Source organism: Caloenas nicobarica, chromosome 1, assembly GCF_036013445.1.
Source record: "Caloenas nicobarica isolate bCalNic1 chromosome 1, bCalNic1.hap1, whole genome shotgun sequence".
Lineage (NCBI taxonomy): Eukaryota > Metazoa > Chordata > Aves > Columbiformes > Columbidae > Caloenas > Caloenas nicobarica.
The window spans coordinates 148348473-148492651 of record NC_088245.1 but is presented as its reverse complement, the minus strand read 5'-3'; the positions used below and the strand labels follow the sequence as shown (position 1 = coordinate 148492651).

At 40.3% G+C, this 144179-nt stretch overlaps 3 protein-coding genes and 1 long non-coding RNA gene across 8 annotated transcripts; 2 read left to right on the top strand and 2 right to left on the bottom strand.

Moving 5' to 3' along the window:
* Positions 1-43428: 43428 nt before the first annotated feature.
* TMEM182 (transmembrane protein 182) lies at positions 43429-65464 on the bottom strand. 2 transcript variants are annotated; one of them, XM_065633211.1, is made up of 5 exons: positions 65118-65463; positions 64622-64721; positions 63059-63157; positions 54244-54381; positions 43429-44616 (listed from the first exon to the last, which is right to left on the bottom strand). In XM_065633211.1, the coding sequence occupies exons 1-5, from the start codon at positions 65256-65258 to the stop codon at positions 44393-44395; spliced, it is 702 nt and encodes a 233-aa protein (XP_065489283.1). In that variant the 5' UTR covers positions 65259-65463; the 3' UTR covers positions 43429-44392. The 2 variants fall into 2 exon arrangements, with proteins under 2 accessions (XP_065489283.1, XP_065489293.1); XM_065633221.1 differs by lacking the exon at positions 54244-54381 and having other exon boundaries at positions 65118-65464.
* Positions 65465-74403: 8939 nt separating this feature from the next.
* Positions 74404-85628, top strand: MFSD9 (major facilitator superfamily domain containing 9). 3 transcript variants are annotated; one of them, XM_065658432.1, is made up of 7 exons: positions 74421-74542; positions 75762-75821; positions 76795-76882; positions 78165-78208; positions 79450-79579; positions 80885-81094; positions 81621-85628. In XM_065658432.1, the coding sequence occupies exons 1-7, from the start codon at positions 74450-74452 to the stop codon at positions 82409-82411; spliced, it is 1416 nt and encodes a 471-aa protein (XP_065514504.1). In that variant the 5' UTR covers positions 74421-74449; the 3' UTR covers positions 82412-85628. The 3 variants fall into 3 exon arrangements, with proteins under 3 accessions (XP_065514522.1, XP_065514504.1, XP_065514513.1); XM_065658441.1 differs by having other exon boundaries at positions 74490-74542; positions 75781-75821; XM_065658450.1 differs by lacking the exon at positions 75762-75821 and having other exon boundaries at positions 74404-74542.
* A 4038-nt stretch (positions 85629-89666) lies between these two features.
* SLC9A2 (solute carrier family 9 member A2) lies at positions 89667-124063 on the bottom strand. The gene is made up of 12 exons (XM_065658421.1): positions 123712-124063; positions 117678-118141; positions 111873-112123; positions 105069-105286; positions 103554-103756; positions 100680-100769; positions 99284-99354; positions 97647-97808; positions 96962-97058; positions 95939-96070; positions 93996-94086; positions 89667-91935 (listed from the first exon to the last, which is right to left on the bottom strand). Exons 1-12 carry the CDS (start codon positions 123998-124000, stop codon positions 91565-91567), a joined length of 2439 nt encoding a protein of 812 aa, XP_065514493.1. The 5' UTR covers positions 124001-124063; the 3' UTR covers positions 89667-91564.
* A 202-nt stretch (positions 124064-124265) lies between these two features.
* LOC136003090 (uncharacterized) lies at positions 124266-136007 on the top strand. 2 transcript variants are annotated; one of them, XR_010608028.1, is made up of 3 exons: positions 124266-124438; positions 134180-134282; positions 135144-136007. It is a non-coding gene; the product is annotated as an uncharacterized LOC136003090 (long non-coding RNA). The 2 variants fall into 2 exon arrangements; XR_010608027.1 differs by lacking the exon at positions 124266-124438 and adding an exon at positions 125334-125417.
* Positions 136008-144179: the final 8172 nt, after the last annotated feature.

The following is a 144179-nucleotide window of genomic DNA, read 5'->3' as shown; positions in this document are numbered from 1 at the left end:
TTATTGGCCTTATAACTGAAGCTGGAGATCCAGTCAAGCACAGAACTTAATTGTTTGTATGCACATTGCAGACAGATAAGAAAAGATAGTCTTTCTCCTGAAGGGCTTTAATTAAAATAATATAGATCTACAGGAAAGTATAGCTTTAAAAATTGCTTTTTGCTTGTAAGTGTCTCTTCTTTAAGCTTTTCACTCAAACCCAAGAAAACCTGCAGTAGGGGTGGGCATTTAAAGGCGCAACCTCTTAAAATCTGTGGAAGTTTTGGAGTGTGCTCTTAAAAACTGAAATCCAGTTACCCAGATGTCTGGAATATCCTACTGTAAATGGAAGGAAGGCATTTTTCTTGGTTTTGGCTGGAATAGAGTTAATTTTCTTTCTAGTAGCTGGTATGGTGCTGTGTTTTGGATTTAGTATGAGAAGAATGTTGATAATACACTGATATTTTGGTTGTTTCCAGGTAGTCAAGGACTTTTCAGCTTCCCATGCTCTACCTGGTGCACAAGAAGCTGAGAGAGAGCAAAGCCAGGACAGCTAACCCAAGGCATGCTGCTTACCATATGGCATCATGCTCAGTATATAAACTGGAGTTGGCCACAGGGCAAATAGCGCTGCTTGGGAACAGACAGGCTATCAGTATCATGGGTGGTGAGTGACTGCATTGTGTATCATGTGTTCTTTTATATTCTATTATTATTATTATTATTATTATTATTACATTATCTTCCTTTGCTGTCCTATTAAACTATTCTTATCTCAACCCACAAGTTGCAAGCTTTATTCTCCTTGTCCAATTCCCTCCCCCAACCCAGTTTGGAGGTGGAGGGGCAGAGTGAGCGGTTGCTTGGTCCTAGTTGCTATCTGGGGTTAAATCACAACAGCATTCTCTGCTAATTCACTCACTCTTACAATAACGCTAACTGAAAATGAGAATAGTTCTGATCACCAGAGTCAGAAATTGGTATTCCAACAGTTTCATAACAGAAATTGGTTTGCCTCCATTTTACTAAATTATACTGTTCAGTAGTTAGAAACTCATTTTATAAGCAAATACGTACTTACCTATTTTTTAAGGCTCTGACCCGCTGCTCATCTTAATGGCTTATAACTAAAAGTGTTCCAACTGGTTGATACCATCTGTCTGAATCTGCTAGACAAAAGGGTAGTGAACTAGATCTGTGGCTCTAGCTCATTTAGTTTATATTTAAAAAACTGTGACACTGCTTTTCAGTATGGAAGACTGTTGAAATATTATGAAAGCCAAAGGACTTTCTTTAACAGGGGGAAAAAAAAAAAAGGCAGTGAGTAATTAAACAGGAATAAAAAAGAATGACATGTCAGCTGTGGACTGTTATTTAGTCCCCAGATATTGATGGCCATTAAAATAGCCTGTCTTCTGGGAATTCAAAAAGAGGCACGGAAGGGGAAAAGTAGGTTTATGAGTGCCCAAAGTTAAAACCATCTCACTAAAATAAAGGCGAGAGGGAAGAGGAGTAGACAGCTGCTCTGAGTTTTGTCTGAGGACTGGATCTGTGGCCTTGTGTATCATAACTGCGGATGGTCCTGTGTTTGGTTCCCATGTGAATTCAAGGAACACGATCACCTCCGACAAGCAGAAAAGACTGTCAGTGATAGACAGAAAAATCCTTTCTGCCGCAGGAGGTGTCAGAAGACCGTTCAGTACGCGGATGCTGACTGCCTTCAGGCATCAGCAAAGGGCAAGTACGTGTCAGTGACCAACATAGTTTCTGACGTGCAGTGCCCATGACACTGAATATTAAGGGTAAGAGAGATCAATGCCTCATTTTATAGAACTCAAGGTTTATACTCTAAAAGCCTGTTTTGAACGTGGTTTTCACCCAAAGAGTTAAACACTGACTAAAACCTTTTTAACATAAAGGGTCCAATTTGCCAATGATTTGTGGCCATGCACAAATCAACTTAATAGCACTATTTCTGGAAATATTACAAGCAGAGAGATAAGTTTCACATTCATCAAAGCTGTTTAAACCCATTTGGAGCCTTTTTTTTTGAGACGCATTAAAAAGATTTAGCAGTTTAAGGAGAGATCAAGGCTATTTTCACACAATTATTTGAAATTGTTAAAAAATGCCTCTGCTTTTTCTGAAATGCACATTGTGATGCCATTAGGGCAGCTCCGACAGGAGTGTAGACAATGGATTTTTTTTCCCTTTTTTTTTTTGGTATTGTTTTGAAGTTGCTTTAAGGATTCTACTCTGGCCATTTGCATCCACAGCTGTTTTGTTCCATTGAGAAACAGATATTATTAATACTAATTTATCAAGAATCAGAAGATTATTTGTCTTTTGGCAGTGATGACTGTATTTACACTACAAACTCTTAACCAAAAAGCTCTCTTTAAGAAGACTTGGTGTTAGCAAGATTTTTTTTTCCTCAGAAGGAAGGATGATCACAAAGCTTAGATCATGGTAAAAACTAACAACTACTTTTACTTTTATTGTTTGTTTGTTTTCAAATTAATGAAACGTACTCATTTTGCTGCATAAGATAGTTCGTCAATGTTTTATAGGGCTTGTCAGTCCCCATGGCAGTTCCGAGCACCTTCACTGAAAGAAACCTGTATAATAAAGTTTTCTGCCAAATTCTGTGTGTCCTGAATCAGGCAACATAGTTAAACATACAAAGAAGAAAGTTTCCATTGCTCCTCTATGATTCAGCCCTGTAGTGGGCATCAAAATTAAAATTTCCTTTTACCCTAATCTGATTAAAATTAATTGAAGGCATATGCTCTAAGCCATCTTGCCATACTGCCAATGTAATCAGTTTATCATATTCTGCATAAAGCCATACCTGCTTGCTAACAGTACACACATTTTGGCTTCTTCACTCACCTTTGAATATTAATAAACTACCCAGAAGGCAGGTGTGAACAGTTTTCATCATCAATATTTTGGCTTTTGGTGAAAAATGCCTTCAGCAGTTGAAACAGTAGCCAGACTGCCCAGAGATCCAAGCCAGGCCATGAAATGGAGCTGAACTGATCTTTCAAGGGACTCCTTGTTCAATGTCTTGGGAGATACCTGACCAGTGGGATTTAAGAAAGTGAGTCTGTAGGAAAACAGTTGGGAAGACAAACACAGGAATGAAGAACGCACACTGGAAATGTTTAGCTTGCACAGATAAATGATCAACATCTAATGGCATAATAGATAATGAGAAAATACTCCTTTCCTCGTCCAGCACAAGGACTGCTAGATAATATCACAGGATACTGATGTTATGTAATATATACCTGCTTGTTGAATGAAATAAGATAGTCAGAAAGAATAATCTGATAAATATTTCTGAAGTACTAAAAAAGGCAAGGAAGTTTCTTCTTTTCCTGCACCTCCAGTCCTTTCCCTGCCTGCTCATATTCTTCTTTTGGTTGACAAACACAGCTTTGTAGATGAGATACAGACACGCACAAACACACACACGTGCATCCATGCGCATACGCATGTTTTAACTTGACTTTTTTTTTAAAGGTTGCTGTGTAAAGTCTGGTGGACTCATAACATGCATCGCTAGGGTACAGACACACTTACTGTGTGTTTTGGAGGCACTACTTTCTCCCAGAAACAGTTCCACCTTTTTCAGCTTGCAATAAATATGGTAACTAGGAAAAAAAAATGCAGCTTAAAAATGAAAGGACAGATATTCTTGGCATTGCTGGATACAGAAGGTGTGATGTAGGTAAATCAGGAAAATCAGATCCTCTTATGTCTCTTTCCTTCTGTTTGCTTTTGTAAAAATGTATTCCTTTGTTAAGAATTAATAACTCTGCACATCTCGTGACCAGCGTTAAGTGATTAGAATCAAGCCACTAATGCTCTCCATTTCTACTGTGACTTTCATCAGAAGGTCTTAGAGGATGCTACTACGCTATATAATCCCCACAATGCCAGCCTAAGTATTACCAGGTCTTTTTTAAAAGTAAAATCAGAACTGGTTTTGGCAGTAGTGCCAATACAATGAACCCCCTTGCTTTCCCACATCTTCATCTTGCACTGGTCCAGTACAAATTTTGGTGAGCCATGTGGTAGACAGCATCAGAGAACTAAATATGCTGAATAAATACCTTTCTTTGGCAGCAGAGAAGCCTACATTTCAGCCAGGTCAGTCCCCAGCTGTGACTTACCAAATACATGTTGGTGCCAGTACAGCTCCAGAGTAGAAACCGGTGACCAGGAGAACAGAAGGGCAGTACCATGCCTACTGAGGCTGTCACTGCCATTGAATATCTACCTGTAATCAAAAAAAAAATTAGATCTAGGGTCCTGCCTCTTCTCGGATAAGAATGAAAAAGTCAAATCTTTAGCTACCCACTCAAGGTCACAGACAAAGTCAGCGGAGACAGGATGAAGTCCCAAAAGTCTGCATACTGGCTCTGTGTTGCACTGATAGAGAAACCCTGTTTAAAATACCTCTTAAAAAGTTTTCAGTGATTTGCTTCTCAGGATATATAATTGCACATTACTTGTGGCATTTTAATCACTTCTGAAAGTAGTGTCTGGAATTGTAAAGTTATTTGAAGACAAAGCAATCTCCAGCATGCATAGTTTAAAACGGGCTAACGGTAGAAGTCTGCATCATTCACAGGTACATTAACTAGGCCTTTCCCCCCCTCCTGCCCTAAACTGCATGCCAAAAGATGTATGATCCACTTTCTGAGCTGGGTCACCTTTAAGAGCACAGTGACATGCCACAGAATTATTCGCCAGTCCTCACCAGAGATGTCTGCAAGTGCAAAGCCTGTGACAAAGGACTGAAATGACAGCACTTTGACTCACTTCTACATTGTGTTTGTTTAGGAAGGTCCTAGAAATTGTATTTCACCAACCACATTCGCTATCAACACACAATTATCTGGCTTAATCATGTGGAACAGTGGCAAATTCACCTGGGGCTTAAGAACTAATGACATTCTCGTCTGAGCTGCTTTAGTGAAATGGCCTAGCACCTGAAGCAGGAACAGCAAGATTGCTCAAGAAAATTTGGTTTTCTTTTTTCATTTCACAGCATAGGGGCTCTGCTCAAATCAACAAATGCTCCTGATTAAATAGCTGTGGTAGTTGACTTATTTGCACTTGTGCGTATGGCTCTGAATGTACATTGAGAATCCCTAACCTTTACAGGAAAAGAATTGTCTGTGACTTGTTTTTAATACGTTGTCCTTTTGACATAGAAAATAACCAAATAATTTGGTATTTGATAATTTTGGTATTATGAGATCTGTAAGTGTGAGTAACCCCAAATATTCAAAAAACAACACAGTGGGAACAGAAAACAAAACAAAACAACAGCAACAACAAACCAAAAAAAAACCCCACAGAAACACCTTTTCTTGTGCTGAATATATTTGTATCTATTTTTGTCTGCAGCCTAGGCAGGGCCATTTAAATTCTGCTTGGTCAACAGAAATTCAGACCCTCATGTTGGCTTCACCCCTAGTATACAGGAGATGAGTTGCATTGCTGCTGACTATGCCACTCAATCTCAAAAGTTTACAGGCTTGCAACAATGCAAAATTGAGTGTTTAGGCTCCTGAATGCTTCAGAAAAGGGGTAAGAAGGGCTGGGAGATCACCTACTCCTCATGTTTTGACTGCGAGAAAGAAACTAGCCCCGTTTCCATGAATAAAGTCTGAAAAAAACATTCGGAAAGATATAGTGGGTGAGAGTTTCATACTGACCTTTAACACTTCATGCTCAATGTGTCTGAGCAAAACACCCACAGATTTGCACAGACAATCACAAAACAAGGCACTCCAAAATCGGACCTGGTGTGATCACATTCGCTGCTATGAAAACTAATTAACTACAATATGGCTCAGATTGATATACAGATGAAATTTAGTTCATACTAAAGCTGCACAGACACCCACTCAAAGTTGATTCTGCATTTGACTACTAGTAATACTGTATCCTACTAAAGCAGCATCAGCACCAAGCTGTATTTGTAGCAGAAGACCCCTGCACAGCCTCTGTACCCTGATTACTCCCACATGAGCATGAAAAGCACTCACGCAAGGTTGTGCACAAAGCAGTTTTTGCTGGATCAGACTGTGTAGCCCGCATTTCAGAAGCCCAGTGCCCTGTCACTAATTGCCTGGCCCATTGTAACAAAGCTCTGGCTGCAAAATCTTTGGTAATTGCTGGAGGAGCCAATGATTCAGGATCCTCCTAGTGAGTTGCGCTATCGCAGACAGTCCTGCTAGGTTATGTTCGAACATGCAATTCCCCTTTTGAGTTAGTGCCTAGACATAGCCAGGCATAAATCTGGCCAAAAGAATTTCATTGAAAGACAACAAAAGCAAGTTGAGTTTTGTAAAAACAGGGCTAGAAAACAGCCGTAGCCTCAGAGGCCCACAAGGAAGACGTTCAATATAGTCACTAATGAAGCGAGTTTCGTTTGAGGTTGGTCTCCAGAGGAACCGGTTGCTGACATCTCATGCGTTTTAACTGGAAAGAGCTGAAAGTCTGCAGCAGATGGACTAAGTGAAAGAGTAGTGGGGCAGAGTTATTGAGATTAGCTTTAATGTAATGTTCAAGCATCTCAGGAGGAGGTTTGAGTATTCTCTTGTTTACCGTGGTATTATAGAAGCTGCCTCAACATAAAACTAGGTAAAACAAGAATAATTTTGGAGGCTATGAGGGAAGTCAGTTCTTCATAGTGAGCCCTCTGTGCTGCAGAATGCTGAGGCTTACCCGGAGAGCCCATTACAGAACAGCCATCAGAATAAGCTGTCGCCACCACTACCTTTGAAGCCCTCAGCATATTGCACTGTCCCTGGAATTTCTCAAGCATCTGAAGACTCAGTTTCTAACATATATCTCAATATTACCACTGTTGATCTCATGGGGAGCTTGGGGTTTCTAGGAGCCCGGAAGACAGTCAGCCTCCTCACGTAATGAGCACTGGGCTCGGCACTGTCTCAGCAACTGCATGACAGCCTGTTCTTCATCTCTGCACTAGGTTTTGCATGACTGTATGGATTATTTTCCCCTTGATGTCTTACTCTCTCATAATTGTAGTTTCATTAGCACTCCAGATCACCATGCTTTTTAAATCTTAACTCACCACCAGTATAAATCAGTATAGCTAGACTGAAGTCAACAGTCACAGCAAATAATATTGACAGAGTATCCAGACAGTTAATCCAACTCACTGACATGAAGAAAGTGCTTTTTCAATATATCCGTGTCACTGCTTCTATAAGACTCTTACATGTTCTAAGAAACACCGGAATATCTAACGTCTTGGAGAAAAGACCATAGTTACCAAACCAATTGTATTTCTTTGACAGATAGGAGGATAAATGCAGTTGGCATAGATTTGTGTGGCTTCTATGACACCAGTGCATTGCCATCAAGGGCAGTTTAGTCAGTGAGTTCAATGGTTTGAGGACACAATAAATTCACTGCATGCCAGCAGGAGAGTATGCCTGTGATAATGGGGAAAAGTTGCTTCCAAATGGTCTTACCCTATGGTCATTTTGGACATTTTGCTGTTAAGGCTGTAGTATTGGTTAAATAACAGAGAAGCAGAAAATGTGAGACTGGGTGCATTAGTGCAGGTATGTACATGAATACTATCATTAAAGCATTTCATACCAGTCCCTATGCAGAAGTTGCTACATGTACAGTCACTTATCACTCATACTAGGTTTCATAGGGCATATCTGAATTGGGAAATATGGTAATTTTCACAGTCACTAAGTGGAAAATATTTATGGTGCAGCAGTCTAATGTATCTGTATTTTATGTTTCTAAGATTGTACCTGATGACATAATAAGAGTTTGAGTTTAAATAACAGCTGGATGATTTCAGGGAAAAAAAAAAAAACCTGCACTGGTAGAAGGCTTACTCCTTTATAAAAAACCTTTTCCACGTTCATCAGGATTGCCAGCCTGGGGCAAGCTTAATTAAAGTCAATGGAGAAAAAAATTGAATACTTGGGGCTTACAGAGCTTGAATGACTCAAAATATGAAATATTCAATTACTAATAATTGTGAGGTTTTGTTTGGTGAGCATTTTGTCACTCACTCCACACTTCACATCCTTCCCCTTTCTTTATTTGCTAGACAGAAGGGTTAAAAGAGAAGAAAATTAGCAGCTCAACTCCAGGGGTGAAGAGGCACCCACGTTTCCCCAACCCTTTGCTCTTCATCATCCTTGTCTCTCTTTTTTATTCGGACCTTATGCTTGCTGCTTGCTTGCTTGCTCCTTCCCTTTCTTCCTGAAACAGGCTCTCTCTCCTCTCAGTCTTTCTTTTTCACTTGTTCAGAGTGTGATCATGATTCATGAGGCAATGATCCGGCTTTGAACGTGACCTTACATTTAGCAGCTCTGTTGGCTTAGGTGCCTGGGAGGGTTTGAATTTCTTACTGACTTGGGCAGACCATTTAACAAACCCAAATGCTTTGAATGGTGATTTGGAGGAAATGATGCCAGGACTTATTTTTCAACACAAGTTCCATAGGCCTTGTAAAGGGAAAATCTGTTGGGTGAGGACAACGGAACTTGAAATGGTATTATTTACTGGATTGCAGTATTAGAGGAGATGAGCTAAAATTTAAGTACATGCCCTGCCCAAAGGTGCCTCCAATTCCAAATATTGAGTTTTATATCATGGGAGGCAGAGATCATTGGGATTGATGTTTCAGTAAAAGAAAAAGTGTTCTGCAAGAGGTCAAGCAAATTCCTCAACTTTAGAATTAAAACCAAATCAAACCAATATTTAGATCAATATATTAAAATAAGACACAAAAGAACTGGTTAGCCTACCAGACCAATGTTTATTATTTCCTACTTTATTCCAAATATACTCCAAGTATTATGAATTAAGGACATATAGGACTCGGTTTGGGGTTATTAAAATTCCAGAATTACTGGAAAAAACAAGAGTAAGGTTCATTAAGTGAGTGATGAGGACAGGCTATTTGAGTGAAAATTTTTCAGCATATTTTGCTTTCTTACAATAAAAGAAAATCCCAACCTAGAGAAATGGCAAATTAATTAACATATTCTCCAGTATTTAATGACACCTCAGTAGAAGGCAGCTCTTAAAATGTGAAACCCTTGACATTGCCAGCAGAGAAAAATAAAGTACATGTCTCTCAGTGGGTACCAGGGACCTATATTATGTCCTACTGCTGGTTACAGAATTTTCAATATTTTCTTATCCTTTTTCACTCATATGAACTGCAGCTTATAGCAGTGGTAATCATTTCCTGTGTTTGAAAAAGAGATGAAAGCATTCATGGATGAAAGCAAGTTGGATTTAATCTCCTTCTCTCTCATCCAGTGCACTGTACTGATCATTTTCCAAAAAAACAAGACTTAAGCTCATTTTTGTCATGACAAAACTAGTTTCATAATAATCAGATGGCAATTCCTAGTGTACACAATTCTAATATAATTACCAGGAGGAAATGTAGAGGGAGTTGCAGGTTTGAGATAAAGAAAAGCCTGTGAATTTTGTATTAATGTCTCAGACTCTCTTATTTGTGCAAGTAATCAATCTTTCGGAGAGTAGAATAGTAATTCTTTGTGAAAAAATGACAAGAGTCTGAGGAAGAAAGAAGATAATCTGAGTTTCATTCTGTACACAGCAGGTCAGCTGTGATTGACAAAGCTCATCACAAAACTATAGCTCCCGGAATAATCCCAATAGCAGAGTTTCATTTGCAGCCGAAGCAGTGTTAATGACATGTTTAACAGCTGCTTGTTGAAGTTTGGAATCTGCATTAACCTGCAGAGCACTGAACAGAGAAATGAGGGGAAGTATTGAAATCAAGCCCTCATTATGCCAACAGCCCAGAGTAAGGGGTAGCGAGGGGTTCATGGAGCAGGGGGGTGGAGGGGCACAGGTTTGGAGGGTTCAGTTGCAGATAAGGATAGTCAAGGAGATGACAGTATCTGATCAGTGTACACAAAAGGCTGCAAAAGGGAACCAACATGCTTGACTCAAGACACTGAAGAAGGGAAAAATTAGACAACTGGAATGAATAAAAAGGGAGAGGTGGAAAACAAAGGGTTGATGGCACAGCTTGTGAAGAGGAGAACCAAGAACATCATGCCTTGCAGGTTATCACACTCTTCAGCCAACCCATTCTCCAGTCTGCAGTTGTTCTCTTTCAACCAAAGGCCTTTGCCTACCCTATAGAAGGGACCAATTTCACATCATTCAGTCTCCTGATGACATCCATTTCAAGATAAAAGGCTATTCCGTACTGAAAAAAACAATGACAGGATGCTTGATGTCTTTCCATGCCACACTGGTATCCAGCAAATAGAAGTTTAGAAACCCTGGTCCAACTCCAGTCTTCCTGCACCAATGCATGTGTTAAGAGCCAGAGTGTGTGCTTGAGTTGCCCGTATATCATACTGTTCTATGCCAACCCCTTCTCTCATACTGCTAATGCTAATGTCAGTGACACACAAGGATAAAGAGCTGGAAGTTTCTCATCTCTATCTGTGTGCTTCAAAAAGCTGGCAGTGCAAGCAGGCATCTTTTGATGGAGATGGAAATTAATAGAGACATATACATACAGTACCTTCATAGGTTAAACAAAATGCTTCATGCTGTGCTTTGTTATTCTGAGTACTGGGATCATCTATGGCTTCCATTAAAAGTCATTGGAAGGCTGTCCCTCACACCAATTATGTTGACCTTTCTTGTCTGAGGGGCAGCTTAGTCACCATTTTTCATTGGACTGAGTTGTTCTCTATTCCTTCATAATATAAATGGGACCCATTTAGTTCTTTAGAAAACCATCTAATTTAAACCAGTAATTGTAGGTGGATGGCATTTAATATCCACCTCAGTCCCAGACTGCCTTAAGCTTCCAGGCAGGTAAATCCAAGTACATTACAACTTGATCTGAAGAGCTCCCCAAGCACCTGGCAAAATGTCTTTCCAAAGACAGGCACTTGAAAACATAGACACATTTGTGGCTAAGTTAGGTCTAGCTAAACTAGACTTGGTAGACCCATCACAGTGCTTCTAATCAACTACTACACATGCCTTTACCATTAACACAAGTGATCAGTCCTGGGAAGCTGGAAAAGGTTTTTGTCTTACAAGAACATTTGGCATTCAAAGCCAAGACATCTGAAGGGTAAGCATGGGCCATGAAAAGCAAATACGAGTTTGGAGTTGTGCAAGTCTGACCCAAGTTTAGAGGTCACACTAATGGTAAGGTCCACCAGTCGAACTGCCTATGGTTTTCTTCACATGCGTACAGCTCCAGTGTTTTATTTGTTACCTCTTTTTTATTTTTAATTCATATGTCTTTGTCTCTAGTGAGGGTCAAAATCTGTGCTCTGGAACAACACTGGGAAGCAAGCCAAAACACTGTTGACGCTCTCTGAAAACAACAGGAGAAAGCAGAGCAACATTGAATTGGCATCGTCCAGAGGCTAGAGCAGGAGTCAGAGACCTGTGTTATATAAATACCTTCAGAGTGACTTAATCACAGGACCAAGGGCAATATTTCTTGACATTCTTAGTCAGAATGGGTTTTGTTTATGCAAAAATAAAATTTAGGCTAAATATCGAATGTTCCTGTGGTCATTTTCTCTCACTTGATTGCATGTAGTGAACATATTTGAAAGCATTTTGGTGGGTAGTCTTTTCACAAGCATTCTTGGAGACAACCTTCTGACATCTTAAGGCACATAGCAACCCAAACACTGCAGTAGGGCAAAAATAGAGATAGAAACATATGTAAGGCATGAGTAATATACGTCTGCATCATCTCTCCCAGTTAAAATCTTCTACTACCATAGAAAATATATGTATTTTGTTATTCTAGCCTCTTGTCCAGAAAAAAACTTCTGATCCTGTGAACAATTTCTCTTACTCTCTCAGCTGTCCTGTGGAATTAAGTGTTTAAAATCAGCCAAACTTTGTGATCATTTTCTTATGTTTAAACAGCCATTTGCTGACACTGAACAATGTCAGATACTGCTTTTAGTCTTCTTTATGCATACCTGCTAGCTATTGCATTATCAAAAGACTTAGATAGCATTGTTAATTTGTCCCCTAAACATATGCAATGGATTTACACAGATCCTGATGGTTTTGACAGTAAAATCTACTCCTGGGACAGTCTCCTTAATCCGTGTTCCCAAACAAACCTGAGGGCAAAGACTGAATGATAGTAAGCTGTTGAACATGAAAATAAATAACATACAAAAGAAAATTAGATATATCTATGGAACAATTTGGCAGTGTGTTTAAATTCCTTTGTTTTGATTTTCACAGATACTTTTTTAAATAAAATGACTATCTTAAATAGAGAATTTTCCCAGCAAGAGCTTAGAAAGCCATATTGTTTTCTGCTCAGCCTTTAATTTTGCAGTGTTCAGGAAGTTTATTGTAGAGAACATAAAGTCAGAAGGAGGGTTAGTCTTTGGATCTAAACACACAAAGATTCACAGTCACTAGATCTAACCACCAGTGCAGTCGTCACTCCATTCTGCTTCGCATATCAGAGTGTTATAACTGCTATTCAATTTTAGCATAATTTATGAATTTAAATATTTTCTATATTATAATAATAAACACTGATGTTTTGGTAGCATGATGTCCTACTCGTGTTCTCCATTATCTGACTTTGTGAAGTGGCCTTTCTCCCATTTGGCTTCTCTTCAGTGCCCTATCCCTTCAGCCACAGAGCTTCCCCAGGCACGGAATTCGACAACGTGAGACCTGAACTAGCAAGGCTTTCACCCTTGTCCAAATAAATTGTCAGCAGTATTCCAGAGAACTGGGATAAACATGTGTAGAAATTATGATCAAGCTTCTGAAATGTCCCTGAAGCCAGTAATGGGACTTAGATATACAGGATAATTGCATAATTTTTTCTTGTTTTACTGACCATTGAGCACCCTTGCTGAAAACCCCTTTGAAAATAAGGATATTAATCTGTGGATGTATTTATGCTTTGTCACAAAGAAGTCTCTCTACAGACAGTGGAATCAACTCTTTTGACAATAAGAAATTGTCAAAACAGGGATTGCCCAGTAGGAAAAGGGGAGTATGCACCAGTTAGAGAATACATTGATTTTCATTCTGTTCCAATGTAAAAATATTGCAATCCTGATCGGGCTTTTTTACAGTTGTTTAATTTCAGACCAAAGAAAATACTGAAAAAAAAGAGGCTCAACTTTTGACCAAATACACATACACTACATACACACACTATAGCCTAATTTGGCATAAGGAAGCAAGAAGATTTTGACACCTTTTAGTCGGAGCACATGCTGTATTCACTGTTAGCATTTCAGAGCCTTTTTTATCACCAGATAAGAATGAGGTGGCAGGAACATGAATGAAAATCAAACTTCATACCTGTCTGAACAAATTTCTTGCACTAATGGGTTGAATTACAGGAGATGATCTTGTTGCCATGTGTGCATTTTGCTCATCTTAACCATATGGCTTTCTTGCTAAGCAAAATATTTCTAGATTTCTATTTTTTTCATCCTCAAGCTGGGACAAATGTCAGCATTTTGAAATTTTTCCCACATTAAGAGTCAGGGTGGAAAATTGTATCAAAGCAGTTAAAATATTTCCTTCACATCTCAGACTTTTACAAAAGTTTATAGCATAATTAGTCTAGCTTAAAAAGCAATCAGTTATTTTGAGCTGGAAATAGCAATTTTTATACAGAGAAGGTCAGAACAGAATAATTTATCAGGATTTTGAAAAGTTTGAGTTTGAATGAATCAGCATGTTTAGCAAATAAATACTATTTAAGTTGAACATTTTTCCAGCCATCTCCAAATAAACATAATGCATGCTTTGTGATTTGAAGGGAAGCCAATAAGCTTTGTTCTAGTGCAGAAAGTGACTTAGGGAAATCGAAAAATGGGAGACAGAAGGCAGACAGAGGTAAGTTTTGTAGAGGATCAGAGGCTTCAAATCAGACATGGAACGAGACACAGGAAGAAGCAAAGAAAATGAGCAAATAAGTAGGGAGTGTCAAAATACAGAACACAAAAGATAAGGAGCTTTGGTAAGGACTGTGGTTTCAACTGTGGCAAAGAGAGAAAAGGTGAAGTGCTCATTTTGTCATTAACCTAGCTATGGATTAAGGAAATTACCGCCCTTATTTTGGATTTGAGTCAAGAAGGGCTGAAGACACCATATGGTCATGAGAGAACGTTAAACTGAGCCTGTGATTTCAACACCTGTTACCACAGATAGAACACTGGGTGCATTCCTGGAGTGTATCTCCGGGTTTAGTTTCAATGGTAAGAATCGGTTTTACACACCCTGAGATGACCCCATGATGTGAACCAAACTGGTAAGAAGAGCTAAGGGTAGATTTGCTTCAAGAGTACACTTCTGAGCTGGGAAAAAAAAAATGCTTATGTACCAATTCTTTGGTTAGCTTTGCATAGAAGCATAGACTCAGTGAGAGCATCCTACCTTTGAAATGGCTTCTTACCTGGAGGGAGAAACAATGGAGAGCTGTATGGATGAGTGACAGGTTTCTTTTAGTATTTTCCCACCAATGTCTAGCTCACATTACAGTAAGAAAATATAAGTGATCCTTCATGTTTCCCCTGATCATAGGCACGAAAGAAAGATCAAGACCACTGATAATCTGGAGAGTTAGAATGTAAAAAAATGGGGAAATTATCTCCACCACATTGCAAGGCAGAGGTGCTGGTTCTCTGCTACATTTTGGGGCAGAATGCAGCGAGCAGTCCTGCCCTCCAGTGCCCATGGCTAGGAAGCACATCCCCCATCTACATGACCCAACACTGTGAACGATTTTCCCAGTCATGTATAATAAAACATGATTATTCCATGTGAAGAAAGAAGTCACCTGGGATGTTCATGTTGCCATAGCTGAAAGGGCAGAGAGGCCCTGCTTATGTTTTAGCAAAAGTCTTCCCATTCCTGAAATGTCCCTAGACAACTCATAGAGAGACCTCATCCTGTTTAAACCTGCAACATTGATCTAAAAGCAGATGCATTCCCCAGGAGTATTAGTGAGAGCAAAGATGAGCACAATTATTGCATATTTTGTAATCATTTTAGGTTTTAAGAACTCAGTTAATGCAAAGTTAATGAATGTTTTCCCTGGTATTTTTAAAGGTCATCCATCCTTTCCTTTAAAAGATCAAAAGTATGAACTAATACCATAGTAAATGTTCAAGCCTGCAAAGTGTCCCTCCTCTGTAACATGATTTAGGTGTTTGTTCCTTTCCTTGCTTTGATCTTTTTCCAGTAGCATGCAGGCACTATAACCTTTAAGTCTGAAATGAACTTGCAAAACCCCTAATGACCAAGCAGGTTCAAACCTGAACAGAAGTAGTCTTTTACGTTCATTGCTAGTAGGAATAGAGGAGTCTTCCACACATTATGCTGTCAGCATGGAAGAAGATGTCCATGATTATTCACCTTTAAAATAAAGATGAGCTTTTCTGCAGCTTCTGCTAAAGCTAAATTTTAGCCAGTTCGGCCATGCAGCTGCCCTCACAGAAAGCTACCGTATTCAAGACCAACAATTCTTGTAAGTATTTGTCTGGGAAGAGAAATATTAGAAGAATCCTCCAATGGCAAACAGGAATTGACCCTAGCAGGGTAGGAAATGTGCTTGGGAAGCATCTTTAAAAAAAAAAAAAAAAGACCTTTGTCCTCCAAAACCATAAGCTAAGAATTTAGGGGAGAAATAGAAAGACACTTGTGTGAGGTAGGAGCTGATGCAATTTGTCCATTACTACCTTTGCTGGATTTTGGAGTATCATGATTTCTTGTGATGCTCTTTTGCCAGAATCAGCTGCCACTCACATTGACAGTGTTTGCTACATGGGCAGCTGGTCTTCTAGACCAGTTATTTGTCTCATATCGGCCATTTGCTCAATGGAGACCTACACGCTAGTTTATTAAAACCACAGCTCTCACAGTGCAACACTTCAGCTTCATGAGAGGTATAAAGATGATGAGGCAGGAAGAAGGGGAATCAAGCAAGGGATCTTTAGAAGATCCTGGGGCTATAAGGTAACCAGCTCCCATGGATATGGGAGTTTATGATGTCCTGCACTGACATTTCCCAGTCAAAATTTACAGTAACTGGACAAAAAAAACTTGATATTTTTGTAGACAGCCGTATTTTCTGGTGAGGGTAGACTAAAACATTTTTCATCTGTGCATGGGATGGAGAGTTATTGAATGGTGACAACCTGAATATCAAACTGGTCAAGTCATACTTTTAGTATGTGCTAAGCATATTGCAGGGTAGACATATGTACCAGCACTTTCTCCTTGAATTTAGAAGTATGACTTTACTTATGGTTCTGTGCAAAAACAGCAACTCATTACCTAAGTTTCTGTTTATTAAACAGGTAGAAGGTTAGGAACTACATATAATCCTTTTTTATAATGTGTACAGATTTAGTTATTTAAAAGCAAAATAATGAGCCATTAAAAAGCAGCTGTCTGGGTGACTAGAGTGAGCAATAACTCTCTCCGATAAATTTAGCTTTCTTTTTCACAACTCTACCCATTACTGAAATCTCTTTTAAAGTCTATGAATTTATTTGAAGCAGAGCTCTGTGGATATCTGATACATTCTCTCCAGGGGAATTTGGAGATTGCAGCATGTTCTGAAAGAGCAATGAACTTACTGCCCCTTTCCATGTTGTCAACAGGAACTGCTGTCCTGGGGAGATAGCAGCTGGATCTCAGTAAGAAAAAAAGGTTGAGTGCTGCTGGTTTTTTTCTGGGATGGTTAATTTGAGTTTCTTATTCAGTTGGCCTTTTGATAGGGATGAGTTCTGCTTCTAGCCAAGTTTTGCAGGCACTCTTGAAAACTAGTATTTTCTGCATGTATGTTTGTATATTTCAAATTCACTTCCTATTAAATTTGTACATGTAATGTCAGATAAAATGTACACCCCAGACTGCAAGATACTGATTTCTTGAAATATGATCACATCAGTATGCAGGAAGTGTCGTTGGCATGCTTCTTTTGCTTTTTGCTTTGTTTCAAACTATTATATTTTGGGATTGTACTATTCATACATCTCTGAATTTAAAGATAATATATTTTTTTAAATGTTACCTGGTAAAAGTCACTGGCATATGCAGAATTTGCCCAGAAACAATCCTACCAGAAGCGACCGATAACGACAAATCTGACTCTGCAATATCATGAAATAAATAGCCGTCATCTTCTTGCTCAGACAGCCACCGTGCTGCACTAAAGCTAGAATCTTACTTGAAGTTTGGTTATCAGAAAGAAGCAAACTTTGATGCTCTAAGTCAGGAGTAGATGAATGCATATCATAGGAATGTTATGACCATTTAATCGTTTTTCCATAAGAAAATATTAAAATGCCTTAGTTATGCTAGATTAAATGCTCATTCGATAATTGCAATGGACAGTATGCTTTCAGAGTAGGAGAATTAAATTAAAAGAAAGACAACTACAGAAAATGTACTAGTGGTAGAATTAGACAATGTTTCATCAGTCCCTGATGCCTCTACGGTAATGAACCTGTCAAAAGATAATAATATTTTAGTGAAAGGTGTGATTGGATAAGTCACGTTATTTATTAACTGTTACCCTAAAATATCACTTTTGTCTTATTATTAAAGAATGGTTAGAGGGCAGCAGGGATGCCTGACATAAAGCATTAAAATATGGATTATGGCTATAACAGGCCATACAGTGTATATGCTGTGCTGTAAACTCTGTAGCATAACTTCCTAATACCCAGTGACTAGGAGTACTCAAGAAACCATAAGCCAGCAGACTTTATGCAAGTTCTTTGGATTGATTTGGTAATTCAGTAGTGTATTTAGCTAGCTCCCTGCAGCTATGTTTGTCAAAACATCTTAACTATCTAGCGTCCATATCCTTAGCTTCTAAACTTTACTTTCAAAGAATCACAATTAAATACTTAGGGTTTTTTTTTTTTTCATGATGGTGGTAATGGTAATAGGTAAAGGTGTGCTATGGAAAAAAGAACCATACAGCAGCAAACACCAGCAAAACGTTGGTCGAAGATCACAGCAAGCTTTCTGGTATTCCCATAGCACATGCTTTTTATTGCAAGCACAGACTAGGTCATCTAGCTGTATGGTAAAAAAGGGATTTTTGTAAGTCCACTACACAAGATAATGAAGAGGGAGGAAAAAAGCAGTGGCACTACAAATGATAGCAACAGCTCTACTGTGAGAAGGGAAGGATGTGGCTACTATAGTGAGAAGACTATATCAGAACCACAGATAGTATGTACACAGAAATAGTCACTCAAAACATTACTTCCTTTGTTTTTGTAATAGCAGCAGAAGTGGAAAATCAGGAATCCAGGCTTCTTAAGCAATGCTTGACATTTTTATTAAAAAAAAAATCAAGGCACGAATCATTTTGCATTTTTTTTTTTTTTTTGATTCATATTTCCTCAGCCCAAGATCTCTGATTACAGGTAGAATTCTGCCAAATCATACAGCCCTGCAGCAGTTTCTGGTTACTCTGGGTATTCTGTCTTTCCTGTGGCTGTTAGATCACACTACCCTGATAAAAAGAAAGATGTGGAGCTGTATACAGTAGAAGCTTTTAAACAGCAAACTCTACCACCTTTAACTAACTGTATGAGATTGCCTAAAACTGTGCCTCAATTTCATTCTCAAGCAAAATGTATCTTGCATTTCTGTAACTTGTTTTGTCTAAGAGAAGATGAAAAGTTACCAATTATACCAAGAGAAAGCTAACCTTGTGGACAGGGAAAAACTATTTGAAGTGAACCCATTCATTGATAAAAACGCAATTACTCCTGTTAGATGCAACTTGATCCAAAGTGCTAATTGTGGGTTTACAATCCCTCATGTTTCTTGAAATACAAAACCTTCAATAAGTCAGGGGCACCAGCAAATTGCTGACTTTTTCCATCATTGCCAGGAGAACTTCTGTTAAATGCATTCATTCAGGGAATAACAGTGCAACACAGGACAACACCAAAGTGGCAAAGTCCCAGAAGCACACCTAAACTTCCAAGCCTTGTATGAAAGGCTACTCAAGGACAAATCAACATCTTTATAGCAGGAAACATAAAGGATGCATGACACGCTGGGACAGACACCAGGAGTGTGCACATCACCTCAGCGTCACCAGCATCATGGCATCTTTGGTCCACTCTCTCACCAGCCTGCAGATGGGGCATTCGAGGCTGTCTGAGACACACGACACATGTGCATGCACATGTGGAAAGACAAAATCCCACAGAGTGTGTATGTACGTGCATAATTCTCGTGCTTTTCTCTTAATGTCGAATAAATCCCACTGGCTTTTAAAAAAAATAATGCTATCAAAACCAAAGCAGACACTAATTACTGAGAAAACCCAAACCCTGGAGCTGAGACTACTCTCCTGTTTGGTTAAGTATACAATCTTGTTCTGGTTTCCTTTCTGTGAAAAACTGAAATCCTGAAAGGCTTCCTGACCTGGTTTGCATTTATTAAATTAGAGCTGAATCAATATTCTGGTACCAGATTTCTGCCATTCTCGGAATCATCATAAAACCTTTTTTCATGGCAAGCCAAGGCTCATCATTCCTGGAGAAATTATGTGAAGTATTTTTTACTGTTTGATTCTTTTAAGGATGATGAGTGCCAACTTAATATGCAAGCAGGAGGATCAGAAATATTCAGATTATACAAATCTAAGTCCTAACACAGGATTACGTGAGAACACCTGCTATCACAGTATTGGCCATTGATACATTATTGAGATAATGTGGTTGTAGAAACCAAGGACACCACACCTACCATGATACCCAGTTTCATGGAAAGGAAGGAGGATGGACATCGGGAAAGCAAATTTGTGATATACCGCAAAGCTGAATGAACCATGGTCCAGAGCGCACACACACACAAAATACAGACAGTCAGCACACCCTCGTAATTTGGAGACCTCCTCAAATACAGCGCAAACAACTCGGGACAGAAACTTAAGAGGTGGTTTCTGAGGTGGTTTGTGGAAGGGCTGTTAAACTGTTCATTTGCATCTTTATGACTGGCAATTAGACAGTGTAAATACCTCTCTAATACCCGCACACAAACCACTACACACTTACAGCAATATTCTTGCTACAAGGCAGTTGTGGACCCTTTGGAAACAGCTGCTTTAATGGGACAGAAGACAATCTACAGCTCAGGTTTCTAGAAAAGCATTTAGCCAAAAAAAAAAAAAAAGTCAGAGGAAATATTTGCTTTCAGCTCACAATAGATGGATACTATTTGTAAAGTGGCAAATAAAGAGTTAATCTAATTCCCTAAAGCTCTTTTTAAAATGACAGTCCTTAAAAGGGCTGTACCTACACTTGAAGCAAACCATGTAAGATGCCAGGATGTGGAGAATCAGGCTCACTTGACTCTAATCCTACTGAGTAAAATATGTATTTGTACATTAATCAGAATGTGCACAGAAATACCTATATAACAATACACAAGGAAATGAACGGATTAAAACGCAGAAAACTCCAGATGCTGGAAAAGATTTTGCATCCTTATTTTTAGCAGTCAGCATCAGCAAGATTGTCTTTCAAAGGAAGGAAAGAAACTGACTTCACAAAGACACTTGCATTTCAGGTCAGCGTTACTTAGGGAGTATTTCTGTTCCCAGATGGCTTCCTGAGTATATTTATAAGATGCGAAAAAAAAAAAAGACCTGAGAGTATTTCCGCACTCACTGCATTTTAATCTGGACAACGGATTAAAGGGAGGTTCTTCCCATTGCTTTCATAACAGTCCTAACCCATTTCACATACCAATGCCTGTCTGAACAATTTCCATGTCGAAAGGACAGAAGATACTTGGTCCCTGAAGCCCTACTAGAAGAGCCACAGAAAACTAAAGGATGTACACGTACATCAGCACCAAGGATCAGAGACAAGTTATTGCCAGTCTCTGTTATTTACTCCTGAAATTCTTTGCACAAGCAACAACAATATACAATGATCTGATAAACAGTACCACTTTTTTTTTTTCTTTCAAGGTCAGTTCCAAGAAAGCCTTTCTAGAATCAGCTAATTAATTTTTGGCCTCTTTAACTACAGGGTATTTGAAGCCAAATGTTATGAATCATTTTCAGTTGAGATATTAAAATCAGATTACAAGAGAAAAGCCTTGTAAATATTTGCCTTCAAATGAGGCTAAGAATAAATATATATTCAGTAATTCATCCATATTTAGCAGATATTAAAGAGACAAAGCATAGCTTTAAATTCACTTATCATTTTATACAAAGAGGGGAAATATGAAACTTGGCTTGATTAGCTTGTTTCTTCCTATGCTTTGTAATACCTTATTAAAATTTGAACTTTGAAATTGATATTATCAGTCAAATAATGTCAGCAGAAATATTTAATCTGTGGTTAGAGCTTTATTAATAGAACTTTTGTTTGAAGTGTTTTATGTCCAAAGAGAAAAAAAATAATAAAAAAGAAAGTCTGAAATGGACTTGGAAGGCTGATTTGACTTCACTGATTCCATTTTGAAACTCTGCATAACTTGCTGCTAAAGAAAACTCCCTGAATCCAGCTTCCCCCCCCGCCCCCCACACACACACATACACGTACACTCTTCAAACTTAGACTACTGTGCTCTCACTGGGGAAGCTGCTTCTTTTTGACTGGGAGGTATTCAGATCTTCATGTGATGCAAGGTTCAACTGGCCTACCAACCTAGACAGACAAAGACTGTTGTGTTCGCTGGGAAAGACTCATAAAAGATGTTTTCTTTTTTCCTCCCCCAGTGATAACATTTTAACCATGGAAGAATGCCCATACAGTATAGAAGTGAAACAGAAAAATCATTGCTTATCGCCTGTTTTTGACGAATGAGTAGTGTTAACTGATGAAACAAATTTGTAGACCTCTGATAGACTAAACCCCAAAATTAAATATAATTATTCTGATGAAAATGAGGATGACATCGCAGAGCATCCAAGGGTGACATAAGAAATAAAAATCACTTCAGAATTTCGCTTATAGAGGAGCCACATTTATGGAAATCTGAGTGACTGTCATTCATAGTATTCCATTTTGTTCTATAGTAATGTCATTGGAAATAGATTTCCGTTTCCCTGTAAAGTATCTTTTCATCTCCACTGACACATGCACCAGATATTGTAGAATGCACCCTATAAAGAAAGACATATGAGAGAGAATCATGAAGACTTGCTGTGCATTCTTATTTTTCCAGTAAATATTCTAGTTGTCAGCCTTGTCAGTTATGAATTTGCAAGGATAGGTTTTGTCTTGAAAATAGCTAAAGGAGAGAGAGAGGAGAGAGGGACATGGAGAGGGAGAGGAAAAAGGGAGAGATGGAGGAAAGGAAGGAAGGAAGGAAGGAAGGAAGGAAGGAGGGAAGGAAGGAAGGAAGGAAGGAAGGAAGGAAGGAAGGAAGGAAGGAAGGAAGGAAGGAAGGAGGGAAGGAAGGAAGGAAGGAAGGAAGGAAGGAAGGAAGGAAGGAAGGAAGGAAGGAAGGAAGGAAGGAAGGAAGGATAAATGGAAAGAATTATGAGAGAGAGAAAGAGAAAGGAGAAGTGTGTCCTACTGGGCAAATTCTAATGAGACCCCCTGTTTCTCGGTGTGACTGTGTGAGGAAATAAAAATACAAATATTTCTTTCATAGGGAACCTGATTTCAAAACTGTTCAATAATCTTAAACTCTTTTTAAAAATGCAGTGCCTCAATTCATTATTTTGTTACCACCAAAGTATTCTTTATGTGAGGGCAAAATAGAAGAATGCTGCCTGTATTCTAAAAAAAACCATAAGTACCAGACTTTCTTTTTCTTTCACACATACATATGTCTGAACATTTGATTAACAGAAAACCTGCAGGTCACAACTCTTAGGAACAAAGAGGGAAAAGATAATGCTTACCACTTCAGCATGGTTTTGGTCAAGCCAAAAACAGTACAGAGCCTAAAGCCTAGAGATACCTGCAAAGATCTGACCATCCATATTTAAAACTAAAAACAAAACAAAAAGCCTTTCAGGTCTTTACCTCCCTGCTGATTTGTGAATGCCTGGCTTTAATAATAGTCTCTGTTACCAGTAGAGGTTATGGTGTTAACCACAGTGAGCAGTTCATGAAGAAAGGCATTAAAAACAGGACTTTGAATTCTCTACTTGACATTTTCTTTCAGAATTAGATTTATGAAATGTGTTAGAAATCACCCTGTAGTAGCAGAGTGAAACACGTTAGCTCCTGAAAACTTGGCTAAAACCACACAGCCACAACTGAAGTTTGTGCACATAGCGAAGAATGCTAAATAAATTCCTTTCCCAGGACTATGGAAGTGAGGATGAGAAGGGGGATGAAGGGAGCTTCTTACAAGCATGAAGTATTAAAAGATATATGATAAAATCACCAAAGTTTGTAACAGGAAAGGTTTTACTCTCTTGCTGGTGCTGTTTCACAGCCAGTTTGCAGGAAAATAATACCTCTGTGTCTGATGCTCTCTCTGGCATTGCTCCTTTCACTCCCCAGACCCATCTACAGGTGCCTGCTGGGTGCAATCCAAAGCACAAGGTCCACGGGCCATCTGTGGCAGGCCTAGGGAACCCCCAGAAGATCATAATAGAAATTCACTTCAATTTTTATTTCAAGCAGCACTAGCTCACATTCCCCTTCCTAACCTCTCCACTCAGTGACAATCTTTATTCAGGTACAGACAAAAGAAATAACAACCAAAACCAAGGAGAACACAGTTCCTTGCCAACCAAACACTGATCAGAGGCAGAAGCTTTGAGTCCAGCTGTCCTTCAGTTTACAGAGACAGCTTTTCATGCCAAACAGGAAAAAACTAGAAAATTCAGAAGTGAAAGTTTCTGCTTCGTGCTCCTCCAGCCTCAATTTTTTTTTTTTTTTTTTTTTTTTTTTTTTAGCAATAGGTATTGCTTGATACATGAAGATGCTAGTGTTTGTGGCACTCAGCCTGCAGGATACCAATTGTTGTGACGGTGTTAGCACTCAGACTTTCTTAGAAGACCTCAACTAGGTCACACTACTGGTATACTAAAGCAATTTTCCAAATTTTAGTACTTTTATAAATAAAAAAAGGCTACTGGGTTTGAGATTGGTCACAACAACGAAAAAAAGAACTGGTAGGTGTGAATGCAGTCTAAATATTTAGATATTGTTTGGGTTAATTCATTTCCAAATGCCAGCTTGCCACTAAACAAAGTATTCCTGTTTACCTTCATATTCACAATTTTGTCTTTATTGTAAGAAAATTTAAAAACAACGGTGACATTAAATGGGAGATTGTCAGAAGGAACCAAGGGATTGGGATCCCAAGTGTCACTGCTCTGCAGAGGAAGTTCTTCCCCAAAAAGCAGCAGGAACTTTTCAGAGTCCTGCCCCAAATTAGCAATAATATTAAAGGTAAGTGTTGCGAGATTATATCAGCACTGTTCATATTTTCTCTCCAGCACCCCAGTATGCTGTATTAATTCAATTCTTCCCTTGGGATGGAGACATAAAATAGCATAAAAAGATGCAAAATAGCATGCTACCATTTTTAGCAGGGAAGCTTATTTATGATGTTTTCCATAGCACTGCAATCTCCTTAAGAACCAGAGGGCACAGTTAGTTTAACAGTGTTTGTCTGTGACAGTGGCTTCAGTACGCATCCTTTGGGCAAGTCCACAGGACATAGTAACCAGTTGTGATTATCAAGCTGAAGTGTGCATAGGCATCTCCCCTGAAAATTAGCTGTGGTCAGAATACCCTATTTTTGGGGGTACACAGGGTCGACTGAAATAATTTCCCACTAGCAGAGGAGCAGCAGTCCCACTCAGGGACCTGACCAGAAAGCTACCCCCCTTCCCCTTCTCTGAGCCTGCGGCAGGAGCCGGAGCAGGCACACAGAGGACATGGTGAGTGCTGGAGGTTGGAAAAGGTGTGATGACTGGCAGGGAAAACTGAACTCTGAAGGAGCGAGGAGGCTGCTCGGAAACAGAGGGAAGAAGGTGCTGGTTCACCGAGCTGAGCCTTCTATGCTGCTGAGGAGGAGCAGGGGAGGCTGCGTGTATACTCTTCCAGCAGGTATGCCAAGCGTGTGATTGCTGCTGATGAGGAAAGTGTTTCGGTGAACAAGCATGTTCTTTGTAATGCAAAGGAGGTATTTCATTACCAACTGGTTGAGGAGCGTTACTCTGGCTCCATGGATGTGTGAAACGGAGAGGTGGCATCTGCACCCATATGGCGTGACCCAGCTGTCGAGGCACCATGGCTGCATGGGTCTGAAAGCTGGTTTTCTGAAAACATCGCACAGAGTCAGCTTCTAGGCTTTTATGTTTAAACCCTTAGATTTAAGTACGTGGCAACTGCCAGAAGGAGTATATCCTACAGTTGCTCAGTGTGCAGGTACAACTACAGCCTCAGCGTTTAAAACAATATCTGAAATACATTTTAAGCAAGAAAGTAGCAAAGCCACTCACTTCAGTATACAGCTTACACAAAAATACAGACTAGCTGGCATATTTGTGGCTTACAATACTACCTACATGGCCGCAGTGTGAATCTTGCCCTGATGAAACCCTGCCATGCTTGGGCTGCAAATGTTGTTGAGAAATCTTTAACCCCCCTGAAGGGACTTTTTTTTTTTTTTGACTGGTTAAAAATATTTCTATCCAGCATCAGTTCTTCAGTTTTCCTCTTTAATGAGTGAAACCAAAGTGCAGGGTCCGACTTTTCTGCCGCCCTCCTACCATATGAAAACAATGCTGGCATGTGCTTGGCGCTGCCTTCCCTGTCACCCAGTGGGTGAATTTTGTAGCCTGCCTTGTTAGTGGCACAGCAGGCCGCCAAAAGGAAACCGAGTTGTTTGTATGAGATGAGATGTTGGGCTGCCAACTGTTATAAATCTTGTGCTACTTACAGCTTCGGCTTTTCTTCAAGCCTACTCCACCCCCTGCTGTGGTTTCGACTGTTGGAGCAACATTAGGAGGCACAACTGAAAGCAGTAATATTGGCATTCGTAGGGAAAATAAGAGAAAATGAGAGCAAGTGGCTAGACACAAAGGTTTCTTTGCAAGAATTGTATGTGTAAGGCCTGTAGACACAGAGATTTGGGCCCTGTAATGGTGGAAAGGGTATTTGCCCCTCAATATTTACCTGCAGCCGTACCTGTTGCCACCAGCTTGTTTTGTAAGTGTAACTGCTTGTAACCTCACACGTGCTTTCCCACTGTCATATCATATTAAATGAGCTATAATTGTAGTCTGTTAGAGTGCAATAACCTAAAAGTGATAGTGCATGACAGCACCTGTCAACACGTCACAGAGGATTGTATGGAATGCTGAATTATACCCATTTTATACCACATTAATGAGGCAGCTCATTCTTCTCCAGTCATAAATAAACAGGTTTCAATTTCCTTATATGCCATGAGAAGCTTTTGTTTTTTCTTTTGCGCAGAGATCCACAGAAGTCATGATAAGGTGATCTATAAGGTGAAAAGTATCAGAGTACGTTCGTTAATGACAGTGATGGTGTTATTTTTATCATTATTAATTGCTCTACAAACACATCTGGGTGCGACTGTTTCTTTCTATCTTTCTGTTTTTCTGGAGAACAAAATAGAGAAACACATAAAGACAAGCAATATTCGTTGTGCCTAATAAAGTTTTAATATAAAATAAATGAATTATCTGATTGCTTCAGCAGCACCCAAAGGATGGACTGCTAGGGCAGAAACCTGATCACCTTAAGATCAATGGCTGCACTGGGGATGCCTTCTCCTTCATAAACTCTTTAAATGGGTATAGAAAGAGAAAAAATAAAAATGACAGAAGAGAGGGGAAAGACAGAGAGCAAGAGGCTATCAACCAAATCAAAAGAAAAGCAAACATATCAAAGTGCATGTATAGTGCCCACTATTTTCTGTAATCTAACTGGATAAGGGTGTCTTCATTTTGAATAGCTGCTTAGGTTTCAGACCAACAAATAACTGCCTGTACTCTTGTGCTGAGCCCATGTGAGGAGAGGTCGATACGGTCCCCTCCAAGAGCTCTCCTGCCTGACCCAGGCCGAGGCCAAGTGCACAAAGCACACCAGGTCAGTGATGCTGAGAGATGGATGTGGGGAGGGTGGTCATGTCAGACATTTTTTTTCCTTTCCTTGCTCAAAGTTACTCGGCTAATACAAGTAGAAGTAGCCCATTCAGTAATCTTAAAGCGTGTATAAAGTATGAATTGCAAAAATAAAGCACACTTCCTGAGAGAAGGACTGATGAAGAGTGGATGGTATTTATAAGACAAAAACATTTTCAATACAAGAAAAATTAAGGAGTTGGAAGGAATGAACTTGCTACTAACAAAAAAGATGACCAAATGCTGTTCCTTCGCCAAGCACGTCCTGCAAGACCCATGTGAAGGGCATCTTTCTGATCTGGGGAAATAGCCTCTCCTTGCTGCTTCTCTGATCTTTGAACTGTTGCAGGAAGAAGAGCAACCTTGAAAGTCCAGCCCACAGGAGAAACACTAGCTTTTCCTAGTAAGTGAAAATGAGATGTCCAGACTGGGGACCTAACACACAGGCAGCCAGCATGACCAGACACTGATCTCCTCCATCTTCAGCTCCACGTGAGACCACAAAGTGTCCTGTTTCCCCTGCACCCACGGTCACCACCAGTTTCTGCAGGGATGATGACTTTGTAACTCCAGTGCAAATCTGTGACACTTACCTGAATACTCTGACACCTCACATTATTTTATTCTGATTTGATTCTCAGGACTGATAATTAGTAATTTTACCAGCAGTGGTTTGGATGGACTGTTTAAGAATAACTGCTTTCTTCATTTGTCAAGCCATATTTACTTATTTATGTATTACCTTAAAAAAAAAACCCTACAGAACCACTTTAATATTTTCTCTGTAATCTTAGCTTTATAACAGAGAAATGGGTTTAGAATTATGTCCTTCATCTCCAACAGAAGTGAGTTTAACATCCTCATTTAAAAACCAAATTGTCATTTCCCTCAGAAGTTGCTTCCAAAAATTTTTCCAAGAAATACAGTATCCTGTAAAAGTAAGGTGGAAGGACAGAGGGAACCAGTGTCATTAGCTACTAGGCAGACAGATCAGGTAAAATTTTTTCCTGACTTTATCTTGATTTCGCTGAGAATTTTGACTGACAACAAGATATTTTCAAAAATGAGAAATTATTTTCATATTTTCACAATATTTCAATCTTCTGTTCAAAAATTACTATTTCTAAACTTCTCTAAATTAAAAATGCAATTAATGAGTATGTCAGTTCCCCAAGCTAAATGAACCATTAACTTTGACTTCAACCCCAAATCACTTTTTTAACTTTTTTTTTTTTTCATTTTGCCATGAAAACCAATAAAATTTTATGTTTCAGGTCAATCCAAAATTAATAGTTTTTTTCTTCACTTTGACCAGTGAACTGAAAAATCAATTATTCACACAACTCCAGTTTAAAATGACTTGGAACTGTCTAATTGTGCATGTAGGCAGTTATTATGCGATCTTATTAGTACTCTCCTAATTCTTGCTCTTTGTCCTCCTAATCATTGTTGTATTTGTTCTAAGTGAAATTGTAGATGTTATAGGCAGACTCTTTGCCTTCCCGTAAGTCTGAAATGTATGCGTAGGGCGATTATCCCTATGCCAGTGGTAGAGAAGTGGCATGAGAAGTGGCATAAGGCTGTGTCCATTATGTGTTCATCAGCCCTCCCCAACACCGAGACACCTTCCTCATCATGGTGAGTGTCATTCCCAGCATGCTGGACTCATGACCTTCTATTTTTTGAAAGTAATAATTCAGAACTAATCATTTAACCTTTCGTATTGGGCCCGTCCACTGCTGTGCAAACTGGAAGCCAACTCAGGTAAGGAAACATAAGAGAAACCTTACAAATCCTCATAGTGAAGGGAGAGCTCAGTGTTTGATTTCAAAACTGGAAAGCAGATGAAAGAAGCAGCAAATGACAGAGAAGGTTGGAAGAGTTTCGTTTCTGTCTGCTCGCCAGTGCTGGCAAAGGAAGAATAGATAAATGAATGAATGGCTCTTGGTGTACATATAATTACCAGATCATTCAAATACATCTCTATCTTTTACTCTCTCTTCCAGCTTTTTTGTTGTTTGGTTTGTTTGTTGTTTTTTCTTTTCTTTTTTTTTCTTTTTTTTTTTTTAAAGAAACATGTGGTACTGTTTTCTGGTCTCTGCTTAGACTGGTCTGAGTCTATTTCAGTGGATTTACACCTCATTTACATTGTGATAGCCAAGCTTTCTTTGAGTCCCAAGAATAACACTTTAAATAAGATGAGATGTGCTGTAAAAATGTTTGATTCCTCTTTAAAACCAAACGGATATTTCACCTTGACCCAGATAAATGACAGATCCTGCCAAAATCTCACTGTAGCAAGCAGGGACAGAGGAGAAAGTAGGGTTTCATTCATATGGCAGCCTCCAGATAACTCTCAGTCTTTCATAAATAACTCCAGTGTTTTTTTGGTTTTTCTGTAATGATTTTTAGTGTCCTTATAAAGTTTCACTGCATCTCTCTTCACCCCATAACTAACAATGCAGTCATCATAAATCTGCTTTCAAACAATATGATACACATCCTGAAAAACATGTTTCTCTCTGAAAGGCGACTCACTGGCAGCTTATAAAACAAGCCCCTTGCTATCTGCAAAGCATTTCCCATACATCCTCTGTACCTATAAGTCACAGCACTTTACCTCTGTGCATGACCAAAGCTGATGCAGAATCCCTGCATTAGGCTGCTGCGTGGTGTTTCAGTGCTTTGAGTGAACACTGGTGGTGAAGACCATGAGTAACAGTGATGAAGCTTCCACAGAAATCCTGACACTAGCATAGAAAAGTGACTTTTGTCATCCTGTCCACTGCCCTCCACATTGTTATTTTCCAACAGCAAAGAGCTGCGGCTGTAGACATTCTTTGGTATCCTAGTTCAGGAGACAACTGATGGAAAAGGTAGCCAAAGAAAGGCCATCACCAGTCCAGACCTCAAGACTAGTAAGACTTCAGTCCAAAAGAAGAATTAATGTTTTTTGTGCCAGTCATGACCTCCACAAGCCCAGGTGCAGGCCATGGTCCCACACGGAATGTGTGTGAAGGAATCAGTACCTGAGACCAGGACCATGAGAGAAAACTCTGGGAGCAACATCCTACATGTCTAGCAGAAAACTACACACCATGTTGTACGTAGGGAACATACTATGGAATAAATGCTACCTACTTAATTAACTGTACTTTGCAGTTCTATATTATTAGTTGCTGAGGGCAAGGTGTGGCTTGGCACTGTAGGCAGTGTGGATTACACACACAGCCTGAACCTGCTAACTGAGTATGAGCAAGTGTATGCAGCTTGGCTGGCTCATGTCTCAGACCCTCCTGCAGCACCAGCGAAGGGTCTCAGGGTCTTCTGCTGGACAATCGGTGCAACTGTGTAAGTTAAAGTAGCATTACCTCTGTAATCTAGACATCGGCAACAACTTGCAGAGCACGTGCTCGCTGCATGATATTAAACTTGAGCCCTGATTTGTAAGCCCTGATTGAGCCCCTGTGCTGGACAATGTGTCAGGACAATGGAGGAGTCTGCCTTGGTTGATGAGGACTGGGTTAGGAAGCAGTTAAGCAATCTGGACATCCATAAATCCATGGGTCCAGATGGGATGGCACCTGCAGGTACTGAGGGAGCTGGCTGAAGTCATTGCTAGGCCACTCTCCATTATCTTTGCTAAGTCTTGGGAAATGGGAGAGGTGCCTGAGGACTGGAGGAAAGCAAATGTCACTCCGGTCTTCAAAAAGGGCAAGAAGGAGGACCTGGGTAACTATAGACCAGTCAGGATCACCTCCATCCCTGGAAAGGTGATGGAACAACTTATCCTTGGTGCCATCTCAAGGCATATCAAGGATAAGAGGGTCATTAGGGGCAGTCAGCATGGCTTCACCAAGGGGAAGTCATGCTTAACCAACCTCATAGCCTTTTATGATGACATAACCAGGTGGCTAGATGATGGCAAAGCAGTGGATGTGGTCTTTCAGTAAAGCGTTTGACACAGTCTCCCACAGCATCCTCGCTGCTAAACTGAGGAAGTGTGGACTGGATGATCAGGTAGTGAGGTGGACTGTGAACTGGCTGAAGGAAAGAAGCCAAAGAGTTGTGGTCAATGGGGAAGAGTCTAGTTGGAAGCCTGTATCTAGTGGGGTGCCTCAAGGGTCAGTTCTGGGACCAGTACTATTCAATATATTTATCAACAACTTGGATGAGGGACTAGAGTGCACTGTCAGCAAGTTTGCTGGTGACACAAAACTGGGAGGAGTGGCTGACACGCCAGAAGGCTGTGCTGCCATCCAGCGAGACCTGGACAGGCTGGAGAGTTGGGCGGGGAAAAATTTAATGAAATATAACAAGGGCAAGTGTAGAATCTTACGTCTGGGCAGGAACAACCCCACGTTCCAGTATAGGTTGGGGAATGACCTATTAGAGAGCAGTGTAGGGGAAAGGGACCTGGGGGTCCTGGTGGACAGCAGGAAGACCATGAGCCAGCACTGTGCCCTTGTGGCCAAGAAGGCCAATGGCATCCTGGGGTGTATTAGAAGGGGGGTGGTTAGTAGGTCCAGAGAGGTTCTCCTTCCCCTCTACTCTGCCCTGGTGAGACCTCATCTGGAATATTGTGTCCAGTTCTGGGGCCCTCAGTTCCAGAAGGACAGGGAACTGCTGGAGAGAATCCGGCACAGGGCCACAAAGATGATTAAGGGAGTGGAGCATCTCCCGTATGAGGAAAGGCTGAGGGAGCTGGGTCTCTTTAGCTTGGAGGAGATTGAGGGGTGACCTCATTAATGTTTATAAAAATGTAAAGGGTGAGTGTCACGAGGACGGAGCCAGGCTCTTCTCGGTGACAACCAATGATAGGACAAGGGGCAATGGGTGCAAACTGGAATACAGGAGGTTCCACTTAAATTTGAGAAGAAACTTCTTCACAGTGAGGGTGACGGAACACTGGAACAGGCTGCCCAGGGAGGTTGTGGAGTCTCCTTCTCTGGAGACATTCAAAACCCGCCTGGACGCCTTCCTGTGTAACCTCATCTGGGTGTTCCTGCTCTGGCAGGGGGATTGGACTAGATGATCTTTTGAGGTCCCTTCCAATCCCTAACACTCTGTGATTCTGTGATTCTGTGATATGGAAGGAGACTTTCTTCTCCTCGGCTGGATTTCTAAATGAGTTTTTATCTGACATCCGAGTACCACCCACATTTGCCAGCTGATGTCCTGCGTCAGGCTCTGCTCCTGGTTTTGTAAATTCCATGGAGACCCCAGAGACAGCCAAAGTGCAACAGTAAATGGATATGGGGACTTGTTTTGGGGATTGTTTTTTTTTTTTTTTGCTACTCCTTCTCCATGCCAGCAGTGCTTAGAAAGTTCAGTGAAAATGATACAGACTAGTGTAATGCTTGACATTGATTTCGGCAACATCTGAGCTCTCTACAAAAGAAGTTTGTAGTTTAATTAGAATGGCTTACATCCAATAGCTGTGTTCAGAATAAACAAAAATTAGAGCATAGAGATGATTTTTTTCCTGACAGTACCTCAAACAGGGAAAGGGGTAAATTAATTACATCCACACAGTCTCAGTTTGTTTTAGAAGCACACTGACAGTGCAGATGCTTGTGTTTGGAGGTCAAGGGGAGACCCCACAGGCTAAGTTAGATGGGGTGCATATGGGAAAAGGCAGGGACTGATATTAGGCCTTTGCCCAGAACCCTTCTTTTTGTGGTCCCAGCTCAGCACAAAGTACAGGAAGGATATGTGAAGCCTGATTGTCTTCATAGATGATTTCCTATCTTTTGAACTCCTCTTCTTGCTGAAAGTATCATGGGTAAATCACATTAGCTTTGATCTGAGCCTCTCCCAGCACCCCATAAAACACAGCTTTGTGCATCAGGACACGAACAACACCAATAAAAGGGGTGCACTTAAGGGCAGGATTTTATGGATCCATCTGCCAAGCATTTCTTCACAAGAGGAGAAACATATCATGAGTCTAAGCAGATGCCAGGTCTCACCAAACTGTTGGCTGCCAGCAAAACATCAAGCTATTCCTATGATTGCCTGTCCTGGTTTCTACACTTTAGAGCTGAATCTGAAGAAATCACTGAGGCCTTGTCTCTGAGAGAGAACCTCAGGGAATGGAGAACAGCAGAGGATGCTGATGGCACTGAAGTCTTTTCCGTGTTCACCCTTGACCAATTATGGTCCTCATCCGCAGAGTTATCTGAGTTCCTCCTAGGATGAAGGAGAGCAAAAGATGCACACCACGTTTATAATCAGTGGAGGAGATGTTGCATTCATCCTTTCTTATCTCTGAGAATAGCAGAGTGGAAGAACAGGCATTGCCACTGCATAGAACTGATCTATGACATGCAGAAAACACAAGGGCTCTGCTCAAGTACATTGCTAAGTAAATGTGACCCCATATTCATAGAATTATGGAGTTATTTTAGTTCGGAGAGACATTTGGAGGTCATCTGGTCTGACCACCTTCTCAAGACAGGGCTAGCTTTGACATTAGTAAATCAGACCTACTGTAATGAGGCGGTTCAGTCATGAAGGAGAACATGCTTTTTAGAGCCTTGGCAACACCCTCTGACCCCCTCACTCCCCCGGAACAGAGAGAAGTTGCCGAAGTCCCTGACGATGAATCAGGGAGGGAGAAGCAGCCCACCCAGTGTTCAAGCTGCCATGTAGCACTCACCAAGCCTTACCATTCAGCTGCGACAAAACTCTAAGAACTGGGCCCACCCCAGTTTTCCCAGAGTGTGAGGCAATCCAAGCCAAGACCAATGTTCATGTCACCAGTGTGTACAGAGCATACCTAGGAAAAGCTTTCCGTGAGATGCTGAATTCCCCTCTGATGTAGGCTGTGCTTGCTGTCGCAGAAGACATACTGCACAGAAGTACTCTGGGATAAAAACACATGCAAGATGCCTCCAGATGAGTGTCCTTGCCACTGTGTCTCATTCCTCATTTTCTCTCTTCCCTCTTCCCTTGTTGCTCTTGCTGATGTGGAGACTCCCCATATTGTTTAGGAGAGGTGACCATTTAACCTCCACCTCCCCAGGCCTCCAAACACCTTCCCAGCTGCAAACACAAGGGCAGAGCATGGACAAGCACTTGCTGGAAGGGCCCATGCCCTGGGAGAGATGCACTATTTGCACAGACAAAAGCTCCTCCTGCACACCCAGGTGCCAGCAAAACCTGAGCACCCAAATGTTTGTGCAAAGGGAATAAAAGGAGCAGGAACGTGATCAGATGGAATCGCTAGCCAGCTTTAGCAAACACAGGCTCTAATTAATTTTTTCTTCCCATTGTTTACCCAGCTTTGCATGTAACTGAGAGCTGAACTGGGCTTATCAGTAATTACCAACAGTTCTGGAAACTTTACATGTTATTGTGCGGTGCTACTACACAGGGTGTAGTACACATCCATGAAGATGGGTGTCCCTTCATTGCTAAGCAGTATTTAAAAAATCAGAAAATTCCTCTGAGCTGCTATTAAGGTTGCTGTGATGGAGGGGAGAAAAATGTGGAAAGCAGAGGGCAGCAGCACATCTGTTTCAGATCTAATTATGAAAGTTTCCCGGACGTAGCAGCGTGCTACCTCGGTGGCAGCGTCAGAGGATGCTCTGCCTGCAGCCGGGCTCTTTTCCCGGCGCTGGAATTGCATTTTCCCATTCCATAGTGACACCTGCTGGGAGCAACCGGGCGGAGACTCCCCTGCTGCTCCGCTTGGCAAGGGGCTGCGGGGTGCAAAATGAAGGGTCTATGGCAATCAGGCAGATTGATTCCTCTCCTTTCTTTGCAGATTGAGCCGGGCTCTTATCAGAGGCAAAACGGATCTCTGCGGCATGATTAATGCTCAGAAACACCCCACGGGAGCAGCCCCTGAGAAGCAGCACCGGAGTATCAGCCAAATGCCTGCGGGTGAAAGGAGAGAAGGAGATTGAAGTGTTGTTTGGATGCAGAGGGCCAAATTTAGCCCATGTGGCAAGGAGATGAAAGCAATGGTGAATTTGTCCCCTTTGCAGAAGCTGAAAGGTCACTTGACAGGAAAGGTCATGTTACGCTTGCTGTTTGCTGAGTATCTTTCTGTAAATATTGGCCACTGTAAGAAGACAAGATCCTGGGCCTGTACCTTTGATCTGATTCGATATAGCCATTCTCCAGCAGTCTGAACTGTGGCTTTTCTGTGCTTTCTATTTTCCTTTCCTCCTGAGGATTTCACTGCTCCTGCTCAGCATTTAGATCCCATCATGCCTGGCATGGGGGTTGCAATGAATGCATGCTATAACCAGGGAAACTGAAAAATCTTGCCCTAACCCTGCACTTTTCCTTCCCCCACCTCCCAGTTGAAGGAGAAAGACAACCTGGCAGGAAAAGTGCCAAAATGTTTTAGAAATAAACGACAGACACCAGAGTCGTCACACATTTTCCTAGGCAGGATAGTAATTTCTGTAATGTATTTTTAACAGTGAGGAGCAATGGGAGGGAAGCCACTTAAATCTAATGCAAACGGAGGATTTGTCAGTTACACAGTTCGTATGTCATACGTAGAAGATGTTATAAAAGTGGAGGGATTATGGAGAGGAGAGAAATTTCTAAAATTGGAGGCCTCCTTTCAGGGCTTTAGCCCCCTTGTTCTTCCAGATCACTGAGAATATTTTTCTCCCAGGAGGGGCAGGAGCCTATCTCAAAAACTGTGACAGCTTTCTAAGCTACATGTTACTTAAGAAACTTTACTCTCCTTCTCACTGCTACCTCTTCCAGTTTTTGCCAACTGCTGTTTCTCCTCATTTCAGCTCTTCAGTGATCCCCAACCATTTTAACCACAGCAGGGCAGTTTCCAAATGCTTCTAGGCTGTTTTCTTCCTCCTTTCAAGACACCAGCAGCTTCTGTGATCAATAACCTTATCTAATATGGGGGCTTCCTGCTGTTTTGGTTTTGGTTCCAGCCTTGGCTTGAGGGTGTTAGAAATGGGACCGTTTGCCCGGCGATGCACAGTGAGAGCATCAGTTATGAGCACGTCAGGAAATTCTTCACAGCAGTGGTTCGATAGGGTTAATTGTGCTGACCTCATTTAAAAAGCACTTTGAGATCTTATGAATGAATATAAGTGTTAAAAAAAACCCCATGTATTATCGTTATTAATATGTATTACTCTCACAGCCAATTATTTAATCAAGAAATTCTTGAAACACCCGTTTATAGCAAAAAGTAGAGCAGCACCGCAGGAACAGGAGTCTGGTAGGCTGTAAGGAGCTTTTAGCACAACATTTGGGGCTGTCCTGCTCCAGAAACAGCCTTTGTTGTTCTGAAGGTAACATGAGGCTCGTGTGAAGAGTAAAATGTGCTTAAGCGTATTAGCCTCAACTCTGTGAAGGCCGACAGACTTGAAACCTCCAAAATAAACAAGGAGGCCGAGATATCTTTAAAGGGCTAAAACCTGAGCTAACAGCAAATGCTGCCCGGCGGGAGGGGGAAAGCCAGGCTCTCATTAGCGCTAACAAGCCGCTTTCTCTGGAAGCAGCTCCCGGCCGAGCTCCTTTTCTAGGGGAAATGAAGCCCCCCGGTGGCCGCCGGCCGCTTTGCAGCCCCCGGCTCCCGCGCGGCTCTGCGGGCAGCTCCGCGGGTTTCCCGCAGCCCGGCCCGTCCCCTGGCTCGGGGCAGACCCCGCCACAGCAACATAGCCCTGGCCCATGCACACCCCTCTCCAAAAATGTCGCCGTCATCTTCCTGCAGCCCGCTTTTAGGAGTCGCCAGGTGAAAGTGAGCAGCGGCGGGCTGACAGATGTCGGCATCAGCTGGCGGGGTTTCCACCCCGCGGACAACATATGGGTTATGGCATGCACAGGGGTGATGCGGACATTACCTCTGCTGCCTCTACAGCTAAACAGCAAATACAAATCTCAATGAACATGATGTAGGTTGCAGTTCTTCATTCACAGAGGAAGAAGTTGTTGGGCATCCCTGTCTCACGAGGTGAGAGCTTGTTTTTGCCAATTGTTTGTCTTATGCTGGAAGAACAGGTAGTTCAGAAGCTCATGTAGTACAAATGCCCCTTTTCCCACTTCAAGCCAAGCCTTCAGCATTCCTCATCAGTGGAACCCGGGTGTATGGAAAAGCTGGCATGGGCCAAATGCTTTTAGTTAAATCCCTCTTTCAGGGCCCCATCTTGTTCTGTTATTGAGCAGTTTTTAGGCACTCTGACATCTAAAGGTACCCCTATGTCTAGACATACAGCCAATAACTGAATAGGCAGTGTGTTTGTGCTGGAATAAGGCTATGAGCAAATAACCCAAACATATGACTGATCGAAAGAGTTTCAGATACCCGGATGTAGGGCATTAGCTTCTAACTGGGGCTTCTATAATGCTTTGGTCCCTCTAGTTCAGGAATTTCCTCCCTCTCTGAGTGCAGAAGCTCCTTAAAGAGCCTATAGCTGATTCATGCCGAGTCTTCAAGGGGTGTGCTTATGTCACTGGAGCAGCAGAGATATAGGCACAGATTACCAAGGGCAATCTGAAGAGTATTTCACTGACATTGAAATACGCATAGAATTTGTTGGGGCTCTTTTCTGCACGGAAAAAAATGTCAGACATGCCTTTTTATAGCAATTAATAATTGGAATATAATTACTTAATATTCCCATACATCTGAATTACGAAGTAATGCTTCTAACTGCAGAAAGGTTATCCAAATATTTTCCTACTGGGTGAATCACAGATTAGAGTTATAAGAGGGTCTCACATACTAGAACCAGCTGTCACCATTCTGTCTTCGAGTATGTACGTCATTGCCTTGTGACACTGATTTCTATGGGACTGTTTGTACAGTAACGTACTACTAGGTTTTCATTAGGGCTAGAAAAACTAAGCTGATAGGAGTTGGGGTTTTTGATCAGGTTAGAGCTTTTTTTTTTTTTTTTCTGTGAGCGATGAGAAGAATTACCTCCTGTAGGTTGCATTCTGTGTAGAAACAGAGTTAGTAGTCTATCAGAAATGTCTTCCATGGGAATATGCAGCTCTGCACAGCTTCTGTACAGTTCTGCATGAATCCAGCTGAAAAACCACAACCTACACATACCACATTCTTTTCTGAATCCCACCAGGCTCATTTCTTCAGCCACAGCTGGTGTATTGTGCAACTTCAGGAGCGAAACAAGCACTTGGAGCTATAGTGATGGGACCACAGTACTGGCACACTGGGTAAGGCAGAGAGCGTAGTCCCGGTTAGTTCCTCCACCTCCTTTGACCAAGTCTATCTCGCCCACCACAGTGTATCCACCATCAGGTGGCAGAGTCCAGTACTCAAGCTAACTTTCTGGAGCTAGTCGGTGTGTCCACACTACATTGCTACATTGACATCCCTGAAGGCTGCATTTTGTACTGTATTCTCCCATGTCTGGACCCTGGTGTGGGTCCTGGGGCAGGTCACGTAGCTGTGCAGGCTCACCTCATCACCAGGCACGTCCGGGGCTGGTCTGTGACTGGCAGTAGCACACCGGTGCCTTGAAACACGTGATATTCCGAGGGAGCCTTAACAATTCCCTCCCTAAAGCACACCCCTCGGGAAGGCTGAAAGGGTGCTCCTGTACTGGATTGTGTGATGTACATGCCAAAGAAACAAGTTACCTTATAAACTTAGTGCCAGTTCTGGAACATATAGGAATATGCTGTTCATATTGCTTTGACTGGCAAGTTGCTATTTAAAGTTCAGGGCGAAGCTTTAAACCCTGAAAAGGTTCTGATGTAATTGGTGGGAGAGGGATGATGACGAATGACATGGACAGGACTTTAAAAAAAGGAGTGAAAGAAGAATTACGTACAAAACTTCAGTTTCCTAATCAATACATACTGGAGCTTCTGGGTAAGCACTATCCCATATTTCCTGAGAGAGGTTAAATGCAAACTGATCACCCCAGCTCTTCAATGTAATACATCTATCAGGGTTAACAATGACGTGGGTATGAGATCAGTCATTTTATTTCCTACGGAAAATTCTCCTATTCTCCCTTAATAAAATAATTAAATTCCCTGCAGTGTAAAGTATTTATTGGTTAATTCTTCTTGGGAGCCGCTTGTCTTGACTTTGTTCAATGTTTTGTAAAATTCGAGATTAGGCTCATTATACAAAGAGCAGGATTCAAATCTATTTCGAATCTCATAATAGCATCCTCTCCTGCTTCAAAATCTCATCCTGGACTGAATATGGTAAGACGAAATTAATCCTTTTCAAGAAGCAATCATCAAAGATCAATGACCATCAAGGCACTTTACTTGGGGGAAAAAAGAAAGAGGCCGAATTTTGAGATAGCACAGATTGTCAGTGAGACTGAAGTGCTTGAAGCTGGTGGAATTTTTTTAAGTCATTCACAAATACTATATCTATCCTTGACAGGTCATTTCATTCTATTTAGCACTTTTTATTCTCTGTGGTTTATAAGCTCTTAAGCAAATGTAAGAAGGAAGAAAAGCTAACGCATCTGATAATACGCTATATCAGGCTGACAACCTAACTGAATTTCCCCTGTGGTGCTAGCAAAATGCTGTTCCAAAAAAGTAATAACGCATATGGGAAAGGAAAAGAAAAAAGAAAAAAAAAAAAAAAAAGGAGAAAAGGGGAGAAAAAAACAAAAAAAGATCATAGAGACCATGCCATCACATTTAATTTCAGAGAACAAAACCTGAAGTTGATTTCTCCTCAGATCAGTTGTATACCATTTGCAACACGGGTGCCCAGCACTGCGACAGAGTAATATGATCTGAGCTTTAAATAGCTGCCAAATAACCATGTGGTGGCTGGCAGCATTAAACGTGTTGCAATGAGAGTGATCTGTTTCAAAGTAAAGCCACATAAGAGAGGATAAGTCAATCTGATGTGGTATAGAAAGGGAGGGGGGAACGTTTTTCATGATCTTTCTGGGTTTCATTCTGTTTCAAATGTGTTTCCGTCTTAAAGATGCATTAATTTAAGGTCTTTTCTTACCTGGTTTAAAACCTGAATCACATGCAGGTCGCTTCAGAGAACGTCTCCTTGGGCACCCGGGCACAAGGTGAGGGGGAACGGTGTGCCAAATGTGCAGTACCACTGCTAAGACCATCCCCTTGCTGCAGCCCAGGTCAGAGCGCCTGCCTCCCAGTGTGAAAGGCACCTCCTTTATCTAGGGGTTCCTCCTAGTTTATACAAAATGCATACTTGGCAATCTTTAGGAACAGATAAAGAACAGATCTATGGAAAATAACATGGGGTAACTTCTGCTCCAGGCCCTCCCCTTATCCTCACAGAAAAATGTAGAGCCTTGCAGCACTCCATGAGGCCCCTCTGGGCACTTAGAGACGTAGCAAAAAATCAGGTGCAGCGTTTGGAGATGTCTAATATAGGCTCTCCTGATCCCTATTGTCAGCGTGTCTTCTGGGTAGATAAGCCACATTATGGACTGGGAAGATAGACCAGTTTAAACTAGTAATGTAAGAGATCCGGAGAGAGAAGTGGTACTGTAAATACTTGTGATTCTTCATCCCTTCTGTCACTTTTGATTATAGATGACCAACTTCTGTTTTCAATTTCAGTGTCTCCACCAACTTCAGCAGCATCAGTCCAGACTTACTGTAAGTTAACGCAGCAGAATTTCATGTGAACATACTTTATGCAGTCTTCACTGCCTGGAAATCATACTGCCAGAAGTACAGATAGGAGCAGGAGAGGCAGAGGAAAACCTTTGGGGTTCAATATGACCTCTTAAAAGAGAATAAGTACAAGATACTTTGCAGACAGGATTTTGCAAGAATGGAGACACAGCAATACAGACACTACTTAAGATTGTCCTGCTAAAAGTTTACTAGCATACTATAGAGTACAGTCTCAGTTGCAGCAGGTAAGGCACCCTGCAGAGAAATAGAGCAGGCTTTATTTTGCATTTCCTCAAAGGAGAACATTACTTTACCTCACAAACATAAATGTCAATAAACAGCCACATATTTCATGCAGGTCAACTCCAGCGAAACTTCCAGCAGCCACCCTAATGAGTAACAAGTATAAACTCAGGGCAAATTCTTTTCTGACTGTTTTTGTCTGCAGCTGCCTTTACCACATTGTGTCAGTGCATCCTCCAGAAATCCCCAACAGCTGCACAGGGGGCTGGCAGAGGGCATCACAGAGGGACGCTCACCCTCCTTTCTCTCCCTCCTTTCTCATCTCCATCCCCTCGTTTTCTCACTCCCTCCTTTGTGGGCAGTCATGGTCCTCATCATGTTTGCACTGGACAAGCAGAGGATTGTCAGATTGCAAGTAATCAGAAAATGCTTCTTATCTACCTGTTCCTTTTACCATCACTTTTCCAAACACATTACTTTAAAAAAAAAAACAAAAAACAACTCTTTTCTTCCAATATGATCACAGGTTATTAAGCCGGCCAGACAATTAAAAATAAAAACCTCACAAGCCTATAGGTTTGTGAGGAACACAGTTCTTTGACCAATTTCATGGAATATTTTGATTACAGTATTTAATTGGCTTTACAATCTTTTACTCAGCTCTAATCATGCAAATCCCTGCATCGCCACCAAGGATTTTCTAGACAAAAGCTGTCTGGAAGAACGCCCTGGTATGAGTCTCCTTATCTGGCCTGTCTTCCCTGAGTTCTTACAAACCCATTCTCCTGCACATAGTTCTTTAACAAAATCAGAAAAACACGAGTTAGACTGTGCTTTTAGGTAATATCCATACAGAATTGCCTCCCCAGCACCCTCAACACATTTCCCTGGTCTGCAGTAGCTACCTATTACACATCCTATTTTCAGCTACGTACATGTTTCGGAGGGAGCAAGCAACCTGTCCACACTGTTTCAGAAGGTATCTGGCTCTCGGTTTTGCTGTGAGGAGGAGAAGGTGGTATCCAGTTAAAGCAAATGGACCAAGCTACAGACTATTGCCAAAGGTGTGAGTTTGAGTGAAGAATTTATGAGTACTAAAGCAATTTCTACCGACACCAGAAAGGCTTCCTGAAGCTTCCAAGGAAACCCTCAGAAACACCTTGGATCTTCAACAGCCATTAAGCCCACAGTCTGACCCAAAGAGTTGTCTCCAAGAGAGGCCGTCCCGCACAAAAGAGTGTAGCTAATTTAGCTGCATAATGGAGAGAGTTCTGAAGATGCACATGGGCTGAATTAAGGCCTCCACAGGAGCCTTTGGCTCATTCCTTGTAGAGTTTATTAGTTGCTGCTGCACACATGGTTAGGTTTGCTGGAAGAAGTCCAGCTCTGAGGCACCTCTCAATTCCTCCGGCTTCTAAAAGTTGCAAGAAAGTGGCTCAAGAATATTGCCCCCCTCTAAGCTCTTGCGGAGAAGGACTCTCCCCTGCAGAGAAGCAGACAGGGTCTGGGAGGGGTACCTAGTCAAGTAACTCGTGATTATTTAATTTACCTCCACAATTACCAGTGAGTATCCTAGACTGTAAAGGGGGTAAATACCAACAGATTTTATTATTTGTGAAACAGTATGTGATTGTGTGATTAAGGGCAGGAATATAATACCATATGCGCAAGGGACAGGGTTAATTTCAGCATTTCCTGACTAACCAAGGGCATTATGTTGGAACCTTAATGTTCTCCGGATGGCTATCATTTATATGGAGTTCATATATACACTTATTAATATTTGGCTAAAATTCATCCATCGTACTCTCTGACACAGTAATTAAAACCACCATGTTAGCTGCCAATAAAAATATTTTTGTGATTTGGTAATTATTCCAAACCTCATAGTTGCAGCTCTCCTACCCCCCACCCTTGTTGTCTTCCTGTTCTATAATGTATGAAGCTAATCTTGATGATGAAAAAATAAATAAGTAGCAGGGAAGACTGGAAAGCTTCCAATCACAAAAGCTCCTGAAATGGAAGTAACATCCAATCTGACCCACCACATCTTCTAGGTGGGCATTCCTTTCCTGACTTTAGCGATGCCTTCAGTATTTGTAACAGCTGTGGAATTAAGCATCATGAACAAGAAGAAACCAACATGCAGTCTTTATTTTTCCCCATCAGTCCCAAACTATTCTGCATTAAGTTACAAAGTGAAAACCAACACACCCTCAGATGGATTTAATTTCAACTTGGGCCCAATGCCCAAACTCCACCCCATCTTTTCCATACCATGCATACAGTCCCATCCTCACCCATCTTCCAAGCGTATGCGCGCACACACACATACACAGAGAACCAGCCACTCGTACAAGACAGAACCAAATCCATCTCCCCTGCTGCCTTAGCTAGGCTCATTGCTTTCCCTGGGATGAACAGTAGGCAAGTTTGGCTTGGTCTACAATGCCGATTTTTAATATTTGGGAAAATGAAGGCTACACAAAACATACATTTTCACGTCCTAGGTATTGTCTTCATAATGAACCTTTTTAAATAAAAAAGTCGTTTTACACAAACCAGGAAGATGTTTGTTAGAGGAGCCAATTATTCCATTCCAAAATAAAAGGTTTAAAACTCAATTAAAAATATTAATGCTGTAATTCAAAGTACAGTTTTGGCATAACTTCAGCTAGTGATTTAATTATGGCATATTGGCTTACAGAATCATGCAACAAACATGGATTTCAGAATACAGATGTACACAGCTTTCAAATACATACAGAAAAGAGAAACGTGTAACGGAAGCAATTAAACTTTTGCATGTATGAACTAGTACCAGGTCGCTGTTCACAGCAACTGTCTTCTCTCTCATCCCCTTCCCATGGATGCTGCATAAACAACTGCACTCTATTTTTATAAAGTGGAAATATGTTTGCTTGTATTCATGCTAAGGCAAGTAGTGGAAAACAGGAGAGGAGGTAGATTGAATTACTGTGTTCGAATGTTTGTTTTCTCCTCCACCTTGTACCATTCTCCACAAGAAGAAGCATAAAGTAAATGTTAAAAGACAAACGTATAAAATGTTGATTTGGCTCACTTCACATTGGGCTTTTGGTTGCAGAATTTTTTTGCCTTCTGTTTGCAAAACTGTAAAAATGCTGCTAATAGTACAATATGGAGAACCATGTGTGTACTTTCTAAAGAATTAAAAACAACTAGTTTGGACTAAACACAGTTTCTTCCTGTACCGATTTGTGTCCTTTACCCTTAAACAAGTAACACAAGAACTTCCAGAAGTCTGCCTGCATACTTAGGATTGCCATAATGGTAATAATGTATAAAATAGTGTTCCAGTTTACAATTGTCACTAAGATCCACTAGGATTCCTGTATTCCTTTCAGCTGTGTATGACTAGTCTGAGTGTAAATAAATGGCACGTCCTACCAACAAGAACAGCATTCCTGCCAATAAAGCAAAAAATACTCCTATAGGAGCCAGCATAAAAGACCAGCCATAGCGTACATAAACAGTAAAGTCTGGACAATCCATTCTTTTCATGTTTGTGTAGTTTTCCAGATCAGCCATCGCCTGGACCCAGATGACGTACATCATGACTACCAGCGAAAACAAGACACCTGGAAAAGAAACACCAGGTTTTAAAAACAGAGTGTGAGACAAATTCTGGGTGCACTTACTGTTATACCTAGAAACACATCAATGCTTGAAGCCCTGTCTGCAAGGCACGGTCAGTCACCACTGGATGGGTTTTGTCTTTGGCTTCCTCTAACAAGCACTTTCTCCATCTTGCTTCTGATTTGCACTGAAAGGCATACTCCCATGACAAAGGATATATCTGTTTTTTGTAGGCAGACTGAAACACAGGTGTGCTAAGGGACAAATTTTAGGTATTTATTTACCATATTGTATTCAGGAGCTAAGGGAGGGGGAAGGAGGGCAGACAGGATAGGATGACCTGGGAAAAAAAACTCACTTTTGGTTCCCAAACTCTGACAGTGTTTCTATCACAGTGTTTTGGATGAGATATGAAAAGGGAAAAGGGGTGGGAAATCTTTCTATTATCTTCACCTCTCTAGATTTTGCTTCTTTTTTCTTAAGAAAAGGGCTTTGTTTGGAACATACTACCTTCAGACGATTCTACTCAAATATTTTGCAGACAAATTCAGATGTATTTCATTCAAAATCCTCTACATTAGAAAAGAGGTTCCTGGGATAGGAACAAAACTCAACAATAATTAAATAATAGCTATGAAGCAGGCTACCAGTATTAACCTCAGACTGGATACAACAGTTTCCTGGAAATAATCCACCAAATAATTCACAGCCTTTTCCCAACCACTCCTCTGAAAGGCCTTTGGATTGTTTACACACGCTAGGAATAGAGGCACATGTCCCTACAAACTCTGTTAATCTCTTTGTTACTATGCACCAGAAGGAGATATAAGAAGAAAGTGCATTCTAAAGTACCAGTGGCATGCCTAATATTTCATTTCACTTTAGAGGAATGTGGACATTTGAGAAATGCAAGCCTGAAGCACAGATGCTGTAGCAGATTCTTCTGGAAAACTGAGGGCACAAGTCTAAATTTTTTGCATGCTCCAGCCTGTACCCACTTGCTCCTTGAGCTCCAGCTGTCACAGCACAGTTACAGCAGCAGGACTATCTATTCCAACAACAAAATATTTGGGAGACACCACTCCATCATGGTTTTATCCCAGGGTGTTTAAGTGCCTCGTTAAATCAACAAGCCAGTGCATACTCCTGGGAACACCTATTGCCAAATTTGAGTCTACAGGCTCTAGGGCAGCAAAGTCAAAGGTATTTGTGGTCTCTTCCCCATCCTCCTAAATACTTGCAATGCAAACTTGAGCAAACGTGACACTTGTGGCAAAACCCACAAATGCATTTTGTAAGCACCCATGGATGGGCATTTGCTTCCAGACCCACTGGTCCTGGTCACCTTCCATGGTTACTTTTCTTCATCCCCACTCTGAGATGCTGCCTCACCATCTCCATTCCCTGCCCTTCTTACCCACTTACCAGGGAGAAACTCTTATCACCTCTCCCTTGTTTGCTTAAGGCAAAATAAGGTTAGCTGCAGCAGTTTAAATTGGTGATCTGGTGACATTTTTGTTGGTGCTTTATAGTCAAAATGTAATAGCTTTACATTCTGGACATCCCGAACATCTGACAGGTGAGAGGTCACAGCTTAATGTTTGTGAGCACTACCTTTTGAAGCCCACCAAAAAATGAGCTGAAGTAGTTAACATGAGGCATAATAAAAGTGTGACTGAAAATCCCAAAGGTTCTGCAATTTTTATGAGGCTGAAAGGAGAAAAACTAAGTAAAGGAGGCAGACACATTTACTGCCTATGAAATATACTTCCAGGATTACAGTTTTTGCTAGGGCTCAAATTACTAACAAAGTTAAAAAAAAAATACCACTCAACTCTAAAAGGCATAAATTCAATTTTGAAAGTATTTTACGTAAGTAAAACTCAATTTTGATGGCATTTAGTGCTGCAATTGTATTAAAAATGCAACTGATGACACAATCAGAGAGAAGGATCACCTTAGGGCCAGATACAAAGAATGAGAAATTAAACTGAAGACTCTCCAAATGTAAGTCAAATTGAGCAGAAGATTCCTCTAACAGAACATCTAATGATAACAGATAATGTAGGCAACACAGGAAAAATAGAACCAGAGGCAGTAACTTTTGACGTAAAAAGTAAAAAGATTCAGGACCAAATTCATAAATGGAGTTATTAGATACATGGAGTTTGTTCAAGGTTTCAAAATTTCAGCCAAAAAAATAAAAACTCTAGCGCAAAGATCTGATAATATAGCACAATCCATATGAACATTGGAGTCTACCTCTTCAGATGGCTATGCTTGTGCATTTTCAAATGTCTGTAGTCTGCTATTTACCCTCTACATAAGGGCAAACTTTGTCCAAAACACTAGTAATTACAGAAAGTGGTGATGTATATTCTCTTACTGTAGCAGCAGGTAAATGTAACCAGGCCTTGCACGTCTGGAAAGCTTTTGACCTCTGGCACCCTGGGCTGACACAAAGCTAAACAACCCAGTTAGTCAGAAACATCTGCCATAAAAACAAGACTCAGAGGTGCTTTCATCACGAAATGGGCACCCCTTGCTCTCCGGGCAGTCTGAAGCGACATCTTCTAGGTGGTTAAACTAGAGCCAAGTCCATGTCCGTGCAAAACAGCAAGCCAGTGCTGCCAGTGGTAAAACGGCTTCAGGGAAGCTGAAATCCATTGGGTGATTTCACAGCAAGCTGCTAATACCTGTGTGTGGCAAATTGTTGGGTATGGAAATTTGCTGAAGAAATGTATGTCAAGCAGAGATAAATGTCCTTCTTTAAAAGAGAAGGAAAAGGGAGAATATGTAAACCCTCTTAGTTAATTGAGGCTCTGAAGGAGTATTTAAGGATTCTCATTATCTGCTAAGGGAGGCTAATTAGTAAGTTTATTGCTTAGTTTGTTCAAGAAATGTCTTGAACAGTAGAATCAGGCTACGTAAAAACTGACCATGTCCTGTTGCCTCCAACAGCATTTCATTCATTAGTGCTCCTTTTGTCGAAGGTTCACAGAGTTAAGATTTCATGGGAGTTAAGCACATTCACAGAGGTTTACTGAGGCTCCTGTGTGCTGCAAATGGTAACAGAGATAAAGGAAAACAGGAGCATTTATTAACAGGTAGACTCTGTCTTGTCCATTTGGTCTTGTTTCCTAAGACGTTAGAGTACATTAGAAGCAGTGGTGAGAGCAGAGAAGCAGACCTTGTACTTCTATTATCACTAATGCATCTACTTAAAACGTTTGATGTTTAGGGCCAGAGGCATTAGTTCCTTCCTATCCATTAAGCACATGTGCAAGTCTCTTTGACTTAAATGGTTTTTCCTCCTAGCATCCACACTGATTGCATCAAAATACCTCGTTCAAAGTCAAGTTATGAGCTTAATGAATGGTTACTAGAGCTTAAATATTTATCTGGTTGTTAGATTCCAAAAGAATAGTGTTTCTTTTCAGATTATATTACTATATTTGCATTGTCTTATTTTAACAAAATGGAGGGATGTTAATGGTTCAAGAAAGTTTTGAAGAATAAATAGTAACAAGAACAGAATACTATTTGTTCAGTGGATTGAGCAGCATAACACGTGAAGTATTTTTTCCAAGACAGAAGACAGCCATTGGGTCTATGCATTATGAACCATAATAGTCATGTCAAATAACAGTCAGCACTTTATACGGTCTTTACAAAAATATAGGTCAAAAGCTGGATTTATCTCCATTTCGTAGAAATTAAAATGAGGCACAGAAGCAACTAATCTGATATTCAGCGGGTCTAAGTATCCAAGCTTTGCTCTCAACTCTGGCTTTCAAAGGAGTTTTGCTCCTCAAAGCCAAGGCAGATTTGCTTAACACATAAGACATACTGTACCAGATTTGCTAATAAATACAAGTTCTCTGCCTCTCCATCCTTCTACTTTGTTCGTACACGTACATTATTTCTGCAACATTCTGCTTTGGTTATTTATACCAGTTGGTGAAGTTCTATTCAGTGGAGTGTACTTAAACAAAAGGAAAGGCATTGGACTGAAGGCAATACAAAATCTTGTTAAGCAGTTGTCTATCTTGGTCTGCTTAAGTGTTTTAAACTAGACCCCATCATTGCAAAATTTCACTGCCTCAATTTATATGTAGGGAATACGGCATTTTTGAAGAAAAATCATATATCGCAAAAAGTTAAAAATTAGCCTATTTCTTTACCTCACCCCAATCACAAGACCTGAAGTCGATTGTGCAGAATCTAGTACAGAGGCTGGAATCCTAGTAACTCAGAACCATTGGGAGAGCCCATGCAAAACTGAAGAGAGGTCAGAATTAGACTCTTTAACTGCTGGAGAGTATTTCCTTAGATAAATTTTACACTGCTTGTGGAAGACAATGGGAAGAATTCCTCTATTTATGTAACTACACTACTGCTATTCCATCCTACTGTATCCACAGGTTTGCCACACCAGCTTATCTCTTTCCTTCAGAATATGTCACGCCAGTAAGAGTTGAGAAAGCACCTATTTGAAGTGTAATAGGAATGCGTATCCATTATGAAGGAGAATATACTAAAATGAATATATATTTATTCTGGGAAATCTGTTGCTGCACTCCTACAGACTATCTATTGTGAATGTCATGAACTCTCATATTCAAGCTCCAAGGCAAAATTACTGAGACTGAAAAAAACCTCCACAATTTAATGAAGCAAATATTTTTAGAAACAATGTGTACTGTAATGTATTTCTAAATTTTCAGCATTTAGACCTTTTGCATAGTGTGGTGGTGTCCATTTGCCCTTGCCTTTTAGTGAATATAAAATAAAACAGCAGTTGCATGAATCGGGAGTGGTGGGGGAAATTATTCCTAGAACATGAAATATGTCTGAGGGAGATTAAGAGAAATAAATACTTCCCTCCTTCTCCTTTTTCTTTCTTTTCTTCCATTTTGCATTTTTTTAAGAACACACATGTTTGATATACAGCTCTGTGCAGTGTGATAAGACATGGACTTCTCTGAGGTCACTCTTTTCTGTCTTTTGCATTTATTCTTTTGAATTTCTTTCAAAGAAATACTTGTGCATATTGCAGAGGAGAAAGAATAGAGAACCTTTGGAAATGTCTATGAATTCAAGAAGCAGTTTGCTGGCCTTTAGTACTTATTCTTCCCACGTAGAAATGCCTTTCACTTGTCAATGGTGAATGGCTGTTTATGGCATGAATCTTTTACTATGCAGACACGAAGACAACAGGTGCTGGAAAGAATGATGTGAGATTTTTACTTGTGCCTAGAAGTTTAGAAATCTTTATCTCACTTGAGGAAAACTTGTATGTGTGTCTATTTTTTTTCCAATTGCATTTTTGTGTCCTTTCCTTATTACAGATTCTACCACCTACCTTGGCCTCTTGCGATTTTATTTAAAAAGGATGGTTGACATTCCACTCTGAAGTACGTGCAGAGGATCCCACTTAAGAGTTATGGGAGTTGGCACCAATCTCTGAAGACAGATTTTTGTCCTCATCTAGGAGCTAGAATTAAATATCAGCTTTTTTCACTCTTTTGGCAGGAAGTAGAAGTCATACTTCTAATCTTGCTTCTTCACAAGGGTATGACTCTGTAATGCTCTGTGCATATCCTGGGGGATTGCTTGTTTGACATCAGTACAAGACAACAGTTTTTACTGCCACCCAGGCAGGAACAGGCCCAAGGTAATTACGGACTTTATTGAAGGCTGCTTTAAGTGATTATTTTATGGCAGCTTTCCCTTCTTTTCCTATGATCTTTGAAGCAACTGTAAGGCTTTTTACAGTTTGCACTACTGTAGCTGCTCTTGCTCCATCCTCTGATATTGTAGACATGGAGGTGAGGGTGCAAAGACAGTGCTCAAATCACTGATTTTTGTATTGTTGAAGAGATATGCACTTTACCCCACAGATGTAGCATCTGCAGTTTCACTTGCAGCCTCAAGTAGTTAATGTAGTTACAAAGCTTAATGGGGAAAGCTGCTAGTCAATAAGCTGCCACCAATACTAATAATTGTTTGTACCTCTCCATTTTGAACTAGCAACTGCACCACTTAGTAAGAGAAGTGGGCAGCCTTTCTTAAAGTTTGGGATGAAGAAAATGCAGGTGTGTGACCCTGCCATAGATCAGACAGCAGAATTGCTCTTTGGGTAGGTTTGCTGCTTTTCTGGGGCCCAGATACGCCATACTATGGAGAGCATTCTGAGGCTCCTTTGGCCCTTGGAAACCCTTTGCAGTTCATCCACATGGGCACCAGTGATGCTGGCAGAGAGACCTCAAGTCCTTGAGGGCTCTGAAGATGAGAGATAAGGGCATGGGGTACTGGTGATGATGTTCTCTAACCTGCTGCCCAAAGGATAAGACTTGGGGAAAAGTTGGCACACATTGATGCACATCAGCTCCTAGCTTTGCAGCTGGTGTCACAAGCAGGACTTTGGCTTCCGTGACCGTGGTACCCTCTTTGAGATACAAGGACTGCTGGGGAGAGATGAGACCCATCAGGCAAGGTAAGGCAAGAGCAACAAGCTCAGTAACCTTTTGAGAAGAGATACAAGCACAGACCATTGGCAAAGGAACATCTAAGCCTCCAGATAAGCAGGGGGAAGGGAATGAAGAGCATATGCATGGGACAGAGCAATGAGGGAGGCTTATACACTTCCATTGAGAGAGCAGCACAACTGGAAGCCCATCTCAAATGCCTGTACACAAATGAACTCAGCGCTGGAATAACATAGGAGGAATTCAAGTTCATGCAGTCACTGGATGATGGATGAGACCACTGCAACCGCAGATGTGATAAGACAGCTTGCTAGACTGGAGAGCTGTGTTGGACGGATACAGACTCTTTAAGGACAAGCAGTTAAGATGGGGTGGGATGTATGCAGTCTGCACAACGAATATGTTGAATACACAGAGTTCAAAGGAACAGGAACTTATGGATTAAGATCTGCAAGGTGGACAAAAAGGGCGTAGTCATGGCGGGAATCTGCTACAGGCCAGGCAACCAAGAAGAAGTATACTAGAAAAAGTTATGATTTCTGGTTCCCATGAGGGACTCAGCCACACCGACATCTCCTAGAAGGCCAAGATTGCAGACTGTAAGCAATCCAGGTAGCTGGACTGAATCAAGGCTAACTTTTTGAAATAGATGTGGAACAAAACAACTAACAGAAGTGCTTTGCTGCACCTGCCACTTACAGATGAGGAAAAACTGGTCAGGAATATGACAAATGATGCTGGCTGTGGTTCTAATGGCCATGAAATGGCAAACTTTAGTATCCTGGGAGGAATACAGAAGGTGACTAGGAGATTAAAAAACCCAGAACTTCAGGAGAACAGTCTGCTCAGAGAACAGGTAGGCAGGATCTCAACAGAGGCTGCCTTCAAGGGCAAAGTATATCTTGAAGGACAAAGGATGCTTTGAAGGACAAAAGGGCCCAGAAAAACTGATTCTTCCTCACAGGCAACTTTCTTAGAGCACAATAACAGTCCCTCTCAGTATGCAAGAATTCAAGTAGGTCTGGCAGAAATGAAAGTTAATGTCACACAGATCTGCATTAGTAAGAACACAGTCAGCGGGTTTGAAAATACTCTTGTTTCCCTTTACTCAGCACTTGTGACATCACATCTGGAATACTGTGTCCAGTTTGAGGACCCCCTGGTTAAAGAGAGATACTGATAAACTGAGGTGATGACCAACAAGACAGTTAGGGAGATAGAGGAAGAGGCTGAGTGAGCTAGGGAGTTTTGGTCTGGAGAACAAAACAATCTTCAGCTTTCTAAATGGAGTTATAGAGAAGACGGAAATAGATTCTTCAGACACATGCACACTGAAAGGATTAGATACAATGGTCACAAGCTGCAGCAAGGATAATTTCAGGTGGATATAAGGAAAAAAAAAACCACAATAAAGTTATTGTAACTGGGACAAGTGCGTGCGCTGTGGAATACTAAATATCTTCGCTTTTCAACAACAATGGTAATAGTAAAAATAACACAGGTCTTCTCTGAAGGCCTAAAGTTGAAAGAGAGTAAAAAGTCAGGATTTCCCTTGAAGAACGTCTTCTCTAGAGGGACAAAGGGTGACAGGGGCAAAGAGACAGGCCCAAGGTCACACACAGGGAAAATAAAGCTCACTTAACTTGACACATCTGAAAAAAAAATAGTCTCTCCAGATTCCCTCAGTAAAGGAAAGAGAGGTGTAGGGCTCCTCCATAACACATTCACCTGACACATACTATGCCCCTCTTTCAGGATGAAATTAATTCCCAGGTGGGGGAACTTCTCACACAGCTACCATTTTAACTGTCAATTAATGTTATTGCCTCCTGCAGGCCTCCTAGGGAAGCCAAGGGAGATTAGCCCTGTCTAAGTGAGGGAAGATGATGTGACCCAGAATGGAGAACACACACGTCTCTTCGGACCTGTGCCCATCAGTTCCTGGTGCCTTCCAAGTGCCCGTTTCTTCTCCAACAGCCTCTGCTATTTCCTAGTGACAACTGAGGTTTTCACAGAGTACAAATGCACGAAAAGAGCAGGACTCACATGGGCTCCTAGCCTGCAAATTAGTGACAGAAAGCATTGAAATATCTTAGGATTTCCATCACACTATGAATATTTTTTGTATGTCTTCTAAAAGAATGAAGGAGTAATTCTCAAGGGATCGAATGCAAGTATGTAGGAGATTTTTCAGCAAAAATGTTACAAAATACTTCCCACACTTCACTGATGGTCCTTTAAAAGGGAACAATGATCACTAGCTGCATATGCAGAGCTGTGAGGTGAAGTGGGTAAGCAAGGTCAGCAGGTCAGTGACAGAAGCAGAAAGAGAGCCCAGGCCTTTTGGTCCTGACACGAGTGGCTCTATCTTGTAACACAATTCTGTTCTCACAGGAATGCTTCTCATCAGACTTTATACAAAAGAGAACAGTGATTGAGCACATACTGTCATTTACATCCTACACAACTGTATCTCACACACCAGAGTAGCACCTTCCCAGGCTTTGCAAGGTTAGCAGAACAGCGTCCCAGACATCTGTCCATATCAGCTGAATCCTGGAAGGGGGTATCCTTTGTGGTACGTGTGAGTTGCGAGGAAGGAGGGAATTCAGTTATTTGTTATCTTCCAATAGCAGAGTTGACAGCTCCCACTTACTCATATGTGATAACTATTTTGCGTACACCAATCATATACAAAACATTTATCCCATATTGGTCATGTGAATGTACTATGTCTTATGACTTCTTTAGAAGCAGCCCACCATAATCATCTTCATTGCTTTTGTGTCACTGATAAAAAAACACTCTCCTTAGCTAAAGCCCTTAAGAATCCTATAAGGCAGCATCCCTAAAAATGCATTTTTTCCTGCTAAAAAAGGTAGATTGAAATTGCAGTGTAATTCCGTGATTCATCTTGGATTTTTTTATCTCAATCCAAAAGTAGCTTTTAGAATAGTGTCATAACTAAATAACTGTGGAAATAATTGTTTCCAAGGCAGGCACTCCACAAACCAAAGGGTAGCATCACATGCTTTTTCTTTCTTTTAACCATAATTAGTACAATTTTTGATGACAGAATATGGGAGAAATACCTAATCCTTTCTATTCTTTAATTGACTGAGCAAACTGTATACCCACCAGCAATGATGTAAAAGCCTCCTCCTGCTTTGTACAGAATGTGGCTGGCAAAAGGAGCTGCACAGATGATGAAGAAACTAGCCAGCACAATAGTGAGCACTCCCAGGAGCATAAGAACTGTCCAGAAACCTCGATAAACTGGAGAAAGGGAGGAAGGAAAAAAGAATACAACACTCTTTAGAACTCAAACAAGTGACATATTTGGCTAACAAAGATTTTTCTTTTCCCTTTCTCTTTTCACTTTCCTTATTAACAAATGAAGCATTCGTTTCATTGTGCATATATGTTGTATGTCATGTGGACCAAATTAGGTTTGAATGCCCGTCCTTATATGATGATCATAGAAAATATGTTGTAAGCTACCATGAATGAAATCCATCTGCTTAATATTTAGCAGTGACTTGCAACACAGCAACTTAACCAAATTTACGCTTTTTGGAGAATGGTACACCAAAGCTGTAGCAAAGATTCTTGGGGATAAATGAGTAGACTGACAGGATTCAATTGTTTTACAAAAATTGTCTGGGAGAAGGAGAGAGCTGTAGCATCTTGACATTCTTAGTGCTCAGACCACATCACCAACAGCAATCCTTAAGTTCTCTACAATTTAAAACTGATTAATTCTCCCTCCATACAGTCATATTCAATAGAAGGAAATCTAAAGCAGCAGACAGGAGAAAAAAAAAATGTAAACCAGGTTTCTGAAAAACAGTTAAGTATTTTAAAGCAGCCTATTCCTGCTCTAAAGCTCTTTGTATTTTGTTAAATTTAAAATGTGATGTTTCAGAAGCCCCTGTTAGACAGTGCCAAGCAGTGCTGAATTAATGGATGCAGCTGGTGATAAATGAGCCGAGAGTTTGTGACATACTCTGGCCAAAAGAGTCTTTCTAACAATTATTTTTAGCTGGTTAATTGCACATCCATTTAACAAAGTCATCATTTTACAAATGCTACAAGAGTGACATAAATTTCTCCCATGAATTTAAAAATTGGTATATTAACACAACCCATTAGTAAAATTACGAGTTGCAAAGATCTCCATCGTCAGATCTGAAAATCTTGAAGCACTGACAATTCAGTCAGTGAAAAACATTTCCACCCAACTGAGGGAAAGCATTTAAGCCAGCTGGCAAGTCAGAAAAAGTGAGTCACAAAAGAAACTGCCACTTATCATTTGACAGCACCTACTTACTGTTATGGCAAAACACAACTAAGCAACTATTATACTGGTTCATATCATGGAAGTTTCAAATTCATACAGCTTGTTAGAGACAGCTATTCTGGAATAATTCAGGTTTGCTTTCATCTGAAATATAAAGGTGCACTAGACATTATCAGCTTGTGCTTCCCACTAATGTGTTCCAAAAATCTATAGTTTTTAACTTGACCAGCTTAACTCATGTTAAAGTACACACCATCTTGCTTTTATAAGCCTTGTAAATGTATTAGCTAGATCACATTCACATCACATTAGCTACACCTTTTAAATAACATCCTTTTTAATCCAGGCAAGCATTCAGAGATATAATTTTCCGCTACACTGATCAGCAGATTTGGGCATGGGAAGGATGGATGTGTCTGAAAGTTGCTGGCAGAAGGGTTAAAACTGTGGTTTAGTCCACATTCAATACAAGTCTTCTTTCCATATAAACAAAAAACTATGGAAATCATTTGTAAGAAATAAGACTGGTTTAACAAAGCAGTTTAGTGTGTGTTCTGATTTAAGTACTCCACCTCTTATGGGACTTAGGCACCTGTTTGAAGTTAAATACATAGTTAAATGATTCACTTAATGTAAATGGACAGTGAATGGAGACCTAGAAAGGTAAATCTCTCAAGTCCTTCAGTCTTGGGTCTCTGAAGCAATTTCATATTATTTTACTCACGGGGCTACTTTGCTAAGCTTCATCGCAGTCCCCAAGTCCATGGGACATTACTTTCTCATTTAAAACCTAATACCGCTAAATCAGTCTATAACCACCCAACTCTTTTACATGGATGGCCCAAGGTACTTCAAAGTCATGCTACATAATAGGGCACATTGGCCAAAATGGACCTTGAAAAACCTTTGTTTGATATCATTATGGTCAGTCACCTAAGTCATACAGCAGTGTTGCTATTTTCTGAATGGATGAGGATACAAGCTTCCCCAGAATTACAAAATTAGTATACAGTTTCATTATTTACTCTTCATACAGGAAGCCTTGAAGTCTGCCTTTAGTGAAATTTTACCCAAAAAGCTTGATTTATTCAAATATTCCTGGCAACTGAACACAAAAGGAGTACAAATGTAACTGATGAAAATTTGTTGAAACCTGTCTGTAACTACACAAGAGAAAAGATGTTTCTCTGCTCCAACAGCATAACTATTTTATGCATTATATGTGAAATACTGATTTGACCTAGCACCTGACATAAGCTTCCATTCTATTTCTTTAGAAATAATTATTTATTCTAGAGAATCATACATAAATTCTGATAATCGTAATATTGTTAAGGCAGCTAACTCCATCATTAAACATCAATTTGAAAACAGAGCAGAGTCGACAGGTAAAAAGTCTGCAATGATCTCAAATCTGCTACTTTTCAAGCAGAAGACTACCCCCTCTAATCTGCAAGACAATGAGTCATTAGGGTCATTTGTGGCACAGATATGAGGAAACATCCTAAGAGCACTTACACTTTTTCTTTAGTAAAGGAGTTAAAAAGCAACCTTCTTTCTGCAAAGGGGGCTTTACTTATTTCATATTCAGACCATTTTTGCACAGACCACGTTTCCCATCTTCTCTCCCTACATGGGCAAGATCAGCTCCTGCAGAGCTAATCGTTCAAAATTACAATGCAGCCCAACTGCTGTCATTTAGCTTTAGCTGACATCTAAAGATAAACACAAAAAAAGCTGGTTAAAATTAGAACTACGTAAGAATGAACTTACCCTTCAAGTCAAAGACTTTGCTACTCTGAGACTGAGGTGGACTATGACAGAAAAAAAACCAAAACAAAACACCACAACAGTAGATGCTGCTTTGAATTATGCTTTTTTATATCCTACGAAAAGGGATGACACTGAGATACAAGCATCTTGTTTCATGAAATAATGGTTCAGTGTACCTATACAAGGTGTTAAGAGAAGTTTGCACCATTTCAAGTCTCACTGAGGCAGTTCATAAGACAGCCCATGTTCTGGTCCAGATGACAAGGAGTACCCTTGCCTCTGAAAGGCACTTTACAGATATGTTTGAGTTAGTTTCCTCAAGTACATGCATTATTCCAAGTATTTCCAACATTAGAAGAAACAAAGTATAAGCACTACCATAGAGTCCGAGTAAATCTATCTGTAGTTTTAATCTTAGATATCATTGCTCTGTGTTGCAAGAGTGCTGTAACCTGTCTTGGTAAGCTGCCCTTTCATTGGGTACAACATATGCCTTGGCAGTGACAGGCAAGCCTAAAAATAAAATAGTACATAGAGGCAAACAGGAGTACACACGGTGCGCTTGTCTTTGAGCTCAGCATCGTTCAGCCAGAATACTATGGGAGTATTATAGCTGCAGGATATTCCTCCAGAATTGCATGACATGTAATTTTGCCTTGTTACTTGCTTTTCTCCCTAAAGATACTAATTCAGGTTCCTTTGGAGACTTCTGCATCATCTGAAAACTAGCTGAAGTATCTGGTTTTGAGTAAGGGACACAATTTTGGAGAAATGGCTGAAAACTATCAAAAGACTCCTTTTCTAGTATAGTACATCCCAGCATTGATCATAAACTGAAGCCACAGATTCTTATTTTAAGATGTTACTGGTGCATGATATGAAACAGAAGTAATAATATATTTGACAAAGTTACACAGCTGTGTCACCCGCAGTGCACGCCTGTTGTGTAGTAGCTGTGCACACCTCAGAAGCTCCATAATGGCTTACTCAGGAACAGGTTAATGACAAAATGCAACACCCAGCTACAACTGCAGATATTAACACCAACCTCATGAAACCATAGCACATTTTATTGCCCTTGCTGACTTCAAGTGTTTTAAAATCTCAGCCATAAGCCAATACATTTTCTGCAGCCTACCAAAAAAAAACCCAGCCACTTAATCTTGAATTCGATATCAAATACAAATTATTAAGCACTACAACGCTGAAAAAAATTTTGAAGCATATGTGAGTACAATGCTGCATAAGCAATACTAATGATAGGCAAAAAGACTTGGAAAAGTTGCCTTGAATTTTCACTGACAAGCTCATATCCTGAAGTGAATTCTTCCTATGATTTGACTGTGGACTGTATTTTAGAATATTTCTTTTTTACCTCTCTATTTAATGTAAGAGGTATCAAAATGCTTCTGACAAGAGGTATCCAAACATCACTTACAATATAAAATACAGTGAAAGGTAAAGTGCCTGAACTGCTCTAAATCAGGAGTCTCTTCTCTGCAGATAAACATCTCAGCAGCAGCACAGGAGACACACCTGGCATATAGTAAACCTTTCAAAACTTTTCTCAGTTTCACTCAGTACCCTTTACTATCCCTTAGTAGTAATAATCTTTTTTTTTAATAGCCTTAACAGTAAAACAAATACAATAATCACAGTATGAATACATCGTCTCTTTAAACACTCCTTGCTTTATCACTGCTTGGTGGCTGGGGAGTTCTCCCTTTGTAAATGTACTGTATAACAATCTCTCATGGGCAATTATGTGACTGTACTACCTAACATAATTTTTTTTTACCCTAGAAATAGGCTGCTGCTAACATTTCGCTGTACAATTTTTATTTTCAGATTTCATTGGTGATATTTTCTGGATTACTTTACACTAATTTCAGCCTAGGAACAAACCTGCCAATAAATTTGATCACACCATTTTAGATGTAATAGTTGCTCAATGGGAATTTCGCTTCAGTCCTATAAACATTCTGTATTCGACATTATATTAGGCACTGCTTCAAATGCTGGCAATGTGCCCAGTGCTGGACAAAATAAGATACTAATGGTCAGGAAAAAAAAAGTAATAGCAGCTACAACTCAGAGTATTAAACTAATGTGTCAGTGCAGCCCCATTAAACGGCTTCCAATTTAGCTTCAGAAGGTGCTGGGGCAATTGACAACAGTTAATAAACTATTGCTATTTCCAAATAAAGTTGTAAAAATAAACCCTCAAAAATAAAATTAATTACTTGACTAAGTGCTAGATCTTGCACTTCTTTTTTTTAGGAATAATCTCACTATAGCAAATGGGACTATTTGTACAAGTAAGGACTTCGTACACTTTTCAAAACAGGCGTAGTAGTGTCCTGTAGTAAAAGACAGTTTTTAAAAAGTGTTATAGTCCTTGAATGTCAGTGTTACATAACCTAATGACATGATCCTACGCATTAATCTAGCTAGCAATGAATTATTATTTAGGTACTGTACTACTATGTTTTCAAAATAGCCTGACGGGATAACCAATCTGATTATGATTATACAGATGTGTGTTTATTTTAGAATGTAGAGGTCACTACTCTGGCACTTTTATTGTATAGGCTACTTTTTTTTTTTTTTTCCTAGCTTGTATTTTGTTGCACATATGTTTGTGAATCATCATAAAAATGAATGTGCTGACAACACAATAAGGTGCTGTCTAAGACCATTTAATAGCTGCACATTGTAACAGCTGTCACTATAAACCACTTTACTCTAATAGAAAGTCACTGAAGTCAGGCTTCCTCTGAGTTTATTTAGATACCTAATTCAAGTTAAGATAAATGACACGGCCTGCAAATTTCTTTAAGTGCATTAACCATAAATGATGGTTAGCACAGCTCTGGACCGCACCTTTCACTGCAGGTAGGTGAAGTCCTTCCCACTTCACCAAGATATTTAACAAAACCACGGAATGAACAAAAACATTATAACTGTGATTAAAAGACAGAGAAAGCCGCAATTTCAAGGCAATGCTATCTAACCATTTGAAGCTGATTATGCATCTGACAGTAATGAAGGAAAGAAATCTGAGACATTAAAACATGCATTCAAATCCCTAATACAAGAGGCACTGCAGGCTTTTTCTGCCTCTGCATTTCCATCTAAGGCTATAATTCTTGACACCAAGAGCTCATAGTCTAGGCTTGTATGAACCAAGCCTTAGGTCTAAAGCTTTGTAAGGTGTACTCTAACACTAAACTTCAAGGTCTTCAGTGTTTTGAGTCTTTTGGGAACTATCACACAGACATTGCAAAACCAACATACAAAAAGACGTAAATAAGCTAAGAGGGGATAGATTGAGCCTGTTTTGAATTCTGGCCCAGAAAAGCTCTGAGCCAAATTCCTACTGATACTAAAGCCAGAGGAGTTATGTCAACAGAGAACTTGGTCTGGTCACTTAACTCAAAAATCATCAGAGATTTTATGTTCCTCAGGAAATTTATCTTTGCTTGAGCCCTTTTAACTGGATGGTAACACAGAACTCCACCAATAAACCAGACTTGTGTTTCCACTAGGGCCTGCAGTTAAATCTAAATTCCTCTGATAAGGTCCTGAAGTTTCTTAAGCCAAACAAGCCGTAAAAGAAGTCACGTGCTTTTACTTGCTCAGGACCTAACAGTTCTGTTAACAGAAAGTTAGAGGTTTCTACAAATATGTGTTGTTCACAAGTTTGATTTTTCTAACGAAGTTTAAAGCTTTTTATTCAGCTGTTTATTTTTCTATGAAAGAGCAACTAAGTATTTTTCAGATGACAGAATATTTTTTCTTATCCACTCCCAATTAAAAATAAGACTTGAGGGACTCACTAAAAACATAGTGGTAAACCTGTGTGGGAGATTTCTTTTTTTTATCCCCAAAAGTGAATATGTTGAGAAAGAGATATGAGCCATGAAAATGGTAATATTGTATCAAGAAACAGTAGCAGAATCAAAAAAAAACCAAAGGAACAATAACCTCAATCTCTGGGAGTGCCCTTTTGTTCTATGTTTAGCTGATGTACGGTATTAGATGCAGCCAGCTGGATGTACAAATAGCTGATGAAATCTTGTTCTTCACGAAATCAAACCAAGGGCTTTCGCGACTGGCTTTTACAGAGAAGCATTTCCTCCACTGTGAATCAAGAAGAGGATAACCTTTTAGTATTTCTTAATTTAGCAACTGCAGTTGCAGCGAGGTTTTAAAAACTTGTTTGGCAAATATCATGGGCAGGACTGTCAAACTAGACTGAAGAGGAAACAAGTTTTCAACTAAGAGAACAGACAATGACATAACCTTCTTCATGAAAAGTTGTGAAAGATTCTTAAACAAGCATACCTGCCCTAGTAAATAACTCAGCTTGGAAGCTGAAAATGAACTGGAGGAATAAAAAAAGCCTCTTCAGTTTTAATGAGCTTGAAAGCAATCCAAGTGTATCTATTTATATAGCAGGAATGGCTCTGAATACACTACCTGGGCCAGCATCTATAGTACAGTTCTGTCTATTTTTAAACTCCTAATATGAAATATAGATAGGAAAGTTATATTTGAGTAGTGGTTCTTTTGGCAAACATTAACTAAAATTAATTAAAACTTTGATGATATTCCTTCTCCTTTCCCTATTCTTTGTTTGTCCATTTCTATGTAATCATGCAGTATAATTTGAGGATCCTTTGTGAATGTAGGAGTGAATGGTGGAATACAAACTCTGTCTAGATTATTAGGAGCTGATGACTCTGTCACTTTCAAACAAAAGATAAACTGTTCTAGATGTGCTGTGAAGTTACAGATTAGATTTCTGAATGGTGAGGTCTGAATTCTTCGTGGACAAACACTTCATCATTTCTAAAGATTAACAGAACAATTATCAGTCCAACTTCTTTTCTTTTTCAGGTCTGCAGCATAAAAATTGGTTTCTGAAGAGACTTCAAAGTTAGCAAATGGATAATTACAGCTTTGGGACAGGAAGGGATCACTCAAGTCGCTGAGTCAGTGAGCTCAGAGATATTCAGCATCCATACATCACAAGTTATATAAAAAGTTGTATAAAATGTGTCAGAAGTGATTTACTTCAAGTACAGTCACACAAAGCCCTTGATCTGATGAAACGTGACCAATATTTTTAAGGGAAATCATAAAAACAGTGCTTTCCATGTATCATTCAAATATAAGGTTTTTAATTGCCGTATACCTTCCACATAGATTCTGTTACTGCACTAGAGTTTTTTCATATTAATATCTCCATTTAACATCATAAGGATTTTGAACTATTATTAAGAATATATATATATATATGTATATATATTAAAAGAGCTTGGTTCACAAACCAAAACAGCCCATTGCTACAGTCTTAGGCTACATTGTTCATGTATGGCAAACACTGTTCAGAGTAATTGCAGAGCCTTAGGTCCCTATAGTGTCAATGGAGAGAAGCTGGCACATCCAGTGGTTGGTGCAGTATATTTGAGTTAGTTGAATAAACTTAGTATCAAGGCCCCGCTGCTCCTTCTTCATAAAGTAAAAATGCGATATATTTCCACATGTGGCTATTTATTTAAAAAAAAAAAAATGAATACATGAGAAGAAGTACTTCTTTAATGCATTCAGCCCAAGGAAGTTACTTTTCATGTTGGATAAAAAAGGAAATGTCTCTTATTTAAGAAATTACTTCCATTCTGCCATCATGCTTAAAGCTAAGCATTCATTTAAGTGGTTTAAATATGTGTGTTGTAAAATGATGAGAAGTATGAAACACCAAAACTCTATTAATTAAACTCTGTGGAGCGATAAGGCTGTTTTAAACTGAAGCATCCAAACTGTTTTTTTGAAACTATAGGCATTGTATCCATTTGCAGCCAAAAAAATACTTACTGATTGCAGAGTCATAGGAGGTTGAGTTGTGTTCATCTCGGATAAGAGGAAATGGTGACAGGTAAGCATGTGTACAATTCTTAGAAGGTGACTGGTTAGCTAGAAGTGAAATAAAACTAAAGATTAATGTTTTACTGCCTTAACAATAAAAGTATTTTAAGCCTGTTCTTCAAATGGGCAAACTGAGTTTTGTAGGTCAAGATTCCAGGTTCTTTCCCAGGCAATAGCTTAGAGTGGATTTGGTTTGATAAGAGATACCAGCCTTGTTATCTAGCCAAGGATATTCCTTAAAGGGCAATACAGATTTGTATTACGGGAACAGTAAAGCAGCCTTGATGAAGGCACACTGCAATTTATATGCAATGCATAGGTATGCTTTTATATGCACATGTACCTTTCTCTTGTGAAGATTAATTATGTCCATCTCATTATTGCAAGTCCCACAAAAAACAAACAACAACAACAACAACACAACAGCAGCAACAACAACAACAAAAAACAAACAAAAAACCAAACAAAAACCCACGACAACAACCAAAAAAAAACCCACCCCAAAACAACAACAAACCACAACACGCCAGGAAATTACTTTTTCTCTTGTGAAAGAACAGTGAAAAGTATCAGTCATCTTCAGAAAGTTTACAGTCTCCACAAATATGACTTTAGTCTATGGAATCAATATCTCCAAAGAAGGGTAATTTCACTCCTTATATTAAAAGCTTATAAAAACATCACTTTCTTCCTTGCAAAAGATAACGGCTGACTATAGCTTAAACCACATTCAATTTTCAGATTCTTGACCACAGAATTCTCCAGATAAATAACAAGAGGAAATTAACTACAGTGAACGTTACATTTGCCACCTAAGACCAAGCAATACTTTAACGAAACACAGGTTACTGAAGTCAAATTTGTATGATGGCACCTGCATTTCACAAGGATTGTGGAAAACTTGCAAAAAGGAGAGGGAGCTTTGTACCTCAGAGGTACAGAGACAGGAAAAGTTTTGCTCGACCTCTTCTTCATCGAGGATTTTGGTTGGAAAACACTCTTTGATCTTCCAGAATCCTGGCATGTAGTGAAAGAAAGCAAAAGGCCATCTGTGAATTTATCAGAGGGATTCTTCTGGAGATGATGTGTGCTATACCATTTTCACAGTGGAATTGCCCTCCTTAACCCACTCATAGAACTAGTTGGAGAAACTGTCCAAGGAAAAATTCATGGATGATTCTAACCACTAACCTCTTTTGTCCTATGTTACAGAAATAAACAGTCTGTTTAACCATAAATCACAAGAAGCTGTCCTGATAAGAATGGTTAACAGGTTAACAGTACAGTCATAACACTCACTGTATAAGGTGATAGTTAAATATGTATGATTTTGTCTTGGGGCTTCTTTTAGTACAGATTACAAAAATGTTTGTCAAGAATTTATTTTAGGGTAGCTGAAGAACCTGATCAGCATAGAAGCCATACGAAATCTGGCGATTCATAAGAAGAAAAAAAAAGAAAAAAAAAAACATTTTGAGAATAAACTACTGTAGATAATGTAAAGTTACTTACTGTACCAGAAATTCCACATGCTAGCATTATTCTCTCCTACATTTCCACTAAACCAGCACCTCCAGAAGAAACCTTCATGATGGAAAGTAGCCTTCTCTCCCTATGGGGGGAAAATCAAAAATAAAAAAGAAGCCATTATCAAACATTTTTAAATGGTTGAAAGAAGCAAGTTCAACTGAAATTAGACATTGAGGTAAAAAACACCACCATTGCAATGAAACACAGCCTGTTTGAATATAAGTTAGCTGTAGCATATCTAAACAGTTATACTTCATTTGAAAGAATTTCATGTTGCAAAAGTAGTATCACAAAAGACAAATTAATTTTAGAGTTGATTAGAATTGGTTACAAGAGGTCTTGAAGCAGGCTTGTAAGACTCCAGAAGGTCAAAAAGAGCTTATTCCAAAGTTCATAGAGAAGTAAATTCTTACAGAATAAATACATCCAAGAAACCTACATATATAATTCTCATTATAAATAAAATGTCCATACTAACCCCAGAATCTTCAGGTGCATTTGAACACCTTCCTATTTCTGTAGCAAGAAGCCAATAATCAGTTCCAAATGCCACCAAAAAAAGTAAAACCCCCAGAGCTGCAAAGAAGCCTCCAAAAAATATCCCCACACTCAGTTTCATTATCAAAGTTAAATTAAAAAAAAAAAAAAGTACTTTTAAAATTACTTAAGATGAAGCAGTAAAATAAATAAAAGTTTTGGGAAAGTGACTAAAAAGCTGTTTGGAGAATACAGCTCATATCTGAAGAAGTTTCTCTTTGCTTGACTTTCTGCCTGTGTTTCCCAATGCCCTGTGAGTCGATTTGTGTCTCCTAATTTGTGTTCCATGTGGCTGACTCAAGCCTGACAGTTGAAAAGGGCCTTCTATTTTAGGACACTGATGGCAGAGCTTCATTCTGTTTCTCTGTCTGGGTGAGGCCAGTCAGAAATAGCTGACCTTCCCCTAACTAATCAGGGATTGACTTGAAATATTATTGCAGTTGTTGCATGAACATCAGTGGAGATGCAGATGGTGATGGAGTTGCGATGGCTCTGGCCATCCACATGAATTGTGTTACGGGGCACACAGTAGCAGCAAGGACTTCCAAAGTTCATGCTTGGTGGTGAATGTTTCCATGTCTGCTAGCAGGGAAGGAGACACATGCAATGTCTTGGAAGTTACTGTAAGTCATGTTACTAAATGGAGGTTGAGATATTTTTATGGAAGTTTAGAACATGGCAGCCAAATTGCCGAGATGACTTTGAAAAATCCTAATTTCTATTACAAATACAGTTAGATTTTAAAATCTACATCTTAAAGTAATGGCCTTAACAACACTAAACTAAGCATTTAACTATTTAATTTGTTCACATTCAGTTTATATGCATATATCACAATTAAAAAAAAAAAAAGGCTATTCTAAAGATGAAAAAGTGAAACCAACTACTATAGCACACCTCCCAGCACCTCATAAAGAAACCTCAGTCTTTTTGAAAAACTTTCCCATATGTGTACTTTGGCCATTTTGGAAGGTGACAAGGTAACACATTTGAATTTCAAGGACTCACTGCACAGGAATAAGGCTTTTCCAACAACTTTTTTTCATGCCAAGCAGGCCTTCCCAAACATTTCTTGTGGAGTACAGGGCATGCTCCTGTAGAGATTTCCTGAGTTCATCATGCACCAGATCCTGCAGCCCTTACCCCCAAAAGATTCCACTGACTTCCCATGCTGAGAAATTCTGGGATCAAGAGAAGGATGACGTCAGTTTACTCCAGAAGATATTTGTCACAAAATATTATTGCAACAGGTTTAGGTCTCCAGACGGACTCCGACTTCCAATATCCCTGTATCTGCATGGAGAGTGCAGCAGCGTGCTCAAGGAGAGCAAGGAAAAGACTGTTTCTGCCACCTCTCCTCATTTCCAGATAGATGAACCACAGATGTGTCCTGAGTGTTTTTATAACACAACATTATCTGCCTAATCCCAGATTTGCATTTGTTACAAGTCATATTTTATCCAGACTTGATAGTATACTAACTTCATACACAAACACATCTGATACTTTGTGGCCGTTTTGCAATGAACAATTTCAGTGAACGCAGAACAGTAAATGAACTTTCAGTCAAACAGACACTTTTGCAATATTTGCTTTCCCTGACAGCCACTGATGCAGTTCACTTTTCTATAGCAGAAAGCCACGTTTGGAAACATCACTTTGGAAGATGATGTTTTTCTGCTATAGCACAAAGTGATATTTTACTGGGTTTTATGTTATTAAAGAAAAATTTTAAAAAAAATCTTTAGGAAAAAGAAGAGCACATAGAATGTGGTATAAAAGAAAATAAGGCATATTTTAGAAAATATTTACTTAGGGATTAGAATAATGTGTCCAAAATACCAATTAAAAAAAAAAAAAGGATTTCGCTCAGGACTAACATGCCCAAATTCAGACAATTTCACATGAGTTGGATGCTTTTCCATTATAATCAATGGCTATCTAGTCAATACAGTCAGCGGAGCTTGGAGAGCAGCTCAGCACAACCTGGATCACAGAGAGCTCAGTGCCATCACTCAGGCAGACACCCAGCTCCAGCTGCTCCCCAGGGCATCCTGCTGGCTTTTAGCTGCCACTCCAGAAGAGCATATTTCTCTCCTAGTTTTAACCATATCTGCCAGCCCCAGGGTCCCAGAGGGTCCTAGGTACCCTCTACCACCTCAAATGGCACTAGGAGCCTACGTGATGGTGACAGAATCGAGCCTGAAACAGAAGGATACAGTTGCTATCATGTCATCTCCTGCCATTGGATGCTCCAGGATGTCTAAGACATCTACACTTGGCAGGCAGGTATGACAAAGGACTTAGAGGAGACCTGCACTTTTCTTGAATGACAGCTACAAGTCCAAGTTCACACCACCCAAAAGTCATGCTAGATACCTCTGCCTAGACAGCTGAAAACTGTTCCCATTAGCTGGTCAGGTCATTCTGGAGGCACTACTGACTGTTTCAACCAGACCTCCATCCACCTTAATGGCAGCAAGGATCCTTATTTCACATAGAGACATCTGAATGTAAAGGTCTTCATCGGGAACTGAATCCTACACAGTGGGCTACAGCTCCCAACTATTTTGCTGTTGTATGTGTGGCCTTACAAAGCATTGGCCCAGAGCGCAAGAAATTTTATTCAGTGAAATCCAGAGATGTAGATAGTCATGACATAAATAAAATGAATTATGCAAAGTCCTTCATGATATATATTAAACAAAAAACCACCAAACAAACAAAAACAAACAAAAAATTGAATTATTTCTGATGTGCTGCTTAACATAATGCCATTTGGCTTACATTAAATAATGTTATTTTTCAGTGTTATCAGACAGGTATTTACAACCTACAAAACACCAGCTGGACAGTGCTTTGTACGAGCACTGCAAAACAGGACAAATATGGATTTGGTGAGTTCTGGCAGTGAAAATAATACAGATACATTTCACTCTCATGCTTTCAGTCTAAAAATCTCAAAGCTCTTTTCAAAGATGATTATGCACTGCTACTCATACCTGTAACTATGAAACTGTGGCACACAATGGTGAAATAACTTTTTCAGTGTTACATCAGAAGTAAAAAGAGAACTCCAGTCTCAGCCACTGAACCACAAATAATAAAAGAACTGAAATGGCTGGTTTCAGTCTTATTGCACCCACTTGGCTTCAGGTCAGAAATATGTCAGTAACTCCATGAACTCATTTCTGCATGAGAGTAACTTACTCTCATGAGTAGCTTCACTGAAATTAGTTTGCATGAGAAGTTTCACTGAATTCAAATGACAGCTGAATCATTGCCTGTGCAGTAAAAGTATTTATTTTTAATATACTGTACATGCACTCTGGTCTCAACTTAGCCTGTTCATCTTGGGAGGATCTAATTTAATTATTCTCTTTTATATTTATGGCACGTTCTCCAGCAGTGCTGTCTTCCAAATATTCTGACATCTCCAGTATTATGCCCAGCTATGTCAGGAATGAATCAGAAGCCATGTTAAGACTTGTTATGTCAGCTTAGAAATTCACATGATCCACTACTTGAATACTCACAGAAAGTCTCAGCGCACTTTTTCTTCAATTCAATTCTGAAGGTCCCTCAATAGGAGAGAATGTATCAAGGCAGTGAAAATAGGGCCAGGCTTATCAAGCCAAAACAATTCCAAATCTTAAATGATGTCATTCCCGAACTCCTTCCAAAACTCCTAAATTTCTACAGAAAGACTGGCATTTTAGAATCGAAGTGACTTAGCCTCATTTATCCCTACTATAATGAGAACAAAGTAATTAGATCAGTTTTAACATACAATCAATTTGGCCAACTAAGCACAACGTTCATTGATTTTGTTGTTTCATAGTGTGAAGGCCCTCACATAATGGATGGATTCCGATCTCATTTAACAAAGCCAGCAAAAGTTTTACGTTTTTATTTCCATTTATTTTTCTTTTCTAGATAGGCAGGCCTAAAATAACTCCTAAATCAGCATATTTTGTTTATTTCTGTATCTAAATAGCTCCAGCTTCAATATAGTATCTGAACCCCTCCTTGTATTTAAACACAGAAAAAAAATAAAAATAAAAATTTAAAAAAAAAAAAAAAAGCTGGCTGTTTCTTTCTTCCTTTTCCATCTGAAGGAGAAAAAGCTTGATTAGTTTATGGGAGGGGGAGGTTTTTTATTTGCTTGTTTATGTTTGTGTGTGATTGAGTAAATGTGGTGTGTGTATGTTTGGAATTGGCAGGCAGCTCCTTATCTCTGCTGGCAGCTATGTCCATGATCTAAAAACAGCCTTTTAGTACTGGCTGCATCTCTCACTATACACCAAGAAACAATTTCAGCAGCTGCCTCAGAGCTGAGTCCTTCTGAGACCTCACTGCCCATTTACTGTTGAAGAGAAACAATCTGAACAGTGATGGAGCACCTTATCTGCTGATTCAGATCCTCACCCTGTCCTTCCTCCCCAGCTAGGCAGTATGTCATCCATGGCACCTACATGATCAATTGTCAACAGTGTGCTGGGCAGACACACAGAGTATGGTACACGTTGTCCATTAAATCTTTGGCTGAGCTTCACCTTACCTAACACTAGACAACTGCATGGTAGCTGGATCCAGTTAAGCTGTTCACCTCAGGTTTCCTTTACAGTCATATTGGCACTTCTATGGCACAGTCCATCTGACCTATTTTTGGATGATTACTTCAATGTGCAGTGAATCACGCCCTAAAAGCGCAATTACTTTTTTTTTGTTTCTCCACTGACTAAAAGGGGGCCCGAAAAAACTAGTTTGAGATATGACCACTTTAATCTTAACACTACAGTAAATCATGGCACAATTCACAGAATAACTGAATGGTTAAGGTTGGAAAGGATCTCTGGAGGTTACCTTGTCCAACCCCTCTGCTCAAGCAGATCCACCTACAGCTGGTTGCCCAGGAAGGACCATGGCCAGGTGGCTTTTGAATGTCTTCCAGGTTGAAGACTCCAGAATCTCCCTGGGAAACCTGTTCCAGTGGTCTGTCACACTCACAGTAAAAAGTGTTTCCTGATGTTCAGATGGAACCTCCTGTGTTTCAGGTTGTCCCCATTGTATCCGGTCCTGTCACTGGGCACCACTAAAAGAACCTGGCTCTGTCCTCTTTACATCCTCCTTTCAGGTATTTATATACATTTAAAAGATCCCCCTTAGCCTTCTCTTCTCCAGGTTGAACAGCCTCAGCTCTTAGCTTTTCCTCATAAGAGAGATGCTCTAGCTCCTTCATCATCTTAGTGGCCCTTCATTGGTCTCTCTTCAGTATGTTCATGTCTCTCTTGTCCTGGGCAGCTCAGAACTGGACCCAGAACTCCAAGTGTGGCCTCACCAGTGCTAAGTAGAGAGGAAGGATCATCTCCCTTAACTTGCTGGCAGTGCTTTGCCTAATGCGGACTAGGATACATTCACCTTCTTTGAAGCAAGGGCACATCGTTGGCTCATGTAAAACCTGAGTAGAGATTGTAGAGAGTGCAAGTTCTCTACATATGGAAGAAATTAAGCCATTCTGAACACAGGTACCACTAAGTCATTCATCCTGCATGAGCTATACTAAGCTTATGAGGAGATAGATGATGGTAAATACTTTTCTTCTGACCTAAGGACAGAAGCAGCCCATATCCCAGCAACAGCCTCAACAGAAACCCTAATAAATCAACAAGAATAATCTTCTTTATGAGCCATTATATCTACACAGTTTTATATATCCATAGATTATATCACACATTCTGCTTATTTACTGTGTGGGAAGCAATGAAAACTACAGCCTCTCCCTCACATTTCTATTAGAACAATCTGATGAAGGCTCCGGGGAGACCTTATTGTGGCCTTTCAGTACTTAAAAGGGATCTATAAAAAAGTTGGGGACAGACTTTTTAGCAGGGCCTGATATGATAGGACAAGGGGTAACAGTTTTAAACTAAAGGAGTGGACATTCGGGCTAGACATGAGGAAGAAATTTTTTACAATGAGGATGGTGAAACACTGGCCCAGGTTGCCCAGAGATGTGGTCGATGCCCCATCCCTGGAGACATTCCAGGCCAGGCTGGACGGGGCTCTGAGCAACCTGATCTGGTTGCAGATGTCCCTGATCATTGCAGGGGAGTTGGACTAGATGATCTTTGAAGGTCCCTTCCAACTCAACCTGTCTTATGATTTCATTATTCTATGGTGCAACACGCATCTGCAGGAACATGTGACAGACTTGCAGCCACCGCAATGAACAAAGCTGCAGGGTGTATATCCCATCTGGACACTGATTCACGCCCTTTCTGTGTTCAGGACTTTGACACTCTACAAAGCATCACAGATTTATTCAGCCACAGAAAGGAAGGGAAAACTTTAGTATGACTGTGAGTGGGTCACTGTTTCATGTATCTTGTTCCGCATTATATTAAATGAAATCTAAATTGAATAAAATAGATAAAAATATCATAAAGCATGATAATTTTTAATTGCATCATAACACTGATTCAAAGTGTGATGAATCCATGTCCCTGCAAGTTGGGAAAGATAACTAGAACCATCAGAGGTACAAAAAGGTGTATCACAGCTCCTCACATCCTTGGTGAGTGCTCTAAACCTTTCTTACAATTGTAGGAAAGCCAGGCCAATACCGCCAATGTTTCCTGTGGTGCTTTAAAGGAATGACTCATCCCATCTGCAATTTTCACAGAAATCAGTGAGTTGCCTTATTTTAGGAGATGTTTCAGGCAACTTCCCATGGAAATTGCTATGTGCCTGCACCCCAGAAACAGTCAGAAATTAAGAGTTTCATCCTTCTTCACCATTTCTATTTCCGTCTTACAGGGATCCTTCCACAGCAGGAAGCTACAATGAATCTCACTCTGAGGCAGTAGCTCCTCCCATCTACTGCACAGACACTTTAGCACATATTTTAGGATTTTATTCAGAAAGTCTGAGCAACTAGCCTCCACTCCTTTCAGTATACTTCCAGCTTCTACAGAGCTCCAGAGGTTAAAAAAAAGATAAATATCAGAGATTAAGGGTGTGTGTGAAATCAGGGTACTTCAGTATGACAGGAAATTGACCAGAGTCAACAGAAGTCATCCAGGCCATCTTCTGCTCCACAGCAGGATCCACAGTACCTAAATTATTCCTGGCATATTTATCTGTTAAACTCAAATTGAAAGAAACATAGAAAGCTACACAGTCTTACTTATGCTGCCACAGAAAACCCCAGACGGGGAGAAATAGGCCCAACATCCAAAACAATTTCTTCCTTTGAAAAGAGTTTTAGAAATGCTTTCTAAGTCACTCTGTCATGCCCACCAGCACTTAGAGCTTTGAGGGTGGAGTCAATTAAAAGGTTTCTTTCCACATTTCTTTAGTCTGAAGATCTTTTCAGACAGATTACGCTTTACAAGTCTTTAACATTAACAGCAGATGCCATACTCAAGTTCATTTCCAGTACTTCTTAAAATGTTCTGGACCGCTGGATTGTAACTTTTTCTACTGGGCTCAATTTGTATGTGAAAAGTTGAAATGGCTGTTCAATGTTACACTAATGATCTGAAGCAGTAAACCAGAATGAAATAAGTCACTGTTAGATTTGCTAAATTTGATGATGAATTGTACATTTGGGGGTCTTGACCTTACCTATTTGTAATGCAGGAATACAAGAATATGTTCCATTTACTGCAATAAATTCCTATAGTTGTCTTAGACCTGTCTTACAAAATTATTTTATGAACTTTATTTAAGGATTTATAAGGTTTAAAATTTTCTCCCTTGTTGAAGTAATAAAAGGATCTTTTCTTCAAAACTGTTAGATTTCAGACGACTTCCACCAGAGCTTTTACTTTGGCTTGGAGCACACACAACCACCCAGCTGGCTGCGGAAGGGCAGTTGCAGACCATCACAACTCCTTGTTTGGCAGGTGACACCAAGCATTGGCCACAGTGGATGCTTGTAGTAAAGGGTTGCAGATCCCTCATCCCTTCTCCTCACTACCAAACTGAACCTCAGGCATTCTCCCCTGGACTAGTTCTCCTCCCATTCATAATTTGAGGCAAGAACAGCCCACTAGGCAGGCCTGAAACCTGACACTGTAAGTTGAAGATGTCCCTGCTCATTGCAGGGGGGTTGGAGTAGACGAGCTTTGAAGGTCCCTTCCAGCCCAAACTATTCTGTGATTCAAAAACATTATAACATAATAGCCATCCACAATTCCAGCTATTCCTGACCAACGGAAATGCAGCACAGCAGCATACATCTTAAGCAGAAAGAGGGATGCCCTTATTCCCCAGCTCAGTGCCACAACCACCAGCCATGTAACAAGGCAGGAAAACATTTTGTCACAGGAAACACAAGATGAAGGCACCTGGCTGAGCCCCATGAGAGGACCAAGCCATAGCACTGGCAGTGGGACATGGTTGCTTTTCCCCATGACTGAGGCAGGCCCTGAGGCACACAGGTTCCAAAGTCATCTTTCTACAGCGACCAAAAGAATGGTGCAGGGGACCTGTTGCTACATTCACAGAGTCACAGGATGGCTGGGGTTGGAAGGGACCTCTGGAGATCATCTAGTCCAACCCACCTGCTAAAGCAGGTTCACCAGAGCAGATTGCACAGGAATGTGTCCAGGTGGGTTTGAATGTCTCCAGAGAAGGAGACTCCACAGCCTCTCTGGGCAACCTGTTCCAGTGCTCTAGCACCTTCAGAGTAAAGAAGTTTCTCCTTGTGTTTAGACGGAACCTCCTGTGCTTCAGTCTGTGCCCACTGCCCCTCACCCTACCGCTGGGCACCACCGAAAAGCATCTGGTCTCATCTTCTTGATACCCACCCTTGAGATATTTATAAGCATAAATAAGCTCCTCTCTCAGGCTCCTCTTTTCCAGGCGGAACAGGCCCCTGGGTGTATTTCTGCCTCCAGAGCCCCTCCACCCTATCTCGCTGTTCCTGCTTTCATTAGAACCTCCGGCCCTGAGGTGACTCCTTGCAAAACTCCACACGCAAACAGGCAAGAGGCAGGAAGGACAAAGTCCTGCAGGTGGGGGGGTATGTGTGTGTGGGGGGGGGGGTAGGGATCTTTACTCTTGCTTCTCCTCACCTGCAGGGAAAAAAACAAAAGAGAGAAAGAAACGCAAAGAATGCACTCGTTAACGCAAAGGAAACCCCAAGAGCTTGTACAACTTCCCCTCTCCCTGTGCCGCCGCCGCCGCCATGTTCCCGCCCCGCTGCCGGCACTGCGCATGCCCCGCGCTGCCGCTGGCTGCGGGCCGGCGGCCGCCGCTGGCCGGATGGAGGAAGAGGAGGATGGAGGCCGGGAAGCCGCCAGGAGCCCGGCGGCGTCCGGCCGCTTCGTGCGGTGCCTTTACGCGGTGGGCTTCCTGGTAAGCGGGGAGGCGGGGTGCGGCGGCCACGGCGCCCTTCCGGCGCGGCCTGGAACGGGCGGCCGTGCCTGAGGAGGGGAGGTCTCCCCGCCTCACGTGAGGACTTGCCCGGCCTCACGGCTCCGGGGCAGCGCTTGGAGGGGTCGTGCTGGAGGCAGGTGAGGGGCAGCCGGCCCCGGAGCCCTGAGGTCCCGTCAGGGTTGTCAGGAGATGCTGCAAAGCCCGGTGTCGGGCAGACGCCCCCCACACCACCGCCCGCCCCCTGTCTTTTGCCGCTGCCCGGCCGAGTCCCGGGGCAAAGCTACCGGGTTATGAGGTCTATCCCTTCAGTTGCCTTTTTTTTTTTTTCTTTTTTTTGAGTTTGAATGTTTGTAGCGACAGCGGTTTGCAGCGGCGGTGTTGTTTCATCCGTGCGAACTGCGTGCAGTTTGATACAAATGCATGGGGTTTATCCTGTGAATGAAATGGGGCAGTAGCCTTCAAATAGCCTTCAAAGCTAAATCTTGCCTTGGGCTTGTCAGAGAGCTGTACCTTGTTTCCTTGAAATACAAGTAGTTGGTGTAAACTTAAAAAAAATTTTAAAAAGTCAGTGATTTTTCTAGGAAAAAAAAAAAGCGCCCCTTACTGAAAGAACATAATGTATAGGCTTTAAAGAAGGTTTGTATTCTGTAGCGATTCGTGAGCCTTGGGAAAAATGTCATTTAGTTAATTTAAAATTCAAATGGATAACTTGGAAAATGAATGCAAAACGAATACAAATTTGCACTGCAAAATGTGGATATGTTCTCTTACCGACCTTCGGGTTGGGCAGTAGAAACAGTCTGGGTCCTGGAGCTAACATTCCGGGAAAAGGTGCATTAGAACAAACTTTGCTTCTTAGCTCACTTCTAAACACCATGGTTCTCCATCTCTGTTATACCTCGCTGTACCAAGCAGGAGTACACGCTGAAGTCGCCCAAGGAATGTTCTGTTAGAAGGTGCAGAGTGTGGTAAAATATCATAATAAAGAGCTGCTGCCTGGGATGCAAGCTTCCTGTAACCAAGCAAACACAACTTAGTTATCGTTTGACATAAGGAATTATAGGTGAAATGAGAAATAACTACCCATCAGAGGATAGTGGTTAATGGGTCTTGCTCTACGTGCATGCCCACAACACACTGCCAGAGTATATTCTGAGATCTGTCCTTCTTAATGTCTCTATTGATGACGTGGACGAAGTCATTGAACCTCTCTTCAGATCTGCAGGTGACACCTAAGATCGTGTTATTGAAGATATTCGTAAGTCGTGTTGTCTGTTTGCTCATGTATATAACACTGATTCTAACCTTGTCTTAATTTCACTCATCAAAAGATACTTGATGACACACTGTGTGAGAATTGACTTAGTGATGCACTGTGTTACAGTTATTCAGGCTTTGGGCCATGCTGTGAAACACTAGTCTAGTTCAGCTCAAGCAGTCACTGATAAAAGGTGATCTTGCTCCAATAGATCTTCTGTAAGGCTCTGCTCTGATATAGAACACTGTAGGCTGTGCCAGATAGTAGTAGTGAAAGAACCACTGGGTCAATGTGGTTAGCTTAACAAAAGATAAAAAATCAAAAAGAATGAGTAGGAGATTTTTGTACTGTTCAGGATGGGCAGTGTCCTTTGCCCTCCTCTCACAAAACGTTTTTCAGTTATGCTTTTTTTCATTTTTCTGTCTTTTCACTACATTTCTCAAGTTATACACAAAGACAGTCTGTAGGTAAGTTTAGACTTACCATAGCTTCTTCCCCATTGTGGCTGTGAGTTAAAATACTGTAGATTTTCCAAATATACTCTCATTGTACAAGTAAAAAGTATTTTTAGGTGATTGAAATTACAGGCCACTTTGAATTTAAAATACAGGTACCAAGTACTTTTCTTGTTAAAAAAATAAAGTTTAAATATATATTAAAGGAATATTTAATGTTTAAATATATATCTTCAGAATGATTGTATCTGGAGGGGGAAAGAGGATTGCCATTCCCATAGATTTAACTCTTCTGTGAGGCTATCCTTTATCTTTCAGTTTATGTGCTTTTGTAATTTTGTACATACTGGATGCATTGTAGAGGTTAGAGCATACCACACTGGCCATGAAAAATTTTATTTTAATCTTGTATTGATATGGAAAGAATTTTTTTTTAAATATTTACTGTTATTAAGCCAGGTTGCTATCATCTTTGTAAAAGGGATCAGTTATTAAAACTTTTCCTGCCTTCTTTTCAGGATTTATTTGGTGTGAGTATGGTTGTTCCTTTAATGAACCTTCATATAAAATCTCTAGGAGCAAGTCATACAGTTGCTGGAATAATAGGTGAGTTGCAGTACTTGACTGATTTACCAAAGAATAAGATAATGTGAAGTGGATTACGCCATACTGCAAATTGGACATTGTAACATGATTCTTCCTTGCTACTAGCATAATAAAAAGACCAATTTCCAAGTAGAACTGTAAGGGCATCCATACTGCTTTAGACCCAAAGACCTGTCCAAACTTGTATACTGATAGTAGCCGAAAGCAAGTGCTTGAAAAAGAGAATTATTGAAAAGAACAAGGAAATCTTGCAGTAACTCTTGTACAGATGCTTTTCCAGCATGCAGGAATTCACAGCTCAGCAACTCTGGAAGCCAGAGGTGTTGCTTTTAGTTTTGTTGTTATTTACAGGCTTTGCAAACAGCACTTCTGCAGCTGGTTCTCCTGAGCTTTCCAAAGCCCATGATTGCTCCCAGTTTGATTAAATTCCTTGCAGCTGTCTTTTGGCAAAATATTTATCATCTTTAAGGAGTGTTTACAAGTAAATTCTGAAGGTTTGGAATTTTGTCTTAAAAATGAAGTGGTAAGATGAAGTTTCATGCTTCTAAAGTTCTTGTTTAATGATGCAAGTATGATGTATGATATTCTTTATAGCTATGTGTGGTTGACATGGGATCTGTTATTCAGTTTATTACCTTGCTTTTTTATTTTGGATTACATTTAGCACTTTTCATGAAATAATTCTGGTTCTGCTCTGAGTTGTCAGAGTATTATTTAACGTAGCAATTCATCAAAAATATGTTTCATTTCAACAGTCTGCTTTGATTTTTAACTTTAAAAGAAACTGGGTTTTGAGGTGTATTCTTATAAACAAAAAAGGCTGGCGGATGTTTCTCTTTGCTTCTCTTTGCGGCTTCTCTTGTTACTAACTGCTGTAATACTAAACTCAGCCTCCAAAATGAAAGAGGAGGGTCTGTGGTTTCTTCAGGGCTTCTGTGGTACCTTGTAACATGTTGGAGTGCCAAATGGAAAGTAATGAGTGCCTCCCAGTAATGAATTCTCTCCTGATTCTGACAAAGTGATTGTGAGTGCCAATGTTTAATACATCATACAAAGCAACATCCTTCTTCATTACGCAGTTTCTGCTGAAAACTTGTACAACTATTTCTTTGGTTATGTGCTTCACCCTTGGTTTGTCCTGCTCGCTCTTCTTATTCTTCTGTAAATTATTTGCAGAGTTTCTCTCATGTTGTCTCATTTAAAAATTTTGTGCGGTTTTCATTAAAAAACCCCAAACCCTCAGTTTAATTTTTAACATTGATATTTTACTTGTTTGTTTTAGGATCTCTCTATGGTATAATGCAACTATTTTCCAGCACATTTGTGGTGAGTTCTAACACTCTGTTCCTAAGTATGTTGGTATTTCTGTGGATTTTAGGGGAAAAAAGGATGAGGTTAATGAGTGTTTCTTGAAATTTTTAAAATTTTTATAGTGTTCATATAAGCATTTTTGGTTGGTGGATCCAGTTTTTAGTTTGTGTGGAAAATGTTTGTTTCCTTTGTAGGGAATCATCAAATTTTTCAGAACTAAACAGAATACAGTCTTTAGACAAAATCAAGAATCCACATTTTGGGCTCAGTTGTACATTAATGAGCATGTCACAGTCACACAGGGTTCTCTTCAGTGTTGGTGCTAGTAAAGCAGTTTTCTTCAATGCAGTAGCCTGTCCAAAAAACAGTCTCACAAGTCAGTTCTTCATAAGCCTTTTACCTAGTGTTTGCTTTCCCTGCTTAATGCGCAGTGCCCTGTAATTTGCCATGTGGCCTAAATTCATGTATTATGCCTTTAAGATTTGTTTGGTTTTGTTTTCCATTAGCTTTCGATTTTTTACATCCTATTCTAAGCAAGAGTGCAAAGACTAAATGTCAAGGCTGAACCTCTTGAATGTATGCTTTACTTATTAATACCTTAGTCCCTGCATTTAGCCAGGAACACCTTTAATGTTACCCTGATACCTCCTAGCTTCCAAAAGAGCAGATTTTGAGCATCCCATGGAAAAAACTGTTCCAGGATTTGCTATGCAAGACTATTGCCTACTTTATTAAACTTCCTGTTTGCAATCAAGCGGATTTATAAGCGTGCTACATGCAAATTCACTGTTCACCCTTCTCATAAATACTTCCCACTTGTCTACACTCAGATGATGAATTCCTCATAGCTAAGATCATTCCTTTTAGGATGCTCAACAAGTGTCTAGTACATAGCAACCATTGTTGCAAAGAAATATTTGTGGTCGGTTGTGATAACATTTTCAGAGAGCTGCTACTACTATTTCATGGTGTTTATTGCAGGATTGTATTTTTAAAAGAGAGAAATTGTTTTTAAAAAAGCTGTATGCATGACATTAAACAGAATGATAGTTCCAGCAGGTGCACTGCCAGCAGAGCAGAGCTCTGCTCATCAGTTCCAGATTTTGAGCACTTAGGAATGTTGTGTAATAAGCTTATTAAGCTTTCATTGACAGTCCTTTGATCTCTTTTCTCAATTTAATTTAGAAGTACTGATTGTTCACTGTACATAGTTAAATGGTATAAAAAGCTAATCTTAATTTCCTGCTGTATGAAAGGGCTGCTGGAGTGACATAGTAGGAAGACGGTATTCCCTGCTTGCTTGTATTCTTCTCAGTGCACTGGGTTACTTCCTTCTTGGAACATCTACCACTGTGTTTCTGTTTGCCATTTCTAGAGTCCCTGTAGGTGAGTAAATGCCTGGCATTTTGCAGTTTAAATTCCCTGTAGTCTCAGCTTGAGAATTATTATTAGAGAAGTTGTGGTATGTGGATGGCTACATGGCATCATCACCCAGCAACACCAGCTGAATCTCAGTAATGGAAAAATCTCTACAAATCAAACATTCTCATGGCCTTTTTCTTAAAACAATTTGAAATACTTACTCAACAACTGTCACAAATTTTATGCCACCTTGAATGGCAGAATTTTGTGAGAACAGGAGTGCAGCAGTTCCTTGAAAGAAGCTATTGTAAGGTTAGTCATAACAGGTACACAATACACCAAATCACTGCTGGAAATCTTGGCCTGCATTTGCAACGCAGAGTGAAATGATACGTGCATTATTGTGTTTTTTCTCGTGCTGAAAATATACCTCAAAGTGATAATACAAGATCTGGCTGAAATTTTAGGTCAGTACTTCAACATAATATTTATGTTGGGCAAAAGCATGTACATTTGCAGCGCTGAAGCTAAGTTTGTGCCAGGGTTCATATCAGATTTCTTATAATAGCTGAACACCTATTACATGTATTCTGATATAGTAAGTATCACTATTACTGTGAACACATCTATCCAAGGGCATTTTTATGGCCTATAGTCTTGATTTAGGAACTGTTTATATTGTTTCTTCATTTAAAGACAATTTGCTAATTAATTATTTGGTCGATATTTGATTACTTAGTAGAGGTAATACTTCTTAATGCTAACACCACTGTGACTGTGACAGTGTTGCCCTGGTCAGAGGGAAGGAGCATAAAAGACTTCATTGCATACCTTGCAAAAGATTGCAGGTATTCCTGTGGTGTGCTTACCCCCTGTGCTCTTCTTTTGCCAGCCACCAGTCTCCCACATGAATTTGGTATGTTACAATCCCGGAAATCTCCATGCTCAGCAAAGTTAGTACAGAGCTATGTTCATAAGCAGACAAGCCATTCCTGCTCCACCATTACCACCCACAATTTCCTGTTTCAGTGACTCTCTTATTCCTACTGTGCTCCAGCACTCAGCTGAGGTCCTTCTTCTTTCAGCAGGGCTGCAGGAGCAGATGCATGAATAATTTTGATTCTTAAGTCCAAATTCTTGAAGAGCCAGGATGACGGTCATGGCCCAAAAGGCTGCATGACTCTAGCATTGAAGAATTTGTAGCTTATGGAATCTTAAAAATACCGATCATACAGGTTTTGAACTTTGCTATTTCATGTAGCTTCTGTAATTTTTAATCTTTTGGACTGAGCAATAGATGTTTCTCACTTTGTTTATATTATATTGCAGGTATTTTCAAGCACACCCTCTCCATCTCTAAAGCCCTGCTTTCAGACTTGGTTTCTGAGAGAGACCGCCCATTAGTAATGGGACGTTTCAATGCAGCCTCTAGTGTGGGCTTCATTCTGGGGCCTGTCGTTGGTGGCTACCTTACAGAGCTGGAAGATGGCTTTTATCTAACGTCTTTCATCTGTGCCTCCATCTTCCTTCTGAATGCTGGTAAGTTCGCATCTTGGGCCCCTTCGTTCCTCACTCTTGTGTTTTTATACCGTTTGTAATACCTTGAATTCATGGTGTGTTTATTATCTATGGCATACACGCTCTGTATGCTGATGCTACCTTTTCAATTTGAACCTGTGTGGAAGGGTGGAAATTTTGAAACCGTTAACCTCCAGATGCTTTTCCTTTGTATATATCTTTTACATTCAGACATAGGAATGGGAATTTTTAGTGTGCCCAAAGATGAAGACTAGAAATCACAATTTTGGCTTTAGCCATTAGACTTGTTTAAATATTGCAAATGTGTCACCTCAGTGTTTTCCTTCTTTGCTTTCACCTCATTTAAAATTGAACTGATACTGTGAATAACAGTAGACTTAATCTTCATAATTTTTTAAAGTGACATTATTGTTAAAGTCCTTTTTTTAAATTTTGATCTTTAAGAAAACTTTTACAATCAGACTAATGTCTTCCACGTAAAGTTAATGAAATTGAATGAAATCAGCTAATTTCTTGACCTATGTAGGTCTTGTCTGGATGTTACCCTGGAGTGAAGAAAACACTGGCAGTAGGGAACATCAACAAGGCAACAAAGGAACAGACAGTTTCTCAGCAAAAGCAAATAGTGACCTGCACTTGAAATCAGCAACTAATGGAGCTATGGCAAGCGATAGTCTTTTCCAGTCTCCGTGGATCCAAGTTACAACAGTGCTGAAGAGGATTAAAGGAATTGCATGCTCTGATCTGTGGGATATATTTTTAGTGCGATTGCTGATGTCTGTTGCTATACTGCTGTACTATAGCAATTTTAGTCTGGCCTTGGAGGAGAGATTTGGAGTGAAACCCTTGTTTTCTGGATACCTAATGAGCTATAGCAGTGCGCTTGGAGTCCTGGCTGGTTGTCTGCTCGGACCAATAACAAGATTCTATCAGCACAACACTTACAGAATTTTGTTGCACTCCAGCACACTTACCTGTACGTTGATTCTCCTGTATGCGTCAGCTCTGAGCATATGGATGGTCATTTTATCTTCCACGTTCTTAGCCTTTTCAACTACTATAGGTCGTACTTGTATCATTGATCTTGAATTGACTGTTGGTGGGAATGAGGCCAGCGGTACGCTCCTAGGCGTTGGACAGTCTGTGACATCAGTGGGACGTATAGTTGCCCCGCTCCTTTCTGGAATTGCTCAGGAGTTCACTCCTTGTGGCCCACCAAGTCTAGGGGTTGGACTAGCTTTAGTAGCTATTCTGATAATGAACGCGAACAAACAAAAATACTGTAGCTATGGAAATGTTAAGTTAAAAAATCAGTAGCTGCAAATTTGGATTGCACAGAGGTATCTTACAGGAGAGGCAAAGTGAATCAGCCTGGGGTGATGTTTACACCTGCCAGACTTGTACAGGATCTTTTAAGAAGGCACATTATATTCACTTGGAAGCAAGTACATATAAATATTTCTGCTGCAGGGATGTTAACTCCAGACAAATGTTATTCTAACTGGTACCACTAGAACACTTGTGAGGAGGACAGGTGTTGCTTTATTGTACTGTCTGGGATTTTTTTAATGGATTTTTAACCTTTTTGGAGAGAAAAAAGAGAATTACATGAAATACACAAATCCGTCGTGTAGCTCACATTTGAAACGGTGTTTAGATTGATAGATTGTTAAAAGATGTAAATGGATACTTATTATTTAATCAGTGGTGAATTTTTATTATTTAATCAGAAGAATTTGCAATATAGCTCATTGGCCTTAATTTCTTATGCTGTGGCCTGCTGTCATTTGTCTGCTGTGACAGTACCTTAATTAACAGTGTGTTTGCTTTTGTGATTTTGTTACGCGTACTTTGTCTGCAAAACTTGCTGCACAGCATGGTGAGGTACTTTGGGGCAGCTATCTGACCCTTGCTGATTCCTGGTCATTCTCAGGTAACAGAATTGAATATATGCTAACTTCATGTATTAGAAGGCCTAAAATGGAAACTTTTAGAATAACATGGGGTCATTCAGACTGAAACCGTGACTGAATGTAAGCTTTATTGAAACTTAAGCTGGTATTTTCTGTTTAGTAAAACTTCTACTGAACAAATTTGTCATAAATTATTTGGTAATATTCCCTGTGCAATTTTTCTGCCTTCATTTTAAGAATAAATTTGCTTCTTAATTCTTTTGAATGACTGTTAAAGGTGTGCTGGAGCAATTCTCAGTTCATGGATGTGGATTAACACATCCTCATTTCTGGAGGCATAAGTGACATTTCAGTGACAAATTTGTTGGTGTTTTAATCTTCATTGTCTGCACTGCTTAACTAATGAGAGGCTACTCTCAAAGCTATACCAAGAGTTGTAGCACTCGCCTGTGCTATTTACTGTTCAAGCTCATATTACTTGCCAATCATCAGTGTTTGCATTTCATTTGAAACGTATGAAGAATATATTTTGCACTGATAACATTCCATATGTTTTTCCTAGTGTTACTTGATGAAAGTACAAAGTCAGCTATGTATAATTGTTGGGGGTGTTTTTTGATAAAAACAATTTAGTTATCTTCTTGAACACATCTGTGCAAATAGTGTTGCTGCTTCAGGAGAATCATAGATGGTGTTTTGCATTTTATTATTTGTTTTTCTTCTCTACCTTTTCCAGTGCCTGCTCTCATTTAAATCCTTGCTGAAACCTTCATGATTCCAGTGGCAGCACCATAGGAATATGTATAGAATTCTGAGTTGTTTTAATTTTATATATTGATGTGTGTGTCTCATTGCTGCTATGATATCAGTACATATCCTCAGAGTTCCTTATTGTAATAATCTATGATTCATTTCTCCCTAGGAACTTCAGGCATTTTCAAGTGTCTTACCTCCTTCTGTCTTGTTTGGTAGATGTCCCAAAACATTCTTGCCCTAAATTTCGTATTTTCTTTCTTTCCATCTTTTAAAATTGTTTTCTGGGGAGTTTGTTTTGTTTTTTACTTAAAACTAACCCTCTGTAAGTCAGGGACTTCTGTTTTGCAACTATAGGAAGAGGTAAAGGAAAAGGGTAGGAAAACCTCCTCAAATTAATATATATGAAAGATTTAGTTGCTTTTACTATATTTGTTGATTATATGGGACAACAGATACCATTTACGCTTCTAAGCTGCTTCACTGATTAAAGCTGAATTCTGTAGACACCATAAAATTTACTTTATGCTAACATATACAGCTGCCTGAATATTGCTTTTCTGCTTATAAAAACTTGAAAACTTCACTGTTTTTGTTTATACATAAATGAAAAACATGCTTTCCACAATCAGCAAATATTTTGAAAAATAATTCTCCATATAAGCTAAATAAAACCAAAATTAAATAATCTAATTGAGAAATCTGTGGAAGGCTGTCGTCTCAGGGACATGTTGCAACTGATGTTACAGAAGAAAACTTCACTTGTAGGTCAAAATGATTTCTGAAGTGCTGCAGAAACATTTTTCTTTGTAAAGACTCAGTTACAGAAAAGTTGCCCTATTTTTTTTTAAGGTATAGAAATAAAATGAAGTGACATTCTACATCTATCATTTTGTCACTGTGTTTTTTTCCCTTTTTCCTCTGCTGAAAATACAGCACAAAGTAGAGGTGTTCAAGTCAATATGAAGTGCAGTTTTTTTTTTCTTCAAGCTGTTCCTTAAAATGATCATTTGAATCTGCTTGCTTTTCACATAAAAGGCACAGGAGCCAAGGAGTCAACCAAGAAGTGGCTTGACAGTGAATGAAAAAGAAGTAGAAAATACAGAACTTGCTAGTTTTGAGTTGGAGCGCTTAAAGCACTAGTTTCTAGTGCGTGGAGACCACGTTTGGATCCCCTGTGTTGTCTCTCAGGTGCCATAACTACACAAGTTCAGAGAGCGATGAGTAAATGACTTCCCTGGAGAGGGGGAGGTGTGACTCCCTCTTTTCTGTTGAGGGAGGAGCAGTTCCAGCTATTTCTGGCTACAGTCTAGTGGGCTTTACTGAATTACTGAGCAGGTTCTTGAATCCAGCTGTTGTATCTGAAGACTTCAACAAAACAGAGATCTGAATATGAAATAAAGTTTCTACCTTCAAATCACTGCAAATTAAGATTTTTCTCTTGATTGCTGTTACTTTAGGTTTGGGTTGGTTTTCATGGGATTGTAGCAGGGTTGGGTTTTTTTGCCTTTTACCTTTGGAAATTTTCACTTTTTAACAGTGACTACTTTTCTGACCTTTATGATCAGCTGATGTCGAAGAGGCTGTGTATCCAATGTAGTGATTTATTTCTATAAAAGAGCTGGTAGCATATGATATGTACTGATTTTCTTGCTTTTAAATGATGAAGCAAATGTCAGATTTATTCCATGTTGGTGCATGCTGAATACAGTTGAAGAGATCCTTTATAAACATACCAGTTCTGCAGATTTCAGTTTCTCGTCTTGTTTTCTCCGAATTTACTCACCGCAAAACCATCACAGAGGTCAGTGCCGTTCTCCTTTTCTGAGAACAGGTTGCTTATTGAGCAGATAACACAGCAACAGAACAGGACAAATGTTTATTTCTAACTTGCTTGCTGATTACTTCAAGCAGTCTGTAATGCCACCGCATTCTAGCTGATGGGAACCTCTCTGGGTCCATTCAGGTGCTGCCAGCCCTCGTTTGGTTATGGGTGGTAGGGAATATCCCTGGGTAAGTGATGCTTTATAGCTTAGCACTTTGGGATTTGAAAACCCAAAAACCAATTGTGCTGTCATTGCTATAATTTTGAAGGCTCAGTCACAAAAAGCTGATCATTAATCTTGTAAGGGAGTATATTGGAGCCTGAACTTTGAGAATCAAATGACTGTGAGTGTCAGGCTTCTTTCTCATACAAAATGAAAGAGTTTGTAGAGCTGGTTTTAAAGGGGAGGCTTGAAAAACTTCTGTGTTAACTTACAAGGAGAAATGAAGGCAAATTTCTGGTTATTTTAAATCCTAAATTAGCATCAAAGAACTATTTTTGAGATGTGCTACATCATAGGAACTGCTCTTCTGTCAAATTTGTAATAAACAGGAGGTCTTAGATATTAAAAATAAATGAAGTAAACTAGTGTATTCAAAATCTCTTTTCCTTTTTGTGGCAAAAAATTACTTTTTGAAACAAAACCTGTGGCAAATAGGATGCTGTTGTAACTCACACATTTGAACCTGAGCACATTTCAGATCATGAGCCAGTGAGACTCACCAGAGCAGCCAGTATAACTATTGCTTTCCCTTCTGCAATCTTAGTCCCTCATATTCTGTCAAATCTCACAGGACAAAAAGGCTTCTGAAGCACCTCAGTGCTATGGGGGAACCACGTCAGTGTTTGCTGACTTGGGAGAGGAATGATGCTAACCTAATCTACCATTGTGTTGTCCTATTAGAAGGTCTGTCTACCAGCTGCAAGAAGAATTCTTCGAATGGATAAGATTCTCAACTGACTCAACACAGGATCTAGGAGGGACAATTTTTAGCCCCAACTTTGATTAACTCCAAATGCTCAGGTTCCTTCAACTTATGCTGCCATGCTTTTAAAATTATTATTATTATTTTAAGTAGCTCCCCATTTAGCTGGCTGTCTAATACAGGCCAAGGAGATGAAACTCTTTGACTTGAAAGTTGCAAGACAGCTTTCTGTGCCAGTTTGACTTAAAACAAATTAATTTTCTTCATGCAGTTAGAAACCTTTCTTTTTCATAGCTAGAATGGTCATTGTTTGGATTTAGTTTGAGAACAAGAACGTAACACCCCGGGACAGAGTTAATGTTTTTAATTGCTGTGGTCTAAGAGCCCCGGCCTCTGAGCTCTGCCCACAGGTGTGAGGCAGCTGGGAAGGGGGGCTTAGATGGGGCAGACCTTGACTGACATCCAGACTGATCAATAAGAATATTCCACCACATTGGCATCATCCTTCATATCTAAGGAGCACTGGGGTCTTCTGGCTAGGTTCAGGTTTTCTCAGAGCTGGGACAGAGACCTGTTTGGGGGAGTTCTCTTTGGGACTTTCTTCGGCCTTTTGCCATCCTGCTGTTTTGCAGAAGCCTCTGGGCCTTTCTGCCTTTTTCTCTCTTCTCTCTCTGGGATCGGCTGTTCAGGACCAGGGTGCTCTCTCTCTTCCTGGGGCTGGCTGCTCAGTGCAGACTGAGTTCATGAGGAATTGCATTCAGTATCTTTTATATTCTATTTCAATTTAATATATATTAGCAGTTGTAGTAGTATATTATTGTTATTTCGTTATCTTATTAAACTGTGTGTATCTCAATCCACAAGTTTCTCTCTTTCCTTTCGATTCTCTCCCCTATTTGGGGGTGGGAATGGGGGGGAGTGAGTGAGTGGCTATTATGGTTATATTGGTAGCTCGAGTTAAACCACGACTCTTCCTCATGGTTGTTCACACAACGCGCAGTGTCAAGGACAGCTGCAGGTTTATCTAGAAAGTGCAAGATCTATCATGGTCTGCTGAAATGAGGGATTAAAAAAAGGACTCCTAGTCCTCCTGTCTCTCCCAGATTTAAATAGCACCTGAAGCAAGTAGGCCATGTCTTCTCTCTACTGTGTCCCGAAGCAGTTCCTCCTTCTCATCCTTGGACTCCACCATGTTTTCTGGCATGAGCCTCCAATCTATTGTTGGCATGGCTGGGGCTATGTATTGCAGATGCCATGTTTTAAGCATATTCGTAAGCATATTTTTATAGGATCAAAGCTCTTGTCATACAAAAAGCGTTCCTCCAGCCAATTTCAAAATCCTTCATCTTTTCTTCTGGAGCTGGGGGATGTTGGCAGAACTTGGACAATTTTGGAAATGGTGACCAGCTGAAGCATTTCTTGCAGTGTGAGCCTTAAAATGTTGCTAATGTTTGAAATTGGTGGACTTGGCATATCTTGAAAAAGGTCGTACAGGGTGCGGTGTGTTTGCTCCCAGAGACCTCAAGATACTCTTCACAACAGCATTTTGGCTATTAATAAATTTTTAACTTGGTTTCTTTATGTGATTTCTACGTGGCTTTAGTGGAGAAAGATATTTTCAAGTTTCTAAATTGTTATGCAGCATGGTTTTCTTTTGTTGAACACCTGTGGTTTCAGTGGAGCTTGCATTATAATTTAGTACCAAGTAGGACAGCCCTTAAAATTTTGCCTCTTATGGCAAATTATTCTAATTTTCTCTTTCAAATAGCTGCTTAAAACAGATAACTGGGTGTCTATCTACTCTCTAGCCCTTGGTAAATATCCTTTCTTATCCTTTGTATTTATAGGCCTCTGAGCAGCTAAAGGGGCCAAGAAATTCTCAGAAAACCCTAATTCACAGTGTAACATACATATTTTCTTGCTGTCCCTAAAACTGGACAACTGGGCATTGTGCTTCCTCACCAAGGCAGTAAAATATCAATACTACAGAGTGTACTAGGGAGAGTCCAGCTGGAAACAAAAAGTTTGCATGTGAACTTGGCATGTTTCCCAGTCACTGCTGAAGATGAGGTTTCCTGACAAAGTAAAAAACATGTCCCCAGTCAATACATGACTTTCCCCATCAGATGGTGCTCGAGGACAGATTTATTTGGCATTTCATTCTCCAGCAGACAAACTGATACAACATGAAGAAAAAGTCTCCTCTGCTACTTATAATTAGATGGGCTTTTTAGAAAGATCAAAAAGTGCTACTGAACATGTTTTTCCTTTGCAGGAAAATAAAAGAAGAGATAAGGAAAGGCAAACCTCTGAACCAAACCAGAGCAAAAGGAGCTAGCTACCTGGGATACAGCGTGTGACACCTGCTTGCTGTCATTGCTACTGAAAAGGAGAACACCCAGGAAAGCAGTTCCCAGAGGTGATGAGAGTCTGACCCAGCAGTAGTAGAAAAGCACCTGAAAAGGGTGGGAGGAGCAGGAGTGAGGAAGGGCGCAAGCACTTGAGAGGTGACAGAGTCCCAGGAGATTTCTGATTCTACTTAGCAGTGTAACTGTGCTAGAGATCTGCCTTGATGCTTGTATCTCAAAGTGCTTTGGAAAGGTAACAACGTGCTAGCATGTTTTGAAGCACCAAGAACTTAAGATCATATTTCATATAAATGACCTCCAATTTGATGTGCTTGTACTGTGAGGCACCCAGTCTAAATACCAATGATCTGAGCATTCACTGTACTAACAGACAACCAGCAGAGCAGTAAGGTTCCTGAAACCTATGTTCAGTATTTAAAACAACTGTGCCAAAAAAAAAAAAAAGGGCAGCTTTCCCTAGATACAAGCCAATCGCTTGATCATTACCAGCACATGGAAGAGAAAGCTCCACAGGGAGTAAACTAAATATTAATGTGCAACATTTAATATATATTTATTTCTTTGGTCAGATTTCAGATGGGCCTGATATAAAACACTTAATGTAAACAGCCTGATCTGCAAGGAGAACGTGGTTTCAAAACTGAAATTCAAATTCAAACTCAAGGCTTTTTTCTATTTCAAACATGATCCCAATAACGCAGTGACAGAGTACTTGCTGACAGTTTTACTGATGAAACATATTTTCCTGTTGAAAGAAAAAATCAAATTTGTTTTTAAAGCTTGCTGGCTCTATTTGAACCAAGTTTTATTTCCAAACAAGAGATGATCATTAAAGGATAGCTAAGTATTGCCTTCCATAAAAATCATGTTATTCATATGAACATTTGATGACTGAGATTTCTAGGATTCACATTGCCATCCCTCTGCACCTTAAACTTTGCATTTGACACACAGCAGAAACTTCCATAACTGCAACAGAGGAAAAAGACTAAAAGACCTGTGCCAATAAGAGTTTAGAAAGGTTTAACATTTCAAATGCACACGTGAAATAAATATTTTGGAAAACCTGTTAGAAGAAAGATAGTCTTAATCCCCATTTATAAAACCAATTTATTAACCCTGCCCGCAAAACTTTGAAAGAAATACAGCCCGTGATTTTTAAAGGAAATTCTGATTTTAATAGTTCTTTCAAAACAAGCTTAAATAAAAAAAAAATCTTATTGCCCACAGATTTAGAAATGTGCTAATGAAAAAGAGAAGTTATGATTTCACAGTGTACATTCTTCAATGAAAGTTATCAATCTTGTAACAAGTAGGATGAAAATTATTTCTGCATTGTGCTGAAATGTCTATTTGTGCTAAAGCAAGCTCAAAACTTAAGACAAATTAAGTGGGACAGAAAGTGCAAATTCCTGAGAGCTACGGTTATGTATCATTTATTTTAATGCACCCTCCCTTCCCACATGCTCTCAGATGACAGCCATTTATGCTGGGCTGAAGAAGTCTGTGTTTCTTACGGGTGTTATTAAGGTGCACAGTGACTTCAACTGATTCCAGGGCTCTGCTGTGCTACTTTTCTGTACAAACAAATTAGATGGAACATTTTTGTTCCTTGGAGTGCATAGCTCAGACAAAGAAAAGATTATCTTTCCCCTTTTACAGATGAGGAAACAAAAGCAAAACAAGTTGACCAGGGTCACAAGCATGAGTGAGCGAGCTTTCTTGAATCTCCGTGGTCCCTGACTCAAACAGGAGACTGCTCGCTTTGTGTATGTGCAGCGCTCTGCAACTATTCTACTGCTGTGTTTGCACTGCAACCCTGAAACTAAGGTGCAAAAAGCAATTTTGAATAAGAATGTCATTTATTCGCTTGAGGTTTTCTCTTTTGAGGGCTTCTGATGTCCTGCTAGGTGCTCTCAGCTCTTGTTGATGTCAGTGAAAGTCAAGGTAATTCAGACTTCCTTTGTAATCCTCAGTACCTTTCAAAGGTAACATATTGCCAAAAATTCAGAAAGCAAAAATTCAAGCAATTCAGGTCTTGTTTCTGTTGCAGCTCCACTCTGTAAATTGTATTTGCAATTCTGCTTCTACAGCTTGTTCCTTTTCCCTCTTTTTCTGCACCACAGCTCTTCAAACAAATTGGGCTTCAGCAATATATTTATTCTTCTTACAAAGTCTATATGATAGGTGCATTGTGCAATTTTCAGTGTTACTTATATTAAAGCTCTGGTTAAAACAAGTATTTGGTTATAAATAAAATCTGAAATGATACAGAATTTTTTTAAGAACCCATTCGTCACTGGACTTTCAGTGAATATTTTAAATGGATAACTGGGTATTGAACCTGCATGACTTGGTTCCACAAGAGATGATGTGATAAGGCACATTTCCATCCTATCTTAATAGTGGAAATAATGTAATTAAAGCATTGCCGTAAGTTATTTATAAAAGAGGTTTTCTTTTTTTTTTCTTTTTTCTTTTTTTATGTCTTCAGCTTTTCAATTGCTCCAGTATTCCTTTCACTTAGTTAATGGTATTGACTTCACCCAAATGGAAGTGGTTAGATCCACACTGAGGCTTGGTTTTGTTTTGTTTTTAATGGATCCCACAGTCTGATCAGATAGTTTAGAATCCTCATTCGATATATCCACATTTCATTACCAATAGCTCTCTTTTTGCTGCGTTCAGTACGGCTGGTTCTCAGACTTATTTCTCTGCCTTTCCCCTTGCGACGCTTGCCTAACTAACCGTGGTGGTGGGACAGGTCTTGCTGACCCGTGGTCTGCAGTCAAATCTTCCCTGCTCAAAGTGCCAAATCTTGGTCTCGTCAGCAGTGGCTGCCTGAACCCAACGGATGGCTGAGGCAAGGTGCTCGGCTCCTGCTGCTCTCCTCGGCCATCCTGGCTCCCGTCAACTTCGTTCTTCCACTCCACCCTAAACTCAGGTGGTGGCCTCTGCTGCCTCGGTCTCTGGTCTCTCAAGATCTTCCCTGCTCTGGGTCTTAGATTGAGCACCGTGGTAGTGGCATCCATCTCAGAGTCACTGCTGTCACCCACTGTTAATTGAAAACAAAATTAAAATTTTAGGTGCAGAATATTACTGTTTCAGGAATATCTGAATAACAGCAGATTGAGGACTAGCAGCCATAGAGGAAAGTTTCCCTGTGTTTCCTAAATTCAGTGCCTTCTGATTAGACCCAGTAAGAGACACTTAACTCTGCCAGGAACAAGGATAGATTTGACTTACAAACTCCCCTCCCCTAAAAACTGTGATTTTTAGAAAGCCCTCGCTCAGCTGCTCCTTAATCACCGAGTGCCACGCTGTTTGAGTTGCCATTTCCCCAGTTCTGCCTTTGGATTTAGAAAAACCTGTCTCTCTCTTAGCTACTTGGGCTCTAGTTCCTGCTGATTTCCAAGTAGGATACAGAAATGAGATTTTTTTTCCCCTCACATCCCATGGAATCTAATCTGAGGGGCTCTAGAAACTTGACTTTGGAAAAGGAGCGTCAATACTTCCCCAAGCAAAGGATCTCCCAAGGTCAATGAACAGACGGGAGGAAACATCCCATCCTTAATATTCTTGAATGTCAGATATCAAAGAAAATCCACAGGTCAATTCTCACAGGTTGCAAGTGCCGCAGGCTCATTCTGTCCCTCACAGCAGGGTAGAAGATGGTCAAGGGAAAGCTGGCGTAATCATTCAGGGAATACTCTTAAATGATCACTATCAGGTAAACAAAGCTAGAAACATTCCAGATGTGTATACATACACATTCTGGGTGTATACATACATTCTGGATGTGCATACCTTTCCCCCAACAGACTTCCATCAAATTGAGTAATGTCTTAATCAAAATTAGCACACTTCTGTCATTTGATAATAATTTTAATAATCATTTATGAACGACTCAGATTTGTTCTTAGAGCTATGTCAGATTCAATGTTTTAAAGATATTAAAGAAAAGAATTTTGTACTGTTCAACTGTCATAAGAACAACTTCCATTAGTAGCCTACATGTTATTTCTTTTAAAAAGGTGAGGAAGGAGTCAGCAAAATGTATCACCACATAATTGTCCATTCACCCAGATAATTATATGTCAAGGAAGGTCTTCATCAGACTATGTTTTCAGGCTTCCCCCCCCCAAATATGTCAAATAATATATCTCTTGACAATTGAATAATCTGGAGGCACATTTTCTCTTTAATTCTAGGTGACAGTAGGTGACCTCTGCAGACGTAGCTACAGAATAAAAGGGATCCTACATTCAAGAGAGCAAAGACATAATTATTAACAAACAAAACCATGGTCTATTGCTGAATTGATCTGGAAGAGTAGGAAACTAATTGGGATGGGGATCAGGACATTTTAGTGATTGTGCAGAGATTTAATCTTCCCAAGAAGAGACCTGGATGGCTGCTTGGTACAAAAGGGAATGCTCCTGAGCATGGTAAGGTAATAATCAAATTAGTATATAGAACTGGCCAAAGTTTTCACATCAAATGGTTGTCTTTCTCCAGATTTTTGTTTGTTTGTTTAGAATTCAAGAACTCCAGTATGAAACATTTGTGAGATTCAGCAGAAAAATAATTGACATTTTGGTTGCAAACCACAGCATTTTGAGAAGTTCTTCATAAGATCTATAAATCAGATGTCCTCACTTTCCTCTCTGGTTTGGTTCTCAGGGCAGTGTCCTCTACCCTGACCCCAAAGAGAAAAGAAACCATATAAACCAAAAGGGGGATCTGGACAGTATGGAACAAAGACAAACAGAATGAGCCATGGCGGTGTTGAGGAGATGTGCTGTGACGACTGCGCCGCTTCAGCATTTGAACTGGAAAAGCCCCATGAGACTCTCCTGCTGCGACATTTCTCTACACTCAAATAACTGCTTTCGGACCTATTGCTTTGAATGCCGTAAGACTCCTGATAAATATTCAACACCTTGAAATATGCTATGAAGGTATTAACTCTAGAATGAAAGCATGTGAACACAAAACATTTAATATGTATTTGAAAATGAGTATGCTGATTTCTGTATGTCATCCCTAGAAATTCCTTCTACATTGGCAAAATTAGGGCAGCACAGTAAGAGACAGCAGAAATGTTTTCATTACCTCTTGAAGATGTTTTATTTCTCACTCGTAGTTTCTCTGGGAGTTTAGTGTTTTTAGGAAGTGAAAGAAATCTTTTTGTATTTGCAGGAGCCTGTGCAAAGAAATAAATGTTAAGTCACTGCAGACTGAAGTACTTGCATAATGTATTTTAAGATAGGCAACTGAGATTTGAACGGGCTTATGTAGCTAAAGGGTTGGAGAGTAGTTTGGGATTAGCTAATATGTGATCTTTTACTACACACTCAAGTTAACGCTTATTGATGGCTGAGATCTCTGCTAATAAAGGTAAAGACTGAGTAATCTCAAGCAGCTTAATCACAGCAAAGCCTAGTGATATGCCCTCTAAGATGGAAGTTAAAAAATGTAAGCTCTCTAACCTCAGCCTTAGCTGTACAGGTTTTCCTAAGGAAGGCAAATGCTGCAAGCATCACTTCATGCAGCTCCAGTCTGGAACATTTTATTAGTCAGCTGCAAAAATTTGGTTGTGACTGAAGCTCGAGCACATGAACTAATTTGTATTCTGATCTTGCAAGCACTTTATACATATAAGTGACTTTATACAGTTGACTAGTCACGCTGAAGTTGCTGGGGAAGTTAGGCACCAGTGTGATCATTTACCAGTTCAGGGCATTAAAATCCTTGTTTTCCCAGGACTAAGCTCTAAAGGTCCTGGGTGCAGAGCACATCTCACACTTCCTGGAATAATGACAGGTACTTTCCCGAACAGGTTGCTCTTTTTTAAAATTCAAAAATTTCTCAAGAGCATCCTTTCTTACATTTGTTACAAAGACTTTTTAAAACCTTTACAGTCTACCAGCTCTCCCCTGCTTGTACCATTCACTGTTGCACACTGAAAGGGAACCTGAAAGGAAATTTATTTTCCATGAGACATTTTTCTTCTTTGGATATTTTTGTCCTGCTCAGGACCACTACGCTTCCCTCTGTGGTGAATTTACCCAAGGATAATTATTTTTAAAAATCACAGCCTGTGCGTTTTAAAAAGCTGTCAGACACCCTGTTTCCCTGCCCCAAAAAAGTCTCAATCCTGCAAAGTCTCTTCATTATTGCACCTAGTAAATAAATTATTTGTATGACAAAGGCAACATATGTAACTGTGCTTGAGAGGGTAAAAATGTTAGAGTTAATGGCATAGTAGCTGTGGTAATGATCACAAATGAGACATAGCACTTATTGGAGACACCATTCCAGCCTCAGCTGCTGAAGGACAACTGTATCAATGATGGCAGCAGTCACTAAGTATTCATGTTACATGAAAATGCATATTTATAGGATGAGTAATTTCCCCAGCACCTAAAGTGGCAAGATGATTTGTGGGATCAGCTTTCCTGCTGAATCAGCATGTCTGTCAAATATGGTCCAAAGTTTATAATGAAGGTATTGCAGGATTGCCTCAGAGAGCCAAATGTCATCATGCCATGCCATTTCTTCTAGGTGGAGGGGTTTTTCCAATTCTGGGTCAAAACCTGAAGTCCTGACTACATTTTATGAATACTAAAGAACCCACAACATTTTTCAAATTAAGAACTCAACCTGACTGACTTGATCAAAAGCTCTCCTCTTTCCCAAATTTGAAGCATGTTGTAAGTAGTCTGCCTGTCTCAAAGTAATTTTTTACCTCGATCATCCACACTTCATGAAAATACTGACCATCTCTTAGAAGTATATTCTGTATGGAGCCTGTTCAGCCCCTCCAAGATAAAATTGTGGCAGCAGATCCCACCCCCACTACAAGACTGAAGCTTTCCTGAAGGGATCAACGCAAATTAAGAGTTCCATGTGTGCAATTCAAGGTATGTAACATTTGATGTGCAGATGTCTTCCAAATTCAGGATTTATCTTTTTCTGAATTTCAGAAGATTTTTTTCTGCATGACATTTAGCTACAAAGAACTGTTTTCTGTAAAACAACTAAAATGTAAGTACCGGTCTTTCTCTTGACAGGCTGTTAGTTTTCCTCAGGCTCTCCCTAAGGCTGTGCCGACGACGAATGAGAATTTCTTTGGCCTGCTTTTCGTTTGCATCTGCAGCCAAGCTATGTCGGTTATATGACATTGTCTGAAATGTAAAAGCAGTAGTTAGACTCTGAAAAGCACAATGTCAAATGTGCTGAACTATAAGAACAGTGCAAAACCGTCTTTTTGCTTTAACATTTTAATAAGCATCATAAATCCTTCTGAACAAAATCATATCAAAGATGATTAAGAACAAGGGCAGTAATTATGCCAGTATTTTTTTAGTCATTTACTTCACAAGGACTTGCTTTTTTTTTTTAACCTGCTGATGTTTATAATGAAAGATAAATTGGAAAAAGTTGGCTTAATACAGTGTTTACCTCCACATTGTACTAACTCAGTCAATATGTCAACAGAGGACACATATTTGAAAGTGATAAGATGAATCACCTAGGGGGAAGTCATTTTTACCTCCAGCAAGCTGAAGCTTGCTCCACTTTTGAAGGTTTTCCAAGGGCTGAGACATTCAAACTACTTAGCCACAGGAGAGTAAATGTGAAATGTCCTTTTGCTTTTATTTCATTGTTTTTCCAGCTCATCACCTCTGCTTTTAATACAAACAACTTCACAACTGGAGGCAAATGGGAAATCTAATCCCATATCATGAAGTGACCAAAATACTAATATAAGTGAGACAATGTTGGGTTGAATTTGAATTGATGATCTTTTTAAAGTATATTGCAGATAATATAAAACAAGAACATTAATCTTTATCCATAGTATAAGATCAAGGAAGCTATTTACATAAAGGAGTATGAACACGTTTCTGTACATGTGATAGGATATAGATTCACAGGCAATAGAAGTAAATAGCAACATTAATTATGATGCTATGTTACAGTAGATGCTGCACTAGCCCAAAGATATGTTAGGAAGGTAATCAGTATATTCAAAGAGTAGTGGGATATTTAAGTATGCAAAACTTCATCCTTACTCGATGTCGTATTTGGTAGAGATTCTTGGTTAATATTTCTCGCATGTTTTCCATTTCAGTGGGAGAAAGTGGCTTTATTTTTCCTTCATGATATTCACTGTGGCAGAATAAAAACCAGAAAATAGAAGAAAGAGAGAGACAGAAAGAATATTATTTTTATGATTGGGAATTACATTTGAACTATTTCCTTTGTTGGTGTTGGAAACATTTCAAAACAACATTTCAAATCAACAGAGGAACAGGTAAAAATGTAACGTGTAGGAATGAAACCTTGATCTCATTTGAGCCAGTGGTAAGGCTCAAAACTCAGCCTCCAAAATTTGATATAGATTACATTAAATTGTAAATTTCATTAAAGGTACTTTTGAAAATGCCCCTCAGGCTTCCCCCATAGCTATTTGCAGCAGATGTGCAGACACTGGTTCAAATCCAGCTCTGCTCTACATGTTCCCATGAGCAGTTGCCCTTATAAAAAACCACACGCTCCAGACAAGCACAGCTCACCGAGCACTTTGTGTGTGAGCTGCAAGTAAAACACTCTTGGTTTGTGTCCTCTTACTGTTCAGGTGACATTTGGACACAATATGTCCTAAGTCAAAGTGATTATCCTGCCTACAGACTGGGCTGGGAAATAAATTAAGTGACCCAGCCAAAATTCTCAGCCATGCTGGCATCACTTGCTTACCTGAGAGACACCGACGAAGGGACCTTGCTTATCATTCCACTCTCTGCCATCTCAATGGCATGTTTTATTTCCAGCTTCTTGTATAAAGAAACAATGCTGGATTTGGGCTGGTTCTCCCGGATTAGAAGTCTTCGTAGGTATTTATTGTCAAACTTTTTAAACCTGTACATGAGGCAAAACAACCCAACCAGTTAATTTTTACTGTGCATGGTTAAGAAAAGCCAATATACCGTAGCTAAGGCAATTGCGAAGGAGTTTATTCCCTGGGAATTTGTCTGTTCATATTAAAAACATGAGTAACACAATAAATGGTCAAGTTCATCTTTTCTTCAGATAGACAGACTTAACCTATGTTTTGGTTAATACGTTAATGGACAGCCTCCCTAATAGTAACTTTTCACTTTTAGGTATTCTGTGTTATTAGAAAATATTATTTTTAATTCTCCATTTTCATTGTGACAAAGAGAACATTAAATATTTACTGTAATAACAAATAAGAAGTCTAAATCTGCACCGGCTGCTTTTTCTTTGAAATTTTAGCTTACTTTTTTAAATCTCTGGAATTTCTCCTTTCCTCTGAAGCAACTGCAACCCTCTTGGACGCTTAGCGAAAAAATATTGATTACAGCTGGGGTGATTTTGTTTGTTAGAAAATATTTTGCACTCCAGCCATTCTGAAATTAATCTTGAATTCAGGTAAAAAATGTTTCTGAAGGTCATGAAGAGGTAGGACTCTCTCCTTTGCTCCATAACTGTTAAAAGTTCTCACACACACTGGAGAAGAACCAGGTTGAGTAAAAGAAAGTTGTCTCCATGTCATTCACCTGTCAGGAGAGTGTTCTCACTGTCATGCCCCCAAGTCATCGGGAGAGGGCTCTTTTCAGCCCTTCCTGCTGGTGCTATTCCTCTTTGTAGAAAACACTTAAATTCCTGTTGGAGCAGTGATTAGAACACAGGTGAGCAATGACCACGCTTTGGGTCTAAAGGATTTGGGTGTAAAAGAATGTGCTGCTGAGAAAAAGGCGTTAGATCGAAACCAGTGATGATGAAGATTCAGCAGCTAAACTGAAAACATGAATTATTCAGGTATTGCCAGTGGTAATCTTCTTAACTGACACTCAGTCTTAAATAATACCATCAAAAAGTGTGGAGCTGCCTGCCCTCAGGATCTCTCATGCACCTCACATCAGCTAGTGCCTTGATGTTTCTAGAGAAAGCCCCAAAGCTTTTGTATGTTTCCCATCAAATACGGAACTAATCCTTCACTTAACACCAGAGAGACGTACAATTTGCAGGAGGAAAGCCAGATGGGATGAAAGGCTCAGCAGGCATAGAGGAAATGCTCTGAAACAGTCAGGAACAGGGAGATGATACACACCCTTAGAAGGTACAATCCTGTACCCTGGGATCAAAGGGCTGCATTACTTCCCAGCTGGCGATTTTGTTCTACTTGCTTGCGGTTTAGTAAAAAGACATTGTTTTGCTGCTTTGCCTTTGTAACCCACACATTCTAAAAACAACCATTCACTTTCAAGAATAAAGTGCTGAAAATGAAATATGATGCCCAACAACCTTCGCTTGCTGCTGCTGAGCCAGTTCAGCCTTTCCTGTATAACAGTTTTAAATGCCATTCTTACTTATCTCTCCAAAAGTTGTGACCCCAGTGTCCACACACATCTTCAATTCCAGTCTTCACGTGGTCAAAGAACTAAAGGAGAAATGTTGGTTCATTACACGAACTTATAGACATCCCTTGGCTTGCCCTCATGTATATTAGTTTCTAAGTTCTAAGTTACTTTAAAACAGAAATGTCTAGTCAGAATTCAGGGTGATGCTTCAGTTTAACTAAATGGAGTCTAACCAAACTGAGACAGACTCTGCTTTGTTCCCCTGGAGCTTCTTTAGCTCACAGCCCCAAAAGGACAGAAGTTAGTTGCTAATTTCCTCAACGTCAATCTTGCTGAGCACCTGCCTGAATCTGAAGGTTTTTCCCATATTCTCACTTCTTTTAAATTCCCTAACCACTCACGGCTATGCTTAGGACTTCTCCAGGGACTTCCCCAGGCGTCACGGTGAACCAGGTATGCCTTTGTGGAGGAGAGAGCCTGAGCGGGCAGCAGCTCCCCACATCAGCATCGACCCCCTCGGTATGCACTGGACAGAGCTGAGATACCCAGTATCAGGTCCTGAGCTCCTATTTTAAGGAACTGTGGTGTAGCCTCACCTCGAAGCATCCTAATCACCTAGTATTAGAAACACACTGTTCCTCGGCCTATTAGGAATTACAAAAGAGTGAATCAGTTCAGCCAGGTTCTCGCTTGATCCCCAAAGGCAGCTCATTTGTTCTTAACTGAAGTACCATAGTAGGGGGCTCTCAAACTCAGGGGGAAATCCTGGTAGATATGTCCAAAGGATAAGCTCTAAAAGGATGGACTTTTAGATGCTTAGTTTGACTTCCTTGCTGAATGTGGCCCTTATTATTCCTCATCTTTGGCATTTCAAACCACCTGCCACAGGAATGCTGCAAGAGAAATGCATTCAAGAATATGCATGGCTAATAAACTGCAATAATTGGAGATACACATGTACCAAATATGAATCCATAAAGAGGCTGATGATGTGAGATTTAAGTAAATTTAAGAGTGCGTTTAGGAGGAATTTGCATTTGTTTAATTAGACTTACTCAAATGTAATATAATTAAATTGGCAAAGGTTTCCTAATGTAGCCAAGTTCTAAAATAACACATATCTCATATGTGAAACAAACTACAGAAGGATAATTTTCCTCAAGAGATGAACAATCAAGAAAGTGAAGATTCCAAAATAATGATACGTAATAATGCTAATTTGGGTAATCGCCAAAGGCTAAATATAAACTTTACAGTTATTGTGCTTATAACACCTATCAAAAAGAAATCTAAAAGCATGTGTGCCTTCCTGTAATACTATATGCTGAATCCTTGTCTTACTGAAAGCCACTAAGAATTTCACTTATACAAGGGTGTCATTTGTGACAGTGAAGCTGCAACATACCCTGTTATAAATTTCTTCACTGACAGCAGGCTGCTTTTTATTTGACCTTTTGACGTCAAGAAACTCCACCAGTGGGCGAATTGTTATTCCCTGTGAAGAAAAAAAAAAAAGGCAAATAGTTCTGGGTGGGTTTTTTTTCCATAAACATCAAGAAAAAACAAAGCCTTTCAGTCTTTTCTGTTTCTGTCAGAGCACTGAAAATGGCTGTGGATACCTTGTTAGCTCTGGATACCCCTTTGCCTTCCTGACCCCAAAGTCCAGCCTGACACAATAATCACAACAGTGAATTCACTCTTGTGATTAGCAGGTGTTGCACTTAGCTATGAAGTCCTTGTCAGCACACAGACTCCACTAATGCAACAGAAGGAAGGGGCTCCCTAGAGCTAAGAGGTCCAATAGGGGCATCAGGAATAAGACACATCCCAAACACAGTATTTTTAAACTTTTTTTTCAGTCCTGTTATGTATTAAAAAAACCCAAACAAAACACTTGTTTTCTGAATTAATAAACAGATCTGCCATCATTCCAAAGCAAACATATAAAGTCATCTTTTTTAGTGATTACTTCCAAAACAGGTACTCAAAGATGTGTCAACAGTAGCACTAAAATCGCTATTCAAGATCGTGACACTATGACCTTTGTAAATATGTGTCCTTGCCTGACTATTCTCAGAGAAAGAACAAGAAGTTTTGGCTGTTCCTGAATGATATAATGGTTTTGAACAATTATTTGTGGAAGAATTGACATAATTTGTTTATTTGTACAGACGCACTGGCACAGGGGAGAGGAATGAATCTCTCATGGTGTTGAGATCAGTCCGTATGACCACAGACAACCAGGTCACATATTTCTTTTCATAAATGAATCAAGCTTTATCTTAAAAGTAGTTGGGTTTCTTTGCCCCATTGCTCATACTGGAACACTCATCCTGAACCTCATTGTTCTGATAATTATAAAGCTGCTTCTTAATTGCATCATGGTCACTTTGTACCACTTTGTTCTTGTGCCAACATTTGTCTTTTTAGTTTAAACAGTGTCCCTCCTTCTCTGGTGTTCACTCCTTCATATAAACAGTCATTATATTCCCTCTTCATTTTGCTAAGGCCAAGGCATCCTGGTCCTTTCACATGACAGGCTTACCAGTCCTATGATCACTCCAGAATACGGCACTATTCTCTGATGGAAATACCTGTCTCAGGACTTTATTCTGTCCCCACTGCACTAGTGGCTTAAACTCTGCCCCGTTATCAACTAGCACACCTATGCCTTTTTCCCTTTCAATTTTTTTTTTCCAAATGAAAGGCTCCCATTTCATAAGACAAATCCCTAGTAAAAAAAATCCTAGTAAGAACACTTCTGCATGTATTACTATTAAATTTCATTCTGTTTATTGTATTTGCCCTCACTTATTTTCATCTCTCTACATGATAGACACTGTCACCCTGAGAACACCTTCCAGAGTCTGTCATCATGAAACATCAACAACAAAAATCTCCTGTGTTTATGTGCCATAGTCAATAATGAGAATATTAAACAAAACCATCCCCAGGAACCATACTTGAGGAGTTCCATTAAGAACATCTCGTCAGCCTGTTATCTGAACAGGGTGGTCGAATGCTGGAATAGGTGCCCAGAGAGGCTGCAGAATCTCCATCCATTGAGATATTCAGAACTCAACCTGACATGGACCTAAGCAACATGATCTAACTTTGAAGGTGACCTTGCTTTGGGCACAGGCTTGGACCAGAGACGCCCAGAGATCCTTTCTGACCCAAAGGACCATATGCTTCTATTTCCCTCTGTAGAAGAAACTGTCAGCTCCTTCCTCATTCACTTTACAATCATTCTAATGTCAATCTAAGCCTCAGTTTAACAAGCAGTTAAGCTAACAATTGCCTATGTAGCCCCCTGCCCCGAAGATTTTACAATAGTCCAGTTAGAGGAGATTACTCTGGAAAATAAATTGCCTTATCAAAGAATGATCTCAGGTTTCCATTTAGTAAACCATGTTGCATTTCATAACACATTCCATTTACCTCCACATTTTAAATTAATCCATTCTTCAAAATCAGTTTTCACAGCTTACATGCTAAGGTCAACTACCTGACCTCCAGCTGCTCCAGCCACATTTCTCTCCTTTCCCAAGCATGAGCACAGATACTTGCTACTTCCCATGGCACCTTTATTCATGGAAAAGACAGGCTAAAAAATTTTTTTTTTCCCACAGACCTGAAATTCCATATACTAGCCTCTCACATCTCTCACACCACTCTGGATAATGCCTAGCCTGACACGTTTATTTGAGGGGCTCGGCCACCTCTACATCTTGCTGCTTTCAGTCACTTCTCACTCTCTTGGTCACTCTTGGCCAGGCCTCCATGGCCAGGTTGTTACCAGAGACAAGTTCTTCACGTTCTTCCGCACACCTGGTGCTTTTGGATGGATGTCCAACCAGCTTGCAGCATCACTGCCCAATGCCCAGACTCAAACACTTCACCTCTCAGTGCCCTCGGTGTCTTCCATCCCCTGCTCGATGTGCACTGTACCCAACACTGAACTCCTGAATAAATGCACAACGTAAACTACTCTAACAAGGAATTAGTGCTGGGGCTGTACCCAGATTATCTTTTATCTCTACTCCAACCTCACTAGGTCTTAAACGCTTAATACTACTTATATGTTAGCATGAGTACTTAGTATCTGGCATACTTCTGCTACCTGCCTGCAGTCTGCATAGCATTTTTTTTAAACTATGACCATGGAGAGTATCTTCAAGTATGTTTCTTCTAGTAGGTTAGGACATTTGTTTTTCTACCCACTGCTTATTTACAACCCGTCTGAGAAAGGAGAAGTCCAGAAGAGGAAAAGCATTACCTGAATGAAAACAGTAAAGAATATCACCACGATAACAGCAGTGATGAACAATTTCTTCCTGGGAAACACAGCAGGAGGAAGCAGAAATACAAGTGAAAAACAAATAGCTCCTCGGAGGCCTCCATAGGCAATAATAAATTGGTCCTTAAAAGTGAGAGGAATTGTCCGAAACACATTAATGATCTGAGTCAGAACAAAAACACCTGAGGGTAAAAAGAAGAAATACAGGGAGGAAGGAAAAAAAGGGAAATTAAATTACATATAAATCTCCCATAATGGTAATATCTGTTTTAAAACACTTTTAATTGCTTCTTACTTATATACTATTGAAGAAATGAAATGTTACTTAGCAGCTTGAAAACACCATTGAAGAAAAATTTAAAATGACTAAGGAGTGTAATCTTAAACATAACCACCTCAGGTCTGCTGGATTTAGGACCTGAAGCAGCTGACTGATCTCCACAAGCCAGCTATCTGATAGACTCCACACCTCTAGAACAGCAATAATTCTCTGTCAGTAGAGAACAAGACTTCTAATTTTTTTTAATAGGATTTGAGGTGCTTTTGAACGCTTTGGCTTGTCACCTTCATCGATCTGTGCTTTGAATCCTGCAAACTCTTACTCACTCCTTTAGCTTTACTTGCACAGACAGGAAGGATGCAGGACTGGGGATGGAGGGAGAAGATGCCAGTGCATGCTGGTGTCCCAAAGGGAAAAGCTTCAGGAATGTGGCAGACTGGAACAAGGGCATAAAGGCAGGTGAAGGGAACATGGGAGTCAGGAGCTGGAGGGCAGTCAGGCTGCCTGGCTGCTTTTCAGCATAAGGTATTAATCATGGGGTTGCAGGTGCAGGAGGGAAAATAGTTCAGATTTCTGCACTGGAAGGAAATTTGGGAGCTGGAAGTAGGGGTGCAGAGGCAGATTAGAGCATGAGCCATCTTTACACAAGGAGTGACTGAATCATTACAGAGGAAACTGCATTTAGGTCTCAAGCCAAAAGAAAAATAGCTACTACAGCAAACTCAGGAGGGATCAAGCAGTTTCTTATAGGAATTTTTTCTTCACAATATGTCCCTGAACAAAACTTCAACTACAGCATTTCCTGTTTTGATGCTATCTATGCCAATGACTGGGAAAATCTCAAAGCTAGTAAATAGAAATTAAAAAAAAAATCTAAAAAAACCCACTGCAACCCATTTAATTGTTGTACAACTGCTAATTCTTTTAAGCGAAATTTGCTTATTTTGTAAGTAAATGTTTAGTTAAATACATGTACTCTGATTAACAAGCAGACTGCCTCGGATGTTAGAGGGACAGGATCAGGACCGAACTGATTTTTGGGTTCCATTTTGGGGGAAGGTGGAAGGTGACTCTACTATCTAGGACACACTGCGAATAAGAAGACCATGCTGCAAGCTGATATGACTCTGTCTAAATTTGGCATTTTCTACTTGAGAAGAGTTTAAAAGTTTAACTTGCACAGAATATTGACATGTAGTCCAAAACTTGCTTACCCAGTGCCCTCCAGATTAAACAGAAAAGGAGGGTGAAGCTAACGAAGGCCCAGTTCCACTCATGGTTCTTCCCAACTGTAGACACTCCCATGAAGATGAAGATTAAAGTCTCACTGACACTGCTCAGCATCTTCATGAAATACTTTATTGTCGTATAGGATTTTTGAGAAACATTTTCCTCCACATATTTATTCATGGTCATGGCACAAGCTGTAATCCTGAAAGGCAAACATTACCCTGTATTTAACTGGCTTGACTGGTTTTTAGACTCTTATTTCTACAGAATATTATTCTCTTTTCCATAGTCCTCAGCAAACTATGAAGCATAACTTATTCCATAACCAATCTCAAATGTATAGACTTGGTGAACCTAAGTTTTGCACATAAGACTTTTTTCCTGCAGTGGGGAGTTTTCTGAGAAGACATCGGTATAGGGAGAGTCTTGCTGCATACTAAATCCACATGATCTGTGCAGGGGTCACTCAAACTCTGTGTTTTGAAAGAGGGAGAGCTGAGGAGAGCCAGAGGCAGCCCTGGAAAACAGGGATTGCCCCTTCTATTGCTGCTCAGGGACATCAGACAGGATGGAGCAGCATCTTCTGGGGCAGGGCTTCCCTCCCTTCTCACCAGCAGTTGTCCCACCAAACCATTCCACTCCTCAATGGCAGTGACAGTAGTCAGCTCTCTTTCCAGGCAAAGAAGCAGCAAGGCTACAGACAATTTGTCAGCCTCTGCCACTTTAGGCCACTGCTTGCTTTGCCTGTGCATAGGGTTGAATAAGAGAAAAAGCACCACCAGAAATGATGGTGCAGTTGCACATTTAAAACCCCTACTAATGAATGAAATGGGCATCTAGGCTGATCCATGAGAGAACAGACAAGGCTTATCATAAGTACACCTGTGTGTCCGTGCTCTGAGCCTGTGTTAATAAAGAGAGTTTCTTAATCAGCAGGAAGAAGAGCAAAGAATGACATAACTGGCTGTACATCACTTGCTCAGTACAGTTGGCTATGGTGCAGGGATGGCTGAACACCACTCAGCTACAAAGTTTACAGCTTTAAGGATAGTTAGCAGAGCTAGCTGGAGGATAACCTCAAGGTGGTGCCTCAGTGTAGGAAGAACAGTCTGAATTGCCTAATAATTTTCAGGGTGGGCAAGTAAGGCAAGATGTATCGTGAAACAGCTGTCGCTCCTGGTTCTGTTACGTAGGTTAAAAACATGTCTTTAATTTCCCAGTTAAAAATGTTATACATATCCACATATGGGTTTTCTGTCAAACCTTGTACGCTAAACCTAAACAGAGATCTGGTTTTGAGTTGTCTTTCTGAATACAGCCCATAAGGACTTGTCCTATGACTATTTATCCCAGTTCCACCAGGTTTTGAGTTTATAATTATTTGCCAACATAGGGGATTACTTCTTCCTACTGAAATCTCCACATTTCACTCTGTCATCGAGGAGGATGATATATTTGCCACCATCTCTTTGGAAAAAGCTGAAAAAGTCTCTCCAATGTCTTATGGAGATGACACTGCAGAAAGCCTTCTGCTTCTAAGCTAAGAGCCCCACACCTGAACAACTCAAACATTCATGGTTGTGAGTGTGAATGGAAAAGCAGACTGAGGGAGAGCTCAAAAAAAGCTCACTGACATTATGAACATGCATGTCTAGGTTCTTTCTTAGAAAAGAACAGATTAAAAAAAAATTTTGCAAACTAGAAAGAGGAATCACAGAAGCAGCAGTAACTTCAAAAGGACCTTTGCATAGTAAACTTTCTTAGCTTTTTGCAAGAGGGTGTCCATAGCAGCAGCTGAGGCTGTAGTCACTGGTGAACTCTGAACATGTTTCTCTTCGTTAATTAAAGTTAGTTTTGTCCTGAAGTTACCTTCTCTTATGTGGAGCCAGCACGGCCTACTTTGGATGACCATGGCCAAGATCTGAAATATGGTAGATCTCTGACCTCACCAACACATCCACATCCCCAACGTGACTGGCAGCATTACTTCTGAGGGACAAATTTGGGAGGACACGTGGACACTGGGAGAGGACACAGTGTACTTCACTGACCTCTGCAGCAGCACAGCTCCTGCAAGCACATTAGGCTGAATAAAACCCAAGGAAGAGAGTCTGATGTGGGGACAGATGCATCCAATGGGGCAGGTAGTGGCTTACAAGTGGAGAGGCTTTGCTAGCAGAGCAGTGCACCTACCCTAGCCTTCACCCTGCATTTTTTTTCACCTGCACTTGGTGATAGAGAATCAGAACTAGTCAGCTCAAAATAAAATGGCCATTGTCATGCAAAAACTAGCTCTAACCCTAAGCAGACTCCAGGACTCCGAAGAAGGAAAGCTTTACTAAAATTATCCCAGATCCCCATCTGCATGTAGTACTGACATAATTATCATCTCTCTCCTCATTGTCAGCTGATTTCACCACAGCCTTGAACAGAAAGATCCTCTATGGCCCAAGAGTAGCACACTGTCTGGGAAGCAGAGCGCATCATGGTTACATGGGATCTACTGTGGAAGAAATGATGCAGATTTCACAAACTTCCTCCGTGCAACACTCAGAGGTTTAGGTAACATTTCCAGTTTGAGCACGTGGTTGTGACAACAGAGGTCCTGCATTTTTGCCAACACTGACAGATTGACAATACTCTTCCCAGCTTTCCTCCTTGTTCTGATCTTACAGTTGCACAGACTGGATACCTGTCATAGCTCCCACAAACATATGTGGCTACATATCTCAGGAAAAAAGTGGGAGAGGACTTGGGCCATGCATGGATTTTGTCCTGACAAGTAGGGATGACTTGGCTGGGACATATGCCCAAGCCCAGAAACTGTCAAATATTCCCAGGTTCTTCAGTTTACACATAGTTCTGGTGATCAACCTCAAAAGTATACATGAAGAAGGGTCTCAAGTCTGCTTAACACCTTCACCACTCGAGAACTCTTACAGTCAGTGGCAAACCAGCTCTTCACAAGCCAGAGGCTGCTCTCTGGTTATGTCATGGGTTGTGACAGCTTTCCTGTGCATGCCCTGCTTATCTGCACAAGTGTAACAAATCCGATGGGCCCCAGCTACCTCCAGCCAACTGCAAAACCAGTGGAGCTGGCAAGTGCAGGGGCAGCAAATGCAATATAGGAAGAACGCAGTGGTTAGGCTGCAAAACAGCTATTTCCAGAGCCACAATCCCTTCAGAGTCTCGAAGATGCAGCTTTCTGCTCAAAGCATTAGTCATTTAGGAAAGCCTTGCAGCTTGGGCAGTGGGGAAGCATGCTCTGGACAGGACACGGTTTGTTTTTGGATCCTGAGGTAATGGAGGCGCTGTAAATAGATGTCTGATAAGAATCTGTCACCAGATTAATCAGGATCTTTGCGAGCTGTAATTTAAAACACCTACCATGCTTAACCACTAGAATTTAAAGGGACGACACTCTTAATATTATTTTCAGTCACATTTTGCATTCATTCAATTAGTGTCAACTAACTGATGAGTTGATTCACCAGTATAACAAATAGTGCTGTACATTATTTTTTACTCTTCAGCTAAGTAATATTCCACAGCTAATCACTGCTCACTAGATCTGGTATCTCTTCAGAGTAGTTATTTACATTAGAAAAAAAATCTGTTGAAGTCTCTTTAATTTGAAAATGATATGGCAGTAGAGTGCTAGCTTTAACATAAAATCAATTTCTTTAAATATGCAAGATTTTATGTATATTACTATATGTTCTTTACAAACTAAACTTCTACTGTCACTATAATCAAAGCAAAACCTTAGGTATGTTTTATTTTACACTTCTTATCCACATGCATTAATTCTGGCTTCCCCTTCTGTGATCTAAGGTAGCTGTCTTGCTCAAGAAGGGGAGGGAAAAAACAGTTAATTACAATTAACCTGCAACCTCTTGTGCTTCTAAAGAATAAAAGTCCTCCTGTACAAACAGCACGGTTTCTGTCATGACTGCAATAAACTAGGCCACTGGGTTCAATCCTCAAGTTTCCTTGACCTACTAAATTTACAGTAGTTTCAATGTTTGTTCCTTTCAGCCTGCTAACTCACTGTTGCAAAAAAAGAGAAACACGTACTAATAGTTCTGCTGCTTCACAGCCTTTATGAGAAATTAGTAAGCAGAAAATGCAGCATTATAGTTAGAAATGGAAGGAAGCAAATAAAGTTCAGATTCACATCTGTACGTTTTACACCCGTGCTTCCGATTCGAGCCTGGCACTCATTACAGTAGAAGCTCTTTCCTTCTGAACGCGACTTCCTTGCTGCAGCTCACAGAGACAAGGTTCAGTCCCTTCGCTATTTCAGCCAGGTAACCCACTGCAGAGGTTATACACAGGTATTTTAAGAATCATTTGTCCCCAGAATGAGTACACAGACTTATCAGAAGAGGGACAAGCACCTTTCATTGCCTTCTATTCCTCTGCCAGTGAATTCCTACTTGCACAGAAATGAGGCACTCTGTGTATGAATCTTATTTATTTGATAACACTGTACGTTCCTGCTCATTTCCCCCACCTAAAGTATGGTACAGCATGTAACCTCAAGTCTCGCTGAGTGTCTTTAAGAATCTGCTTATGAAGGAACTGGGAATGAATAGTTTAACAGATTCAAATCGATATGGGTGAAAAAGAGGAGATCAGGCAATTATTCTCCATAGCCTGGACTACAAATGGGCACAGAAGCATATAATGAATAAACGACCCAGGTTACAAGGGACACTCCAAGGTCATTTGGTCCAACTCCATGCTCAAAGGAGGTCTGACTTTGAAGTCAGATCCAGGTAATCCTGCCATGAGTCATTCGTTGCAGAAAATATCAGGGAACTCAGTATCAGAGCATGTTGCACTGTGACACTGAGCAAAATACTCTCTGCAGTTCAAAGCCTAGCAAAATGTGAAAAGCACAGGACAGGTTTACTCCAAGGGGATATGGAGATTATGGGAGCTATAAGATCCTCAGCAGCACTGCTGGGAGGGGGCATACTTTACACCTCATGAGAGCTGAGACACTACACGGCTGCAGAGAGCCCCTCCTGCTCCCCATTGGTGTTACAGATGCATCCATCTACTTTAGCTGTTACAAAATACATGTAGAGTCAACACATACAGAGGGCATTTTAAAGACAACTTATTTTCTGTTGTGCTGTCGGAGGGAAAAAATACTCCATGTTTCCCCTACCGTTTTGCACCCACTCAGGTGCCACTGTTAAAAATGAAAAGCAACAAGTTGTTAGTGCCATGGGAAGCACTGGTGTGCTGGTGGCAGGCACTGGTATGCGGTGGGTCCACTGACCCACCAGCAGACCCGCCGTGCCCTTTCCATTCCAGTACTCTCCAAATCAGTATTTTCATGCATACTGCTATAATTTTTTCCATGTACAGTTTAGCCACACATTTTTGATTTAGAAGCCCTTTAAGTATTTGATCATAGGATGTCAAGGACATTTGACTTAAGAAGTGGAGGAAACCAGAAACCACGCAAATGCTATGAATAGAAGCTAGGGAAAGAGATGGCACATTTATGAACTCGGTCAAAGTGGATGCATACGTTACTTTATTTAGGCTCATATCAGAGAAAGAAATCCATGCAATCTTTAGCTTTTTGCTTATATTAAAGAACTAACTCCTCCCATTTCATGGCATATTTGTATTTTTATACTGAAATGAAATCGTCAGCTATCAGTTTTGATGTAAATTACTTCCCAGCCCCAGAAAACCTTGTACTGGCATGGCTATGATATCAAACCTATCTTCATTTTCCTAAAAGATAATCATCAGATGAGGTTTTATCTAGTATTAGTGATACTCAGAAGTAACATCTAAGCTTCCACAAAAAGCTATACTCCTAACGCCTGAATGACTCATATTTACCACTACAACAATACAAAGTCATTAAAGAAGGTTGGCCTTTAAAAATATTACTTAGAATCCGAACAAACTGTTTAAGTATATCAAATGCCATAAAGGTTCCTTCTAAAGTTGAGGTTGTTACAGTATAAACAGGATCAAGCGAGAGACTGTGCTCTCTCTCTACTGAAGCCCAGGAGTGAAAAAACAGAAGTGAAAATATTTTTATCTGTTGGAAGTGGGAAGAATAATATTATTTTGTACATAATGATGTATACAGAGAGCATTGTAACACACAGGCATACATAGCAAGATACTAAACGGTTATATTAGCATAGGACTAGATCCTGCAAATTTTACATTCACCCAATCCTTCCTGTGCTTGTAATCCAGCAGGAGTTTGCCTTAATGATATATACATTGTCTTCACTGAACGGTACTTATTGGTTGCTCATGTGACTAAGAGTTAAGATGCAGTTTCACAATATATTGGCATTGGAAGTGAAGCCAGTTCATGAAGTTCCCAGCTACCACTCCCACTCCCTCCCAGCCACTGCTGTCCCTGCATCACTGTGGGCCACCCCTCAGCCATGCCCTTATGACTAGTTGTAGGGTCACATGAGGACACAGGTCACCAAACTGACCTGGGTTAAAAATAACCCCACCAAAAATACAAAGGATTATTTTTAACTTGGAACATTTCAAAGACATGGTTTACGGTTGTGATGCCATGACCAGTTTTAGTGACACAGCTGGTGTGGTGGAAGCCGAGAGGATGGGATGGAAGCGGGAGGGGAGAGGCCGGAAATCCTCAAGCCAGCATCACTGCCATGCACAGTGGAACGATGCCATATGGCAAAGTCTGCAAAATTCGATCCTTGCTGCAATTTCCTTTGGCATTCTTACTTGGTGCTATTATTACTGAAGTTTGGAGTACTTACGCCATGATGCCCGAGAGATGAAACATTTCAGCTGTTATGTATGACAAGTAACTGTACAGGAAGACAAAGAGTGGCTCAATCACTCGGATTTTATGGGTGAAACGGGTGGTAAAGGCTGCTACAAATCCCAAAAGGATTCCAATCAATACTCCACCGATCCCCACTATAAAGAAGTTAGCAATCCCAGCGAATATGTCAATAACCTGAATTGTGCGCATCTGGCAGAAAGACTTGAACAAATTGTACAGGACCTATGAGAAAAAGAAAGCACGTTATGTTTCTGAACTGTTCTTATTTCCCTTCATGTCATTATGTTCCTCTGCTTTAATGCTGAACTTTGAATTTCTCTATCTACCTTGAACTCACTTTTGAGATACACTGTTGTTTACCTCTGGTATATTACTTGGCATTTATAAATATCAGGAAGAAATACAGAGAAGGGCAAATATTCCCATTTTTGCAAATGGGGCAGATTTCTTAACCCATGCCTTTCTGCAGGAGAGGACCATAGATCTATCTAATATATATATTTTTTTAAAATTCATTTATTTGCAGAGCTTCTAATTTCTCCATAAATGGCCATTTCATATTTTCCCAAGAATCAAAGAATTTTTTTTTAAAAAAAGGGGGAAAAAACCAGTTTCATAATCAATGAAAAATCACATTATTGTCAAATGTGTTTGATCTACATAAGACACCAAGAGCTGCAGTACTAATTTAGACCATAGATCCATCTGGCATAGGGTGGGGCAGAAAGTGTAGAGACAGTGACCACCCCAAGGAGTCCAAGAAACGTGCCATTCATGAAGTGCTCTTTTTCTGACTTATTAACCATTAGAAATCCAATTACTTGAAGACTTTTCAAACTTGAGATTAACTCTAGAGATTTGGATTTAATTCCCATTAAAAGACTCATTACCATGTGTCTGCCCAGTTTAATTTCCAAAGTGTTTATAACCATCCTCCAAAACAAGCTGGGCCAATGGGATTATCATATTTTCTTAGTCAGAAAGCCTTTTTTGTTTTACACAGGAAACAGAACAGTGTAAAGCCCACATTTTTCTAATATCCAGTATTTTAGTTACTACAAAACAGACAACAACAGAATCAGTTACTCCTACAGAAACCTTAAAGGGTCTCCCCATTTGCAGACTTACTTGGGAGATTTAAGCATTGCCTGGTGCTGGATGTGTGCTCCCAGCCATGCAGTACTGTGATGGCTATGTAGTCCCCTTGTACAGACCTAAGCTTGGTCTTAGGCACCTACTCCTGTCACAGTGGGTTCACAGGCTAAGCCACCTTCGTCATAATAAACATCTGACTGGTCATCTTGGACAGCTTGCAGGAGTTAAACCTCTGCTTTTTTTCTGGACGTATTATTAAACCAAACAAATTTCTGAATCACAAATGCTATTTGAGAGAACAATGCTTCATCAGTACTTGCACTGTGCCAACAATGTAGGTGTTTGAATCGTGACTGGGAGGGATTTGCCATGTTTGCAGTCTTGTTCTCTCACACATGACAGAAAGTAATTTGTACAGCTCTTCTTGGCCAAAATTTGATAGGTCTTACAGAGGCAAAAGTTCTCACTATAGAATAATGCAAAGACACAGCCTATTGTGGGTCCTTTGGGCTAAGTGAAAGGAAAGAACTGAGAAAGAAAAGAAAAAAATATATTCTAGGGCAAGCATGAAACAAGAAGGTTAAATCAAACCTAACATGGTCACCAAAAATTTTCATTACAAAGTGACAAACAGAAGAAGAGCAGGAGCATGAAGTATTGATTTGATACAAATGATGCCCTCAGAATGAGTCCACTTGGAAAAAGTGTCCTTTTTCACCTGGACAAACCACTTAATCTTGCTACTCTGATGCAGACTCCCAGACTTTTGGCACTGTTCCTTGTTACTATGTCCTGTGCAGGACAAGAAAATGATGTCATAGGCTCCACTGGTTTTCAACCTGTTTTGATTTGTGGACCTGATGGATTTGCATGAAGTATACCAGAATTAAGCCTATTGACAATATGTGTGCCTTTGATGATTCACTTTACAAGGACCTCTCAGTCCACAGACTCCCAGGACTCCATGAATCACAGAGTGAAGAAAAAATGCTGTTGATCTGTGTTTGCAAGGAGAGGAGCTTCCCTGAGTCATTGGCTGAAACTTGTGACTACCCCAGAGTTGTGTTAGTCTCCAAGAGACCTACAGAATTTGACATGGCAATACCCCCTTTGTATGTATTAGGGAAGATGATTATTTTCTTTAATTGGAGTTTTAAATAGCTTGTCTTATATTTTTAAAAACTAACTATATAAATTTATATAAGGCAAGTCTCCAAAGTAAGGCCACTGAGAACTGCTTGTAAAGAAGCATAAAATTTTGATCTTCTCGAGCAATAGCCTTTCCCTAACGTCACCTCATGCTCACAGAGAAGTATCCACCCTGCAAACAGAATGGAGCCTGTTGTTTCCACGTACAGACATCCCCGTAAATCTCAAGTCTGTGACCATAAGTTATTTGAAAGAAGAAAAGCAATGTTCTCCTTTGTACCTCAGATCAAAACCAGACCACCATGGTAGAAGCAGCAGCTAGGACTACGGAATGTCATGAACACAATTTTAATCTCATTCCTATTGTTCTTTATTTACACTGCTGCAAATGAGATAAAAATCAGGTTCACTACCCTTTTACTCTACAGCAGTTCAGTTTTACAGCTCTCTCTAAGCTTTCAGGTGAGTTAAACAACATCAACTCTGGTCACATTTTGTAATGCATTCAGTATGAGAACAGGGGTTTTTTCAAGTTCAAGATTTGCATTTACTCAACATCCTTCGGCTGAACTCACTGAAGATAACACCAAGGAATATTAGTCACCAATCAATTTTTAATCTTGTCCCAGAGGATCTCTGCTCTTCCTAGACACTAATTGCTTATTTTCATCAGTTCTCAGTTATTAGTGTTTAATTCTGAAATCACTTTAAAACACTCTAAAATAATGTTTTCAGTAGAGGCAGAATACAGAGCACCGCTGTAATGTTTTCTAACATGGGAATAATATTATTGTAATGACACTGGCTCCTTCTTTGTGATTTTAAGCCCAGAATTGGAATTTAAACTGCTAACAGTCGCCTTCAACTATGACCTTGCCATTTAATATCACTTGTGCTAGTCATCACTGGCCCGGTCTTTCAGTAAAGCACCAACTCTAAACAAGATGCCAACTGGCAAACATTGTCCTCAGGCAAATTCAAGCTCCAAAATTCCATCAGTGGGGGAAAACGATCATCCCAATGCACGGGCATATCACAAAAAGTACCAGGCATGAAGGACCATCTGAGAAATGCAACAGAGCTGGGATTCCTGAGAAAGCACACCTCACTTTGCCTTTAAAATGAAGGTGCAGTAGCACGTTTTCTGAAAAGGGAAAGCATAGATGACACTGCTATCCTAATAAAAGCTTTTGTTAGGAGCAGCCAGGCACTGCAAGCAGGATAGCAGGAAAAAGGGCTTAAAGTACTTACAAAGCATGTTTACTAAAGCCACGCTGTTCTGCACTGCCCATGTGTAGCCCCTGGGGTTTTTGATACTGCAGTGGCCATAGGAATTAAGCAGCTTCCATGGATGGCCAGTCTGTGTTCAACTCCCCGCCAGCTTTGTCCCTGCATCCCACTGGGGGCACCAGCCAGGGTAGGTGGGACTCCAGGGCTCCAGCAAACGAAAGCTGGAAGGTGCTGAGCTCTTCCTGCTGGCTGGTTTTATCAGCTCTCCCAGTAACCCAACAAGGGTAGAGGAATAGATCCTATTTACAAAACATCATCTTTGAGCAGATAGCTGCAGAACCCGGGCAGCATCACAGTGAGGACTGGTCCAGCAGCACTGCCATGGGCAGGGGAGGCGAGGTCCTCTAAGGTCACCCCACGGGGGATCTGTGTGACGGCCTGGGTCACGCTTTAAGTATAATCACATGATTGCAGGTGTGCAAAATCATAACAAGGAACCATTAGCAGATCAATGCTTAGCATGTGAAAACTGCTTGTTCTCCTGCCAAGTGCTATCTTTAAGCGATAGCTGGGAAGTAAGACCGAAGGTACTCTAAATTCCTTTCACTCCTTCATGAATATATGTATGACCAGTGTGTATGCTGGGCTGGCCTTACAGACTCTATGATTCTATGACTCCTCAGAGTATCTCCCCTGCGTTAGGGCATCTGGCCAGGCATGCCGTGAGAAAGGACTGCCTCCAAAGAGGCAACAATGACGTCTACAGGAAAGCCATGCATCACAGTTATTAAATTGCTATGCCAGTGCTATAAAAATGGCGTTTTGGAGTAATTTGCCATTGGGCAATGGCACGCATGAATACTTCTATCATCAGGATGCAGTGTTTTTTGTAGCAAATCTTGCTGGGTTAACTGCTGCTCCAGTGGAAAGGTGATTGATTTTGTGATTGGAAAAAGTGATTTGTTTGGAAAAATCCACCAAAAAAAAAAGGTTTACATTAATATAAACCCTACCTTTTTCCCCAGAAAAAAACAAAACCAAAACCAAAATAAAAACAAGTGAAAACAAACAAAAACAAACAAACAAACAAACAAACAAAATTGTGTAGAAATAATTCCGCTGCATGAGTGGCTACTAAAAGTGAACAGAGATAGACATGGCCATGGCTGAACTGCTAAGCCTTTTGAAACTCAGTATTTACACGCACTTATTTTCAGGACTGGCTTAAGTACCACTTTAGTAATGGCAGGCAGTTTCAGCTGTAAGATAATAAGAAAAGCTAGGCTTTAAGACAAGCCCATAAAAGAGGATGTGATTCAGCTGACTGAATAGAAACAGAATCAGGTAAAGCATGGAGCATAAGTGAAAAAAAACAAAACAAAACAAAACAGTACTCCCACGAACACACAAGAAAGAATCAGTACCAAGGCTCAGATGAAATTGTAAGATGTACGTGTGCTAAGCAGTTGAGGCAAAGTCCTAGAAAAGGGGAAAACCAAAGGACAATTGTGCATAGAATGGGACAGGAATAAGAAGCCAGTGAGAGGGAAGGTGTGGACCCAATTCATTAATCTATCTGATCCTGCTGGCGTATGAAAAACTGGATGTCCACGTCTCACAAAACAGAAAGCATGCCAGGACATAGTTGGCATGGGGAGGATTTCAAGTAAGGCATGGATAAATGGGAGTAATGTCCCAGACGTGGTGTCATCAGGTGCAAACAAGGGGCACTCGGGGTGTTAATGGAATTTGCAGATTGCTGTCCTCAGGTCAGAACCAGAAACTCAGTTCAGCTAGTTAATGATTAGAAATTATTGCCTCCAGGTACCGATCCTATCTCATCTGCAGCCTGGGAGAAATGTATTGGTGGTCTCAGGGCAGCTCCAACTGGATGGGCACATGCAGAAGACTCACATCAACCAGGTCCTGTGGCATCTCAGTGATTTGCCCATTCTCCCTGTGAACTCACTAGGACACCCCTCACTGGCCCTTTTCCCTGTCCTATCCAACGACATTTCTGCAGGTGAGGAAAACCTCCAGTTTCAGATTACAGAAGTAACAGAATTCGAAGATACAGAAACTAAAGAGATCAGGTAGTAAAATCCCTAGAGCAAACATGCTACCATTGCACATTACTCTGGTGTAGCAAGATACTACTGAGGTAGTTTCTAAATCTAAAGTTCAGAGTACTACATAAACACATTAGCACTCCTTGACTTCTTGACATACAGAGACATAATGAAGTGGTATGCAAACAATCATTTATCATTTTTATCAACTCATCATTCATCAAGTAACTTACCACAGTTATGGCATCATTCAGCAAAGACTCTCCAAACACCAGGATGTAAAGCTGCTCATTGACATGAATATTTTCAAAAACGGCTAACACCGCCACAGGATCCACAGCTGAAATGAGGCTGCCAAAGAGCAAATTCTGCAGCAATGTGATATCAGTCAACCCAAATGCACTGATCTGGCAAATTCCATAAAGTGAAATTCCAATGCCAATGGCGTTCCAGAGTGTGCCCACCACGGCATACCAGAATATGGTACCAAAGTTCTCAAAGAAAAGACGAGTTGGCATAAAATATCCAGCGTCGAGTACAATGGGTGGTAAAAGATATAAGAAAAAAACATCACTGTTCATTACAGGTGGGGACTTCTCCTCTGCTCCAAAAATAATCCCACCAAGAAGCAATCCAACCAGAATGAGGAGACAGCTTTCAGGTACTATTGAGGGCAACTTGTGATAGAGATGAAAGCCTTCAAAGGAAATTCAAACACAAGAAAGTGAAATGGTTATTTGTACTGAATCCAAACGATTATGCTGGATTCTGTTATCTTAGTTTCTATAGTAAATAAACAGCAATCACAGGGCAATTTCATTTTCATTGCAAAGACTGAGCTGAACCACCACAACAGGTCAAGGCAAATTTGTCAGCTAGGGCAGTTAATTAAGATAATTTGGTGGAGAGTCAATTTAATAGTGAGATGTTCCAGCTAATAGCTAGGCTGGCTGGAGCAACCATGTGCAAGGTTTCTGCTTGTGAAAGCGTGAGGGTTTTTTGTGACATGGAATCCTCTGGAAACACAATCCAAACACTTTTCTAAGGCAAATCACATCTACATAGAGGAAAAAAAAGTCACTCTAATCACCCCTTCCTCCATGCACAGCTTCACAAAAGTGCTTAATGAATACATTCATTTTATTTTTAGGTGTCTTTTAGAGTCTCAAAGCTAGGGAGGGGAACTAGAACATGTGACCTGCATCCAGTCACCCATGGTCACTTCCCCAGTGACCATGAGGAAGCATTTACAGACAAAATTATTATTTTAATTTTAGCAGAGCCTCCAATTTGATTTCACAAGAATGAATATGTTTTCCATAAGATGACAATAGCTGTAGCCTGTATTATTATGCTCGTGTTCTATATTATATTAATTGTGGTAGCATCAGAAATCTCTCATAAAAATCTGTGCACGGTACTGAAACAAATGCATAGAAAAAGGTTCTGAATGAAGACTTAATGGCTGAATGTCCCACAGCCTACTAAAACTTTCCAAGCCATGCAGTCCTGATTTAAAGATTTCTGTTACTTTTAAAAGCTGACTGTTTAAGGATGATTTTGGAAATGAATGGGAAAAGTTTTGAAGGAACTTACTCTGGCCAGTCCAATGGAACAATCAACCTTATGCACCAAGGTCACATTCCAGGTCTTGGCGATGCCAATCTTTTCCAGGCTCCTCCTTATCTATATTTGGCCCACGTAATTATATAGAAAACTATCCACACCCACAAGATCCCACAATTCCTGCCTAACTAAAAAGCATTTAAATTATTTTAAATGAGAGCTGCATGGAAACACTGGGTGTGGTAATAACGGGCATCTATTTCAGTAGAACTATTTCAGTAAAAATCACACCTGTAGTTGAAACAGTTAAACTAGTGCAAGCTTGGCATAGTTCACAACCAGTTTCCCAATTTCAGGCTTCTGTATCTTGTAACACTGATTCTGTTAATTCTCCTTTCATTATAGATTTTTTCCAGGTAAAAGAAAGCCTGAACTTATAGTTAGGAAAAACAAATGGTTAAGAAGGACCAAGGAGAAAGCTGTTTTACTCTATAGATTTTTTACTTATGTATATATACTTACTATATGTTCTATAATATTAAAGATATTTTTAAAAGTAAGCAGTTCAAGCTGCATTTTTTTTCCTTTCTGGGTGGATACAGACTGTTTTTTAATATTTAGAAACACAGTCTATGTGGCTTATTAGGACTGTCAAATTCACTGTCATTCCTCGAAACCAGAATGACCAATATCCTACATTGGCAGAACAGGTAATGACCCTGGAAACACAAGAATTTGTGGTTGGAGACTTGACTGTTCACTTTTCAGCCACTTCCACACAAACATTTTATGGTTTGTCTTAGTTTCTGCTGTGATGGGATGCCAAAATTTCCAATACAGTGATTAAGTTTCCCCTGAGTAAGGTTTTGCTAAAAAAAAAGTTTTTACAAGTATCTGAAATCATTTTCTCAGTAAAAATTGGAGAGTAGGGTAATTTTGACCCTGTTCTTGAGCTCCTGACTATGCAGTAACTCAGCTTCTAATGAAAACAAAAACATTCCAACCAGTTGTAATGCAATGGCAATGAAATGTCTATTGTGAATACGAAAGAAAAACCTTTGACTTTTCTTTACAAGTCCCTCTTTAAAAAATTCATACCTCTCAGAGCTTTTGGGGCCCCTCCTCATCCTTTAAGATAATGGAAAAGCTGCTGCTAAGTTAAATGTGCTTTTTATCCATGTCAACAGCATCAAAACTCCTAAACGACTGCCTGCCTCCATGAAAGACATTCAAAACTGATCAAGGACAGGCTGTGGTTCCCCATTTAAGAGCAGACAGCTAGGATTTAGGATCCAGTGCACACCACGTCAGGTGCAGGTGCCCTGCAGTATGAGGGACATCTGTCCTGCTCTGATGGACCAACAGCCAGATGGGCAGGTGCACCCTGGGAGCAGATCCCCTGCAGTGCATGAATGCTTGGACTTTTATGCTGAACCCGAGACCAGAGGTACTTTCTCCTCCTCTGTCTCTGTTCTTGGGCTCCTGACTATGCAGTGACACAGCTTCAACAGCAAAGATGATGTTTACCCTCAGGCTACTGGGCATTAGGGCACTTGCCTAAAGTGCAAGTTCAGTATTTTTCAAGCTGAAAGTCCTTAGAGTCCTGGTTTCCTATTTCTTGGGTGAAATCCAGTGCTCTTTGATGATGGAAATGCCACTGAGATGTGTACTTAGACGTGAGCTTTCCAAGGGCCCTCTGAACAGCTTAAACTATTTTTTTCAGGAGAGTAGTGTTGGAAGGTTTTCAGCTCTGTTCTCAGAAGCACTTCTAATTGTGCATTTGTGATTAAATGTAGAAGTAATGGCAATTGGGGTGGGCTAGACAACATTTTGTAGGTCTAGTAGCACAGGAATTAAGCAGAACTGGGAGATAAATAGACTAGCCTCACTAACCAGAGACTGCAGCATACTTCGGGTGCACTGGGTCCCACCTAATATACTGGTGGAGTCCATCAGCATGTAAGTAACATACCTTATATATGGTATCACCAGCCAAGATGTTACATAAGTAGAGGTAGCCAGAAAATAACAATGCTGTTCAAGGCAATTTCTTAAATTTCAAAACGTGCCCTTGTTCTCTGCTGCAATAAAAAGCACCAAGTTTCTAATGTCTTTGTCAAAATGTAATTTGTCAAAATGTTCAACTTGACAACTTGACCACTTCAGATTTTCTTTTGTCATGCTGCCATTTTTGCTCTCTCTAAAACTAGCTTATGATGACACAATCACAGCTAGTATCTGAGACACCTTTCAGGTGCTGGAACCCTTCGGTTTCAGTGAAACTTCACTTCTGTAAAAAAACACATTTGTTCAAAAAGGCTCCAGTCAAGTCATAAGCAGGTGCTGCAATACAGCTGTCTTTGGGATCCTTCACACGTTCTGAGCGCCGTTGTTAAATGCGACTCTATCTTCTGAGCTCCTTGCAGCTGAAAAGACCTTAGGGCTCAGTTCATAAAGGTTTGCTACTTGGCAGTGCCAAGTGTAAGCATTCAGCGCCGAGCCCCAGAAAGGAATTTGTGATGCCAGATTAAGCACCGAAGTTTCCTGGGCAGTGCGTGAGTCTCGAGGTGCCTGGCATGACAGGGGAGAGATGCCTGTGCTGCCCGGCAGGAAAAGCTGGGTAGAGGAATGCACTGGGGAGCCTCCGCTCTCACAGGGATGATCTTGGGGCTACAGGCAGTGAGATGGGCTGGAAAACCCCTCTTCATCCCTTTGAAGCAAAACACATGGCCCACTCTTAGTATCACAGTAGGACGTGGCAGAGCTGACATCTCAGTGGTTAGAGAACTCTGCCAATCTGGGCTAACTGCAACATAAAAGAAGGCACAAGCGAGTGAAAAATTAACGCCGTGGGATTGTGACTTAAAAGAGATGGGAGTCTGTCCTGGGAAGGTTTACCTGATGCACTCACTGGATAAGGAAGCACAGACGGAGCTCCAGGAGCGAGAACTGGATGTTCCTAATTCCAGTCCTGGAGTCAGGGTGCCTGTCGATAGGTGTGGCGAAGCTGAGCACTGCCACACCCAGGGCCTCTCCTGGATCCGGCCCTCATTGCTTACCGCACGCACGCTTAGAAGAGCAGAGGTAATGCCCTAGATTAGCCACACCAGCTTTCATTTGGTGTAACTGATGGGGTTTAAAAATTATATGCATTTCTCCTCATCTACAATGTTTGCTTGCTTATTGTACTGCAATCAGCTTGGAAAATTAAAGTAGTCAAGCCACTTTTTTTTTTTTACTTGTTAGATGCCTCTGCACTCGCAAAATATCATGATAGTCAGAATGTGAAGTCCTACAGAAATTATATATTATGGTGTATGTATGTGTTTACATGTTCCAAATGGCTTCCCTGTAGTCTTTAATAAAACAGAAACTTTTTCACCAGTCTTAGCTTATTCCAGAGTTCTTGATGTATCTAAACTCAGAAGTCGGAGCAATTTTACAATACTCAACTGTCTGAAATAAATTCTTTACCAAACTCCGTATTTTCTGGCTATTATAGTTCATTACATACCTGTGTGTATCATATTTGAACTCTGTCCTGATTCTGCAAACACTTAAATACATACTCAAGACTAAGCATTCATCTTTAATGCATTAAGATACATGCATCAAGATACACGCATCCTTAATGGATGCAACATACAATATTTCTGCAGAAAGTAATGAAGCCATAGCAAGTTGCTTGAGCAGAGGATGAGGCTCTCAACTATAACACTAGCCAGGGCAGGAGGTGAGTACAATTTTTTATTTTTGCAAAATCCTAATTACCTGATCACTAGCCAGAATGTGACACAGTCTATTTTAATGTCACAAACAGAAGCCAATGTTTTAAGTTTTATCAAAATGTTTTATCAGAATGAGTACAATCATAATTTCTAATTGAAATCTGTGCTGCTAAATCAGATTTCTGATTCAAACAACTGGAGTATGAGTAAACTTTTGTTGTCGTTCGCACAGTTTTATTCCTTACATTAAGATTATCTTCTAGGTAAAAATACACAAAGTTCGTAATTTATGGAGATTTATTGATTATTAAATAGGTCTCTAGTACACCTTTACCTGACATTCTTCAGTTTATTATAGTGTACTTATTTTTCTGTTTAGGACACAGAAAGCTAATTAAAAGCATTATATATAAGCTGCACAAAACACAGTGAAACTATGCAATACAAATATTTTCCACATGAGGGAAGAGGTGGCCTTTCTTACTCATTCAGTGCTGTCTTTTTTATCTTTCTTGGGACACAAGTGAATGGTGGGAAAGTACAAGGAGGCAGCTTACTCTCCCCTCACAAATATCTGCTTTCCATCGATCTGTTGTTCTGTTCTGAAGCTGTCATTATATGCAGCGTTATTTTAAGAAAAAGAAGATAGTGCTCAAATGACAGCACGGCTATCAAGGAAGAGCCAGTCGCGCCCTGGGTGAACTCTGGGTTTTACAGCCTGAGGTTTACGCCTTGCTACAGAGGGCTGGAGGTCATCTCTTTTCTGCTCCGGCCTTTTCCTAACCGAGAAAACCCCATCTTCTGCCACTCAAATCACGCCTGGGCATCCCGCGCCGCCAAAGAGCATCAGCCATCGGCTGCCCCCACACCCGCTCCCCCGCCGCCGCCCACGGAGGGCCCCAGCCCGGCTGCCCGGGGGGCGGGCGGCCCGGGAAGGCAGAGGGAGGGAGGGTCGCCCGACGGCCCCGCTCACCGATCTTGGCGAGGGAAGCCAGCAGGATCCAGAGGGTGATCTCGAAGGGGATTTGCACGTGGGGGTAGTCCAGGGTAAAGACGTGGAGCCGCGTCTCCTCGAAGGCGGTGCCGCTGGGGCTCGGCGGGGTGCCGGTGCCCATCGCCGAGGCGCCGGACGGCTGGCTCTCCGAGGTGGCCCGCGCCTCCGCTGTCCCGGCCGCCAGCACGGCCAGCACCGGCAGCAGCACCGGCAGCAGCACCGGCAGCAGAGGCGCGGCGGGGCGCCGGGGGCCGCCGCGGCGGCCCATGGCGTACCCGCTCCCGGCCCGGCGCGCCGCTGCCCTACGGCCCCGCTCCGGCCGCCGCCACCATCCCGCCGCCGCGGGCACCTGCCGCCGCCGCGGCCCCGCCGGCTCCGCCTCCTCCCCGGTGACTGGGCGAGTCCCGGCCCGGCGCCGCCGGCCGGCAGCGGCTCCCCGCTCCCCCCGGGCCGCCCCCGGGGCCGCCCCCGCGGGGCAAAGCCGCGGGCTCGCCCCGCCGCAGCCGGCTGCCCCCACGCCCCCGGGCCGGGCGACCGCCGTCGGACGCCACGGGAGCGGCCGGGCGGGGGCCGGATCCCAGCCGCTGGGGCTGGGTGCGGAGCTGCTTGGCGGCGCCGTGCGGTGCGGCGCAGTACCGGGGTGGTCAGGCACCCAAGCACCAATTCCTGCCTCCCAGTCCCCGCGGGAGTGAACGGGCTTGCAAAGGTATAGACGAAGCCGGGGTGGGTTGCGTTAGCCCTAAAGTGGTTTAAAAGAGACCTGTATGCGGTCGTATAAACGCACATGCATATATATGTATTTATACGAACTAATTTAGAGACTTGGCACGCTCTATAAACATGTATGGGTATATACACGCCTACATATACATAAACATTACATTACTAGAAGTAATTCAGATATATGTATATAGAAAATACATATGTCTGTATACGTATATACGCAAGTCCAAATGTGTATATCGATATATACATGTGAATGTGCATATGTAGGCATATATCTTTTAATAAGTTCTATGTATGTATATATACGTGTGTATGTGTGTATGTATGTGTACATATGTATGTTCCTATTACCAAATACAGGCAAGGTGCTTCTACCAACTGTACAAAAGCCAATATTCTGTTTCTTCTAATCAAGAGTTAAATTACGTTAATTTAGAGAGTTAAAAGAATTAATCTGTATATATATATAGGTTAATATATATGTATATACATGTTATAATATATATATCATATTATACAACATATGCTATAAAAATACATATAGTATATAGTATTTTACATAGCATATTTAATATAAATATTTAAAAATTTTAAAATATTAATATCTATATTATCTATATGTTACCCCATCAAATATGTAATAGGCACAGTTCTGTTCCTATTAATTAAGAGATTTACATTCAGTTGATTCAGACAGTTAAAAGAACACACTATGAACATATATTAGTGTTCATGCATACATTCCCATATATCCACACATTCCACATATATATAAATATATAATTAATAACATGTGTGTTTGTGTGAGTGTATGTTGCTGATATTGAGCATATGACTGGCAAAATCCTGCTCCTGAAGGCACTGCGATCCGATTCCGTCAGATACTGCTGAACACCGGCTTTCTGTATTTCCTGACAGAATGGAGTCTCAGCCATGATTTGTTCATGACTTCACCACTTGTGAGTAAGACAGTATGCCAAAGCTCAAACTCATAAAATCTTTATAGCATGCCGTTCGCCATGCCTTTCTAGCAAAGCATGTCTTTCCTGACTTCAGATTAAACTAAAGCAGGTAGTAAGAGGTCTTCTTTTTTCCCCAAATGGCAAAAAGGAACCAGTTGCTACCGTTTCTGTAGGAAGTTAAAGGTTAGAATCAATTAGCCGAGTATTCGTATTTGTCATTTACTCCCACAAGCTGATAATAGGGCACTAAGCCTATGGTTTTAGTGATAAATTTAAAACCATGACACTAGCAAAAGTTTTTTCATTCTTTTATCTAAAATTCAGCCAGAAGAACTGTCTTGAATACCTAACCAGTGTGTACACCATCTAACCCTCTATCTTCATAGCATATCTTCATAGGTCCTTTTATTTGTTATATAAGATTCTCTAAAATAAGACGAACAGCTAAATATTGCCAGTTCTGAGGACATTTCCTTTATAGGGAAAAAAATACAAAAAGAAATTGTTCCGTCACTCTTGAATCTCCTGGTCCCTGTCAAAAGGTGATCCATAAGAAGAGAACTCTAACCCTCAGGTGAGGGTGAAAGAGATAGTGTTATCTCTCACATGGGAATCAGCCTGTAAATCATCAATTTGATTCCGTCTAAAATCAAAAGACCTGTAGTTATACTTGCATGTCTCATTTTATGACCTTTTCTGCAGGTGAAGAAAGCCTTTCTGAAATATACAGTTATGAAACTGTCCATACCTGCACTCCTAAGAGCAATGTTACAAATTCTCCCTCATTACCTGACCTGTGCCTCCAAGGCATTCCATGGGACTGAGAATTGTCTTCAATAATGTCAATGAAAAAGCATTTGGAAGAGGCAGCTGGCCAAGGCTATTGCAAGTATAGTTTATATACTTTCTGATTGTCTTTTTTCTCTAATATCACCTCATAATCCCCCTTTATGTTGGGGTTCATATCCTCATTCAATAGTCACAGCAGAAACATGCTGTAGAACAAGGAACCAGACCGCCGTACTATAGCCCCATGGCTGTTTGGAAATTGTGAACAGCTGGCTGAGGATTTTCAGTTTGCCATAGGAGAGGAAAGAAGACTTTGGGTGGGAAGGTGTGGAGGCATGAGAAGGTCAAGGAAGGTCCCTTCTCATGGAAAACGTGCTTCATTGCTGCCCTTTTCATTACAGGCAGTGAGGGATGACACAGACTGGCTGCTGTGGACTGGCAGAGACAGAGCGATGCTTTGGCACCCAGGTCATGCCTTTACAGCCACGAAGTTTCTCCCAGACACACGAATATGGACCCTTCCTTGGGGCACCATCCACATATTTGCCATTATTTGTCCTCTTACTTTCCTCCTCTCCAAAAGTGAAAGGGCACACATGACAGAAATCCTTCTAGCTTAGACACTGCTGGGGTCTGGTTACTAGAGTTTTTTGGTGGGTTTTGGTTGGTTTGGTTTTCTTTCTTTATTTTGTATTGTTTTGGTTTTCAATAATATTATGAAAATGAGAAGTAAATAGGAAAAGGAAAAAAAAAAAAAAAAGAGGAAAATATATCATTAATCCTGAGCCTGGTGGTTTACATGCCAAAAATAAAAAGGGAAATAATACATTGACAGACCCCCCAAAAAACTGGGAAAGCAAAGAGTCGAGATTAGTTACTTGAGTTGATAATGTCTATTGTTACATCAAAATAATCTATTTTATGTATGGAGTGTATAGATGAGAATATCCAACATTTGAATAGGAATTGCCTTTACGCGATAGCATGATACAGCAGGGAAATGCACCATATTTGACTTTGGAGCTTGTTGAAGTAGATTCAGTGAAGCTCAGTACAGCGTAAGGTGCTGAAGGTCTTGTGGAGTTTCAGTATTTGCAGCACGTGCTGCTTTTCATTGCCACCAGCCCTGTGCAGCTGGTCACACAGATGCTGAAGGGTTTCACCACCAGTGGGAGGTCTTTAAATCCAGGCAGAGCTTTGCCTGGGACAGCAGAGTGGCATATGATATTCCTATTATCTCTGCTTCACCCAGGCTATATGAAACAGCAGCAATAGCTTCACTCCTCTCCACCATTGCTCACCTTGTGCCCATCCCTGCTCGTATCTGCACAATAAGCAGCTCCTCCTGAGGGCATGGCCAGGGATATCACCATTTGGAGAAGAATAGTCCTGAGTTTCAAAGCTGCCCAGGGAAGGGAAGGAGGGGGGTCTTCTCAGCCAGGGAGGGTGATAGAGGAGACGTGAAGGTGTGTCCCTGGCGCCACGGTGTCTCGTCATGGCTCTGCCCCTGACAGCTCAATGCATCTGCTCCCACTTCAGAACAATTTTCTGTCGGGTCGCTCCGCACCATTTCAATGATAGCACAAACAGAAAGCACGTACGCCGCACTTGCCTGGTTGCAACTGATCCATAGAGGACTCTCCTGCAATGCCCCCACCGCTGCCTCGCTGCCCACGCTGTGCTGTGCCATCTGCAGCCGGGCGTACTTTCATCTCTGTAATTCTGCTCACAGGCATTGTCTGTTTTCCCAGATACAGTGCTAACAGCATTTCACGTGACAGAGTGCATGCTATTTTATACATCCAGATGATAACTCAGATAATTCAGTTTGTTTACCTTTTAAATCCATTTATTGACTACTACTGGAAATTACTACCAGACCAAGGAGCTGTTCAGGCTGCCCACGGTGTGACGTTTGGGAAAGGCTTTTGTAGGCACATCATGCAGGTTCGCTATAGGTGGTTCATACAGGTGTTATGACAGTTTAGTTTTACTTTTGCCGTAGTAGGCATTGGGACTTTTTCATTGTAGGCATGGCTCTGAGTTACAGGGTTGTAAATCATCTGTTAATATTAATCCAGCTTTACCTATATAACAGGAAAAGGTCTATCATTACTGCTATTATCAAAACTCTGCTTTCACAATTAAAAAAAAAAATAATGATTTGAACAAATGAGAATGTTCACTGTATTATAAATGTAGCTCCATTTTCAGGTGTTCCCTGAAACTCATGAGGTCATATTTTCATACTTAATTTTCTGACCTCTCTTTGATATCAAAGAAGCCTTTCTGGAAAATGTTATTGTGACTACTTCAATAACTGGATCTCCTATGAGCTATGTTATAGGTGTTCTTTAGCAAATATGATCAAACAATCAAAACAGTTGGGGGAAAAAATCACAAATATTTTCGTTGCTATTTTGGTTTGACAGATATTTTCAGAAGATTTTAAAAAATATTATATTCTACTGCTGTTATTTTATTTTGATGCAAATTAAATCTGTGTAGAGGAGCTTTTGGGTTGCATACTTTTTAAATTTTCTCTTACACAGTCCACATAGAAGTATTGTAAAAATTCGTGTTCCCAGTTCAGAAGAAAAGTAGAAATTTCACCCTTCTTCCTAGCCACTTCTCTAAAACAGAAAAAGGTTTTCTCCAATTTTTCCCCAAAGTATAGAAAAGGAGACACAAAACCAGACCAACTTGCTGAAATACATCAGTGTGTTACTATTTTTTTTTTTTAATTTGACTATTTCCATTAGAACAAAGAAGGAAGTTTGACACCTGCAGCTCCATGGGAATCAGAGTAATGCGGGAAAAACTTGTGCCCGTGGTACATGCAACGAGGATGTTCAAAGAATTAAGAGAGAACAGACAGCAAAGAGGTGACATAGACCTCTTTTACTTATTCAGAAATAGCTTCAGTAGAGATTTAAGGATTGTAAAATACAAACATGCTTGACTGAGAGTTCTTTTCTTTGGCAGGGGAGCTGGGTGCTCACCTGTGTGCATTATGCTAGCAAACATTTCTCAAAATCTCTCTTCCATTAAAGGCTGGATCCTTTTTATGAGGGCTATGTCATCAGGGCTTTGACGACGTAACTCTGTTTCTAAATCCATTCATTAGTGAAAGAATATCTCAACTATCGAGTGATTTATTACGTAAAATCAATAGTCCATTGAGGATGTGTTTTTCCACAGCCTTTTCCAGGGCTGCTTAGCAACCGTCCCCATAAACCAGAGGCATTATACCTTCCTAATATGGGCACTTTAATGGCAGCAATTTACTTGCGCAGGTCTGAACTTTGATAAGCCATTTTAAGGCCCTTACGACGTTAACTGCTGTGTCTGCACAACTCAGTTTTTAAATCGGAAAGGGATGAGAAAGGGCACAGGTACTGGCAGCCACCTAATTTTCCAGAACTCGAGGAATGGCAAGAGCAGAAGGCCACACGACTACAGGCACGAAGCATGAAGGAAGGAGAAGAACTATTTTTTTAAACTTCAAAAGCAGCCCCGTGAACGAATCAGCAGCTGAGCATGAGGTTGTGGTGCAAAGTGGAGATGACCAGTGCTGAATTCAGAGTGATGAACTCTGCTTTTATGGGGTCCCCTGAGGGCTCACGCAGGAAGGAGCTGCCGCGCCTCAGCACCGGGTGCAGTTATTGCAAAGTGAAGCCCTGAGGGAGCGACGTGCTGGTGCTTCTGAGGATTATGGGCAACCACGTCCCCAGAGCCAGAGCTAATCTGGGTATCAGAGTAATTGCACCCCTGTGAACGCCCTCCCAGAGACTTCTCCTAAGGCCTTCCCCAGCCACTGGTGTGTACACAGGCACTTCTGCTCACCATGAGTAAGCATCTCTAGCACGTCCAGCCAGGAAGCTCTCGGGGAGCATTTTATGCCTCATACCAAATAACAGAGAGGTTTTTGCAGTGCTGCAGGGCATCAGCATTAAATATCATTCTCAAGACCAAAAAGGGACCTGCTTTCAGCCACTGCAGGAGGGCTAAGTGATGTTTCTGGCTCCAGAGAGACATTTAAAACCCAAGAATGGTAATAACCCATGAAGTTAATTTTTGCCATTACTTGAAAGTAAAGTGCACTTCTTCTGTTCATAAGACAGGCAAAATCGAGAGGAGCTGCCCAGAGGCGGCTTGTGCTGTTTTTCCTTTCTTTCATTACTTTTGTCCTGGGTGATCTGGGCATTCAATGGAAAATGACATTGTTGAGCACATTTGCTGGAAACTCAGAACCGGAGATGACAGACTGGTCTCCATCTCTCAAGGATTAGAGCAATCTAATTGTTTAATAGCTAAGCAACACGTTTAATGTTTAAACTGTAAATTCCCTCTTTAGCTCATTCTGCACCAGCACATTTAGTCGTTGGACGATTTCTGAGGCTGTGTCCCCACTCTGGCTGTCAAAACTAGCCACTGTTCTCTAAGACTAGCACCTGTCACTGCCATGAATACAGAAATACTTATTTCAATGTTTAACTTGTTGGGGAAAATAGTTAATGACTAAAAGAATGCCTCCAGTTTCAGCCTTACTATGGCATCATAACAGACAACAAGAATTTTCCTTTTAAAGCAGAGTTTGGTAGGTTTATAAACATGTTTTTAATTGCTCTCCCATGAGTTCAAGTGTTGGAGTTGGTGACTGAAGTGATTCCTTTAGTGCTATAGCCTATATTTACAACTCTGGCAATCTTAAAAGCATAGAGGCGTAACCTTTGTTTGCAAAGGGCAAGGTAAAGGCTGATCCCGCCATAGAGTCCTGGGAGGCCTTCTGCTAAGCTACATTTCTTACTTGTGCTTTTTCAGTAGATTAATGGCACGACTGTGTTGAACAAGTGTTGCTTTCAAATATGCTGACGGGTTGGATTTTCTTCCTGAAGAAAATTTCATTTTAAAATAAACGTTACAATGTTTTTCAAGCAGTTCTGAAGCAAGCAAAAAATGTGTCCAGGCTGTGCTGCCACCTTATTCTCAGACTCTCCTCTGGCCCAGGACCGTTTTTTCTCTGTGTTTGCACTCAGCTCATAAACAGAACCAAAGCTTACTTTCCCCTTTACCAACACAAGCTGATTGGTATAGGCATAGCAGGTTAGATTAAGGCCCTTGATAGGGCTTTTCTAAGAAGAGTCAGATCTTCAGGAGGAGTCTGTGGGGTGCCTCACAGAGCATCATCCTATAGTCGGTGATTCAGGTCAGTTTATAACCAGCGGCTGGAATTGCTATGTGTATGAGGGAAGTATAGGGGGCCGTTCACCCCATGGCCCCTTTCTCACCTGCCCCTTTGTTTCTGACACCCTCTTGTCTCTCCCCTTTACACCCAGAACCCACCTGCAAAGTAGGAATACACATACACTGTGCTTGCCCAGTCAGACCTGACCAGCACTGATCATCACTGAGACAAGTTGAACCATCCTTTAGCAATGGATGTAAAAACTACCTTGAGCCCTCCACAATCCTCAGAGCTGACCCTTTGTCTTGGGTGATGCTATCTGTATCCCACTGAAGCCAGGGAAGCACTCCTGACAGCTGAAGAAGAAGCAGCCCCAATACAAAAGAAGGAATTTTGCAGCTTGATTTGCACTAAAAGGTAGTTTGTAAATTGCTGCAGTGGTCAGCCAAAGAATTAACTGCTTGTATACTAATACTGTGTATGCAGGGGTTAAATAGTGTGCATAGGTTATCTAGAAAAAGAAGAAACCTAGAGTAGGTGATATTTTCTATACACTATATATAACTTTATGTTAGGGTTCAGAAATACATGCTTCAGGAGTTGATGAACTCTTGCTTCTTTTCAGCGGCTTGAGTTTATGCTTTGCTTATCTCACCCCAATTTTCCTTATTTCTTATTTCTCTTTATCCAGCCTACTCACTGAAATGAATTAGCCATTGCTCACATATCTTATGTCACCATATTTTTATTGCAGGAAATTAATAAACCCTTGCAGAGTCTTTAACTGTTGATCTCAGCTGCTTGGCTTTACAAACAAAAGACGGTGTGAACATTGGTTTTCCACTTGACTTGGTGGGAGTTTCGCTTTAAATTTTACATAGAACGTTATCTATAGCTTGTTTCTAATAAAAAGTAGTCCATTGTTGTTCCAAAGGCATGGGTAGAAATAAACCTTCCTCACCTCTTCACATAATCCTGTCCTTGGGAAAGTTAGCACAGAACCATCAGGTAAGAAATGAAAAACATTCATTCATTCAAGAAGAAATATCATGGGAAAGTCCACCCTCCACATTTCTGCAAAAATATAAAGCGTGTTTGGGAGAATACAGTCAGTGAGGCTGTGAGTGTTAAAAGAAAACCTTTGAAGTTCCCTGTAGGCACCATAGAGTCAAAAGGACTATGGCTGTTAAACTCTGTCTCTCTGCTCTGGAGAATAAAGGGCACGGTATTCAGCTGCACCCAAACCCCTCCCTAACCTTCAGCCTGGTTTTAGCACTTCCTAAAGGGAACAGAATCAGTACATGGAGTTAACAGAGCTTCAGCCTAAAATATTCGATGTTGCAGTGGTTAGAGCAAGTGGCAGAGAAGCATCAAAATCCTTCGTGTTCTAGAAAGAGCTTTCTCTTGATCTCAGAGATTACATGGTTGAACCTCATGCCTCATTTAACTTTCCAAAATAGTGTAAAGAAAAATGTGCAATATTTTCATTATCAGAGACTTCCAAATAAAAATATTAAAAGTGCTAGGTAGAATTACTGATATTATAAAACTTTTCAAAGAATTTTAATGGCATTTTAAGTTGGGGAGATGGATACAAGAGCTTTCAGGAATGGAAAATGTGGACACTTCTTTGGAAAGCTTCCAGATGAGTGGAAACTTTTGTTAACAAACTAATGGTTGCTGGCTGCTATAAAACAAACTAAACCCATTGATGTCATAAGGAAGATAGTGAAATAACTTCAGTTAGCTTTAACAGCATTTGATAGACTTTTAAAATGCAAGATATCTGTAACTTATACCACTAGAAAAATCTGATCAACCTTTTCAGTGGTCACAATCATTTGGTGAGCACCAGTACCACTCTGACTCCCATACCCTCTGTATCTACCTATATTTTGGGTTTGATTATACTGCAACACTAATAATTCAGTAGAGAACAAATTTACTCCTTCTGTATGGTCTAACAGCCAACACCTTTTCCTTTCATATTTAGATATAGATATTTAATATCCATATCTATATGTCTACACACAAACACACATATATATGTGTATCATTTTATTTGTATATCCTCTGTGTAATTAGCTCTAATCGACAGTCCTACATTTTAAATTGTTTCTCCCTTTCTTCACAAATGCAGATATTGCAACTGGAATATATTTATGTATTTTTAAATAATTTCAGCTAGGCATAGATACTTAAATGTTAGGGCTTCCAACTTAATCCCAAGCATTTACAAGTTATAAAAAAAGCAGTCAAATTTGTTCCCTCAGTTATATATGGGGATCAAAATGTGAGCATACTTTTTAATCAGAGAAAAGACTGCATGGGGAAAAACAAAACAAAACAACCCCGAACAACAACAAACTCAAGAAAACCATTTTAACGAGTATAGCAGGAAACTGCAGAGGAATGGTAAAGTGCCTTCCGACGCCTACAACAAGCAATCTATTCATACAAGCCATGTCAGGATAGTATTACTTTATTGAGAAGATTATGTTCATTTCTTTGTATTTTAACTTGTGTCTGATTGCTTTCTTGTGCAACAGTCTTTCTTGGAATGTTACATCATGGAAAAAAAAAAAGGTGAAGCAATTATGTTTATAGTCATTAAATACTGGTATTTTTTTTAACTCCTCCTTTGTGACATTCTGTCTATACTTCCTGAGGAAGGAACGTACTGCCAAAAAAATGGAATTAGCAAAATTTCTAACAGAATTGGCAAAAGAAGTTATTTTCTCTTGATACACAGAGAGAAATAAATCCCGTTTTCCATTTGCAGGTACCTTGCAAAATGCCAGGAAAATAACAATGCCAGGCCTGAGGAGAGCAACAGAGCCTGCATATCTGTCCTGTGCAATCAACCTCTGCTTTCTTGTGGTGAGGTAACTTTGTCACATAAGCAGTTTGGTTCCCATCTCCGCTAGATGAGCATGTTGGTGCCAGTCCTGTAATGGCAGCAAAAACCATCCCACAGTGTTTGAAATAAAACAGAGCAGCTAGTTATCTGAAAAACCTCAGAGAGGAAAGAGGAGTCAGTCTGATCTGTATTTTCTTTTGTAGAAGTCAAAAGTCTAAAAACGTGAAGCTACATGAAGTCCAGCAATGGGAGACTAACAAATGTTTGGTCCTACATGTAGTCCCAGGCTGGCTCAGGACAGTACACATACGGGCAGATATGTCCTTAGGGCAAAACAGCTGGGCTTCTTAGATGAACATGGGCACAGGGCTTATGATACAGATGTTGATGAAGCTATTCTGGTTCTGGAAATTGATTTTTTAGAGCTAATGCAAGTATCTGCTTTTAACAACTCATCACAAGTTCAGGCCTAGCATCCAATAAGATGTGTACAGATACTGCTTATAGAAAGACCAAAATCTATTAAAACCCCTTCAACCCATCAGTAAATGGTAGTCTTAATTTTATTTTTGGTGTGGCTCATCTGTCCTTTAGCAATGGCATCTGTGTCCCAGCTTGTCACCCTGGGCTTTATTTAGGGCTCCTGGAAAGCAGCAGGCACTTCAAAAGGGCCCATCAATCACTGCCTGTAGATGCCGACTCTTACAGCGGAGCACGCAAGGAGCCCAGGGCTGACAGGCTGGGACACATGTCTGAAGCCAGATGTGGTGGATTCCAACCCCTCATTTGTCCTTCTGCTGCTACTGAAGTCACAGGCCAAGCTGAATAAGGTGCCTTCTATCTCACTGTTCACCGCATGTATCTCTTTTCACAACTTTTCTTACAGTGCTGAGACGGAATATGAGTTTTGGCCGTTGTTAAGAGAATTGCAGCTGTGTGCATTGTCCAGGTCATCTCCAAGTGACTACCTACAAGAGGGGAAAGAAGCCATGGATGAAGGGTTGGCCTAGATGACCTCCAGGGATCCATTCTCAACCATTTTGTGATACTGTGATGAGAAGGGATTTTACCTATCAACTTTGCAGTGGTTGGTATTCTGGGAGCTTCTGAAGAGGCCTTCTCTCCTTGGGTTGAGCCTCAGGTTTGTCCCACCTGCAGCACACTAAAACAAGATTAACAGAGAGATGCAGATTGCCAAAATCACAATGGTTAAAAGAATGGCAGCTTCGGATGCAGTTTTTGGAAACAGGCATAATTGTTAGGGTTCAGAGCTGGCACTGAGCAGAGAAGTTGGCTTCTAACTCAGGAGGTCACTCAAACTCTGGGCTTGGGCCGTCCAGTTTACCCTGAGAAATCATGCCCAAATGCCTCTGTGTGAGGCCAAAACCAGCAAGTATGTAATTCTCCCCACTGTAAGAAATCAAGCAATTGACCCAACCAGCAATTATTGCAGAATCCAGATAATCTCCACATACACAGAGGAGGAGAATTTTGGGGCTCTTTGAAAGAGGAAATCCTGCCTTATTGAACTCAGTTGCAAAAAATCCAAATCCAAATGTGATTTCACCCTATATTGTACTCTTGTCAGTGTGGAGATTTTTGGTTATAGATAAGGATCAGCCAGAGTTTATTGCAAAGTTTATTTTGTAGTAAGTCTGTAGCAGCAATTAAAGTTCCAAAACAGTTTTCACATACTAGTAATTTAAAGAAAAGTACATCTCTGAAGATGTAATTTTCCATTTTTAATCTCCATCCAAAGATATTCTTTAACTTTGAGCAAATTCCTGTCAAACAGTTATAATTGTATGAAAAAAGATACTTTTCCAGATTAAAAAAAAAAAAAAAAAGATAACTACTGACTTTTTCCTTTCTCTTCTGTAAGATAAGCCAAAAGAGCTGACCTCTGAAGACTGGCACATAAATAAGCACTCAGGAACTTGTTCATAAATGCACTGTGAGATTAAATGGGAAAAGAACTAAATTATAAAGCTTGAATGCTGAGTAATAAAAATGCAGAGTAGAAAAATGGCAATAAGATATTTTGTTTCCTTTTGAGTCACAACCTGCTTCCTAAACCATACCTGAAAGCTAGTATATGTGGACCTGGGGCTCAGCTTTAGCACAGGTATCAGAGTATGGATGATTTCAGCCTTCAGTGCAAAAGTCGTAGCTATATACAATATTACAAATGTTCATTCTAGAATTGTGTCAAGCAACCTAAAAAAATAATGTTCTGTCACTAGGTAAGCTTGGGAGAAAAAAAATTTTCTTTACATAGAATCATAGAATAGTCTGGGTTGGAAGGGACTTTCAAAGGTCATCTAGTCCAACTCCCCTGCAATGAGCAGGGACATCTGCAACTAGATCAGGTTGCTCAGAGCCCCATCCAGCCTGGCCTGGAATTTCTCCAGGGATGGAGCATCTACCACCTCTCTGGGCAACCTGGGCCAGTGTTTCACCACCCTCATTGTAAATATATAGAATGTAAACATATAGAATTCATGTATAGAATTTAAACATACAGAATTCATGTAGAATGCTTGTACGTGCTATTCTAACATAAAATTAATTTACTTAATGTATAAATTTCCCAGGAATAGAGGCTTTTCTTGGGAGTCTCTTTAGAAGAGTGAGTGGGTAACTGGAGTCCTTTAACATGCAGAGGTCTTTGTAGAATGCTAAATATATTGAGGCAAAGAAATATTTGATCCAACCTACCACTCAGCTGTACTTCACAATCTGACCACTCTCCACAAAAATTTTTCAGACTTACGCAGAGTCAAAAAAACCAGACAGAATTTCCCAGAAGTCAATGAAGATCTTTGTCAGGATCATTAATTATATATGGATGATGCATCAATATTTCTTTCATGCCTGAGAGCATGAAATTCTCAAACCAGTAGCTGTAATATTTGGCCTTACTGTGAAATTTGTATAAGACGCCATAACATTTATGGTGTCTATAACATATGCAAACTAGGATTGATTTTAGTACTTTATATTTTGTGTATCATCTTGTTCTTAGACTGGCAGAGCAAGTACACCTCTAATATCCAGTTAATGTTATCATAATGCACTGATCTATGATTTATTTTTATGATTTTATCTATATCAAAGTAAGATATTGCTTTATGTGCAGTTTTTCATAATTTTTATTAAAAATACTTGGTTTTTTAATTTAAAAAACTTGGGGTTTTTTTCATCCTTACACTTGCAGAAATTATTCTCTACAAAGCCTGAACAAGGATATCATAGTGGATACTAGTTAAGTGTCATTACCAGTATCGATTTTTCTCTTGTGAGAAGGATGTTTTAGAATCAGAAGGACAGCACTGGTTCTGGAAAGTATACTAAAAATAAATCTTCTCAGGCTCTGGTAGAGGCATTAACAAATTAAAATATCTAAACTGGGAAAACCTCCAGCTTTGTGATCATGGCTAGACCTGACATAACACTAGACATAGAGGGGAAAAAGACACCAATCTGTATTGCTGTGACTCCTAGAAAAGAAAAATGGTGTGGGTACTGAACAGCACAGAAGAATTAAATAACTCTAACAGTAAGAAACCCCGATCCTCATTTGTGCCTCTGTTTAACACCAAGTAGTCCTTAGCAAAAGCTCAAGTCTGAAAAAACAAGGACATCATAGCCTGATTTCCACAAGCATTTCCACTTAACAGTTAATGGAAGTTTTCTTATTGATTTCATTAACTTTAATCATACAGGATAAATCCTTAAATGCTTGGCTTTACTGAGACTACTCCCAACCTTGAAGTTAAGCATTAAGGTCCAGATCCTTGTGGGTATTTACATGTTTAATTATTTTCCTGGATCAGAACTAGCCCAGAAAGACATGTTCCAAATTCTTGGTCATAAAGGCATGACAGTTCCTAGATACTTCTCCTTGCCGCAGGCAGCTCGCCAAGTGGAAAGCTTCTTTGCCTCAAAACTTCAGTACCGTGTGTCAGGCTGGCACGGGGAACCAGTCACTAAATTCAGATCACGTAATATATACAAGCACGATGTTTTGCTTTGGTGATCTAAACTCCTGGAATACAGTATAGCACTTAAAAAAACCCGCATCTCCTCTAGTGTGTTCTGTCCTCTGTCTTCACAGCAGTAGTTTTTAATTCCACATTAAAAAGCAACAGTTTTTCCAAAAATAATTTTTAAAAGACAACTATCCCGATGAGGATTGTGACTTCAGTGGGTGTTGGGAAATAGTCACTTTCATATGCAACCTGAAAGCCGCTCCCTTTTTGCACAGTTTACTTTTGGTCCTATTTAATCCTAGCAAAGGGCTTGAATGTGTCACCTCTCCTTTTTGACTCTATAAATACATTGCTTAATTCCATCAACAGAGGTCACTGCAGCTCTTTCCCTCTTTGGTGAAAGCATGCCTTTTCCAGCAGATAAAGCAGAATTAATACTCTCATCTAGCATAGTTTTAGTTTATCCGTCAGAGGCTGATGCAGGAAAATTTACACTTAGTGGGAGTCTAGGAGAAAAACCCACAAACAAACAATAAATAAACAAATATCATAATAATAGTAAAGAGAGCTCTTTTGAGCTTTGGTACTTAACCTAATTTATGCAAGCTTGTTTACAGCGATGTTTTGAGTCTTGTCACTACATCTGTCTTTCTTCTCATTACCTAGGAACGAGACCTCTAAATCTGGTCTTGGCACCAGCTGTTATATCTGCTCTGCAGTGCATGGTAAATCAGTATCAGGCATTTTTGCATTAGGGAATAAAAAGAAAAAATCTCCTGAAAGAGCTCCTTCAAATTGCTAAGACTTGATTAACAAATTTTTCAGCAGTCATCACTTTCATTTGAATCTATGTTTGCATACTTGTGAAAATGATAGGGAAAGATTTGGGAATATTTATCATTAAGAGGAATTCAAGCCAAAGAGTCCATTTGAGCCAGCAGTAATGTGAGGCTTGCAATTTTCTATTGCTAAACCCGGTACAGCAGATTGAGCCAAATATGCTTGCAGACAGAGAGCCCTTTAGAAATAAACAGAATACAGGAGCTGTACACAGTGAAACACTGTTAAAAATTATTTTTATGTGTACATGCAGAAATAGCTTAGTTTATTCACAAGGAAAGGAAGATTTATCTCAGAGTTAAAGCAGTCCTAATGCCTAGCTTTGAAAAGTTGCTTCTCATTCATAGGTGCCAAAATCACTTTAAAAGGTGAGGACAGCAGAATTCCACTTGAGACTCAGTCAGTTGCCTTTAGATGTTCACCACGAAGGTGTCTACATGTGGGGCAGGTGACTGAGTTCCCAGTAGGGTTAGTGGAGTCGCAGCTGTTCATCAGATCACCACAAGGTAGCTGTTCACATCCATTCAACCGGTTTGTGCCATTGTCTGCTCTGTGCAGATCCCCACAGATTCCAGCCCCAGGGATGCAGTCCAGCTGCCATTGAAGTGTCCCAAGGGACCTCCCTGGCCTCCAGCTGCTGATCCAGGGAGCAAAGGGCTCTTGTGGCTCCTGCACCAAATCTGGCAACCCAAATGGCTCGTGCACCTGTGTATAACTTAGCCCTGACTGTCTTAATCTCTTTTGCATATGTGAGAAAATGGGGGCATAGAAAGCTGAAGAGATTTGTCCTTGGTCTAACACCTGTGCTAAACACCTACAGCCTCCCTCACTGGAACAAAATGAGGAATAAGTAACTTTGAAGAGTTTCTGTTCCACTTTCTAATGAAAAAGTGTATTTGCCATGGTATATTCACAAGCCCCTTCAATGTTACCAAGTTTTTCTAACTATGCAAAACATGTAGAACATATGTAGTTTTTGAAAGTAGTAACAGTGAATATACTAGGGGGAAACGAGTGAAGAATTACATCTCTTTTACATTACATGTATTTTATATATGTATATTAAATTTGGCAAAATTTAATGGTATCTTTTAAGACAGTGCGTGTTTGTAAGCAGCAGGTCCTGATGCCTGGCTTGAAGCAGTGCACAAACAATGTAATTTTTGTGCAGATTGTTCCCTTTTTGTGGTGAGAGCCAGAGGAACAGTTTCAGCCTGTTCTTTTGTTCCTTTCTGTAGGTTTCAGTCATCTGAAAGCCTAAGGGAAGTAAAGGTAGACATAGGGTCAAGGGACCAGGGTCTCGTGTTTGGTTCCTGGCACTGTTCCTGCATTACGTGTACACACGGCTCATTTGCTTTGTGCAAGTTTCCCCACCTTTCACGTTGTGTTTTAACATTGGCATAATTCTCAGAGTGTCCTGTCTCTGAACTCTCTGTGCCTTGTGTTCACACAGCACCTGGAAGACACTGTGCACCACTGCAAGTATTATCATTTATTAATCATCATGTAATAGTGAAGCTGAATTTATGTGGGCAGGTGGCTTCTGTGATGGGAAATCTGCCCTTAAAGAAAGGCATGAATAAAGCTAGCTAGAGGGCTATAGGTTTTATTCCAAGATATCTTAAAAAAATAAGAGCTCTTTTATTTTGGCATTTGTGCATAGCTCATTATTTTCACCCCTTATCACTGTTGATAATACAGTAGAGCAAGGAGCAAAAGGCATTAGGCCCAGTACCAACTAATCAGCCTAAATTAATACCTGACATACATGCCAGTGAAAAAAGCAGTTTAACTTTGGGTTTCTTTCATGATAATTTTGTATTTAGTGGAATAAGTTATTGATGGGAAAGCACCAAGCAGATGTCTAATGATCTGACCTGTGTTTGCATGTGTAAAAGTGATGTTGAAGATGACTAATACCGGTGCCCCCAGCTCACTGTTGCTATTCTTGACAGATACTTCTTTTCTCCAAGCTTGCTCCCACAGGGACAGTAGAAAAAAAAGTCAGCAATGATGTCCAGTTTGGTTGTCTGCTCCTGTTCACTGTTGGTGTGGCTGCAATCTACCTTGACAAAGAAAGAAAACTCTGAAAATCAGAGCTTGGCATTATTTTCTTCTGTCCATATCTCATTTTGTATGTTTGAAAGGCAGTAGAAACTCAATTTTTTCCAGGAGAAAGGGTGAACTAGAAAAAAAACAAGATCTGATATTAACTTTTGAAATTTCACACCTGTGAAACCAAAGCAGGAAAGAAAAAGGAGTTTCACTTGTGATTAACATTGAGACAGTCTCAAAAGAAAATAAATTAGGCAACTTAGCTCAATAAGTCCTCTTAACTGGTTCAGAATATTACTCATGTTACCTCACACCTCTGATTTTATGGTTCTTAAGTACAGTGAGTTTGGCAAAACAATAAACGTAATTGTCCTACCTAAAAAGCAAACAAAACATAAAGATAAGGTTATCTGTTTTTCCACTCTTAATGTTTGTGTTCTACCGTTTATGTAGATAGAAAATTAGAAAAAGTGCCTATGAAGAAAGGAAGCTTGGAAATATTTGTTATGTTTTTCAGAGTCTCGCATAGGCTTTTAAATAATAGCTACCACTCATATAAGACAATAAAACATGAGTTTTCAGAGTCTAACAGGTGCAGAATAAGCACTGAAAGTGTCAGTTCTCAAAACCTACATACCATCAAGAAAATAAGAATCACTTCACAATTATTTTTGTTTTCTGTTTACGTAAAAGTCAGGTTTTTCATCCATAGCAATTTGCTGATTTCCCCTGCAGATATCACTGGTCCTCTTTCTCTGACTAGCTTGCTCATAAGCTGTCCTTCTCCTGCTGAAGATGGTCACAGTTCTTCTCTACCAGTCTCTCCACTCTGAAACCCTGACCTACTTTTCTGAATCTCATCTAAGCTTTCTTAATTGCCCTAAATGCATCTGAAGTAACTTATTTCTTTTAATTTGGTCTACTTTTTTGGGTCACGTGCACAGTGGTAAACCGGTCCATCTAGACCTCCTACCAGGGTGTTCTTTCTTTTCCCAGTATTATAGCTTCTCGTCTCAGGCTTTGATGGACACACACCTGCTTCACTCACTGGACTTCCGAGCCACATTATTAGGTGCATTATCCCCCTGCTTCTCTCTTCCCCCAGTGTGACACACAAACGGCTTTTCTGTCCTTCATAGCACCCTTCCCAGGCCTGTTTGATGGTGTCACCACCTAGCCAACGTGTTGTTTCCCCAGGTGCCATACAGACGGCAGCAGCAGCCCTGACCACGCCGTTGCAGATGTTCCCAGTGGGCACCACCTTCCCTGGAAGAAGGGCCACGGTGATGCCTTCTTTCCATGCACTCTGTCAAATGGTATTTCTGGAGGTCACTGTTTGGGCGCTCCCCGTGCTGGCTGCTATTGTGTCCTGGGTGCCAGCGCTCCCCTTGCTGCCGCGTCCTTGGTGGTATGCTCTCTGAGGAAGAGATTCTCTAAGCTCTCTGAGGAAGAGATTCTGCTTTCACTACATGTTCCTGCTTGCCTGGCACAGTAGTTGAAGAATAACAGCTGCAGCAAGAACAGCAGGATCTAACAGTTAATCACACCGTGCAATAAGTATGAAAGTATTGCCGGTGGCTCACAATGTACTAGTGACCTTGATAACTCCCTCTCTTTTTCTGCAATATTCTATTTGTCCATTATTGCTTTTACTATTAAAATATTTTCTCATCATGACTGTTCTCATTATTGTCTTATTTTACTCAACGGTTAGCAAGTTCTGTCCAAGTGTATCTCCTGTTTTCTCTACTGTTGAAGGTACAGGTTATTCATTATTATTCCTTCCTGAAACTCACCTGTCTTGCACTATCCTCTCACCCCAAGGAAATAGTCTTAATTCCCTGAGTTCCTGTTTCCTCTCTGGATTTTGAATAATAATTCCTCACCTTCTGGGCCTGAGTTTCCTCTGCTAGTTCACCTTGAATCTGAGTACAATTTAAATTCCTGAGTAAATAGTGCTGTACCAGCCTGAAAAAGGAGATCTTAAATAACTCACCTTTGCAAATTATCAGCACAAGTTTCCTGAATGTGGCCCAGGTTAAAGAGTTTAAGGATGCCCACACACAGTGCGTTTCAATTCATGCCCTAAACCACTTCAGTTTTCTTTATGGACCAGGTCTGAGAGCCTATAGACATAGAGTAAGTTACTTGTGATGAAATATTGCTGTAATTATTGCTATTTAAAACTCAAGCATTGTGCTTCTTCAAGGAGAACTCTTTTGTCTACAAGCACGAAATACCCATGAGAACAAATAAACAGTGCAACTTTATATATTAGAACATATTTTATACAGGAATCTGCAGCATTGTTACTTGGCTAATGGCCAGGAAAACCACTAGCAGCAACTAATGGTGCAGAAGGAAATATTCTTCCAGTCCTATTTTCTAATTGCTAAGAAAGAAAACTAAAAATAGACTTTACATGTTTGGGGGTGAGACTGCAAAAGCTGAGAGAGCTCTATTGACTTCTAGATGCTCAATGGCTTTACAATCTCTGATGATCCAGCTCACTGATTTAATCAGAGGAAAGATTAGGAATGAACCATAAGTGGGAGATTTTACTCCATCTATGCACTAGTTTTATTTCTATTTTAGAAAGACATATTTCTCCCTAGTCCTAATATAAATAGTAATTAGAAATTGAATGCTTTTCTCCCTGCTTACAATCAGTAATTATATAAATGCTACACAATTTTTATAATATTTAATAAAGAATTTGGGAGTCAATTTTAAATGCGCCTTTCAAACATAGCCTGACAAAATCGAACAGACTTGTCTTTTTCATGTTGTTTGTCTAGTCCTTTACCATGCCACTCCAGACACCCCGTTAACCTGTATCTCACACAGTTTGTATCTGTTCAGTCCCTCCAGAGAACACGTTGAATAAATCTTCTTAAAGAGGAAATGCTGAATTTGCAGCTCACAGTAATTGCTCTGTTTAATCTCTCTGCTGAACATCCTTTTGAAGATCAGACAGTATGCCTTCTTCACCCTCCTCCCAGACACCAATTTTCTCTTCATTGCTGTCCCCAAGG

Excerpts from the sequence above, each read along its gene's own strand:
- TMEM182 (XM_065633211.1), bottom strand. The coding sequence starts at position 65,258 with ATGAAACTGAGTGTGGGGATATTTTTTGGAGGCTTCTTTGCAGCTCTG. Across the intron at positions 64,722-65,117 it reads ATGCACCTGAAGATTCTGGG|GGAGAGAAGGCTACTTTCCA; the intron begins GTTAGTATGGAC and ends TTCCCCCCATAG. Across the intron at positions 54,382-63,058 it reads CTCCTATGACTCTGCAATCA|TTTATCGAGGTTTCTGGACA; the intron begins GTAAGTATTTTT and ends CCCTTTCTCCAG.
- MFSD9 (XM_065658432.1), top strand. The coding sequence starts at position 74,450 with ATGGAGGAAGAGGAGGATGGAGGCCGGGAAGCCGCCAGGAGCCCGGCG. Across the intron at positions 78,209-79,449 it reads TATTTTCCAGCACATTTGTG|GGCTGCTGGAGTGACATAGT; the intron begins GTGAGTTCTAAC and ends GCTGTATGAAAG. Across the intron at positions 81,095-81,620 it reads CATCTTCCTTCTGAATGCTG|GTCTTGTCTGGATGTTACCC; the intron begins GTAAGTTCGCAT and ends TGACCTATGTAG.
- SLC9A2 (XM_065658421.1), bottom strand. The coding sequence starts at position 124,000 with ATGGGCCGCCGCGGCGGCCCCCGGCGCCCCGCCGCGCCTCTGCTGCCG. Across the intron at positions 105,287-111,872 it reads CATCTCTCGGGCATCATGGC|GATTACAGCTTGTGCCATGA; the intron begins GTAAGTACTCCA and ends TTTGCCTTTCAG. Across the intron at positions 103,757-105,068 it reads TTTAATCTGGAGGGCACTGG|GTGTTTTTGTTCTGACTCAG; the intron begins GTAAGCAAGTTT and ends TTTTACCCTCAG.